This window comes from Mugil cephalus, chromosome 20 (assembly GCF_022458985.1).
Source record: "Mugil cephalus isolate CIBA_MC_2020 chromosome 20, CIBA_Mcephalus_1.1, whole genome shotgun sequence".
Classification (NCBI taxonomy): Eukaryota; Metazoa; Chordata; class Actinopteri; order Mugiliformes; family Mugilidae; genus Mugil; species Mugil cephalus.
Window position 1 is genome coordinate 12832209 of NC_061789.1, and position 129764 is coordinate 12961972.

Genomic DNA, 129764 nt, shown 5'->3' on the forward strand with positions numbered 1-129764 from the left:
TCCTATTTACTGGATTGTTCTCCCAAGATTTCCATTTACTGTCAGTTCATTAGTGGACGAACTCTAGAGTGTTAGCTTTTGCTGTGATTTCCTGTCTTAACCAAACTGATGGGGTCCGCGGCCTTCATGACTTTTGTTGCATCTTTTCTCTTTGGGGATGTTTTCAAAGACCCACCTTGTTACATTTGCATATGTTATAGACTCTCCCACATGAGCAAAGACTCTTTAAAAGGTATTTGAAACATCCTTCTTCTACTTCTACTACTTCTACATCTACTTCTTGTTCAGGCTCATTGACATCCCATCTTTATGACTTTTAGTTGTCTTGTGTTCTTCCTCCAGAAATCTTATTTCTGCTTGGACCAAGGCCTTTGCTCCCTGGTACTGAGTTTTCTCCAGTGCTGGATTGGTATTCATGTGTCTGGACTTTGTGTGCAGGCCTGTGGTTGAGCGATGGTGTTAATGTGGGTCACTTTGTTTAAAACTTCACTGAAAAAAAAAACAAAAAACAAAACATAATATTATCTCTTAAAATCACAGATCATAGTTTTAAATAAAATGAACACAAGAATCATTTCAGCCCCCACACCTACTATTTATTTTGTTTTGTTTTTTTTTTTTACTTGCAAACAGCTAAGCCTTCAAGAGTAGAGAGAGAGGGAGAGAAAAAGAAAGAAATAAAGGGGGGATGTCTGGGTAAGTTCAATAGCCTCTCTGTGTCCATCTAATATGGAGGGCTAGCATGCTGGGAGTTGGCCCTATCCATTCAGACAGACCCCAAACTCATAAAGACCTCTTCTATGGCCCCCAACCTGAAACCCACCCACTGAAGCCCTCGCTGGTATAGGCCCCTTCCATGGGAACTTGCAATCTGCAACGTAATCCCACTTTGGCCCCTGGAGAAGCCTTTCCAAACAAACCGTGTGAGTTCTAATACCAAGGGCTTCACAAGTGGCTCCTGGCTAGGCCTGAGCTCCACCACCAACAACAACTTGGCCATCCTTCTTTTTTTCCCCTTCATTCTCTCACTTTCCCTTTTTTTTTCCCGCGGATAAACGACAAAAGAAAGGGATCTCCTTCTAATTGCTTCGAAGATTGAAAAACTGAAAAGGGGTTGGAGGCGGCTAGAGGGGATGGAGATGGAGGCTCTCGAGGCAGCGGGGGACTGTCAGTCTGGCTTTGCCTGCCCCGGGTGTGTGGTAGCCGGGATAAAGGAGCTGGCAGGGCAGCCTCTGCTGCAGAGCTGAGTTGAGTGGATCAGAGTGGAGGCGGGTGACTCCCAAGGCTTGGCTTTACAATTCCGGCCAAATGGAGGACTATGAGAACATTGAGGAGCTACAGCAGCTCTGCTGGAGACCTTCTTTACACATGGGAAAGAACGTCTGGTCTTCACAACCGGGATTCAGAAACCCCAGGTTCTAGAGAACAGTGTCTCCAAGCCATGAAGGAGTGAGTGACCAGAGGGTCCAGAGACTGCATTAGTAACCATCCAGACATTCAGACCCACGTGAACACAGAGCCACTGTTGATCAGCGAGGTGGCAGATGATGAAGTGTGTGAACACTCAGCTGGGGTGGTCCGTGACCTTTAGATCTGTTTCCACGACATGCAGAGTTGCTAATAACAGACAGACGCACACACACACAAACACACACCTTGACCTCTGCGGAAAGCGTCGCCACAAATCAAGTATCAGTTCCTCTAGTTCTGCCCTCATCCAACTCCTCCGAAGCTCGACAGAGAAGTTTTGCTCCACTGCTGCGAAGGGAAAACATGAAACGAGTTGATATTTTATTGAAAATCGAGACCACGTTGACAATTCAATGGCAGAAAAAAACATCTTAAGGGCGACGTAAAAACCAGAATTAATAAAAAACTACTGAACCTTGTTAGGGTAAGAGCACCTGCCACATTAAGTTTAAACCCTCTGTACGTGTACATGTGTGGCAGCATGAAATCTAAAGTATTTTGGCTGAACCCGCTCCGAAAAACTTCCCTCGGTCCCTCCTCCCTGACCTCCTTTCATCCCTCCATCTCTGCATCTTTCTTCTTTTTTAATACAAATCAGCCACTCAACGCCACGCACATGTTTTCGAGTCATTTGAACTCTGGCAGAGTACTTCAAACAGCTTTCGGAGTGAACAGTGTTTTTTTTTTTTTATATATATATTATTATTATTTATTTATTTCTTTTTCCCCTTTTTGCCCTCCATCTCTATTTCTTTTCAAAAGAACACAGCCACGCTTCCAAGTGCACCTGATCAGAGGGTCGAGAGATGGGGATTATGATATGCAAATGCGGCTTTGTTATCAGCGTTGACATTCGCTCTAAAGCCGAACAGGGGAGAGGTAACATGAAAAGGTGGTGACGCCCCTCCTCCCCTCCGCCACCCCACCCCCGCTGCCCCTTTTAGCATAACCTCCCCTCTCGAACAGATCGGCCCACGAAAGCCCCCTCTCTCTCTCTCTCTCTCTTTTTTTTTTTTCATTTAGATCAAAAGGTCACACACAACAAAGAAGTACCTGTGTGGAGAAGAGAAAAGCGCCCATCTGCACTTCTGTATACTTTTACGCACTCAAGACTATCGACTGGTCAAGTGGCTCAGAGGTGTGTGCACATCTGCATGACTGCAGGAAAATGCCCACATAAGAGATATTTGGGTTTCGCTGTGCGCTGATGAGGCTGCGACTTCTTGCGTCGTTAAGGCAGAACACGGGACTTTGCAATTACCAGACACCGTAGAAAGGCTTTCATGTGTCTGCCCTGCTGTGACGGGATAAAGATGAGGACATGCAAACACACACACTCGGCCTGTGCTACCACCATCTGCGCCGATCTAGTGAGAGGTGGGATTTATGAACTTCATAAAGGGGCGATTATTACAGGGTCGGAATGGAGATTGGCTGTTGAGCCTTTGATTTTAACAGCAGGAGTCCCGGCTGCTTTGATGTCAATCATACTGTTAAATTAACTTTTGAGAGGTAGAGTCGGCTTCTGAAACCTTCAGAAAAGGCCACGACTCTGTTATGTAAGTGATAATTAGCTCCTTTTTTTTTTTCTTTTTTCTTTTCCTTTCAAACACTTCAAGCTGCAAGACAGCATCACATGCGATAGCAACACCTGACAAACGTCGTAGCCTCTCGGTATCAGTTTTCGAAGTATGACCTTTGAAATTCAAATGCACGGTGCTCAGATAGAGCACGATCTACTTTGACCTTTGTTTTTGTTTTTTTTCCATTCATAGTGTCACTGTTGGGGGCAGAGCTCAACATTGTTGACACTTTCCTGGTAGGCCACATGTCCTTAGATCAATGTACAGTTTTTAGCATTGGGGTTAAAACTATGTACAGTTTAAATCTTTGATGAGCTCCTCGAGCATCAACTTTGGGTCTGACGGGTTGAGGGGAGGGGGCCTCTGTGGATCAGGCTCGTTCCGGTGCATCACACAGATACCTGACCAGTTTGGGATCTAGTGAATTTGGAGGCCAGGTCAACACCTTCTGCATCCAGCTGGGGGCGGCGGCTCCCTCAAGGAGGGTCATTACTATGGGGTCGGGGTCTGGTCTGGTCTGGTCTTGGTGGGTGGTGCATGGTTTCCCAAAGGTTTCCCAGCAGAACACTGCATTGTCACAAGATGAGAGTATCTGAGGAGCAGGACCAATGACACGTGCTACGGGAATGCCTGTTTGTTTCAAACAATGTCAGACACTTCAATTCGAAGCTGACCATAGAGCCTGTTGTAACAAATCCACACCTCCTGCCATTTTGACGGAAATGTCCTCCTCTGTGAAAACAGGAAACAGGTCCTCTCACCTACCAGCTTCAGTCCGGCCCAAAGCCCAAACCTGTTTGGTCGTCTAGATAGGATTACTTGTCAAAAGCCTTCAAGAAAGCACCATTCCAGACTAATTACTGGCTGTTTCTGGCTTAATCTCTTCTCCCTTCCTGGAAAGATTCTCAAAAATATCCTTTTGAGAATTCAGTTTTTGGCACCTTTACAAGTGTAGTTTATTTCGGGCGACTTTGATATCATAACTAAGAAAAACATTTTTCAGACGTTTGTTTTTTTTAACTGTCCCACTTCCTGAACCTGAGGGTTTGCCCTGTTTTGGCTCATTTACATAGACATGCATGCAGCGCACCTGGACTGAGACATACTTCCTTCTAATTTTCAAGGCTGAAACAATGTGAAACAAAACAAGTTCCTGTTTTTTCTGTCGAGTCTAGCCACAAACCTTTGTTTTTATCTCTCACGGTTCCTTGTTTTCTGTGGCTTTTCATCATGAAGCTCACCATTAATTAAATAAGGAACTCACTGTCAAACTGACAGAACGGCTGTTCCGAATCCGTTTATTGCCACGTCCACACACAATGTGTTTCTCCTAGTCCTACTGTACTACAGGCAGGATGTGTAAACGTGACAATAAGTGCGTTTTCTACTGCAACACTAGTTTCACCACAGCGACATCTACTACAATGTGTTATGTCACAGAATATGCTGACAAGTATAAACAGAAGATAAACAAGTACAATCTATGGCAAGTAGAAACAAAGGCAACTGGACTTAGGGTTGAGTTGATGAAGAGGTTCTTGAGGATCATTCACCACCCATCCAAGAAGCTTCTTCAGTTATAAAAGACTAGGGAGGGAGTTGAAGTTTTATTGGGAACATCTGTGGGTGTTGCTCACCAGAAACTTGAATGACTAGTGTCTGTTAACTGTCACAGGAAACCATTTTGATCCTGTTTTCCTTCCCCAAATGAATGCTACTCCAACTATACTACTACTTACTATACTAATCAATGGCAAAGAAAAAGAAAATAGTGGCGGTATGGAAAAAAAAAGGCAGTGGAAGGAGTCTAAGATGATGGAGGTTCTCTTGATAAACCTTGATCTGTAGATGTCCATGGGTTGATATACAAATAGTGACATATTTTAAAAAGATTCCTACTCATTTGTGTGATTAATTATTCAGCAAATCACATTTCAAATGCAACTCGATGGCTCAGATATGCAGCATGGAGAACAGTTTCAGAATATTCTCAAGCCTAAAAGTGTCACAAGCATTAACGCCACTAGATGGATCCCTACACCACTCAATAGGGAGCTCTTCTCACATGTTGATGCTGAGAGTAGTTCTGATCTGGTCTGGTCCATGCGATAAACAATCTACTCTCTGAAAAGAGGATTTGCGTAATTTATGGTGCATGTGATGTACGGATATGAGGAGGAGGTGACAGAGCAGGGTTATTCTGAAAAGACAGATCGCAATATTAAATATCTAACGGGCAGTGTCTCTTGACGTGGACGTCTCAATCCAGTAGGTGGCAGCATATCCAAGCAAATACAATCAGATTAATTGAGTCCAAATTCGGATGAATCTCCACAGCCACAAATGCTGCGCACCTGATGGTCCTAATCCAGGGGTAGGCTGTCTCTGTTGTTTGATAGTTTCAGCAAAAATAAATGGCGTCTATGATAACATCTGGGAGAGTATTTATTTGTTTATATTTTTGATGCGTTTTGCCAGATAATCAGTTCCTAATGCCGTATTAAAGAGAGACAGGTTCAATAATGTCTGTGAATAGGAATCCGCGTCTTGGAGACATACTGCAACGCTGTGACGCAATTCACCCTGTCCTGCTGCAACACAATAAACTATGAATCGCCAGCGTGCGGACGATAGGAGGCTTCGTCTTTGGGAGGAAATGTGAATTAAATGGCGAGGAGAAGGGGGTGTGGCGCGATGGGTCTCCCATTCAACCAAAACACTAACTAACACGCCCAGGGCTTGTGCATTTGTGGCGTAAAGCCCGCGCAGGGGGGTTGGACAAGCCCGATCGCAGCGGCTCCGTCCGTCTCCTCGGACTCCTCCGGCTTGGTATTCAGGCCGGCAGCCCTCGGCAGCCCGCCCGCCGCGATCCGTGCTTCCGCAAGCTGCAGAGAAACGCTTTCCGCGCAGGGAATCTCATCGCGTTACGCAGATTGAGCGCACTCCTTTCCCTGGACTCGGGGCGATCTGGCGGCCTGCGGATGAAGAAATGGGGAAATTGAAGGTGCGTTTGTTTTGTTGTGTTTCTTTTTGCTGTTGCCTTTTTGTCTGATTGCTTTCAGTTGTCAGCTGTTCGGTCCGTGGATGCTTCACAGTGAGACATAACAGTCGAATCCGGAGCTTAGATGCGATGAGGACAAAGGGGCGGATTGAGCTGTAAATGCCGCACCTTTTAATACTTTAGGTCGAATTAATAGAAATATAAAGCAATAACAGGAAGATTGCTTTCTCTTTAGAGCGTCCACTGTGAATATATATGAGAGGATTTGACAGCATAGCCCAGTATACTGTGGTAGCATAATAAAGGCACACCTCTGTGCCCTACATTACAAATATTAGCTTTGGATCATGTTGAATCTCTCATCTATATGTTGTGGTGTTGTGGGGTGTTTCTTTTTCCAGGAAGTGGCTCTGTCTAGGTAGGTGACTGATGCCTCAGTGGAGCCTCCATGGCTCCATGTGGCCTGCTGTGAACTGTGCAGCTCTTCGTGGGCTGATCTGATCAATCTGTGTTACTTCGTCAACCATTTTCATTCCGAGGATAAATACCTTCTGAGAACATTTGAAAGGAGCCCCGGCCCAGTGTCCTCACATTAACCGGCCTCTTAAGGAGCTGTCGCCCGCTCGTCCAAAGTGTGATTGTGTCATTATGAAACTGATTAGATAAACTATTAATCACTTGAACCTCCCAGTTGTTGCAGCTGTGAAACATTTGAACCCTTCCGCCATAGTAAGAGTTAAAACCATTGTTTAAAACATGTGCCGGGTTGCATTTCTTCTTTTTGTGCGTCTGTTTTGAAAGATTTTCCCTTTCTCTGTTTTCCCAGGCCTGTTAGCAATGACCCATGGCTGTGCTGTGCTCTGCGTGTGAGTGCAGATTTTGTTCCAAGAGGAGATTGAATGCCTCTAAAATCTCAAGGTGAGACCCACTCCCATCCTCCCCCTGCCCCCGCTTTCACCTTGTGTATGTACATGTTTATATATATATATATATATATATGTCTGCGGGAGGTGACAGTGTTGAACTGCTGCCCCATTGCCTCATTTTTAACTCGCCTTAGTTGTATCACCTTTGGACTCTGGACTTCTCTCACTGCCAAACCTCGTTCACATCCTTATGAGTGCCTTGCCCAGTTGTAAACAGTTGTGTTTGCTGAACATGCACTGCTCTCTTTCACTCTTTATTTCAGCTTAGTTGGACACATTGCTGCGAGGGTTGAACCAAACAGTGGCAGTTGGTTCATCTGAATAAGCTATTGTTTGTGTATAGGAGGGGACTTGATGACACACTCTTATGTCACAAGGCCCTTGTGTAAAACATCATACTGCAATATATTTGTGTGCTACTGATTTGCGGGTCGCTGTTTTCAGTTACACTAGGTTCAGGTTTGTTAAGGTGCGTATGGTGGTTAGTCTCCAGGAAATTAATGTTCCTGGATGTCGACGCGTGTCAAGCTTAAGAGGTGGAAGTTTGTAAAGTGCATCTACCATACGCTGTGCACTGTGGAATGTGGACTTTTAAGGTTAAAAGAAATGCAGCTTGAGGGGTGTCTGGCCGACCGTCTCTAGAGTCAGCATTCGGCCCTGATGTTCCCTATTCATGGTTTTCACCCCGGGGTCAGTGCACGCGTTGTGCAAAACCCTGCAGACGTGCCCTGTCAAGGACACAGCAGTGTTGATGTGTCAATACACATTTCAAGTGTGTGCTGTGTCATTTTGCAAGCCCAGTATGAATAAGGGTGGCTTCAGTACGAAATAAGGAGACAAGAATGAATGACGACATGTCTGTGTGCGAAAAGGGGCCAGATGATTGCGTGTGTTTTGGCCGGTGATGCCTCTAATCTGACCACTTCTTTCCAGTAACAAGTAATGTGTTACTATTGGTTGTAGGCGCAACTTGGAGGCCCAGGGGTCACAGGTTCGCCTCCTCAGTTTTTCTCCCAGATGTGGGGATAAAAAAAAAAACCAGAAAAGTCTTTGGACTTTGCAAAACCAGTACGTTGGAAAGAGTTAAAGAAGTTGGTCAGACAGTATGTTGTAGAGGAAATGCTGCTTTTTCTTTGTTTTTATAAAAACATGTATTTTGTACATGGGGTGGGGGTCGGCAGCTGCTGAATGTAATTGATAAAGTAATTTAGTTTGTTTTAAAATAAAAAAGTAGTCAGTTAAGTAACTAAGTTACTTTTAAAGGTGTAATCAGTAATCTGATTACTTTTTTGATTACACTTTTTTTTTTTTTTTTTTCCAGTTGTAAGCTCTCAACTTAAAAGGTATTTGTATGCCTCTGTCATCTTATAGCTCTTTCACTTTCATTTTCCTATTTTGTTAACATGCAGGGGCTTTGTCCTTAACTGACCCTTTGTTGGCCAAGCAGACTTTGTCTAGTACTTATTTCCTAATGTTCCTGTTGCTATAGAGTATAGAGTATGCACATGACATCACAGTCAGCGAATTCTTCGTGGTTACGGCTACTGACTGGCAAAAAGTGACAGTTGAGCATAGAGATAAGCTACAACAGTGAATAGTTTGTGGATGTTGTTCTTTTGGTGTAGTTAGGACCAACAGTAGCTATTTCAGTTCCAACAGTAAATAACAAAACAATAAATGAAATATTTATGATCACTCCTCGTCATCATTTTAACATCTGGTTGGATGCTACAGTATTGTATGGCTAATGCTACCTCTCAGTAAAATATACCATTAGCATCTTTTATTTAGCTATATTTACCATAACTGAAATGTCCTAAAACTAACTAACCAACTGAAACTGAAGCTAATCCACTTTTCCAAATCCATACTAGTTCTTATGGATCATTGTCGAGCTCAGTTGTCCTTCATTTGATCTGACAATCCAATTCCGGTCTCGCTGTATTTACCGCCACGTTTCACCATGTTTTTGCCTCTCAGGGGTGCGTGGCCCCAGATGGCAGTGACGTCAATGCATACCCTCTATATGGGAATATTAATGTATATTCCTGTAGGAATTTGTTGAAACTCTGTCTGACTATAGTGCCATAGTCTCGAGATAACTTGGAGTTAGCTAAGTTAGCTAACGCTAGCAACCAATAGTAACGATGCTAACGCGGCAAAATATCTTGTTGCTGTATCCACACTTGTCAACTGTACATCTTTCACAATTATGGATTTCAGTGCTTACTAAGACTACAGGGTTTTCTGCATTGTTCAGTGGGAATGGACCTGGCTTTGTGTGTCTGGCCTAGCAACAATAACACTGTCAGAACTTGACAAAGGGTAGGAACCCTCTGGGTGGTTATCAGTAGACCAAGCAAGCTGAAAGCAGATAGGATAACGGACAGTGCCACACTAAGCAACCCAGCTATCAGTAGTGTTGGTCTCAAAAAGATACGTTTGTTGTTGTTGTTTAGCTCGTCTGACTGGACTGTAGGTCCAGTACAAATATATGTAGACACATACACTGTTATGCATTTTCTTTTCCAGAGGATAGTTTTACGTTTTGGGGAAATCTTAAATGTTAGTCATATTTTGGACAATAGTGCGTTCTTTGCTTTGTGGGAGTAGTTTCCTTGTTTGACATTGGACACCATCTGATATGTAGTGCAACTTCCTATGTTCCCGCCATAGCGTTATTTCTTTTGTACTCTAGCTGAGTGGGAACAAATTAGTTCTGCCAGGTTTCATATTATGGCCAAGTACTTGTGGCAAGTGATTTCCATTTTCTTCTGTTGATGTACACCAGGGTATCTGTGGTTTGAAGAAAATGCTAGCATGATCTGGAATGATAAGTGCTGCCTAAAAGTTGGCTTTTTATCAGTTGATTTGCATGTTAACTGTCATGCAACACCATTTTGAGGTGGAGAGATGTGCTTGTCGAATTTAATGAAAACACACACGGACGAAGCACATACCCAACGCCACAGCTGAGCTGTCCTATTAGTGACTTAGTGCAGCTGGTAAAATAAGTCATTCCGCAGAAGACACATCTGTCTCTGCTTGCACTAACAAAAGAGAAAGGGAGTAATGGGTGGTGCTTTCCTCTTATTGCTGCTATCTCGGCAAACAGGAAGATAACGCTACAGAGAGAGGAGGAAGTCTTTGTTGACAAGGGATTTGACCAACACACAGAATACACATTTGGTATGCACACACTGCACTTAGCATACAAGCCATTTATACTGTATGTACAAGGTAAATGCAGTGTATTTTAAGGCAGGACCACCCTTACCAACCCTTTGAAATAATACACTCTTGTCAACCCGTGAGTTTAGCTGACAGTGGTTTTGGTGATATTCCATATTTTGCATACGACAACATTTACATCCAAGACCGCACATAATCCGCAGTCCTCTGTTGTTCTTCAAACACTATAAATGTACTGTAAATACTGACTGTTGAACATAAATCCACTTCTGAACAAAAAATACACAGCTTTTCATGTCTTTGTTAACACAAGTATCTGGTTAGCCAATAACCTGGAGGCAGCTCAGCCTACAACAATCATGTGATCTTGAACATCACATGATTGTTGTGTATTTCAGAAACTTGGAATAACAGTCAGAGCTACATCTAAGGTTTACAGAGTATAGTCCAACATTGTGAAAGCATGGATCCACCCAGCTTTGCATCAATGGTTTGGACTGGTGTAATAGTGTAGAGGTTTTTTTTTTTGGCACATTTTAGACCCCTCATTATCATTCAAATGCCAGAGCGTCGTTGCTAACCATGCCCACCCCTAAATTAGATTAGATTAGCGTAGCCATATACGGATGGTTACTTGCAGTGGGATAGTGTGCCATGTTACGAAACTAAAAGCATCAGAAATTGTTTCTTAATGATGACAATGAGTTCATTGAACTGAAATGGCCTCCCCAGTCACAAGATCTCTGTCCAACGGATCACATTTGGGATGTGGTGGAACAGGTCATGGTTTTGGCAATATGGATCTAAGTTCCGTTAAGCTAACGCAGCGCAAACACCATATAGGCGTCTCTATAGAATGTATTAGAAAACTACAGGTGAAAACTACTCTGTGATATCCTACATGCAAAGCTTCCTTTCTTAAGAAAAGGAGCTTTGTTCTTTCTGGCAAATCAGGAGATTATCATAGACTTTCATTTGCCACTGGCACTAATGAGTATGTGATCACACTCACAGGAAGTTAGGTTTAGCAAAAATTACATGTTTCCACAGGCACAACCACTCGTAAAAACCCTTTGCACCCTTTATTTCATGTTACATGTAATATGCCAGTGAGTCTTCAGTCTGATGCCTCTGTTGTGTGCCACATCAAATAAGGGGAAGAAGAAATGGATCAGGGATGCTTTTTGTGGCCTAGAAACCAACGATGTTGGCCTCGCAGTAAGCAGTGAAATGTGTAGTGAAATATTTAGGAAATACGAAAGTATTTGAAATAATGTGGTGTACACGCATCAATGTAAATAGAATTTCAATGATTTCTTGGCAATGTCCCGAGGGCTTTCACCACTTCACACAGTGATCCATGAATACTAATTTCAAATACTGCATTTCTTCCCATTTTTTCTTCTATAATTAGTTAGTTAACGCCCTAATTTTTAATAATCCGTCTTCCCTCTATGGCTTTAAATTGCTAATAAGAAAACCTAATAACTAGGCCCAGCATCTCCTGCTTTCTGCACTTTTCTCTGCACTGTTTAATATACAGTATGAACTGTAATGTGGACTACTTATCCGTGGTGTTCTTACAGGTAAAGCTACCACATCAAGTATGTGTGCAAACAGAACTTTGTTCTTAATTTCTCCGTCTCTGGTCCCCATGTTTCGCGCCCTCCATCCCTCCATTCATCATGTAATTGGACGGATCATGACTAATACCCAGCCCTCTAGCTATTTGCAGGCCGTCAAGCGGCTTTCACACAGATTAGAAATTGCTTAATATGTTTGGATGCCTGGCTGTTTGCAAGTGCTCAGTTAGGATTGTCGCGCATCATCCGCACTTTGATCTCCATAACGTCAAACCGGATCAGGCGACACAAAACATCGAATGCAAGTCTGATATTTACTGAAGGGAAGCCTTGAACCCACATGGTGCTACATAAGCAAATATGAAATGAGAAAAGGGGCACAATTTTATCTCGACCGTAATTAGGGTTAATTCATCAACTGACTCTTGTATCTTTTTTCCCTGTCCACCTTATGGAGGTTTCTTGAAGTTAGGTTTTTCCACTGTGTTTCTTGTGCTTTGGCTTAGTATCCACGCATCCTACACGCACAAACACAACACACTCCCAATAGGCCACGATTATAGATAGAGTAGCAGCTGCCCTGTCAAAGAAAAGGACGCAGGGATGGGTGCGGAAGAAGATGAAAGCTTTTTTTCGTCGGCATGACAACCATGCGATCATCTGCATGGAGACGCTTGATGTGCTGATGGCGGATTCAGGGTCGGAGAGATGGGGAGCGAGGTGAAGAAAACTGGTTTGATCCAGCACAGTTGTGCGAGCGCTCTTCATCTCCCTGGCTTTTGTTTTACCGTTGTTTTTGTTCTCTGGCCTCCTTTCTTTAAAGCGAGGGCCGCGTGATTCAGAGCGGTGATACTCGCCGTCAAACCGCCCCTCTGAGTTTTTTTTTTTTGTTTTTTTTGGTCTGTGCTGTGCTGGAGCTCATCACAGCACCAGCCTGTGTCTTCAGATCCCGCAGCAGGACTCTGTGGAGATTTGTGGATGCAGGATGTGAGTTTATGAGTTCATTTGGTGCTTATGTAGCAAAAAAAGTACGATATCCACATATAAAGAGAACTAATTAACATTACAAAGGTGTAGATTCTTAACTAAATCTGGAATAAACATCATGGTCTTTGTGTCAAAATGTTAATTTTAGTGCACTACGCTGGTGCAACTGAATACAGCTTTAGGTTGTGTGGCGCTAGCTGGGAAAAATAAATGAAGCACTCTGGAGTCTGAGATATGGATTTTTGTTTTATTGACTGAATGATGCAATGAAAATAGTTTGATCAATATTGGCTTAATGTGGAAAAGCTATGTCATCTGGTAGTGTTGTTCAAACAGCAGTGTTGACTGGCTTGTCTGTGGAAACAGCAGCAGCAGTGCTGAAAACCTTCCCCACCCACGCATCCCCTTTTATCCCGGCATCTACCTGTCCTCCAGCGAGTGCTGTAAGTGACCAGTCCGGCGTCGGGGGAACAGCACCTTGACAGCCCCTCTGAGCTATTTTCAGGAGCTGTCACTTTTGCTGCTTCCTCACTGTCAGAGTCGTGTCTTCTTCACTGCCGCGGAAAGTGAAAGAGGGTGTAGTTTGGCTTTTGTGTGTGTCATCTCGTCTGCGTTTAGCACTTTGCTCTCAAGTTCCTCTTGTCGGCTTTGTTGTCGTGTCTTATGACTCTTAGAGGAAACGGTGGGAACAACCAATTGTTTAGTTCCATCTTATCCCGTGCAGAAACCTTCTGCGACTTTACTTGCCACTTTATTAGGTACACCTTGCTAGTTCCTATTTGGGCCCCCTTTGTCTTAAGGACTGTCTTAATTCTTCATGGCATGGATTCAGTGATGTCTTGGAAACATTCCTTACAGATAGCATCACACAATTGCTGCAGATTTGTTCACTGGGCACTCATGACGCAAATCTCCCACACATACTGAAGGCGCTCTACTGCACTGAGATCTGGTGATTGTGGAGGCCCATTGAGTACAGTGAACTCATTGTAATGTTCAAGAAACCAATTTCAAATGACTTTAGCTTTGTGACATGGTGCACTCACTTGTTATTCAAGGGCCCAAAGTGTTCTGAGAAAATATCCCTCACCATTACACCACCGGCACCAACGCGAACCACTGACGCAATGCCGGATGACGGATTATCGTCTTCATTTAATCTATGTGGAATTCTGGCGTTACCATCCGGATCAAGACTTAAGATTTGGCAGCGTTTTCCCAATCTTCTTTCCTCCAATTTCAGTGAAATTAAAGCCTCGGTTTCCAGTTCCTTGTATAGTGGTGGTCAGAGTCGTCTTCTGCTGCCGTAGCCCACCTTCTTTAGGGTTTGACGTTTCGCTCTTCTGCATACCTAGTTTGTAACAACTGGTTATTGTAGATACTGTTGTCCTCTCATCTGACCTGGTATCAGATATTTTCGCTTTTTATAGAACAGTCTCTGTTAACACCAAGGGACTTTTTTTTATTGTCAGTTTCTAAAATATTCACACCATCTTCACACCATCTCAATAACCACGCCACTTTCAGACTCACCCAAAATCACCTTCCTCCACCATACTGATGCTCAGCAGATCACGCTGACCACATCTGCGTGACTAAATGCACTGAGTCGCTGCCATGTGACCGACTGATTGGGTATTTGTGTGTCATGAGGTGCTGGTGACCGCTGGTGCAGCTGACCTTAAAACAAGCCATGTATTGTGTTTACCTGCTCTCTGCTGCTGCACTCTGTTTGGTACGGTGTGTTCGTTACCTCAATCCCTCTGTCTATTCTCCCTCTGTCTGTGTTTGTGTTTGCGCCGTGCTCATCCAGGCAACTGCTTGCACAATGTGCCCATGGTGCTTGTTTCTAGCGTGTGTGCGTTTGTGTGTGTATGTGTGTGTGTGTACACGTGTTATTGAGAAAGCCGTGCGTGTGCGTGTGCGCCGTGGTTGTTAGGGACAATCAACTGCTCCATCAGCCTTTCTCTCTGTCTCTCTGTACATCCTGTGTTCATCTGATTTCTCTGTCTCACCCGATTTCCCTCCTATCATCACCCATCCCCTTTTAGTGCCTTGCTGACTTGTTTCTTTCTCCACTTTCTCTGTTTTCCTCTCGCCCCATTTTTCCGCCAGGATGGCTGCCTTCAGTTCTTTCACTTATTACGCGTTTTATTAAACGAGGTGCATTTCCTTTAAAAGCCTCCAAACTACAAACAGCAAAACTGACCGTCTTAAGAGTTGAATTCAGTAGTTTGGGATTCAACCGGGGAACAGCAGTAACGCTGACGTGAAATATGGAAATGAACGTCCGTATTTTCACCGCGGAACCGACGCCACAAGCGCGGATCCAACAAATGTACAAAACACGTCATTATGTTACTTTGACAGCGTAGTGGATGCAAGCGGGATGAGTACAGGGTCGTTTTAAACGCCACACGTTACAGATCCTGTTGAGTCATTGTAGTGATTGACAGCTTCCACAAGTACAGGATATTGTGGCCATTTTCTGTTAACTGAAAGTGAAATGTGGATGTGGCTTCTTTAGACCTCGTGTGTTCCTCCGTTCTCTGACTTCTTTCACCCTCCACACTGGTAAGTTTGGCTCCTGTTATTTAAAGGTAATCCTGAAGCTTTATTGATTAATTGAAGAAAAACTGGTGGTTACAATTTATACAGTGTTCAGCATCATGGTAATGTACTAATTTTTTAAAACACACTGTTCAGGCTTAGCAGATAACTAACGTATAAAATCCCTACATTGCACAACCACTGTAACAGTTATGCTAATCAGAATTTGACTATGGTAGCTGGTGATGTTGGATTTCCTTTCCAATCCGATACTGAGTAAAACTCAGGCTGGTATCGGTGATACCCATCCGTTACCGATACTTTGTGTAACTTCACCCTAATGTGTCTGGTAAACCTAAAAAAAAGCAGTGCATTTCAAATCATAGCTTCAGAAAAAATACAGGACATCAGAGTAATTAATTTACTTATTTTAAACTTGGAAGTATATTGAGACAGTGGCCTCATTTACTACATACACCATCAGAGAAATATGTGAAAATGCTGCCTCAAACACTAAAAAATAAATAAGTAAAATAATAAGACGATTAAAATAAAATACTATAAAATTTGCGTCCTAGATCTGACAGCGTGCTCTCTTCTTCTCTCCTCTTCTGTCTCTTCTCATCATATGCCTCGTATTCTGTGTTGTGGTTTAACCTCAGGTGTTTCACGAGGTTTGTTGTGTTGCCACAAGTCAATAGTCTAGTTACTTTCCACCGTGTTCCTACGTTACCTCAAATGACTGAAGTATCAAACGAATCGATATTTTGATTTGAGAATCAATTTTAGAGCACAAAGACCCGGTATCGGAAGTATCGATATTTCAGTATCAATCTGCACATCACTAACGGTAAAGCGCCAGTTGGATTTCATCATAGAGTTTGTTTAAACAGAGAAACAAGAGTGATACTGTAGACTGCACCCCGTATCCAATTAATAGTTTTAATAGAGTCTATTATAGAGATTGACAGATATGTTTTTTTTAGGGCCGATTTCTTTTTTTCCGCAATGAATGGGCTGCACGCGTCAGCGGCGTCTCCAGCAGCACGGGCTTGTAGTATGTTATGGGGGTATTACCGATTAGTCAACTAGTTTACTTTACTGTTGTGCCATGACATGAAAACTAGTCGCTGATCACGTGACAATAACAACGCAACGACGCCTCCAAGTAGACAGGTGAGGAGCCCAGTCAGTCACTGCAGCAAACTAGCAGCGGTTCATCAAGTGTGTGGAGATACTTGGTGATTCTTGGTGTTGCCGTGACCTATGACTGACTGTAGTTTGTGTTCAAGCTTCAGTAAACTTGCAGAAATGCCTACAGTGAAAGGCGCTACAATATGTTTTCAGGTCAAGAACATAGATTTCATGGTACAGCCTCACTTTCTACTGTGTTTTTATGTGTGACGACATCGACTGGTCGACGTTGGCTCGACTTTCATATCAACGTATTTGTCGACTTTAAACAATCTGAAGTCTCTCAACCCCTAGTATGTAACTCTGCATCTTTTAGAATGATACGTTCGAATTAGAATTTCCTCTTGAGCCTTCTTTTGTTTAATTTGCTAATATGCCGTCTGTTCACCCGTATATCATCCTTTCACCTTGCTGCTTTCAACCGCTCTGACATTCTGTCTCGTCATCAAGGGTGCTCGCTTTAGTTGATTAGAGTGGTCCCGCTTGCATTTATAAATTTGACGACTCTCCTCTCTTCTCCAGTCCTCTCCTCTCCTCTCCTTGGAACAACAGTGGTGCGCTGTTGAAGGGAAATTAACTCAAGCTGTAGCTGTGCAGGTCACTCCAAAGTCATAAGTGATCCCACTAATGTGCCAACCAAGGTGACATGGGTTCAGCCCGATGCTCGAGAAAATAAACGTTGTATTCGTTCCATCAAAACTAGATCTGGTGAGATTCGGTTCACTCAAATGGCTTTGCATTGATTGGGTGTGTGGAGCTGTGTCTCATTTGTCATTTGGCCGCCCTCCTCCAAACCTGACTCTGGAGCCAGTCTTTTAATTCGTCCTTCAGGCTCTCAAGGCAACGGCAACCACGTCTTGCGTTTCCACGGCTCCTTCTCCCTCGCTCTGCTCTCCAGTCCTTCACTCACACTCGCCTGTGTCATCCTTCCTATTTCCCTTCTCCATCCTTACCATTCAGTCATCTTAAAGTGAATTCCACTCCTAGAGATGTTGTTTCTGAAAGGTCGTCTGCTGCCTCTACGTAAACACCTGTGGCTCTATTCGTTGCTCTTTTCATTTCTGTTTATTTCCTTGTTCTTATTTGATCTGCTCTGCCGCCAGCACAGCCATGGAGGAAGCACTAGACGCAACACACATACAGTGAAGCCACTAAAGCCATTGTAGCACAGTGAATGGATGGATAGCCGAGGAAGTCAAATGTTCTGTTATTCCATCCCGGCGAATGCAATCTCTGGAGACACAGTGCCAACCAGAGAGCCCCCAAAGGGCACGGAAGCTTTCTCTGAAATGCACACAAAGACAAAAGTTGTCCATCCATCTGCCCCTCGTCCATTACAGGCCAATTTTTATGAACCAGCTGTAAGTCTGAAAGCTGTAGGAGCTCTGTCTGCGCGTGTCCGTCTGTAATCTATGTGTTTGTGCTCCGACTGTTTGCTAACGCCAACAAGGGAGGATGCACTTCATGCAACGTGGAAGAACAAACAGGCACAATAACTCAACAACAACACGGTGCCTTGTTCAGCAGAATCACTGCCTGATGAATGACTGTGATTTTGCTGCGTCTAGACGAAACAATAGTCATCTTTTTTCTACGATCGCTGCAGCTGAACAGCTACTTTGTTGTGTAATTACATTCTACATATTGCTCGATTGCGTAAAGCACAAAAGGAATGTAATACATGACGCTCGCAGCCCGGTGGGAGACAAAATGTGGCCTCTGTTGCACACTTGACAGATGAAATGGGCAGTATCGGACTAACATTTGGGCTGTAAATGTAAATCGGTGTAGAAAAAACAAGAACAAAACATCGCTTTAAAGCTGCTCTGTTACAGAAGTCTTAGTTCCTCACACACTACCACTCTGTGGGCAGGTTTATATATTCATTTGAGTAATCCGACCACAAAGCCCAGGTGTACACACACCCAGAACACACTGAGGAGGACTTTGTTTTATCCAATATCATAAAATGAAACGCAAATACCATTATAAATGACCTCCTAAAAAGGAAAAAAAAAAAAAAAATACCCAAATGATGTCTTTACTAATCTGTCGTTTCTAAAATATTCCCATTATAGCTGTTAATGAACAAAGTTAATCAATAAAATCTTAGCCAAAATGAATACATGAAAAGACTGAATACAAGTTATGCAAACATATTTTCCTCGCCAATGACCAGTGTCTTTACTAACCTTTATCACCAGAGATTTTTTTTTACGCTGCTTCAAACAGTGCAGCAGTGAGACTACTGTGGATGTGGAAGCTTCCAAAATTCAAGCCGGGTCTCTAAAATAACTGACATCTGAGTGGAGGTCATTAAAAAAAGATTAATACATTAAGGTGCGGTATGTGTGTGCTTTCAGTTAGTCTTCGTGTCATGTTTTCAAACAGAGCGGATCTCAAGACGTCCCTTCTTTCGTGGGGCGTGCTAGGGTTGTGGCGTCGAAACTCGTTGTGAAAGCGAAATTCTCTTCTCTCGTATGTTTTGGATGAAGACGAACCACTTTTTTTGCTAATATTTTACATCACATTTATTAAGTGACAGCGGTGTCAGCAGTGTGTTTTAAGCTTGCTGTGCTGCTCTCAAAATGATTCAATTTGTCAAAGTAATGAATTTTCCTTCGACTAACAACAAGTTTACGTTTCGCCTTCTATCTTCACCATCTCCCAGCATTTAGTATGCCCTTTTTTTCCACCCCTTTTGGTTAAATATAGCCGAGATGTTGATGGGCCTTCACCTCGAGCCTTGTGTGTTCTGAAGTAACCCATTAATCATGTTACCATTGTCGGGTGAGTGATTAAGAGAGAGGCCAGGCCTGAGAGCGACTCAGTCTGCTAGCTACAACCTTGCATAATGAGGTCTAATGGATTGAGGGATGTGGACATACCTGTCCACTCCACTAAGATTAGGATGAATAGAAAGCTACAAGGCTATTCCCCTCTGGCCCACGTACTGTGTGACGCATGTGTGGATCTCTGAAGCGGTTTCGTCACATTGCCGCTACAATTTCTCAACCTCCCCTCTTGCATTGACATTTTGCGCTAATGTTTCGGTGTTGTTATAAACCTTATATTGTCTAAATCTGTCTCCCCCAGGCTGTGAGCCCTGTGCAGGGTGATGATGAACACTCAGGGCTGCAACAGCAAGGGAGGCGGCCAGCATGCTGCCACCCCTCCACCCCGTCCCGCCCCCGGACCCAGGCTGCAGGTGCAGCGTTCCCTGTCTCGCGACACCATAACCATACACTTCTCTGCTCTGGGGAAGGAGGAGGATGATGAGGAGGAGGAGCTCTATGGGGTACATGAGGTTGGACCTGCTGCAACTACATCTGTTCCTGAAGAAGCAGGGGGTGTTGCTTTGGGGGCTGATGAACAGTGTGTCACCACTGGCTTGGAGGCGAAAGAGGAGCTGCTGTTTGAATCTGCCGACGCGGAGACATCCGCCAACCTGTTTGTGGAGCCCTCAGACCCTCAGTCACACACACCCTCTCCAGCTATGACCATTAGTCCCAGCTTCGCTCAATCCCACCTGAGCTCCACGGCTCCTGCTAGCTCTTCCTGGCCTTCTGACCAACCATCAGGCAACCCATTATCCACAAGCTCCAGCACCTCTTCACCGGGCAAGTCTGGAGCGCTGTCGTCCTCTAAGCCTTTTCTCAGCCTCGTCAGATCTTTGTCCAACGATGTCGAGTCTCGAGAAACCGCTCCTGCTGCACTTCCCCCTGTCACACCACCACACCCGCGCCACAGACACTTAATGAAATCCTTTGTTAAGTCCCTATCCACGGACACTGCTAAGGCCGAGCACCAGGAAGGGCATGTTTATCACTATCATCATCAACAGCAGCAAGTCCAAACGTCCCATCGGCCTCCGCCTCGCAATATGCAGCTCTTCAAGCAGTTCTCCCAGCCCCGTTTATCCTCCAGCCCCGTCATTATCACTCAAGCAGGAGGAGACTCCAAAACAGCCCCGTCCTCTCCCATCATGTCCCCAGATGGTAGGTCCTTCTTCAAAGTCCAAGAGGTGGAGGCCAGGATAGAAGATACCAAGCGGCGGCTCTCCGAGGTGATGTCCGATCCCCTGCAGCTTTTTAGTAAGATCATGGGGGATGAGTCTGGTATGGGAGCTCAACGTGCCAAATCGCTGTCCTCCAGTGCATCAGAACTCAGCGGAGTGACGGCAGTAAATGGCCACGCAGAAGGTAACAACAACTACAGCATCAAGGAGGAAGAATGGGCAGAAGGGGAAGAGGAAGCGGAAACCCCTACAGGAAAGGCTCCTGACTCCGTTTTCTTTTCTTCTATGGCACCATCTCCAGCGCTCACTCAACCCTCATCATCGTTTCTCCACAAGTCTCCTTCTCTCACTCTGGGACGCTGTTCAATGTCGGCCCTGGTCGCTCGACAGGAAGACGAGGACTTCTGTGAATTGTACAGTGAAGACTTTGAGTTATGTACTGATACTGAGACCCCAGATGGGGATCATTCTGGGTCTCGGCAGCCCCATACTGGCAGCACTGGATTGTGCAGTGAACTTGATACCGAAGAAGAGAAAGCAGAGGAAGAGGTGGACGCAGTTCCTGTGACGGGCCTCATCTTCTTTACACAGTTGGTGTATTGGTACTTTCTCCTTCCAGTGCCACCGAGTGTATGTGCAGTGGTGCATGGAGTAGTAGCTGGATTCCTGTTGGCCTTGTTGGTACTTTGGCTGTCTTCCCCTGGAGGATCATTAAGGAACAGAACTGGGAGGCGAATGACAGACCACTGGAATGTGGCCCAGTTGGATATCAAAGAACCAGGAATTTTGAAGGTGAGACTTTTGGATCTTCTTTGGAGGGATTTTTAGATATTATTATTATTATTATTATTGCTTCAGTGGTTTTAGGACAACCAAGGTCTGCAACTTTATCATGTACTTACAGGAAAGTCTTAGCTTTTAATGACTTATAAAATCAAAAATGGAGAAAAGAGGACAGTATGATGGACTTCTTCATTTTAAGGTCAGGTGTGCTCAACCTATACACCTTATAATTGTATATTCACAACCTTGGCTTTTATTCATAATTATGTCAAATGTACTTCTCAGTCCAATGTCATGTGGAACAGGGGATATTAACTGACGAGTCATGGATCCATTCCTTTTGCTTTTCTTGCCGTTTGAAAGAACGATCAAATTCTGTTGACAAAAAAGCCAGGTACCTACTCACTAGCTTGAATAGTGACCATACCTACCATCTTCAAAATAAATAAACAAAAAACTCCCCTGAAGTGTCAAATTGAGACTTCAGAGGGAGTAGAAAGTGTTGCACAGTTTTAAATATTTCACTATGCACTCTTCTGTGCTGTAGGCTCGAAGGTGTAACTTTTTCTCTGGAAGAAATCTATGTTGTGGCTATAAAACCCTGACCCATTAGCTCCCTCTTGTGGTGAGGGAAAGTACCACATGGATAGACCTTTACCACATTGAGTGTCATTACCACACAAATTGCTGACAATGTTTTAAGTCTGTTATTCGTAGGGTTTAGCCAAATTGCTGCTCTTATAACTCCCTCCAAAATTATGAGAATGTTCTATTAAAGTATTTGTGAATGGCACTGTATATTTTGTCTTTTGTTCTGGCCTAAATTCAGATACCGAGAGTAGAAAAAAATCTATCCTGCTGTATAACAGCTCATCTTTTTGTAACAATTAAGCTACTTTGACCAATTATTTTACCTTGTGGATCATTAAAGTCTGTCTAAGTCTAAGTCTTTGAACATACACGCTTTATTTGGGTGGACCTGTAACTCTAAATGTTGTTTGACCGGTAGTATGATGTGTGTGTGACAGCAAATTTTGATTCTCAGTGAAAATTGTTCTGCCTCTCCACCCCACACTCTCTCAGGGCTGGATGAATGAGATCCACAGCTACGACCCGGAGATGTACCACGCCACCCTGACTCACTCTGTTTACGTCCGTCTAGAGGGCTCCGTCCTGCGCCTGTCCAAGCCAAACAGGAACATTTCCCGCCGTGCCACACACAACGAGCCTAAGCCTGACGTCACTTATATCAGCCAGAAGATCTACGACTTGACTGACAGCAAGGTGGGGAGGTGGCTGTTGAAGCATTTTGGTCGTGAAAAGAAAGATTTTTTTTGTGACTGTGACACAGAAAAAAAGGGAGAGAGGAGTAGTAGTAGTAGTAGTGGTGGTATTAATGTGAAAATGTGTGTGCTCGCTTTATGTGTGTGCATGATGATAAGCTTAACAGATAGTGACATCGAGCACACGTCTCCTCAAATTTGCCTTTGCCTGAGTGCATTTTTGCTATAGGTCATGCTCAGTGACAAAGCTGCTCATGTCTCATGCAGTGTGTAAACATGGAGTGAATATCACGGCTCGTTGACCTTGTATACACAGCTGTGTGTCTTCTGAATTAGTGTTTTTACATATCTGAAGGGAGGACCGTAAGACATTTCTTATGTCAGTGTACCATTGAGAAGATGTTTCATTATGATTGTCCTCTTTGTGCAACTATGTTAGTCTTCTCTCCTGTTTCCTAAAGTGCCCTTTCCCTAATTTTAGTGTGGATTGGTTAGGGTTAGGGTTAGGGTTATTTGCATAGAATGAAGTTGGATGAATTTCAGATACACCCTAACCGGAAAGTCAACTTTCTGCTTATAGTTAAAGTCTGCTTTTCGCCATACCTCCATGTACTCTGTACCATGACAGTACTACAACCTGCTGATGCTATCTCTGTTAGAGATTAGTTACAATACACCAAGTGTTGAGCCTCGAATGAACTATATTTTAAAAAAATAGTCCATTACAGTGGGGTTACATTGTTGGTAAAAGACAAATTTGTATTTCTGCCAGTATATAAAAAGTTCAATCTCCATGTCCTGCCAGATCTATCTGATGCCCCAGAGCTTGGCTAGAAAGAGAATCTGGAACAAGAAGTACCCCATCTGCATTGAGCTGGCCAAGCAGGAGGACTTCATGTCCAAGACTCAGACGGAAAAGCCCGAAGCTGGGGAAGACAAATTAACAGGGCTGAGCGAGAAAGTGGAGAGAACGGATCAGGGCGAGAAAGCTGAAGGCTCTGTGCCGGCAGAGGAACCCAAGAGACCAACGTCTGGAGGAGGAGATCTGACAATCTACCTGTTTGGGAGGACGGGTCGGGAAAAGGAAGAGTGGTTCCGGAGGTTTCTTCTAGCGTCGCGGATGAAGTCGGAGGGCAGAGGTGGCAGTCTGCCGGGCATCTGCAAGAGTGGTGAGCTTAAAACGGAGCTATGTGCACTACCAGGGTATCCATCTTGCTCACCTTTTCCTCACACGTATCAGTTGCACAGACGTACACCACTCCCCGCTTTCAGAGTAGATACTCTTTTGAGTGTATAACTGTGCGGCAGATCTGTGGATAAGCCCCAGCTTAGGGACTGCCAATCCTTTCAACTGAATGAACAGATGAGTGTGAATGGGTCAGCAGGATTACATGCACAGAGAGGCAGCACATTATAGCACTGGTTTCCACGGTGGGATAAGGATAAGGTCCTGTACAAAGACATACATAAAGGTCCAATGATAAATGCCAATCGGGGTAGACCGGATTACAGAGTAAACGATTATCAAGTGTATTGTGGATATACATGACTACTGCAGGGGTAATATGAGGCACAGAGGGGATGTTTTCGTGTGGTCCAGTGTAAAGCATACTAATTCAGAGGGCCGCATGTTGTGGTAAAGAATACAAATGGGTGCAAACCATCCATGGCCAAATTAATTTTTTTTTTTGAGAATGCAAATATGAATATGAAATCACTGACTGTTCTGTTGACGCATAATCCCATCACAACACCCCTCCTAACCTTAGTCCTCACGTCCCACTTCTACCCCTTGTAGCCTTCTTGCCCTCCCACAGCCGCAGTGGCAGCATCCAGTCTGGCGGAGGCCCGGACGTGGACAGCAGGAGCAGCAGCCGGGGGAGCCTGGAGGAGTTGTCTCAGTCTCGTCACAGAGACGCCTCGGTCGCTCTCCCCTGCGGCTCTACTGGGGGGACGAAGCAGAAGATGCTGCTGGACTATAACGTCTACATGGCCAAATATGTCACCCCCCAGGCACAGTCGAGGAGTCCGACTGCCACTGAGAGCCCTGGGCACAGCCCCGAGAGCAGCCCGAAAACAATCAAAAAGGTATGCGACAGATGGTTGCGTGTAAGCCGGAGAAGAAATAGACAACCAACAAAGCCTTGGTGGTTCAAAGTCGTGACACCACATCATCAACTAAATCAGTCAGACTTTCTAATCAGTAATAGTTCTGGAGCTTTTTGAATGCGATTGTTTTGGTATTGCTGCTCCAATGATTTGATGTCATGAGTCACTGATGTTGCTGAAAACCGAGTTCAGTGGAATCAAGGACGTCTCTTACAAATCTTCAGGGTACCTTTAATCTGTGGTCTCTAATCTGGGGAAAAACTCCGTCAAACTGTTGATTCCAGACCTCCACAGTTATGTTTCCATTCCCTTTGGACATCGTACTCCATTGCCAAGAAGTGTCTGTCAGTAAACTAATTTGGTCTATGTGTGACCTTCAGATACGCAAGAGTTCAGAGGAGACTCCAGAGTCCGAGGCCTGGATCAATGCTTTTCTGGGAAGAATATTCTGGGACTTCCTGGGAGAGAAGTATTGGGCCAACGTAGTCTCCAAAAAGATCCAAATGAAGCTCAGTAAGATCAGGGTGGGTAGTGGAATTAGTTTGCACACACGTTCATCTACAAAGACAAGACCCTTTGTGCTCCGTTTCACGTCCTTGTGCATCCCTTTAAACTGTCTCTTGTGTTTCAGCTGCCATATGTTATGAATGAGCTGACTTTGACAGAGCTAGACATGGGCCTCTCCATTCCTAAGATCCTCCGTGCCTCCAAACCCTCTGTGGACCACCAAGGTAGGAAGAGTCACTGCACTTGGTATGTCATAGCTTTCCACAGTGCTACGACGGAGATTTATTATTTTCAGCCATCCGTCTTCCGCTCTCCTCCATATGTCTGTCCTTTTACCCTCCCCTCATTTCCTTCTTCCCCCTTCCCACCATGTGTCTTTCTTCCTCCTGCTTTGCTTCTCTTCTCGCTGGATGAAGACATTGTCTCTACCCCCCAACTCTCCCTCTCCTCTGGAGTCTAGTCTGGATGCCTTGCACTATTAAGCCACAGTAATTAAACTTCAAGTCTTGGTTCCCCCTCATCTATTACTGAGACACCGGCTCAGCGTGCCTGCCTTCGTCCCCAGCGACCGGACTAGTTCGATACTCTGAGACAATACAGAAATGTGAGGCTTAATCATTTTGGGGGGAAACCAGAGAAGCTTTAGGTGCCTCTTAATTCAGTGTTTATGTTTTTTGCTTTTTCCTAAAATTCTATGGTTGTGAAAGCAGATGAGAGGCCAAGTCTAGTCTGTTGTGTCCAAATTTTGAGAATCTTTATTGTGCTATAAACCCGCATGAACTAAAAAGGATTGATTTGCTTTTATAGTGATGCACTTTCTTTATTATGCAATGATGATGGTGAGATGGATTCCTGACACTTAATGTTCGAAAGACATTTGCAGCATGTAAACTGTGTTCCAATAACTACTAAACTCACTCGAGCATTTGAAGTGTTGAGCTTGACATTACTGATATAACTGAATATAAATTTTGATTCAGTAATAATCCAAGACGACCCACTTTAAACCCCACCATCTCTGCTGACCACTGTTACCGTCTTATTTGGAGACTCATTACAACCAGGCAACATTTTTCCAATCTTCTATTGTCCAACTTTGGTGAGCCCTTGCGAATTGTCGTCTCAGTTTCCTGTTCTTTTCTTTGTGTGTTTGTTGGCAGAACCTCCAGGGATGCTCTTTGCCATACATTTGTTCTAACAAAGTCAACAAAGGTTATTTGACCAGAGTTCAGAGAAGATTTTTTTTTTTTTAACCCAGAAAAAGCCTTTTCTCTTTTCCAGATCATTCTCTAGTGATGGTTGTGCTTAAAAATCCCAATAAACACCCCTGGTATTTGTTAGTGACAGCCTGTGTCACCAACAAACATCGCATTTCTTCCCCAATCTGATTCTCAGCTTGGACTTCAGCTGACTGTCTTGTGACTGGGTGATTACATATTTGTGTAAAGAAGCAGTTTACCCAAACAGTCAGTGCATGTCCTCAAAACGTGTCTTGTCTTAGAAAACGAAGCACTATTTAACGTAATATGACGAAATACTTTCTTTGCTGTATTCACTGAGCAAACAGTGGATGATTCTCCGGCTCCCTGCTAAAAACAGTTTTGTGTAAACTAGATGTAGCCTGATGAACTCGGCCAATATGGAGGCAATTCCCCAGAGCTGAACCTTTTTAGTGTTTGCTAATGGATGGGTCTTCTCCCCGGCTGCTCTGAAGCTCTCACCGAATAAACTCCAGCAAAAATACTCGTTTATTTCCATGGGAATCAGAAGCATGATTTATGACACACGTCTTCTTTTCATCATTATCTGCAGGTCTGTGGTTTGATTTAGACATCTCCTACGCGGGCTCCTTCCTCATGACACTAGAGACCAAGATGAACCTGGCCCGCCTGGGGAAGGAGGGCGAGGGGCTCGGGGAGCATGGGAAAGAATGGTGAGGCTTTCAGTTACATTTGGTAATTTATTTCTGAAGCTTGCGAAATGCTGTTTGTTTTTATAGTGGCTTTCCCATTTCTGAGAGGGATCTTCCTCAATTTCTTCTTATTCCTGCACGTTTGTTTTGGTCATTGTCTTATAATACAGTCTCAGTGACGGGGGAGGAAATGAAATGTTTGAAGGATTAGATGTTTGGCTTTACGGAACAGCTCTGAGCTGGGTGTTAATTGGGGAGAGCTGCGTTTAGGGCCATATTAGTTGTCATGTGTGCTTTTCACGACTCCTACCCTTTCTTGTTTTGGCTCTTCCCCCCCTTCTCTTTATACACTAATCCTTCCTCTGGACGCTTCCCGCTATGGATTTGTCAAATGCCGGGTGAGTTTGGGAACGTGTGCCTGTAGCTGCCTGTCACTGAAACAATACCTTTGTTTTACACTTGTTTGGTTCTTTTTCTTGGGGAAATCAGTGAAGATTAACTTCCTGTGGTTTATTTCAGTAGGGATTCATTTGATGGGAATTAGTATTGATTGCTTGCTGCTCTGTGGAAAAGCTACCGTGGCCTGACTTTGCAACAGTGAGGGTGTGTTTATGTTTGTGTGGCAGGTCCAGGCCACGGACATACTGTCTCGCGGACAGTGACGAAGAATCGTCCAGTGCTGGTTCGTCAGATGAGGAGGATCCCCCGGAATTGCTCAGTGACAAACCTGTTCTTCCTGGAGGCGAGGGGTGAGCAAATACCTCCGTACAACATCATCTGAAAATGACTCAAATTCAGATTCATACTCATGTGCTGAAACTCAACGATCATCCCTTTCTGTCCACCCACCCACTCGACTCCACAAGTTCGAAATCTCGTCCTGATTTAATGTAGCATGCAGTCACTCCCTGCCATCATGGGCGCCGAGTAGCAAGAGGTGCTCTCGTGAATAAATCATGAACCTGACTCACTCATCGTCTCCCCCTTCTCCTCCGTTCCGACCCTCTGCTCATGTAGCTACGTGGGAGGCCACAGACCCAGCAAGATCATGCGCTTTGTGGACAAGATCGCCAAGTCAAAGTACTTCCAGAAAGCCACGGAGACGGAGTTCATTAAGAAGAAGATGGAGGAGGTATCCAACACGCCCCTGCTGCTCACCGTAGAGGTCCAGGAGTGCCACGGGACACTGGCTGTCAACATCCCGCCTCCCCCCACGGACAGAATATGGTAGGTTTATTAAAAACTGCAGGAAGTAGTCAGTAATCTTTGGTTAATCCTGGTTTGAGAATATTACACTGCACCGCTGCGCCCTCTGCTGGGCAGACACAGACACACATGCAGTGAAAGAAGGAGAGTGCAGATCCTAGAAATGAGGACACAAAGGTGTGTTTGTCTTTAATTATGGAAAAATTTGAAACATATTCCACTGTGCTCCATGTCCTTAATTAATATGAGCGCTACCAGTCAAACGTTTGGACGCACCTTCTCGTTCGATTCATTGAGAAGGTGTGTCCAAAGGGATCAGCCGATTATTCATTTTAACCGTAAGACGAAAATATGCATGTCCTTTACATTTTTGTGTTTTTTCTCACTGCTAATTAGTTTCGCCTCGGTAATTAATAGTCTGAGACGGAGAGACAGCCGTTTAAAATTCACATACAAGGCTGATCGTAGAGCATATCGGGGCCCGAGACAAAAATGTCCACAGTAGGTGGAAACGGGAAGCAGGAGACACACCAGTGCTAGCTATGTTAGCTAATGCCAACTGACAGAGAAAGGACAAATGTCTCACTCACACAGCTGAGGCTAAACTAGCCCCATTCAGTTAACAGAAATAGACATTATTTGCTTCACTTACCGCATTTTTTTTTTCCCCTTTTTCACTCCCAGAATTGCCACTTCTTTCCCTGCCATATCTAATTACGTAAAATGGTCATGCTCTTGACATATTGAGTGTGCACGGTTTGGGACCCTTAAGGGGGGTCTCCTGGAGTAATGAAGCACATTAACCGCTGCTCTGGTTTAAAACTTGTCAGTCTGCCAAAAACGTTTTTCGCCATCCGTTACACACGTCCTTGAGAACATGTGTTAAAGCGCGTTGCGAACTCGGGCGCAGTTCAGCTCGTGTGACTCGTAAACCCTTCTGACTGACAGGTACGGTTTCCGGAGTCCGCCTCACCTGGAGCTGAAGGCGCGGCCTAAACTCGGCGAGAGGGAGGTCACGCTGGGTCATGTCACCGAGTGGATTGAGAAGAAACTGGATCAGGAGTTCCAGGTATGCTACAAGGAAAAACGGGAACCGGTAAAACCTAATGTTTAGACATAAATACAGGACACAGCCAGTAAAGTAGCGGATGCTACATCGTACGGTGTTTATCAGCTTATGAAATGCTCAGGGTTTGGCGTAGCACTCAAGAAGCACAAAAAGAACCACCCCAGATGTTCAGGGTGAGAACTGAGGTTGTAAAAGACGACTTGGGGTTCATTTACGGCTCTCCACCTACGTGCACTTCAAAGCAGTGCCCCTGTGGCTTCCCCTCCACTCATATATATCCAAAGCAATGATCCGCCTCCCGTTAGATAGCTGCCCTGAAGCACACCTGCAAACTACTGCAACAAAGTGTTCCTGTCAGGTCTTCCGCACATCTACATTTATCTCTGCCTGACTCCTCCGGGGTTGTAATTACGCATCACCCCACCTGCCACTATGCCCCGAACAAAATATAGTGCTGTTGTGAGTGAGTGTGTACATCCCTCTTTCAACGAATACCAGATTTAGGCCTCTTTGTGTTCGTTCTTTGTTTGCTAAAGAATTAAAGATATTATGTCTTATGTATTTTTTTTTTAAATCACAGAATAGTAATCCATACTGTAAGTATTTATCAGTGTCTGGTTGAACTCATTTGTAACCGTTTGTTGTCCCCCGCAGAAAATATTTGTGATGCCTAACATGGATGACTTATGGCTACCCATAATGCACTCTGCCATGGATTCGCGTTCGAATGCCAACTTGGTTACTGTGATGAACGATGCCTTGAAAGATCCCGAGCCGGAGGAGCCCGAGGTCGCTGACATGTGAAGGCCGCTGAGCGAGATATGCGCCGAGAGACGTTTTATCACCATGACGACACAACAAAGAGCAACAGTGGGCCTGTCCAGCTCTCCCAAATTGTTACTCATACCCCAGACCCACTGTGGCCACCAAAACTAAATAAAAGGCTACTGGTGAGCTTCTAATCATTTGCAGCCACTAAAAGCAAGACAATGGAAGATAACGGTGACTCACGCGTCGCCGTCCCAATCGCGCACTTTCGTTTGTGTGAAGTCAAATGAAATTCTTAATTCCAACACATGTCAGGACTAATTAACAGGTGTGTGTTGTGGTGGATCGCCAAACAGCGACATCTGATTCAGCCGGAAGAACCCTTATAGGCCCCTACCTGTGATCTACAGCTGCACCAAACACGATAGTTGTACAGTTTTCTTGTTTTCCCATTTCTAATCGCGTGGTTACCGTAACTCTATGAGAACTTTGCAGCCACATTTAATCCAATAAGTCCAGAAATTTGGAGATGATCTTGCTGAAAGCCCCCGGTGTCTACTAGTCCGCATTTCACAGGGATGCCACAACCTCCGTTCATCAGCCACACACACACACTGCTGCCTGTGCCAGCTGCCTGGCACTTATATGCAAACCAACCAGTGGCATCGTGTCCATTTAAATTGACCATGGACACACGTGTCGCATCATAGAACCCGTGCGCTTTTAACTGTGTGGTAGGAATTCGAACTAAAGCCGACTTTACAGCTGAAGATTGCCTAGGTCTGTTGAATGTATAAATATGAATGCAGCTCCCTAGCTGTGCAACAAATAGCTCATTCACTGACGTGCATCTAAGAGACATGTTTTCAAGCACCTCTTTTCATGTTCTGTTTTGAGCGAAAGTAATAATTTTCTATTTTTCTTGCCAAAGCAATCTTTCAGTCACATTTGAAAGGTACCGCGAGAGGTAATTGAAGACGAGCGAGGAGTGGGTGAGTAATTTTGCGTTCCCATTGATGTCGAATCTGCAGCCGACGTTTTAATAATCGCAGAAAGCCAGAAGGCGAAGGGAGTGATCCTTCTAGACAGCAGGAAGCTAATTTATCGAGACATATGTACCTGGAATTCATCGGTAGTGGGAAACCCAAACTCAACATTATATTTTAATAGACTGGATATTAGCCATATTATTTGACGTTGTGGATCAATGCTTTGTTTTTATCCGATCTATTTATTTGCCGTTTTGTGTTGTACACACATTAAAGAGGAACACCAATACGCTGGATCAAGAACTTTGTAATCTGCCAAGGCACCGTCCGCTTTACAGCTGACTTTTACTTCACGTGTTTTTACGTTCGTGCGTGTCGGCAAGTGTATGAGGCAGAAAGTGCCTTTAAAATGATCAAACATTCCTCCGTAGTGTGAGCCACCGCGTTTCTTGCATCAGTTGCGGATAGAGAGAAAATGTCTGTGTGCCATTACTGTGTCTGTTAACAAAAGGCCCCCTTGTTTTTGTTCTTTTCAGTGTTGTTCATTTGCACAGTGATTCAAAAAAAAAAAAAAAATATATATCAGACATTGCTGTTGTGTTCAGTGATGTTGCCGAATGTTATTGTTCTGATCATTGTGGATCAATAAAACCTTTTGCTTGGGAAGACTGTGAGCAGTTTTGTGGGTCTTACTAGAACGTGCATGTAATTTTATTTAATTTACAACTTATGTTTGTGTTTATGGCATCGAATTTTTTCCCCCAATAATGCACAGATTGATGTATTATGTGAGCCTTACGTGATGTATTTAAATGCTGCTAGTGGCCAAATTCTACGAAAATTCTTAGAACCATGATGTTTTCTAGGAATTTCCCCTCAAAGTTGAGAGTAAATCCTTGTAAAGATAAGAGGTATTCCTAAGGAATCTTAGCTCTAAAGCGAGAGCTCCTAAGGTGAGATCTGTTAAGAGCAGGGAGGACTTTTAAGAGGCTTAGGAGTTTCTTAAGCAGCGTTTCTTTCCGCCCTTTGGCGGAATGAAGAGGCTAGGAGAGATTCTCTCCAAACAGTGAATGACGGTGAATTAATTAAACACTGTAGACTGAATCGTGCAGGAATCCAGCCGGTTAGCGATCATTGATGAAAGCTGAGCTATTGATTTGACAGTCCATTCTGTGTCCATAATCACAAGTGTATTCTTATCTAGCTGTTAGGATCAGTTAATGAAATGAAGAGTTTCTGTTCATCCCTTGCTCAGGGTTCTCTGGGAATGTTCTGGAATTAGTCGCAAGTTAAGACTCCTTGCGAGGAACTTTTAGCATACATTAGATACATTAGATTTAGCATACATCATTGAACTGCACCCTAACGCAGATCTAATCAGCTAATCACATGACAGCCACACGGCACATTAAATCATGCAGACAGGATTATTTGCTAAAGTTCAAACTGAGCATCAAACTTGTTTAATAAAAATTTAATTGACTTCAGGCATGGTAGTGGACTAGTTTGAGCATTTTTAAAAAAAAAAAAAACTATTGATCCACTGTAATGATCAGTAAGGTTTGAACACAATGGTTTGGAGAGAGAAAGTATCCAGCTCTCTGGGTGAAAAGGTGTTACTGATGCCAGAGGACAATGGCTTGACTGGTTTGAGCTGATTGAAAGGCAACCGTTGCTCACCTGCCACACCCCAGGTATGTATGCAGAACAGCATCTCTGGAGCCACATATTACAGACTTAAAGGAGACGGGTTGCGACAGTAACTAAAGAATGCTTTCAGCACTTAGCTGAATCTAGGGATATCTAATAAAAGCTGGCAAAGGACTATTAAAAAAAAAATATATATATAACTTAAATTCATAGAATATGTCAGAAGTTTAACTAACCACATTAAGATTGTGTCTTGCGTTAAAAGAGAGACTTTGTGGGAAAGCAAAGAAACCCCAGTTATAACAAGACCTTGTGTGATCTTGCACTGCTCTTGACCTATGCGAAAGTCCAAGGAGAGGGCCCTTCAGGTTCAAGGAGTGCATGAAAGTTACAAACCAAAACGTGAAAGGTGAAATAATGAGACGTTAAGAGTTTGGAGACAAAGGCTTTTATTTTTTGAGATCAGGTAAACATTTCAGAGATGACAGATACACAAGCCTGATCAGTATGCTTCAGAGATCCATCCACCCACATGCCACATGTCCAGCTCCTGTATAGAAAAGAAACCTGTGAGTTCAGTTTCATTGCATGAGATAAGAAATCAGTTGCATGTATGTGGGTCAAATCAGAGTTCAAAGTTGACTTCATAAAGATATCAGAAGTCTAACGCACGAATCGCATCATTTATGGACCCAAGAGATTAAAAAAAACACTTGTAAATTGTGTTAGCATATTCACCTTCATAGAGCAGTGTCATCTGAACAGCTCCGACCACGTGTTGGCGTGCAACCAACCTTGCAACATCGCATCCAAAGCGAGTTGATCGTCTACCCGGAAGAGAAAACAATACATATTTAACAGTGAAAGGGGAAAAGGTAATAGATGTTATGGAAAAAAAAAACATGTATATAAGCATTTACCTTCACATTTTCCTCCTCGTTGGTGCGGCCTAGCCACGCTGCTCACACGTGAGGCTTTTAGTGCAACGCGTTTCCTGCTGCGCCTTCAAGTCAAGTGTTTAAATAAAGACTACAAAACACATACATGGACGATTTCACGAACAATTTAGCGGCAAACATTTCGAGTCTAACTGGTCTCGCCGCGGAGGGCGGCACGCTTTGCTTTCAGGGAGTGGGCTGCGGAGAAGAAAATGTCTTCCCCCGGATCTATTTTATATCACATCCGTGTCCGTGGGAGTCCTCCGATTGGCTCGCAGCGACCCCACGCTTCCCCTCCTCCACTCGCGTGGCTCCATCCCAAAGTCCAACCCCCCATCATCATTTCAGGAAGAAGCCGCCGATCTCAACGCTGTGTCCGCCAACGCCGCCGCCGCCGCCGTCTCGATGCCTCCTTCATCAGCGGCGTTGATTAAAATCATTCCGCAGTAGCCGCTCGCGAGCCAGATCGCGTTTTTCTATGTAGGCCGCCCGGGAGCGAGCAGGCTGTCTATCCCGGTTTGAGGCCAGAGACCATGGGCTGGACGGTGAGCAGCGGGGCCCTGGTGTGGTGGTGCATCGCAGCGTTGCTCTGCTACGCTGGTCTGCCACAAAAGGTAAGAGGGCTAACTGGATAAGCTAGTTTAACTTCGATAACACCAGCTCGGCGATAACACGCTGAACCGCACTTTTAAATGTCCACGTTTAAAAAAAGGGAAAAAATATACATGCTTCGCGTCAAACCCTGCAAATGTGATCAGTTTTTAAAAAGCAACGCGACTTGTTGAGTTCAGAGAAGACGTTTCATCCGAGCAGCTTCTTCGTTTTAAGCGGCTGGTGGGAAGCTGAGGTTTAAATAAATAATAATAAAGCAGGGGCGTCAAACTCGTTTTTGTTTTCCAAGGGGGCCACATTCAGCCCAGTTTGATCTCAAGGTGGGGGCGGACCAGTAATATAACAACATAATGACCTGTGAGTAATGACAACTCCAGATTTCACCCCCATTTGTTTTACTGCAAGGAAGAACAAGTACATTAGAAGAACGTTTAGATTTAATAAACTATCCTTAAAAAAAAATGATTTTTCTTAAGAAATTTTGTTTAGTTCTGGGTCTGAGTGTTGTGTCCACTTCTCTGACCAAAACAGTGGCGACATTAGTGCTAGCGGTTATTTTCATTGACAAATTGCGGTATTCTGTGTAATTTTCACACTTTGCAATTTCCTATAAGGCCCAGAATTAACTCTACTAGATTGCTGATTGCTAACGCAGATCATTTGCATTTAGTCCAGTTTCACAAGTCAAGTTGAGGTGTCTAGAGCTTCAAATAGTTTCTTTTTTTTTGCTGGATAACATGATATTTACTTTTAAGACCCCGCTTCAGTCTGTGCTGAAACAGCATAAAAAAGGTGGCAATTCAACTGTAAGTGTTTCTGTGATTTAGCCTCGGCCACTGACTGAAATGGGAATGTCAAAATAATAGAAACATGTGTCACTGCGACACGATACGACTAGATGAGGTTTGCTGTTGCGAAGGTTTGGTGACGGGCTAATCTCTCTACCAAGTGAACAGTCTGCACATCAACATGAGTGACATCTGTACTCATATCGGTGTGTTTGAGCTTTGTGTGCAGCGATGGGCTGACGCCTTGGTGAAACTCCTTGCTCTTTGAGGTATGTCTAAGTGGATAAGCCCTCATATCCCGGCTCATTTGAAACGCTAGAGAAAATGAGGCGTTCTGCTGTGACAGTCCGGCGCTAAATGTTCGATTTGCGAGGGTTATGTTGTTCTGCATCTGTTTAAACCAACAGGAAGAGATGTTGATAAGCTGTGTTTTCACTTTGGTTTGTAGTACTATCATATTATACTGCATTGTAGTGATGCGTGCTTCTACTATTTTGACCCCCTTGTTTTCGACGGTGAGCTGGGCCAAATAACGGAAATACTTTTATGTTTAATTCAGTCCAGTTTAACAGCACCACGAACTGCATCCTGCGTAATGATCATCCTGTTGAATAACCACCTGTCTGACACACTTTCAACAACAACAACCATGAATCTACGGTTTAGGGCAGGACTGTTATATTATATAACCATGCATTTGGTTTCACCGGTGCACTAAATGCACTGGCAAGGACGTGAAAACATGAAACGACACTAGATACCACATTAGATACCCTAACACCAAGCATGAATAGATAGTCTCTCTACCGATGCTAGTTTACCTGATGATTATCATCATAAAAGCCTCCTCCTTCAAACACTTGTATGATCTGAAGTTGCCGGACCTCACAGTGACTCTGCTCCATCTGTTGTCTAATTTCCCAAGTTTGACGCTTGAAGCGTGGCATTATTATGCATGATGACTCCTCTTGGTTACCTTGATTTAATTATACGCCGCTGCCTACGACAGGACAGTGCAAAAAATGGTCAAGAAGCGGCATTGTGCGATGGCCGTAGTACACAGAACAAGCATAAATCTGTTTGTTATACAGCGCTATCTGATTTAGAAATGGTGGAGCAAACGTCTGGTTGATGCAAAAGCTACCAATCAAATGTATCGAAGCTGAGCCAGATCCCTAGAAAGGCTTGAGCAGACGGCTCTTCATTGTGTAGTTAGTAAACCACCACAGCTAAGCAGCAGATTAAAGGCACCTTATAATCCTCTGTCATGTCTCAGTGTGTGTGTGTGTGTGTGTGTGTGTGTGTGTGTGTGTGTGTGTGTGTGTGTGTGTGTGTGTGTGTTAGGAAGTCTGCGGGTGTATGGAGATGACAAATGATAAGCTGTCTTTAGAATGAGGCGGGGGTGATTTCTTTTCGGTGTCTGTTCTTCACAGTCGATGTAGTATTTAAGGTCAACTCATTCTCCTTAAAACAGAGGCAACAAACTCGGCGTAGCTCAATTTGATCTCAAGTGGATTGGACGAGTAACGTAATTAGGAGAATGTTTACATTTAACAAACTATCCTTTAAAAAAAAAAAAAGAAGAAATTTCTTAAGAAAAATAAGTGCACTTTGGGCACATTGCTTTTTTTGCTGTCTTGTTCTGAGTGTCTTTGTGTTGTGTTCTGTCCACTTCTGTGACTAAAACAGTGGACAAACTAGGAACAGTTAGGGCTTAGTTTTTACAATAACAATTACCAGATTAGACCCTCTGGTGCACCGGTTGTGGCTCACATGCATCATGTTTGACACCTGTGCTTTAAACAAAGGGCCAATTAGGCACATGCACCCTTATTTTCTGATTGGTCCACCACCACCAGGTGTCTTCTACCCTTAGTCAGTTCTGACTCCCTGCGTTGCCGTACCTGTGCGTGACAAACAATCACCAGTTCGGTTTCATTCCCACAGAACTAGAAACTTTTGTGTGAGCAATAATAAATAATAATAAAATGACTAATATTAGATATCGTGCCCTCCTTGTCCATTACATGCTGTTCAGGATTGTGGAATATAATCTACAGTATATCGTTTAAGTCTACAGTTGTGTTTTTTCTTTTTAATATTTTTTCTTCGGTTTTTATATCCAAGCAAAAGTAATATAGAAAGTCGGGACTTTGCAAAGATAAAGATGTGCTTGGGGGTCAGTAGACCAACCAGAAATCCATGGTGCTGCATGTCTCGGTCGCTATTGATGTGTGTTTTTACACGACCGTCCTTTTAATACTTTAAACGGACTCAGGACTACAGTGTGCACCAGTGATAACGGTTTTATTTCATCGGTTTTTGCCCGTCTTCTTCTTGTATAAACAACCGTACTCTCACACTATCTTATCACGACCGCACGCTGCCTTTGCTTTGAGTGTGTCTGGACCAGGGTTGACACGTGACATCCTCCCATACAAACAACACCACACAGGGAGATGTTGATGACATTTTGTTCACGGGAGAAGCTACTAAAACGTCTCTGGTGATCAACGCTCGTTTTAAAAAAAGTGGAAAGAGGTTTGACTTCTTAAGTCTGATCATCACCTGCCTTATTCTAGTAACAAGTACTCATCCCCAGGCCTGTCACTGCCACAGAGCCCTGAACCTCCAGTACCGACATTCCCATCGGACTACAAGGCTAATGGATCACCGCGCCTTTCTTTAAGCTGCAACTTCATCACGTGCATGAATCGACTTATTCTCAACTGACATGTTTTTGACGATGCGTTGCATTACTTTAGCTCCCATGACAAGCACCCAGACGTGTGATAATTTTTTTTTCTTCTTGGTTCCTGTTGGTTTTTGCCTGCACTTGAGCAAGTTGCAAAACAGCCTGCTTGTTGTTACAGGCAAGCTGACGGATGTACCAGATTCAAGGCTCAGTTGATTGTTCGGAGCTGGTGCACTTGTGTTGTGCAAGTGAAAATCCATGTGAGCATGGGAAAAATTTTTAATAAATAATATGTGATGTTTGCAACACATGTCCAAAATCAGAGTCATATTTGATTTGGTGCGAACTAAGAGAAGTGATTTTTTAAAGTACTAATCACAGTAGCTGACAATGCGGCTACGAGGCAAGTATACTATGAAACGTTTTGTTTACACCCAGCACAAAAACTGCCAATTACACCCAATCCTGCGTTCGGTTCGCCCTGGGAAGCAACAGGCTGCGAAGCACCGTGGCTTCTGTCGGCGATACCGTGAGCATTGTAGTCGACGTGCCTTCCAGCCACGCTCGGCCTCATTGCAGAGGCAAAAAAAAAAAAGAGAAGATCTCAGAACCGGCCAAGAGTTTGGTTTCGCCCAGTTCTGTAGTATTACGTAACACTCTTGCACAATAACTTCGACTTTTCTTCGCTGCGCACAGAATGAGGAAATGAGAGGGAATGCCCCGATATTGGTCTTCACTTTTAACAATGCTTTGTAGGGCACATCCTCCGTCGCCCCGAACACGCGAAAAAGCTGCAAAACAAGCGTGGCGCTGTAGAATATTCACCAGCTGTGGGACGTCAAAACCACGACTACGAGACAAACAGGTGCTCTGAAAGTTTGCGAAACCGAGAGCTCCGGTGGAGGTTGCGAGAGGGTTGGAAAGCAGACTGCTGCGTGATGCTCGTGAGCATGGGAACCGTCACAGGTGCGCGTTGTTGACACGAACGCTCGTATAGGATGTGCGAGGGTACAGTGGAGGGATCTTTAGGCAAATGTGGAAGGGGGGGCAGTTTCTCTCTGGAGATAGTGTGAAACTTTCAGGGGTTCCTGTTTGCACAGTTCGAGCAGACTAAAGCTTTCCCAACCATAAAACAAATAACTCGCGAGGAGAAAGAAAGAAGTGAGCTTTAGAAAAAGACTGGCCGCTTGGATTGGCTGGTACTTGTCGGTTTGTACGACAGTAGTTTTAGGGGAAATACAAGCTGTGTTAGCAAAAGGGATATCCTGAGTGACTCTGTCGTTGTGGTTGAATTTGTTCTCTATAATCCATGCACAGGCCTGTTTGTCTAGACCCCTCCCACCTCCACATGCTCTTCTCTAATGTGACTAAATGCCCAAAAGAGTGGTATTAATTTTAAATGGGTAAACTAGTTTATTCATAGGTGTTTGCGCTGCCCCCAGGGAGACGTTTAGAGGGTTTAGTCATTGATGCTTCCTGCCGTTCACGAAAACGAGGTCCGCCTCAGGGTTTTCGGGCTATTCTCGGATTATTTATTCAAATTAAGAGACAGAAATGTTATTATCTTGATTTGCCTTTTCTTTGTTGATCCGGAAAAAGGCACCGAAACGTGACTTCAAAAATCGGGCTGACTTTGTTGACTTTTGTCACTTGACGCCAACTGTTACTTCAAGCTCTCCAAGGCCCCGTTAAGACCTGGTTGTTCCTGAGTGATGGGATCACATATAATTACCTGACATTTTTAAATGCTGCGGCGTTCGGGGATCCAGTTGGGATTTTAATGCACTGCCGTTTCTGTTGAGTCACCGTGTCTGAACCGTGACCGGCGCCGTCTGTGTGCGCTTCATAACTTGGGGACGTGATGACAAATTATGGAGCAAGCTCTAAAGTATCTCCCACTCAATGAAAGAATGCATGTGTATTCATCTATTATTTATTCTTTGAGAGCTGTTAAGCTCAGTTTATAACCTCCACTCTGGAAGCTTCCACGCGCGCTGTAACCTCACTGCTGCGCCGATTGCAATCGGCATAAGACTGATTAATGAGAATATACGGTTTCGTTGTCAGTCACCGACATTTATCTGACAGAATCTTCAGATTTGGTCTTGTTATTGTGTGAATAATTACATTAAAGCAGCTCTAATGTCAGCATTTAACTACAAGAAAATATATTCTGGTCCAACCAGTGGATTTAAACAGTAGCGTGCATGCTCACACACGCCTGCTTGCCAATTTCAACCTGTATACGTGATCATTTTAATCTACATGTTTCCTACACAACTTTGCTGTACTTTGCTGATGAAAGCATCCTCATTTGTGTTGTTTTTCTCCGTAGGGATTTTGCAGCGCCAGCACAGTAGCTCTTCCCGAAAGCCTGCTCTTCGTGTCCACGTTGGACGGAAACCTGCACGCCGTTAGCAAGAAATCCGGCTCCATCAAATGGACTCTGAAAGAAGGTGAGAAGAAAGCGCGCGTTTCTGTCGCCGCGGCTTTTTCTTGAGGCGCGATTCCTTTTTCAGGTTGCGTTAGGTGAAGGGCCTTTGTGTTTCCCTGCTGTAGGGAGTCTGCAGCTGAAGCGCTGTGGCTGCTTGTGTGACCCTGAATGAATCTATTCATTTCATTTGAAAGTAATTTCTTTCACTGAGTGTAACCCTAGGGCTAGGGTTAGGGTTAGGGTTAGGGTTAGGGTTATGGGACAACAGGCCTATATTTACTATACTTTTAGATTTTTATTTACTTTGTGGTCAGTTCATTAATAATAGTGTTTACATTGATGCTCAGCAGTTAGAGGAAATGTTTTCTTGAGGTATATCTTGTGTTTACGCCGCGCTTTTAGAGAAAGCTGTGAGAAGGGCCGTTAGGCATGAAAGCTGCATAATCATTAACCGAGAGAGGGGCAAATATAGCCTGTAATCAAGGTCAGAGTGGTCCAGGGTAAGCAACTTTTTCTGTAGAATCACGTGCACACACACCGCATGCACTGCGGTTACCATGCTAATGTGGGCTCTATATGCTCAGGTAGTGCATTAGATAAGATAGACATTTCCAGCGCAGGTTTTCCTATAACCCTAAGGCTTTCATCGTCGCTTTGGAAAATTGTGCTTGCAAGTCCCGGTTAGGTCCACTCAGTGCCCAAATCATTAATAATCTGAGACGGAGCCTGCCTCCTCCACATCATCTGTTTATCTGCAGCAGCTATTGAATATAAATTTGACCAGTTTCGTAGCAGGCTTCACACACACCTGTCGTTCTGTTTCAGCCCACATGATGAGGGGGAAGCGGGGATCTTCGCAGTAACACCCACATTCACGTCCTCCGACTGTTTGCTCGTCACTCCTCGTTCACATGCATTTGTGTATCAGCCGGCTAAGGTTCTTATGTGAAGCCCAGAAAGCAGCTGTTTTCTCGACACCCTCCGCAATTACGTTTAATTAACGCTAATGTTTCCCTAACAGTCATTTACCACCTTCAGATAATCCTACACCTACCCCCCCCCCCCCCCCCCCCCCCCCCCCCCTCTTTAGGCACTTCCACGCAGATTATCTCCATCTGGTCCACGCCCTGTATGTTCACACTGCAGGAAGGTGTGTGTTTGTCTAGTGGCAGCGGAGGCCCGGGCATCGCATTTTCACTCTTGGCATCGAGACAACTATGGCTGTTGTTTTGTGTTAACGAACCACACCCGTAATTCAACCTTCTCCCTAACATCTTTTAAATTACTTCAAATGCACAATTAAATGAAATTCCTATTCTATCTGGAAAATGCTACGTGGGCGTTTCCGTTCACATAATGGAGAAGTGTTCTCCGCACGGGCGTATTTACGTGATCTTTTTACTGTACCTGGATAACTATAAAATCTGACGTTTGTCATAAATGTTCATCCACACGTTAAAATGTTGGCCCGCTTTTTAGCACAATACGGTATTCGATTTTTTATTTTTTTATTGCTGTCGTTGGTGTGACGTGCTTGATTTATTCGGATGGCTGTTTGCGGACGCGGTTGTTTGCCTTGCTAACGCCGAATCCTTCTTCATCTGGACTTTGTGTCCTCTTTGGGTGAATGTCACCAGTGTTCTTGTCTTTCTCTTACCCAACTGCTACTCGCCATCCTTTTCATCGTTGGCTGATATTCTTGTCGGTCCTGACTTGCATTTGTTTTTTTTTCTTCTTCTCTTCACAGATCCAGTTCTTCAGGTCCCTACGCACGTCGCAGAGTACGTACCTTCGAGTTATTTTCCTGCACGGTTGTGCGCGTACATCCCATTGTGCTGCACCTTTCCGTAACAAAAGATGCTAAATGCGAACTAGTCGCTTGCGTAATCTCTTACCTTTAACTATTCTTGACGACGGGGCCTGTGTTTACATGTTTTCTCCACCAGGCCAGCTTTTCTACCTGACCCCAACGACGGAAGCCTGTACTCTCTGGGAGGGAAAAACAGCGAAGGCCTCACAGTAAGAGGAAACGACTTTTATCGCGTATTAAAATCTCACCTCTGTAGAAGGAAACTCTTTTTCGGTTCTCTGTTCTTTAGAAAACTGCCGAAAATACACTGCAGAGTCATTCTGAAGTTACAACTGTGGTGATGCGTTGCCATATTTTAATAAGCCAAACAAACGGCTGCCTAACGTTCATTCATTTCAAACCCCAACAGAAATTACCGTTCACTATCCCCGAGTTGGTCCAAGCCTCCCCCTGTCGCAGCTCTGATGGAATCCTTTACATGGGTAAGGCACGTTACTGAAGAAGGAAAGAAGCGTATGCCTTCATTTGTGCATGTTGTTCCGAATTCTCCCGTCTCCTTGGTGATCGGTTTCCTTATCCACGAACACGTGCTGTCCATGTGTATCACATCGCCTCAGTGGACCGCCGTTATCTGCCTTCCGCGGAATACGTTACAGAGCTTGTCCGCTCCGCTCAACCCGCGGTCGTAGCATCTGCTCGTTTGAATTTACAACAGTTGACGCAGGAAAAGTGATCTACCACGGGCACTGTGCGCAATTGTTTCGGAGCGGTTGACATTTTCATCCCCGCGGTCGTTATCAGCAAAGCTTTGTTTAACTGAAGCTTCTGCTATCGCAATGTGTTTTGGGGCTCGAATTTGCAATTTAACCATTTTCATGTGTGAATTGTTTTGCCAGGTAGGGTGGCAGGATCAGCTGGCTACAAAAATTATTACTCCTTTACCCTGCACTGACCTAATATGTATGATACAAGTACAAACAGGGCGTGTTGCTCAGGTTAAACGACTCCATGCTTATTTTGCTTTTGCTTTCTTTTGGTCAGTTGCCTGAAAATAGGCAGTCATTTTCATTTAGATGGACCAAAACTGTTCAATTGTCAAGTCCTGCCTTCCATTCCCATTGGACCATAGATAAACTCTGTAATTGGGATTGTTAAAACACATGGAATGAAACTCACAGTCAACAAATGTTGGTACAGAGGAGGAAATAACCACCAGGAAACTGGTGAAAAGACGAGGAATTCTTTTCAATGTCTGCCAACGTTGGCACGTGAGCTGCCTCACTACCACGTTACCTCTGTTATTACAGGGTTTAAGCGTTTTCCTTTGGGAATCGACCTCCACGTAGCTGTAGTTTGTCTTATCTAGCTAGGGTAACGTAGGAAGTCGAGACTTGAAACAGGCCTCTGGTTTGTCGAAAGGTCAACGAGAGAGTATCCCGTAAATATGAAATGTGACTTGCAGAAACGTGATGGTCATTTTCTTGGCGCGTTTGTCCGTGTGCTCGCGTGCAGGTAAGAAGCAGGACCTGTGGTACGTGGTGGACCTGTTGACTGGTGAAAAACAGCAGACTCTGACCTCGTCCTTCGCGGAGATGGTCTGTCCGTCTTCATCTCTTCTGTATCTGGGGCGCACGGGTAAGAACAAGCGACACAAGCTCAATAACAACCTTTACTTCGTTATGTGACCGGTACTTTGGTCACTGCATGATTTAATTTGTCCTGTAAGACTTAAAGCACTGTGGTAGCTCCAGTGGTAATTGGGGATGGGGCACAGTAAGATGCTTGATACCACATTGGTCTGGCCTTAGTGTGTCATAAAAGTCTTTCTTTTCCTGTCAGAGTACACCATCACCATGTATGACACCAAGAGCAGGGAGCTGCGCTGGAACGCCACCTATTCTGACTACGCCTCGACCCTCCCCGACGACGACACCAAATACAGTAAGACTCTCGGACCGAGCTCACCCTCTCGCAGCTTCCTGCCGGACGGCGCCGAGCGCTCACCCGCTCTCTCTTTTTGGTCCCTCGCAGAGGTGGCTCACTTCGTGTCCAACGGCGACGGCCTCGTGGTGACCGTGGACAGCGACTCCGGGGACGTCCAGTGGGTCCAGAACTACAACTCGCCGGTGGTTGCCATGTACATCTGGCAGCGCGAGGGCCTCCGCAAAGTCCCCCACACCAACGTGGCCGTGGAAACGCTGCGTTACCTCACCTTCATGTCCGGAGAGGTCGGCCGCATCACCCAGTGGAAGTACCCCTTCCCCAAGGAGAAGAAGCCCAAGAATAAATTCATGTAATGCTCGGTGCTTTTGTGGGCTTCGTGTTTGACTCTTTTCATCCTAATGTGTTCATTCGTCCTCTTGAATAGCATTCAGAGAACAAGCATTGGCAAACATTTCTGCGCCAACACCCCTATGGTGAAATCAGAATCCTCTTGTTTATTGTGATTGCTTAGCGTTGTCGTCTAGACATGCAGTATTTAACAAGTGGCTGCCAAAGATCCTGGTTTGAGCGCCGGTTTCGCGGCGTTGTAAAGTTTTATTTTTTTATAGATTTTTTTCTTTTTTATATATATAGATATACGTCCACACCTGCGGGTGTTCGTGAACTTTTACTTCTTGATCCTTTTTTTTGAAACTTTCGCTTGGAGGTGAAAGAGAACTGAAATCATTTCGAGTGTGAACATTCCTGTTGGTGAAGTATTGGGCAGTGAATTAAAAGTTTGCCTCGTCTGTTCTTTTGCAGGGCCACGTTGTACGTGGGGAAATACTCCACCAGCCTGTATGCGTCTCCCTCTCTGGTGCACGACGGAGTCACTGTGGTGGTGAGTGCCATTTACGTGCAGACCTTGATGAAAGCAGAATGCTGTGTTTTTACGATGAACGAGCTCAGTGTGGAGTTATTGTTACACACGGGGGAGTTTTGAGTCAGACTTCCCAGGCGTTTTTTTTTAACCGTTGTCGCTTATCCCTGCCCACGAGGCATCAGATGGGATGATGAATCTGACTTCCTTAAATGTGTGTGTGTTTGCAAAGCCTCGCGGCAGCACCTTCCCCATGCTGGAAGGTCCTGACAGTCAGGAAACGGGCGAGGACAAGGAGTGTGTCATCACGCCGAGCACCAGTGTGAAGTTCAACGCCGCGCTCCGCGAACGAAACCGGATCAACTTCATGAGGAACTACCTGCTCCTAATAGGTGTCGACACTGTCCACATTATTCACTGTATTTTAAAACTCAGAACTGTTTACAGTAGGTGTCACTAAGTGTTAGACCAAGACTGCCATCTGCTGGACAATACGATGAATTGTGCCACATTTATATAGTCTTCGCTTGTTGTTCTTAAATTGTCAGAATGGATGAACATCTGGTTAAAAAGGTTCTCTTTTGCGTTTCAGGTCATCATGAGACTCCCCCTGAAGCTCACACCAAGATCCTGGAAAAGTTCCCCGACAGCTTCCCTCGCAATCAAGGCAACGTCATCCCACCTACGACTGACAACAAGGGAGACGAGGTCTGCACCAGTGTTCCGTTCATGAGCTGTTTTGTTAGTTGCAAACATGTTCGACCGTCCGTGCGGGTTTTCTCATCCACTTCTCCAACGTCCTCCTCAGAAGGTCAACGACAGCGGCATGGACGATGGCCCAGCCTCGGCTGTGCCCGAAACATCGATCCAAGAACCCGGGACCAGCGGCCGCACTGCGCGCCCGGAGGCCCCCGTGGACTCGATGCTCAAAGACATGGCCACCATCATCTTCTCCACGTTCCTGCTGGCTGGCTGGGTGGCCTTTGTCATTACCTACCCAAAAGTAAGCCTTCACAAATGGTTAAGTCTCCGAGTGTTTGCTGCTTCTTAATACTCACAGATGATCTAAAATTAGAAAATATAGCTGTGAAGGAGATGTAGTGGAGTCAAAGTACAGATGGGCATGTGAAATGTAGGGAGAGTAGAAATACAAAGGAATTAAAAGTCTAAAGTAGTTGCTACCAGACTAACGACATACAAAAATAAGTCAGCCTTAAATGTGCTGTCCTCTCTCCAGAGTGTGCACAAGCAGCAGCAGCTGCAGCACCAGGAGTTCCAGAGGCAGATGGAGGAGAGGCTGGAGCTGCTCCAGAGGCAGCAGCCCTTCCCCCCCTCGGACGTGGGCCTGGGCCTGGGCCTGGGCCTGGGCCTGGCTCCGGACAGCGACTACCTGGAGGTGGCTCGCGCTCGCTCCGATTGCTCGGACCACAGCAGCCCCAACGTCACCCCCCGCGCCTCCAACCACTCCAACATGTCCGTGTCCGAGCTGGGCAGCTCGGCCAACGAGCACGAAGACGGAGGTAAACGCCTGCAGGTTAAGACCGTGCGCGTGCTCTTTGTGCTGGTTTGACCGATTTAACCCAGGTTTCTCTGTTTGTCTCATCAGATGATGACTGCAGTACTGTCAGAGTGGGCAACATAACTTTTAACCCCAAAGAGGTCTTGGGACATGGTGCCGAGGGGACTATCGTGTACAAGTAAGTAAATCGGTTTGATTCTGTTCAATTTGTTAAATGTTCGAATTAGAATTCAAAAACATTTATTTGTAGCTGCAACAAGGGGCAGAAAAATAACAAGAGGAAAAACTACATAAATAATAAAATAAAGTAGAATAAAAAATATATAAGTATTGGTATATATACAACAAGTACTAAATTGCACAGATAATGGTTGTCGGATATTGCATAGTGTTGTACACAGTACCGAGTAAATAATGAATGGTGAAAGTGTTGAGCCTTGAATAATAATAATAATAATAATAAAAGGAAGGAAAGACCTTCTTCATCTTTCCCTCACACAGCGAGGGTGAAACACTGTCAATGAATACATCACAACTGTTGCATTTCCCTCGTTTCTCCACAAGGGGTCAGTTTGACAACCGTCCGGTGGCAGTGAAGAGAATCCTCCCAGAATGCTTCAGCTTTGCAGACCGAGAAGTTCAGCTGCTGCGGGAGTCTGATGAGCACCCCAATGTCATCCGATACTTCTGCACTGAGAGGGACCGGCAGTTCCAGTACATCGCCATTGAGCTGTGTGCTGCCTCGCTTCAGGAGGTATCAGTGGCTTATTTGGACGCTCTTTTGGAGAAAAATAGTGGCACTCTTCTGACCTACTGATTGGCCTCACCACCAACCAGAACGCTCCTACCCCACCTGACTTCATATGTTATTGTTGCTACACAAGCAGTAGCAATGTGAGGGTACATTCCCATTTTTTTTGACTTGTGACAAATTTTTTGTTTTTATTTCCTCCGCTCTACCTACGCAGTTTTTTTTCACAGTTTTGAAGGATCACAGATCAGCACAAGTCTAACCCAGTCTGTTGATTTTCCCGCATTGCTATTGTTTGTCTCATGTAGCAGCAGTAATGCAGGAAGTCAGGACTTGACATAGGGTAGGAGCGCTCTGGTTGGTGGCCAGGAGACCAATCGTGGAGACAATAAGGGTCTTAAGTCCTTAACAAGACCTCAACATTTGTATAAAAATGATGCCCAGTAGAATACTTGGACCTAAACTAACTGCTATCCTTCATTTTGTTAGTATGTAGAGAAAAAGGATTTCGACCGACATGGACTCGAGCCTGTTGCCCTTCTTCAGCAGACCATGTCAGGACTTGCCCATCTGCATTCTCTCAAGATTGGTATGTGCCACTGATGACAACATTTTTTCCATTAACAGTAGTCGTTGTGTATTACAAATAAGTGTCCACGGCGCTGAATTGATTTTTTTTTTTTTCCCCTCTCTAGTCCACAGAGACCTGAAACCACACAACATTCTGGTATCCATGCCCAACGCACACGGCCGCGTCCGGGCCATGATCTCAGACTTCGGTTTGTGTAAGAAGCTAGCAGTGGGTCGCCACAGTTTCAGCAGGAGGTCCGGAGTGCCGGGCACCGAGGGCTGGATTGCACCAGAGGTTCTCAGTGAGGACAGCAAAGACAACCCGGTGAGCGAAGAGAGACGACGGCATTACCCGTTGAAATGGCGACATCTGACCCAGTGATAAACATTTCCTGCCCTCTCTCTCGCAGACGTGCGCGGTTGACATCTTCTCTGCGGGCTGTGTCTTCTACTATGTGGTGTCCCAGGGAAGCCACCCTTTTGGCAAGTCTCTGCAGAGGCAGGCTAACATCCTACTGGGCACGTACAGCCTCAGCCATCTGCTCAGTGACAAACACGGTGAGAGGCTAACTTAACTTAACGGTTGGGCGTCTTATATGATGGCACACGCGTTTGTTGTTTTAAGAGTGATTCACAGCTTTGCTATGCAAGTTGTTCTTGTTGATCTTCTGGTAGGGAAATGGCTTCAGTGGCTGCTATGGTCGGGCTGTGTGCTGGTGTTTTCAGTGTAGCATGAACACACACAAAGGAGTGTTACCCCACTGCTACATTTAGTTTCCTATATACACAAATCAGTGAATAACATTTCGTTATGATGTAATGTTCTTCTGGGAAACATTGCTTCTGTCATTGATGTGCTTAATTTGAGCTACTGTAGCTCATCTGTTGGATCGGTTCACGCCATCCAGCCTTTTCTCCCCACATGTATCAGTGAGCCCCGGCCACCACAATCTTGTCACGGTTTCACAGCTTTTCCTTCAGTAGACAACTTACGAATCTATTTAGAGTTCTCCTCTTCCCAACTCGGTGAGGCTAGCTACCTCTGGGGTTGGGTGGCCTTTTTTCACAATATCCAGCTTTTCCTGGAAAGTCCATCGTGAAAATGGTTTTGATAGTCCATAGCCTCTCCTCCTTCCACTGTTGTGGGTTCAAAAAATAGCTAAACACTAAATGGCACAATTTAGTTGTGCAGCTTGCAACAGATTAACATGAACCACTAGCTTGGTTTAAACGGAGCGTTTCTCAGACTGTGCATTCAGAGGACGGGAAAACACTGATGCTTCCATAGCCCTCAGAGAAGACCTAAAAATACAAACTTGAAATGTGATTAGTTAAAAGAACAGCGTAATGTCTTTCGAGCTTCAGACGCCTGCAGATTTAATTGTGAAGGCCCTGTAAATGAGAAACAGACCAGCCATAAAATGCAAAAACAAACAAACAAAAAAAAAAAAATAGGCTATTGAGAATAATTTAATAAGATGAATGGGAAAATATTACAATGACCGTCAGTGGTTTTGATAAAGTTTTTGAAAAAAGTGTTGACACACTTTTCATAGTTTTGTCTTAAGATACGTTCTATTACAGTGAATTATTGCCTAATCCGACTTTAACTGGACAATTTAAGTGCATGTAAACATGGATAATGCGATTGGAAACCGCAGCATGTATATGCCTTAATAGGACTTTAACTGACTTCAACAACGCATGTATGCATGCGCCGCAAATGCTGCGCTGGCGTATGACCCCAGAACAAAAACATCCAAGAAAGGCAGTCACAGAAGAAGAAGGTAAACGAAGCCGGTAGATGAACCATCTGAGGGATAGCGCACATCTTATCTGCACCATAAGAAACACGTACATTACGTACGAGATTAAAAAAGCTGAATTATTATCCATCTTGTTGTTGTTTGAAATGCCGGTCTGCTACATAAACTCTTGTTTATTATACGATGTTAAAAGTCAACTGGAAAAGGGGCAGTATTAACCTGCTGACAAGACACATATCGCCACCTAGTGTGGAGGACGAGGAAATGTTCCTGTCAGTTATTCGATTTTCTCCATTGCATGTAAACTGAGACAAGGATCACATCCAGAAAGTCGAATTTCAAACATAGCTCGATTGAGCTGTGCATGTAAACGTACTGACTGCCGGTAGAGTCAAAAGAGGTAGAATGAGGTTTCATTTTATAATGCCATCATATAAGAACGAGTATAGACAAGCAGCATTGAATGTCTGTCTTGAAAATTCCATTAAACCCAGAATGTTTGTGTGTTTTTACCAGGAGACATCGTTGCCAAGGATCTTATTGAGCAGATGTTGAGCATGGATCCCCACGGGAGGCCCTCAGCTGAAAGTGTCCTCAAACACCCTTTCTTCTGGAGCCTGGAGAAAGAGCTGCAGTTCTTTCAGGTGAGTCACTTCACCACCGCACATTTTCTTTTAAGCTGTCACTGATGTGGTTTGAACCACACCGCAGTGCAAGACAGTCTGTGCGTACTGCGTACGTCAATGTACACAGACTAGTCTGCACACACCCACTTCTTCAAAGTGGTGTGAGCTATGTATCATCTCATTTGATAGTTGTTCATTAACGTCTTCCTAAACAAATATGTTTGTGGTTTTTGGCAGGACGTGAGCGACAGGATAGAAAAGGAACCGCTGGACGGACCAATCGTGAGGAATCTGGAGAGAGGAGGGAGGGCTGTTGTCAAGAGTGACTGGAGAGAACACATCACAGTACCGTTGCAGACAGGTGTGAAAACCGGTTCAAGTGTACACACCATGTCCAGAGCAAACTCCAGGAGTCCTCTCCTTTTTGTGTTAGATTTTGATTTAAAGTAACACCCTCCACACATCCACTCAGCAGTGCCACCCACTGAGTATCACAACCTCAAGAGATAATCTATAGCCCTTAGTTTTATTAACCTCCTGACACCCGAGCTTATGTTTGGTCTGCATTTTTAATTTCTTACATAAGACGTAAAAAAAACTAAGCATCACATTTGAAAAGGAAGTAGTACTTGTCCTCGTGCGTGCACACTGGGATTATTCCATTATTTTTATCATAATAAAGTCTCCCAGTGTGTAACAAAATATAAAACTGCTTATTTTAACATCTGAACGTGGCTGTGTAAGACCAGTCACAGTCACAACGTCCTTAAAAAGAAACTTGCTAATTAGCAAAGTTGTAGCTTGTCGCTACTTAAAAAATGTGTTAAATTTAAGCCATAATGTCCCCATTTGAGGACCCAGGGTCTCAGGAGGTTAACCATTAAAGCAAATGACACAGATTTTCATGATTTAATTTCAAGATTTCCTGTTTACTAATTTCATGTTGTACGATGATGCACAGCGGATTCATTTCATGACTGATGCCTCGAGTTTCACTTCAACTTTTCCTTTGATAGATCTGCGTAAATTTCGTTCCTATAAGGGAGGCTCAGTCAGAGACCTGCTGCGTGCGATGAGAAACAAGGTGAGCGTGCAGTCATGAGCTGCTTTGTGTTAAAATAAAACTTGCTTTCTAATGTCAGGTGTGCCTCGTCTCAACAGAAACACCATTATCGGGAGTTGCCAGCGGAGGTACAGGAGACTCTGGGCTCCATCCCTGATGACTTTGTCTCCTACTTCACGTCCCGCTTTCCCCACCTGTTGATGCACACCTACTTGGCCATGCGGACCTGTGCACCCGAGAGGCCTTTCCTGCCTTACTACTCTGCTGCAGAGCAGCTCGCGAAAACAAACGCGCCCCACGGCCCGCAAAGACAGAGCGAGCCATGCGCTCAGCAGCCGCCAACGCACACCTCACTACCTTCCTCGCAACCCCAGGAGCCCACACACCCGCCTCCGGCCGCGGGCGCGTCGCACACGGCACCCGCACAGCCAGCGCCCTCATCGCCAGAAGAAGAGCCCGGGCCTTCACACCCTCAGCTTGAGACGTTACGGCCAGCAGAGCCAGCACAATCCACACAGACTGAGGCGCACAGCCAAACGGCGAGCCTCGCGTCGGCCTCGGAGTCGCCCACGGTTCCCCTCAGGCAGCAAGAACCCAGTCGGCCTGAGATGCCCTCGCTGACGGATCATCCCACGCTGGGAAATGGACCGGTGTGAGCCGGTCCAGCGTCACGTTGACCCAGCACAGGCAGGAGCATTGTCTTAAAGTGTGGAAAACGGAGCAGGAATTGGGTGCCGTGCTGTGAGCTGGTTGAGGACCGGGCCTGCAGTGCCTTGGATCTGATGCCAGCGCCAGTAGCTGCACCCTGAATTAAGTGCCTTCTGCTGACAAAGTGTCAAAATGATCCCCCAACGAGTCCACACATCTGTTTCTTTTAAGAGAAAGTCAGATAACCAACGGGGCTTCTGTACTGACGTTTTATTGTCGTTGAACCGAGCAAAGAGAATTTTTTTTTTTTTTTTTTTTTTTTTTTTTAATCTTATTATCACGTCCAAAAAACGATCTGGTCTCTCTTTTGTGGAACATGTCCAGATGTTGTTGAACTCTTGGGAAGTTTTATTGTGCAATGTTATGTATTTCTCAGTGAGCCTGGTCACTGCACAGATAACTGTTTGTATATTTTTGTATAAACTGATTCAGAATTTGCATCATCGATGTTTAAATCACTTCGCGCGGCCGCTGTGCCTTTTAAGAAAAAAAGAAAAAAAATATATATCACTGTGCATTATGTGTACGAATCTTTAAAAAAAAATTGACTATGCTAAATGTGCTTAATTCCAGTTAATGCTGCTAGACCGCTTCTCTTTTGTCAATCAAGACTATTGCGCTGACTCGGCAAGAGTGGAACCGTTCCAAAGCGTGTTCAGGGTCTGAATACGGTCAGTAATTTAATCCTCGTGTTTATGTCGTGAAATACGAGCCTAGAAGTCGAAGTCAAAGTGAAGTTAATGACTTGCACATTAAATTCTATTTTTTTTTATACTAACACTTTGCTTGTTCATTGGTCTCGTGCTTTGTTTACAGAGTTATCCTCCCTGATGGTTAAATGATGTGAGGCGCTTTAAAGCTAAATTGAGAACTACTTTATACATCTTTTTTTTTTTTAATATTATTAAAAATAAATTATTTTCATTTCAACTAGTCCTGCATACATATCATTGTATTCGATGGTAGAGAACAGTTAACCAGGTACGCCAAGCTTTTAGGAATTAGTATTAGCACATTTTTACCCAAAATACCTTATGCCATAGTATGTAATGGGGCCTCAAATGGCACCGAATAGTAGGAAAGACCCATGTGCATACGTATCTACACGGGTGGCATTGATGAACAATATATTAGACTTTAGTTTGTTCTGCTGCTGGAGAAGAGGACATCTCAAAAGCAGACAGGGACACAGTCTCATCCTCCCACATTTCCTGATGTGCTTGGAGACACAACGCACGGCACCAATCAGATGTCGGAAGACAACCTGGAACTATCTGGCTGAAGTTACCCGGATAATAATAATATTCATACATATTAGCAACGTGACAACCAACGTTAACAGTCGTTAGCTAGATTTGCGCAACCGTCCAAACGACAACCCCTAACATCCCGAATTGGCATATTTAAACAAAATCAACTACAACTACCAACATTTCCACCCACTAAAATCCCTTTTCATGCATACATGGGAAGGGTAATGCCGTGAGGTCTGGTTTGTACTGTAAACCGGTTGGTACACTTACACATGAAAATGAATGAGGAATCTTCTCCGATCGCTCCACTTTGCCACACCCAAGATGGCGGCAACGTTGACGTACGATTCAGCGCTCAATGCGGCGTCTAGGTATATATATGTCTATGTGTATGTCTGTTTCTGACGAAGTGCAACTAATAGTTTGTCCACAGCTGCTTTTGGGGCTTTTAGCAACAGGAGATGGCGAGGACCTAAAACAGATAAAAGTAAATGTTAGACATTTATCATAAATAAATAAAATAAAATAAAAAAGTGATCACAGGTTCAGATCAACTGGTTGTTGAACAGGTGTCTGAGGAATTTGAGCAACTAAATAAAGTGAATTGTTTGTTGGAATTTTAAGTATGAAATGACCCTCTCATAATCTTTATGCCGAGTGACTGTGTATTCATCAATTTTTCAAATGCTGTTTTCATTATGTTTGGGTGATTATCTTAATTTATTTAGAATTTATTTACATTTAACTTTGCTTAATGTTAAGAGAATTTCATCTATGATTGGGTGGAAGGATTCCTAATGTGATGGGTTTTTTTTTCATGGGGCCCAGTGACTGTATGTACTACTCCCCTCCTGTAATTTTTCCAAGCGTTTCCTCGAAAACGAAACTTTATGAACTGAGCATGCGCAGTACTGTCAGGAACGGAGTGGAAAACTGAGACACATGATCCCAGCGGCAGATAACGAGTATACCGCCTATCTACAGTCTCGAGCGCAACCTTGAACAAGGTAACAAGGTAAGAACAAGGATAACCTTTTTTAAACAATATTGCGTTTTGATTTGATTTTGCCTTAGTCATGGTTAGAGATCGCTATGTGCTGCATATAGCCTGTTGATGTATAGCATTGCAGGCTTACATAACATATGACAGAAGTTGAAGGTGAGCCTCTTTATGTTTTTGTGAAGTCCCCAACCTGCATGCTGTGTAATCTATATTTTAATATTAAATATAATCTCATGGCTATGCCTTAGAAATAATAAGTTCCACTGAGAACCACACGTTTCTCCTTAGTCATGGGAGACTTTTTGGTTCCTGGAAGCTGTTTTCTTATATTATTATTAGAATTTTTCCCACAAATCAAAGGGATCACCATTCCTCACAGTCTCACACACACAGACACCACCACATGACAAAACTAGATGGGGAAAACCTAAATGTCATTAAAAAAGTATTCATAGTAACCAAAACACCTAAGGCAAAATGTGATGTAACTACAAACAAACAAACAAAAAAAAAAAAAAAAAAAAAATCATATTGAATCCAGGTAGTTAATTAAGGGACCCCAAGATTCTTCCCATTTATGTTGACGTTTTAAGTAAATTGAAGTTTTCTCTATGTGAGTAACTGAAACAGGCTCATGCAGACAGTTTCTGAAGCAGGGCAGGGTAGGTGTTTTCCTTTGACAAAAGGCAAGGCAAGGCACTTTTATTTTTCTAGCACATTTCATACCAAGAGGCAACTCAATGTGTTTTACATAAAGATAAAGTATTTAAAAACAGCAGCATAAAACAGAAAATGTAACAAAGAAAAAAGTATAAGAAATAATGTATACACACACACACACATTCATGCATACATGCATTAAAACAATTAAGAGGACTTAAAGTGCAGATCCAAGATTATGATTTAAAATGATTTAAAACAGCTCAGCCATAAGCACATGAAAACAGGGATGTTTTTAACCTGGATTTAAAGGTGCTTAAAGCTGGGGCTGATTTGAGTTCTGGTAGTTTGTTCCAGTTGTGTGCAGCATAACAGTTAAATGCTGCTTCACCATGTCTGGTCCGAACTCTGTGCTCTACTATCTGGCCTGAGTCAGTAGATCTCTCTACTGGGTTTATACTCTGTTAATGTCATTCATGTGTTCTGGACCTAAATTATTCAGTGATTTGTAAACCTGTAGCATAACTTTACAATCTATTCTGTAGCTGACGGGGAGCCAATGTAAAGACTTGAGAACTGGGATGATATGCTCTGATCTCTTTATTCTGGTTAAAACTTGAATTGGAGAATTCTGAATGAGCTGCAGCTGTTTGATACTTTTTGGGGGGAGTCCAGTCAGAAGACCGTTACAGTAGTCGAGGTCTATTGGAGATGAAGACGTGAATCAGCTTCTCCTGATCTGTTTGGGACATAAAGCCTTTAATTCTGGATATGTTCTTAAGTTGATAAAAGGCTGTTTCGGGGACTGATTTGATATGACCGTTGAAGGTCAGATCTGAGTCTATCAGCACGCCAAGGTTTCGGACTTGGTCTTTAGTTTCTACAGACAGTGACTTAAGGTGTATAATTTTAAGTGTATAATGTCCCTATGACCCACAGTTTGTGTTCATATTGCCTCTGACATATTGATATTAATTGCCCATTTCAACTATACAGTGAGTAATTTTCATATGCAAATGGAATGTAAAATGTAGAAGGCTTTTTTTTCAGTAGAGCAGAACTGTTTATAGTTTCAGACTGTCATCATAATGTTTGATAACATAAATAAGTTAGCAAGATAACTGATGATCAATGTAAATGTCTTTTGCAGACGGAGGTGATGATAATTAACAACAAAGGTGGTGATGTGACAAAAGGACAAAAACCATGGGTGAGTTTAATGATAAGTTGGTTATTTAAAAAATAAATAAATAAAGATCTACCAATAACTGTTAGCAACTGGTGATTGTAATTACCCTTCACTGATATGGATAATTGAGTACTTTTACACTTTTACATAGTTTGGGTCTTACTGAACATGGATTTGATAGGAATAAAACATCTAAGTAGTTGTTTAACCTCTGTTTTGACCATAGACTGTATAAATATGGACAGTGGAAAAGCTCCTCCTAAGTGAAGCCAAAGCAAGTAGAGCTCCCCCTGGCGACTATCTGCAGTATTGACCCTTTGTAGACGCGTCACAATTATCACGTGTGGAGGGAGACGGCGCCATGATGTACGGCAGAAAGTAGTAGATGGATCGGGAAATTCTAAAACCATCAACAAAAAACAAGCAAAATATTGTGATTGATATGTAGCTATTCTATTTTAAATTTAACGCTACCAATAGTCAGAATATTGTCGTGCAGTTGTCATGTGAAGTGAGTCACCTTGTAGGATGGCACAAAAAATAATATTTGGAGAAGATAGCGATAGCAGGGTTAGCTACCAACCCATACCTTGTTCTAACGGACGTATTCACCTGACTGTCCGGTCTCCCTGAGTTCCTGAGAACAGTCCCCGTTTTGGATAATCTGTTTCTGGCTAAAGCTGTCTCAGAAAATGTCCCTGATATTAGCATTTTATTTTTTAGGAAAAAATGTTCCGTGCAGTCAAAGTCATAGCACTTTAAATATGAATAAATATGTCCAAATAAATTAAATCATAATTGTCCCTGTTTCTTCATTTAATCATAACCGAGCTGTGAATGTCCCCGGACTTCATTTAGGAAATCTGGTCACCCCATCATAATTGGAAAAGGTGCCTATAATGTTAGCATTAGCTAGCTACAGCTGCCATAACATAATGCGTTATGGCAGCAGTGGCTACATAATGTATAACCAGTCTTGTGAAGGGCTAGCTATGATCAAGCCATCATAATCAGGCTCTGTCTACGACCCAACTGAAACCATGGGTGTCTTTGAAGAAGAATGTAAAGCAGGCCTTGGAAACGTCTTCTTCCACATGACATGAAAAAAAAACACCTGTTGGCATGACTGTGCTCCTGCCAATCGTCTGTATTTCTTTAAATATGTTATTTGTAATGTAATGTAATATTTTTTGTCTCTTTTCACTGTTCAGCTGACAACTTTAATGAGTCACCAAAAAACTGGACAGAATCTCAAGTAAGCACATGGCTAAGATCAATCGGAGTGAAGGAACCGTACGTAGAAAAGCTCAGTGAAGAAGAAGTAGATGGACAAGTTCTCCTAACATTGGATGAGGACTTCCTAAAATCAAAGATTTGCATGAAATCTGGGCCTGCTCATTTGATTATTCAAAAACGAGATGAGCTCATCAACTCAAAGCAAAGAGTCCAGGAGAAGAAAAAGGCCACCACTGGCAAAACGAATGAGTTGGAGAAAAATAATCAGAAGTCAGCTCAGTGTCTTTCTACAGTAACTGAAGGTCCATCAGTGCAAAGTCCAGTGAAAGGTCGAGATGTCTGTGAGGAGAAACAACCTGCTCACGATGACTGCAAACCACGACCATTCGATCAAGAAGGGATTGATTTCATTTATATAAAGCACAATGTTCTACAACCTGAGTCAGGTGCTTTTAATTTGATATCTCCATGCCATGAATATAAGTCTTTTGCTATAGCCGCTGCATTGGACCACACTAGACTCCAAGTTAAGTTTGCCAGAGAGGTTCTTAAGTTTGCAGCTGGCTGCATGAATATCAGATCAAATGGCACAATACACTTTGGAGTGATGGACAGCAAGGGTGATGCAGGATATGTGCATGGGGAGGTAATCGGGATCCCTGTAGAAGAGAAGGACATTTATGTCGATGCTTTGGACTACATTGAACGGAGTTTCTCCTCCGACAAGGAACATGTACGTCAGTGTGTGAGACCACCGAGGTTCATTGAGGTCATGGACAGGAAAAGTACAGAAAAGACATTTGTGATCGAGGTTGACATTGTGCCTTTGATAAACATCGTTAAGAACAAAGTGTACGCAGTACGGCTGCCAAACTTCAAAGAGTCAACTAACAAGATAGAATTTGAGAAAGAAACGATTCTGAGAAGAGTGGGTTCCAAAACAGAGCCAGTGATCGACAAAGACTTGAGTGAGTTTTACCAGAGGGTCAAAGATCGGGATGCTCAAAGAGAAGAAGCTGAGAAAAGTCAGTTCCTCTGTGCTCCTGAGAACTGTCAAGACCTTGGAAGAAAACTCACAATGCTAATGACCAGTGGAAAGAAATTCATCGAAAAGGAAAAATGGTTCATACTGGTCACAAACAAAATCAAACCCGATGACCTTTGCAACATTGATTGGCTACTTAACACAAACTTGTTCTGTGTGTTTGACTTTGATCCGGATTCAAAGGTATCAGGCCTTTGCAGTACATATGTTCAGCATCATGCTGCAAACATGCATTTTTTGCAGAGCTATAGGATATCCAGTGGCATGAGCATCAAAGAATTCACAGCTAACTTGCATCTGTTCGATCAGACTAGTTGGATCTTTTGTAATGGCCGTTCTGACTTCAAAGGAAATGAAACTCCATGTGATGAAATGACTTGGATCAAGACAAAAATGACTTTGCTTCGGGAATCTGTGTCTTTGATATGTAAGCAAATCTTGCCAAAAGGAACATTCCAGGTCATTTTCCTTCTCACATCACCAGTTGAGAAACCACTCTTGCACACCTTTTATGAGTTTTTCACAGACATGGAAGGCCATGAAGACATCATCTGCATCTGTGAATCAGAGACAAACTTCCAGAAATGGCAAAGCTTTGCAGAGGGTTCATGTGGCAAAGAATCAGTAAATAACTGCAGCGTTGTTGGGATGAAAATGAGTCACATTAATTCAACTCTGCAGCGTGTGCAACATGCAAAAATATGTGCCAAACACTTACCAGTCTTTGTAAAAGGGACGTGCCTTCTTGAAACACATGTAGAGGAACAAATGTGCTCTCTGGAAATACTGACAGTTGATCATTGTGATGAAACAAGCAAAGATGTCATTGATGAGGAGAAAGAAAAGATTGAGCAGCATTTCTACCAAGGTGGGAGAGTGACCTGGTTGAATTTCTGGCTGGCTGAGCACAAGTATGTTGGAAAGGTCATTGAAAGAGATGCTTATCATGATGCTTCTCAACTCCTTAACGATGCCTTGAAACATAATGCTGACCAGATTCCGGTGCATAGGATAAACATCTATCATCACCCAGGAAGTGGTGGAAGCACTGTGGCAAGACAGGTGCTATGGAACAACAGGAAAGATCTAAGGTGTGCAGTTGTGAAGCCTTCATACTCAGTTGCTGTTGTTGCACAACATGCAATTCAACTAAGAGAATATGAAGAAAAAGATCATCAGAGATGTCTTCCTGTCCTGCTCCTCATGGAAGACTCAGACAAAGAATATCTAGAAGATCTAAGAAATGAACTAGAGGTTGCCATTAACATCAAACAAATCCAGATCGGAACACTATGTTTCATTTTGTTGAGTTGCAGACGTTCCCACGATCCAGAGAGGAAATGCAAAGAGTCTCCGTTGCAGAATGTATCTGTCACTCACAAACTGTCCGCTCAAGAGAAGAGAAGTTTTGCTGGAAAACGACAGGTACTTGAGGAACGATACGAGCCTGAATTTATCCTGACATTTGTTTTGATGAGTGAAGGGTTCAACGTGGATTATGTTCGGCAGTTTGTGAAACACTTGCTTCAAGACATTGAGCGTCGCTCTGTTACCACTCGCCTCATTCATTATGTGGCATTGCTCAACACATATGTTCAAAACTCTTTCATCTCTCAGTCCCATTGTGAAGCTTTGCTTGCCTTAACCATTCACTTGGAGAAGGTTCACAAGCAGGTATTTGAGAGATCCCTCAGTGATCAGGCTAAACTTGTCTTCTTGCATCTTAAAGATGATAGGACGCACATCGACTCAGTCAGAATCATCCATCCACTTGTTGCAAAAGAAATTCTACAACAACTTATGGGTCCCCGACAGACCCATAGCAGTCTGGCAATGGATTTGCTCTGCCAGGATGTTCTTTTTGAGCACAGATTTGGAAGAGATGACTATCTGTCGTTTTTGAGACAACTTTTCATAAGGCGATCCAGAATAAGCAAAGGAGACAAATATGACAGTCTTTTCTCTCCTCTGATTGAGCATGTTCGTGATAACGAGGAAAGCCCAGACAAAGCAATTGAGTTACTCAAGGAAGCGTTCCAGCGTTTCCATCAAGATCCATTCTTTGCACAGCAGCTTGCGCGTCTTCATTATACTTACGAAAAGTTTGAAGATGCAAAACTCTGGGCAGAGACAGCAGTGAAGCTGCTACCCAACAACTCATACATACTTGACACAAAAGGGCAGGTGTACAGAAAATGGTTCCAAGCGAAATGCAAAGCGTTTGATCATGATAATATCTCAAAGACAGCCCAAACTACAGCGGATGCTGTGGAAACTGCACTGAAAGCCCTTGAGTGTTTTCAAGAATGTGAGAGAGCAGCTGAAGCTGAAATGGAAAATGTTAACTGTTCAGGATTTTTTTCTGAAGTTGAAGTTGGGTGCAGCTTGCTCAAACTGATCTCTTCATTGCAAGTGTTTGCAAAAGGAACCAGTGGCCATTCAGAATGCATGAAGTACCTGCTAACAAACTACATTCCAGAGGAAATTGAAGATGTGTGGGAACCGTTCCATGGCCGTCTGAAAAAACTTCATAAGACAATGCAAGATGCCTTGGAATGGATCTCAGAAGACCTCAGTTACTTTCAGACAGACATTGATGCAGATGAAGAAGAGACTCCTGAAAGTCCTGAAGAGAAGATAGGTCATCCATTGACATGGTTGGCAAAGAAATTTTCGGACTATGGAAAGTACTTTGGTGAAGCCCATTCTAGTCTTCTACGTCGTGGGCAACCAGTCCCAGCCAATCTTACTCCTTTCCAAAAACGCATGATCATCTATAATCTTGGTGGAGGTAACATAACATCCATCTTCTCCAAGTTAACTGACCAAAAGGATGCAGTACGTCTACTGGAGAAGCTATCCTTTCGCTCTATCCCAGCAATCCAATAAAGGCCAGATTTGGTCAACGGGATATTGTCAATTACATAGTGGCCCACATCTCTCTGAATTGCCTGTCACCACAAAATCTAAAGGTAGCTCCACTGAAAGAGCTACAGACACTTGGCCATCAGTTTCCATCTGATAAAAGGAAATGTTTGCCAAGTGCTTTGTTCCTGCTTACCCTGCTATTCTGGCCAGAAGATCATGACACAGACCAGGAAAAAGAAACCAAATATGAAATTGTCCAGTCTGCTGTTGAACACTTGGATAAAGGCTACTGGACCAAGATGAAAGACATTCCTCAGCGGAAAAGAAGGATTTACACCCATTTCTTTCTTGGAAATGGGAACGGATTGGATAAATTTGTCCACAAGAGAAAGTTTGAAAAAGTCACAAAGGGGTTTTCTGTCTCTGAGAAACGCATGAAGTGGTTTAGTGGTGAGGCATGGAAAATGCCTGAGATTGCAGAGATGCTCAAACTTGTGTCAGGATGGACTGAAGACAGAGTGGTGTACCTCGAAGGTCCACAGAAGAAGAAGTTCAGCATCCTGCCTCTCTATGTTCCCTCAGTGCCTCACAGTAACGAAAATGTGTCCTTCTACTTGGGGTTCACCTTTAGAGGTCCTGTTGCCTGCAACATCGTTGTGAAAAAGTAGTCCACCTTTGAACCATGACTGAATTTGCTGAAGTGAGGGCCTAGTGCCCACTTTATTACAAGATGGGATTATAAGCATCATCTATAAATACACAAGTCTTATGTTACTTTGCCATTTGTATAATATTTGAACTACATGATACTTGAAATGCTGCATTCTTTTGCAAGATGATTTATTATTAACAGTTTGCCAGTTATTTCTCTACTATATGGATTTGAGGTCATGCAAAAAGTCACAAGCATTAATCATGAGTGTGCATATGAACGCGTCTAACCTGGACTATGAAATGTTTTACAATTCAAGAAATAATAACAATGTAAACATAACTTGTGTTACTCAACAATTTAGTGCTTCACAAATAGAAACATGTAAGTCACTGTTTTTTATTTTATTTTACTTTATTTTATTTTATTTAGACATGTACCTACAAGGATTTTATTTTGAGACTATTTGTAAATCTACCTTAGATGGGCAGCAGTTAACACCTGGCATCAGAAGGGATGTGCCACTAGTGATTTGTGCTTGGGTGTTTGTTAAGTTCCAGGAAGTGAAGACTGCTAAACCACATCCTCCAGCTACACAACAAGAATGTAGATCTTAAATGTGAGCACTTAGAACCTAATATATGCTCTGTCAGCATCTGTAACAAATGTTCACTTGTGATCTCATCACAGAAAAGGAATTTTAGCTCCACGTGTGAACACATATTAAATGTCAGGGTTTCTAGTAGATCTTGGAAGTTGGTAGTTACTCTTGCATTTTCAAGAAAAGGAAACAACAGAATTAAAAAAACAACAACACTGCAATTGTATCAATGTTTTGACAATAATGTATTAAGAGCACACGAGCAATGTTTACCACAAAGGGCCAGCAAATGCAATTTGATGCGTAACAGAACAAATGTTTTAGAATAAGAGCTGTGTTGATATTTAGATAGTTTACACAAACTTTTGTGACTCATTGATATACACGTCTGATAATAAAATTGGATATAATGCAATGTGAGTGTGAGCATTTTTTATTTTAATGGTACTTAATGGTGTTTAATTAAGATGTATTTGTAAAACAGAATGAATAATACAATTGACACCTGTTTAAGACAGGCATGTTAACTGAAAGATGATCACAAACCACTACTGGACATCTGGCTTTTAATAAAAGAGCTTTGCAAAGAAAATTTGTTAGGATTTAAAATAATCTCATTGCATGTGTGTAGCATTAACAGTCAAATAAAAATGAGGTCAGGTGATATTTTTCAAAAAAGGTTTCTGGAATAAGGATAATGATTTCGAGCGCATCACCATCGCTTTTTTATTTCTTTTTTTTTTTTTTTTTTAAGTTGACTCTTAATCTACATCACATTAATACCTACTAGATTATTTAGAGCTAATCAACAGAGCAAATCAACCCATAAGCGTGTCCATGTAAAGTTAGTTGACTTCTCAAATAAATAATGGTACTTGGTAACATTTCTGCAATACATGCAATTGCGACATATTAAGAGTTAGGACTTTCTCAAGTTATATCAGCAAATGGATTCTTCTGCACCAGTGTATGAATAAAATATGATCCATAGTTAGAAATTATGAAAATCTATCGACATAAGTGTGTTATGTCACTAGTTTTGGCTGTGCAATCTTTAATTTTATTAAAACTGGGGATTCAAGCAACAGGAGAGGAGCTTCTAGGACTACCAGCCTGCCAAATACAGCTTCTGTTCAGGAAAAGAAAGCAACGGCATCTTCTTACGGTATTTATTTGTTCACCCTTTTTATTTCTGCATTTGTAGACCAAACATCACAAAATATGATTTAACTAGTTTTAAAATCCTAATCGGTTAAGTTAAGTTCTATTGATAAACAATAGCTTGGGCAATCGTATCAGCTAAAGTTCCCCAAAATATTAGCTATTTTAGCTTGGTTGCAGTTTTAAATGTGTAATCTTAATCTATTGGTGTTCATGTTAAGGGACATTATACATGTTTGTTAATTACAGAATTAGATTAGGTGGGAAAGAAAATGCATAACAGAAAGAAGGTGGCTGTTTTGTTTTTCTCAGTAGGTATTTGTTGCTTTTTACATACGGAAGAAATGGCAGATGATGGAACAACTGCAAACTCTAATCAGCAAGAAAGGAGTGTCTACATGGAGTTATTTATTATTTCTTATAACTTATGACAATTGATAGAGCATATCTGACTTGGGGTGGTCTTGATGATCTTCTTTGCCATGGGCCCCCATAAAGTTTAGGATCGCCACTGCTGTTGAAGAGGGCAAAACTGTACACTCACTTGCCAGTTTATTAGGTACACTAGTTATAATGAATGCATTCAAATATAACAGCCCTGCTCTAAAGCGCCCTGCTATTGTGATCAGTTTATACGGAAACTGCGAAATAAAGGTGGTAATTTAGCCTACGCCACTGACTAAAATGGGGTTGACAAAATAATGGGATGTGTGACAGCTTCAGAACAAATCAACAACACTGCAAATGTTAAGAAAATAATATAATACCGTAATATAATGACATTATATTTGCATTCACAAGTGTACTAATAAAAAGCCAAGTTACTACATACACTCAATGGTGTAAACGTGCGTCAGATGACAGATCTACACCACAGATGAACGGACTTTTGAACAGTGACCACCATACCGAGACATTTATTTCGTTATCGCGAGAAGACGCGGTCGTATTAAAATACACTGCAAGCACGGAAACTCTCGGCTTCCGTATGTCCCCATGTACTTTCACTATATTCGGCGTTATCCTGTGTGTTTTCTTCATGGGTCTAATAGTCTCGTCTTCCTTCCTCAACAGGCCTGTTATTGTTATTAGCGGTTAATTTACGGCAGACATTTCAACGAACTTATTACACTGCTGTGTAACAGTACCTAATTGTTTACTGGCACAGTTCGTAACTTGTTTTTGAAGAACAGTTAGCCCCACACCTGTGCTAAAGTGCATTGCTAACTACAAAAGTAGCTGCAACTATCATTGAGTATTTTCATTGTTCGAAGTAGCCTAAAGGGCGTGTGTCGCAGGACACAAAGCTCTCGTCTCGGTAGCGCATCATGGGACTGTCGTCTAACTTCCCTGTAGCTGGGCTGCTCATTGGCTTTTCCTTGTTGGCGTGTTTATATATCAACCACTTGTCCAGCCACGCAGACAGACTGGTTATGTCAGTTCGCGATGAACAAAATGTTAACAGGGCTCACGAACTTTTTCATACACGTGTTTCTAATCCACCTAAACCACAGAACGATTCGAGGAGCGTCAGCCACACAAAAAAATACCAAAAGGCTGTTGTTCCCAGGGTTAGTGAATGCACCATGGCTGTAGAGAGTAGGTTTGATTGTGCCAGGGACAGGGTTCTCAGCCAGGGGGAGTGTGAGGAGAGGGGATGCTGCTATTCTCCTCTGAATGACTCTACAGGACCCCCTTGGTGCTTCTACCCACGTTTGTACCCTGGTTATAAAATGGGTCCTCTGACACCTACCGCACGGGGCCAGGCTGCCACCCTGACTCGTGCCAGCCCCTCATATCTACCCAGAGATATCTCCACATTAAGCCTAGAAGTCATAGAAGAGGCAAGAGGCTGCCTGCACTTCACTGTGAGTATCCCAAACTGTGTTTTACTATGATTTGATGAAGGAAAACCTGTAAGCAGTTCTTAGTGGATTGTCAAGTATAGAAAATTGATTTACATTTGAAAATGTATATGCAGCACTGTCAATCTGGGTCACAAATTGATCAAGCAGAACATTATGACCGTTGACAGGAGAAGAATTTTGACCATCTTGTGAGAATACAATGTTTATGCTGGGAAACCTTTGGACCTGCCATTCGGGTGGATGTTATTTAGACATGTACCACCCACCTAGACCAGATCAGGCAGCCCCACACCATAGCAAATCAATGACACTCAATGATAGCAGCAGCCATCCTCAGCAGAATGCAGCCTGACACAGACACACGCACAAAAACGGTTTAGGAGCAACTCAAAAAACATGAAAAACAGCACAAGGCATGAACCTGGCCTGCAGTTTCTCTAACTGGTTAAGTAGGCACATGAGAGGCCTACACAATATTAGGATAGTGGCCATAATGTTAGGAATGAATGGTTGTGGTGGTTTTCTAAGCCCATATGGGACAGTAGTTTACTCTGACTTCCCAACATTAGAGAAAACAAATGCATTCTAATATATATAATAATATAACTATCTTGGACTAAACCCCCCTTCATGACTCAGGTTACGTTGAAACAGCCTAACAAATGTGGTAATTCAACACGCATGGTGCTGTTAAACTACAACAACTGGGGTTGTCAAGCTAGAATAATGTTGCACTAATGTCAATACAACGCAATACAATCCAATAGTACTACAAACCACAGCCTACAAAATTATAACACAGTGGAATCAAACGCTGTGATATTAAACCAATGCTTAACCATCACATTACTAAGATTTAGTACAGGACTGTTACAATAGAAAGGCCTTAGTTTCCACTTATTCGGCGATATTCTACTATTCTATATTGTTTCCTTGGTTGTGCTGCTTAAAAAAATCATGTTTGTTTTTTCTCCAGTTGAAGGACCCAACATCGCAGCGATATGAAGTTCCTCTCCCAGGTGGCATTCCTCAGAGCAAAGTCGACACACAGGACGTCCTCTATACCACTGAATACCAGTCTAACCCATTTGGCTTCATAGTGCGCCGAAAATCCAATGGCAGGGTGATGTGAGTAGTTCTGTGTAGGTTTTTTCACAGTGCATTATATCAACAGAGTTATCATCTGTAAAACAGTTTTAAGTTTTAACAATTTGAATTACATATTCTTGTATCCTATATTTTTACACGAATGGTTGCATAAATTGAAGTTCATAAATACAGGCTATGTTATTATATTAAAAAACTTTGCAAGCTAGCATGGAGTCTTCTGATCTGTGGTCGGACACATTATTCATTGAGCACTAGCCCTATATCCAGGTCAGGTTCTTCAATGTTTTTCAGGCCAAGGACCCCCAAACTGATGAGAGCCTAAGTAAGAATGCTCTACCAACTATATGTGTTCTGTATTAAACTCGGCCTAGCGCTAGTTACAAATATACAACATATTATCAATTTGCATTCAATATTAGCTATTCAAATAATGCACAGACTCAAGTCTTAATTTTTTTATTTTGAACATGCAACAGTAGGGTGGCCAACTGCTGTGAACATAAATATACCGGACATAAATATAGCAGCGTGCATCTGGGACTTTACCTGGGGACTGAGTAGGCTCTCGGCCAAATGCGGGGAACCTGACAGAGTCAACGTGTAATATGCGGCCTTGTGATTGGCTCAGCAGCAATAGGGGCGGGTCCTACTGTGTACAGGAGGCTTAGATTGACAGGTCTTGGTTAGTGTGGTGTTCTGTGTGAAACATTGCGCTGTTGAGGCAACTTCTGTATCGGCGAATGAGTGAAGTGCTGAAGGAAAGATAACATTTTCTGCCTCCATTTATTCCTTTATTAAAATATGTTGGTTTCATGTTAATGTGTATTTAAAGATATTTAAATTTCTGGGGGAAAAGTCTAAGCAACCAAAGATTTTCCGACCCCCATGATCTAGGTCTTCCTAGGTGGTAGCTGTCCAAATGGTGTTGCCACTACAGAGTCCAAGTCCACAAGAGAGTTTCTTTCAAGAAAATGCAGGAATACGCTCCAGTGCTTCTTGCCTGTCAAATGGACCTCAATGTCCATAATATCATTTGTTCTTCTATGTTATCTTGTTATATTAAAAGGAACTGCGAGCTAGCCAAGAGTCGAACCTAGAATTTTCTGATCCGTAGTCAGACGCGTTATCCATTGCGCCACTAGCCCTATGTCTGTGGCATCATAGATGACAAAAAAAAACTTTTTTTTGTGTGTGAGGGCACGTTGGCCCCCTGCTGTTTGTCACTTATGTCGCTTTCAGCCACTAGCCCTTTATCTAGGTCTTCTTAGGGTTGGGTCATCTTTTGTTCTATGCTCTGTGTTTTTTAGGTGGCAGAAAATATCATATTTTGTCCTATGCCCTACATTTCATGCGAAATGGGGCAAACACCACTGTTTCCCCTCTGCTGTTTCCCGGCCAGTACCTGCAGCTGTCCAAAACGGTGTTGCCACTGCAGAGTCTAAATACACAAGAGAGTTTCTTTCAAGAAAATACAGGAATACACTCAAGTGCTTCTTGCCTGCCAAATGGACCTCACATTATATTTGTTCTTCTATGTTTTCTTGTTATATTAAAGGGATATGCGAGCTAGCCAGGAGTCGAACCTAGAATCTTCTGATCCGTAGTCAGACGCGTTATCCATTGCGCCACTAGCCCTATAGATTACAAGTTAAAAAAAAATTAAAAAATTAAAAAAATAATAATCTTTTGTGTGCGAGCACGTGAACACTACTGTTGCCCCTCTGCTGTTTGTCAGTTTAGTCAATTAGTACTTTATCTAGGTCTTCTTAGGTGGCAAAAAAAAAATCATCTTTTGTCCTACGTCTCCTAGGTGGCGAAACAATTGTGTTTGTCTTATGCCTTGTGTTTGACACCAGTGTCTGAGATCGTATGAACACCACTGTGTTTTTTGTCAATTGGGCTGTGTTGTCCATTGCACCACAAGCCCTTAATCTATGTCTTCTTAGGTCACACAAAAACACCTTCTGTTCCATGTACTGTGTATGAACATGTGAGATCATGTGATGATATGTACCTTGTGTCGCCCCTCTGCTGTTTCCTGGCCAGTAGCTGCAGCTGTCGCTCTTGTGTACAGAGTCTAAGTACACAAGAGAGTTTCTTTCAACAAAGTGCAGGAATACGCTCCAGTGCTTCTTGCTGCTACATGGACCTCAGTGCCCTCACAATATCATCTGTGCTTCTGTCCTTTCTTGTTATATTAAAAGGATCTGCGAGCTAGCCAGGAGTCGAACCTAGAATCTTCTGATCCGTAGTCAGACGCGTTATCCATTGCGCCACTAGCCCTATAGCCCAACATTCCTGGGTGTCAAAAAAAACAAAACATCTTTTGTGTGACAGCATGTGAACACCACTGCTGTTATTGTAACCACCACTATGCCCCTCCTTCATATGTCAACCAGTACCTGCAGCTATCCAAATGGACAATACCACTGCAGAGTCATTAGGTACACAGGGGAGCTTCTTTCAAGCAAATGAAAGCATACGCTCAAGTGCTTCTCGCATGCCATATGGAATTTGCATCCACTCTGCTGTATGCATAGTCAGAAGCGTTGTCCATTGCGTCACTAGACCTATATCTAAGCTTTACTCTGTGTCAAAAAGAATTTTTCCCCGTTTGAAGGATGATTTCACTTTATCGTGATCATCATTAACTGCGCATATTTTTATTGTCTGTGCCCTGCCTGTTCAGTGTGAACACGACTGTTGCTCCTCTGCTGTTTGCCGACCAGTACTTGCAGCTGTCCACCTCGCTGGCTTCTTCCTTTGTGTCCGGCCTTGGGGAGCATTACACCTCTCTCCGCTTGGACCTTAACTGGACTTCTTTGACTCTCTGGAACAGAGACATGGCACCTCATGTGAGTCTAATGCCGTGGTTTCACAGTGGTTTCCTACCCAGAAGGTTAAGAATACCTTCTATAGGACGTGTCTGTGATGTTCGTAAAACGAAATCACGCTCTCCTTTTACTTTATTGCACATTGCAAAATTTATAAAAAATATTTGGACTAAATTTATGCTTATCACGCAGAACAATCTTAATGAAGTTTATACCTCTTTGTTATCGTCCTTCTTTATAGGCTAATGCTAACCTCTATGGCTCCCACCCATTTTACATAGTACAGGAAGAGGATGGTTTTGCACACGGAGTTTTCCTTCTTAATAGCAACGCAATTGGTAATGAACAATCTGTTCCATTAAACACGCATGGTAGGTTACTTTTTATTCCAAATTCTTTTCTCAATTGTCTCTGTAGAGGTGATGTTGCAGCCGACCCCTGCTCTCACCTGGGTGTCCACCGGTGGAATCCTGGATCTGTTCATTTTCTTGGGTCCTGATCCACAAAGTGTTATACGACAGTACCTCCAGATCATTGGTACGTCTTAAGAATGTGTGGGTGACATTCAGTAATATATAAACAAAGTAGTAACAGGCAGCCAATCAAAAATCAGCTGGAAAAAAGTGAATGGATTTGTTTTGTTTTAGGGTTGACATTTTTCTATCCCTAGGCTATCCCATGATGCCCCCCTATTGGTCATTAGGCTTTCATCTGTGTCGCTGGGGTTACACGACATCGAATACAACTCGGAAGGTTGCACAACACATGCACAATGCCAGCTTTCCCATGGTAAATTAAGTTCACAGAACAATTTTCTTTCCTTTCCTTTCTTTTTCTTTATGGAACGTACAGTTGGATCCAAATGTATTCCAACCTCCATCCTCATCCATGAAATTTAAATGTAGATTTAGAAACACGTGCTGTGATGTCTAAAAAAAAAAAATGCTTCCTACAGTGACACCTGACACCATAGAGACTTTTAAGAGACTTAATACTTTTTATAGTCATTATTAGTACCAATTGATTATGAAATCTGAATTGTTATCCATTTAAAATTAAATGTGTGAAGGGATCTAAATATACTGTGAAAATCCACAAACAATTATTATGTCATGTATAATAATTGCAGCTGTGTTATTAATTAATTTATGAATAGCTTTAAAGTATTCATTTTTAGACACAGTTGGGCTTTTTTTTATTTGACCTTTTCACTTACAGGATGTGCAGTGGAATGACCTGGACTATGCAGATAAGCAAAGGGTGTTCACCTTTGACCCCTGGCGATTTGGGGACCTACCGGAGATGGTGGAGGAGTTTCATAAGAGAGGCATGAAGTACATCCTTATACTGGTGTGACATCTCTGAGTTTAAAATACCCTAAAATAGTTTGACTCAATTTATCCAACACGTTTTGTTTTGCATCGTTGTCTAAATGGGCATGGGCGATCATTACACATTTTGTCCACTAGATGGCAGCAAAACTTTTTTTTTTTTTTTTTTTCCATTTATGACTTTATTATGACTTTTCTTGGTTTCAGGATCCGGGGATTAGCAGCACCAGCCTCCCTGGAACTTACACTCCCTTTGATGATGGACTGAAACGAGATGTCTTTATTAAAAATGCCACAGGACACATCCTGATAGGGAAGGTTAGACCTCGAATCCCTTTTCTGGGGATGTATACTTGATACCTATGTCATGTGAGGAATGCGCCTTTTAACCTTTTTGGTATTCTGTTTTTACAGGTTTGGCCAGGCCCAACAGCCTTCCCTGACTTCACCAACCCAGAGACCAGGCAGTGGTGGGAGGACTGCATCAGAGATTTTCATTCTAAAGTTCCTGTGGATGGTTTGTGGATTGTGAGTATGCACGCACGCGGAGTACATGTTATTTGAACCACCGATTACACTCTGAGGTAGTATCTCCAAATCACATGAATCATTTTTTTCCTCTCATGCTCCACCCAGGATATGAATGAACCAGCCAATTTTGTCCAGGGCTCAGTGGAGGGATGTCCTGGCAGTGATGTCGAGAACCCGCCCTACACACCCAGTAGGTTTGCTGGATGACACATGTCTAGCAAGTGAAAGCATGAAAATCTAATTGATTTCACTTTTCTTATAAATCTACACCAATTAGCCACAACATTACAACCATACTGACAGTAAATAACACTGACTGTCTTGTAATCATGACACCTGTCAGTGCATGAGATTTAATAGGCAGCAAGTCAACACTTGATCCTCAAAGTGTTTGTGTTTGCGTGCAGTGCATTGCATTAATTATCAGCCTGTGTGTCTCTCTGAATGCCGTACCAACAGAGGTGGTGGGAGGCCAGCTGAACTCTGGGACTCTCTGTATGTCAGCTCAGCAGAAGCTTTCCATTCACTACAACCTACACAATCTGTACGGACTCACAGAAGCTTACGCAACGCACAGGTTAGGACACGCAGCAACATAATCATCAGCGGTAATGACAATTTAGTGCTAGACATCAGGTTTACAGGACGCAGTCAGTCTTTTAGCATGAATTGACATGTGTCATAAATATTTTTAGCACCTTGTGATGGAAATTTTCCAAAAGATGAACTCTGGACATATCTTGTGAAATCAAATGAACTGCCAGCCAGAGTTAATTTCTTGTGGAACACCGCATAGCATGCGGATGTTCTTTGTACTGTCTGGTCATCCTGTTTGGTTTGTTGCCGTCCTCAGTGCTCTTATAAAGATACGCAGGAAGAGACCCTTTGTCCTGTCCCGCTCCTCTTTCCCTGGCATCGGACGCTACTCTGCAGTGTGGACAGGAGACATCAGGAGTGACTGGGAGCAGCTTCGATTCTCCATTCCTGGTGAGGAAATGTCATTTCTGAGAAGTCATAATAACAAACAGGCGATTGCTGCATGAACGCACGGCTTGAGTTTCATGTCTGGTTTGTGATAGAGCCCCACGTGGTAGAATGAAAGAAACGTCACCTTTGATTTCACTCGTTTCCCCCCAGCGGTGCTGCGATTCGGCCTGTTCGGGGTGCCTCTGGTGGGAGCGGACATCTGTGGCTTTGGAGGCGACACCACCGAGGAGTTGTGTGTGCGATGGATGCAGCTCGGAGCCTTCTACCCGTTTATGAGAAACCACAACGACAGGCTCAATGCTGTGAGACAAAAACACTGTTTATGCGTTAACCTGTCAGGACCCTAAATGCTTAAACCTTATTTAGCTTGTACGTTAAATCAAATACATATATGCACAAACTCCATGACCCAGAAATGTGGGCTGCATGCTTCTTTATTCAGGATGTCTCAAGCAGCCCATCTGTTGCATGCATTATGAATAGCAGTAACTCTATCTCTTCTCGTTATTGGTGTGTTTCTGTTTGTCTGTGTCCCTCAGCCTCAGGAGCCCTATGTATTCGGGCAGAAGGCCCAGGAAGCCATGCGGAGTGCGTTGAACCTTCGTTACTCGCTCCTCCCGTTCCTCTACACGCTATTCCACCACGCTCACACTTCTGCCGACACTGTGGCCAGGCCACTGTTCATGGAGTATGTGTCCTCTTCTTCTACTTGATACACTCACTGTCCACTTCATTAGATACATTCTTTTTTTTTTTGTATTCCTGTCTATCTTAGGTTTCCCGCAGATCCTAACTGCCAGACTATAGACAGACAGTTCCTGTGGGGCAGTTCACTTCTCATTAGCCCGGTTTTGGAGCAAGGGGCAGAAGAGCTGGCCGCGTACCTGCCCCCAAGTACTTGGTACAGCTTGCACAACGTGAGTCATCTGACCCTACTCAACTGTCTCTCGCAATACCACTGGCACGCATGAGCCTTAATTCAAGGTTCCCATCGCATGTTAAATCAATTTTTGTCTCTAAAGTGAGACGTCTGAGGCGTTCACACGTGTCCCCTTTTGTTTTTCGCTCACCGAAGGGTCAGCCTTTCTACAGTGTGGGTCAGTACTTGCTCCTGTCAGCCCCTCTGGACACTATCAACGTTCATGTGAGGGAGGGACACATTATCCCCCAGCAGGTGAGTGTCTCCTCTGGAAAACCCCCAAAATACAGCTCGGTTTGTTTAGCATTTTTGATTCAGTGGAAAATATAGAACTTATAATAGAACATAAAACCCCACAATACCTCACTGAAAGAGCCAAAGCTAGTACTAATACTTGGTTAAAATCTCTACTTTCTATTTCTGCTACGAATTATTTTTCTATGTGGAAGAAATTTCACTTTTTAAGGACAAGACTGCCTCTGATCAAATGTCACATCAGGTTTTATTGCATTAGTTCTTCCTCAGTCTTATTTCACCATATTCATTCAAAATGGACTTGATGTTTGGTATGGATTTGTCGGGGGTTGTTACATATAAAAGCAAGAACATCTGCATATAAGGACACTCCATTTTCAATCCGTATCAGGTTTTGTCAATCTAAAACTCATCTATAGTGAAGCCTTACAGTTGAAAACTAGCTGCAACACTTTGTTGTTTTGTTAAACAACTAAATAATCTGGTCTCTCTTCTCTTGTGAAGGTACCTGCTTTGACAACCTCGGCCTCGCGAGCAAACCCTTTCTTCCTGACGGTGGCGCTGTCAGCTGGTGGCTGGGCCTGGGGTGACCTGTTCTGGGATGACGGCGACAGTCTGGACACCTTTGAGATGCAAAACTACTGTTACGTTATCTTCATGGCCGGACAGGTAGGGAAGAGATGAGTTGGTATTTGCATTTGGAAAGCTGCTGATTTGTTGATTAGTTTGCTTCTACTCGACGTAGAAGTCCGAATGACTTAGTGACAGTTTCATTACGTATTTAGGTAAAAATCTAGAAATTGTCTCTAAATATCTCTACCTTTACTTCAGTCCCAGATTGTGAGTAACCCTCTGAAGTTGAACGGGGCTCTGGACGGTCTGGTGCTGGGGTGGCTGCAGGTGTTCGGAGTGCCCTCACCACCTCGCTACGTGTTAGCAAATGGGGAGAAAGTCAGTGACTTTACATATCGCACTGACACAAAGGTGAGTTTGTCCTCATCTGCAATACCAGAATGAGACTTTCTTCTAATCCTTCTTTCTATTTCTTTGATATGGTTTCAATCTAAACGTCCTTGTCTGTCCCTCCCATAGGTTCTGACAGTGACTAACCTGGCCTTACCTATGTCGGAGGCGTTTACAGTCCAGTGGGCTCTCTCTCGCTGAATTTTATGACCCACAGGCCTCTGGAAAGCCTTGCCTTCTGAACTGCTGCTGAAAAAAACAAAAAAACAACAGATGCATTTTCCTGCAGTGACACCTAGAGACTTCTTTAAGCCACTGCAGCAACATCATGGCTCATCATTTCTAGGACACTTTTGCTGCTAATTGCTACCAAAATCCTGATTAATGTTTAATTCTTTGTGAATGTACAGTGTATAGTTTTTGAAGGAATATTTTTAATTGTATTTTTGAAAAAAATGTTTATACGTGCTTTTCCTGAAATATAAATAAAAATGAGGAAAAATTAACAATGTCCCTGGATTCAGTTCTGGGAACATTCCTTAGAGAGCTTGGTCCATACTGAGAGTTGGTGACTCAGTTGGTACCAAGGGGCCCAAAGTGTGCCATGTAAAAATATCCTCCACACCATTACACCAAGCACCACTTGCCTGAACGGCTGAAACAAGGCACGGTGGATCCACGCTTTCACATTGTTTGTCCCAAATTCTGACCCTACCAATCTTAAAGAAAAATCAGGACCCATTAGACCAGGTAATGTTTTTCCCAACTGTCTTGAATTTTTTGCTCTTGTATGACAGGACTGGTACTCCACGTGTTGTTCTGCTGCTGTAGCCCATCTTCTTTAAGGCTTGATGTGTTCAGAAATTCTCCTCTTTGTACCTCGGTTGTAACAAGGAGTTATTTGAGTCATCGTCTCCTCTGACCTCTGGCTTTTTCCCCTTTATTTGCCACATTAAAAGTCGCTAAATTCACCTCTCTAACCGAGTCTGATGCTCATTTTTTTTTTTTTTTCACAACTTCAACACATCGTCTTGACCTTCATGCCTGAATGCCCTGATTCCTGGTATGTGTTCATATGATAATCACGTATTTGCTTTAATGAGCAGTTGAACCGGTTTTGGTGGATTTGTATGATCATGCCACCTCTATTACAGATGATATATGCCACCAGTGAATAAAAGATGATGTTTTTCCTGATGTAAGAAGATTCCCGCAGAACAGGCTTTATATTTAATATTCTGACTTGGAAAATAGCACTTTTCTTTTTAGATAGCTTTCTAATTAATGAAGACAGAAATGTATTGTTGCCTAATCTAAGACTGTTTTTAAATGGACATGTGTAGCCAGCAGAGACTGCGTGTGTGAGGGGATGCTCTGACTCCAGCTCTGGTCCTGATGATAGACCAACTGCATTCAAGCATTTGCCGGTGACCTTTAAAACGTCATTGTGATGTAAGGGGTAAGGATTTTACGATAGGCTGGGTCAGAAAGCGACTTTGGATATAATGTAAAATATATTTACTTGTTTTAAGCACCGCCATGGTCCAATTTCCCTTTAATTTTTTTTAAAATATTATTTTTAATGAAATATAAAATTATCTGTATGTTTAACAGGAAAAAAGCCTTTGACATTCCGGAAGCAGCGGAATTTGGGGGATTGGTCTAGAGCTGCAAAGTTAGAAGGAAAAGATCAAGAACCAGTGGGAAGCAACTTCCTTTTGGATTTCAAAATAAAACGTAAGCACTGCATTCGCCCATATCGAAGGTTTGCTTTGAAATTTCGAACCGGAAGTGTAAAGAAGTGTGTTTTTGCCGTGGAAGCGGCAGCAGGCAGGCGTGTAGTGTCACTGTCGGAAAGCAGCATAGTAAAAAACAGGACTACAGTTCGTTAACAGCTGACCCAAATCCGGGAAAAGCAGGCGCAACTACGTCGGCGCACGCTGCGCGGTACAACCTCCCTGAACGGCGAGATGGTTGTCCGGCATGGGCTGTAGACTCCTGCGGCAGGACTGAAGGTGAGAGCTCAGCGGCTTGGCCCCCGCTTTCCTACACGCCGCCTGCTATTCATTCATTCTTCATTTCTCCTGCTGGAACAGGTGTGTGTGTGTCAACAGCCGTTTGTGCACGCGAACCGTGATGTTGTGAGGTTGCTGCTGGATGAGAAACTTTTTAGTTTTGTTGGCAAACGTGGACGCCCTGAGCGATTTTCGGCCGCGGTTTCGGGCAGCTTGACTGAAATATTTATGTTCTAAAGGCTGCACGACTCGGGCCAGAAAACCCACTGTCAACAGCCTACCAGTGTGGGCCTCCTGTCAGATGGTTGCTCCCCGTCAGGCTGTAATGGTAGCAGATGGATCCCCAGACAGCATGGCACGCCTTTACTACACAAGATGCTGCTGTTAATTGTCCCATCACAGTCAGGACAGGGGACGACCATCTCCAGTCAGCCTGGAGTTTAATCAATGAGTTTAGCCATAAATATGAATGAAACTTAAAAAAAAAAAAAGCATATTCTTGAATTCATCAGTCAGAGAACAGATGGGAAAAATAAACTTGGATGTGGCTTCTCTCTGCGCTGCTATTCTTTGTCTGATACTGTAAAGTAATATCATTCAAGCTTTCACCCACCGGTTTGTCCACAAGTCACAAATCAAGAAACCAAAATTTAGTCTTTTTGTTTTAAAATATTACATAAGGCCACGTAATTTAAAGTACTGGCATTACCTGAAAAGAGAACCCACCCATTTGGATAGGTGTGTTTAATTGCAGGAGATTACTTTATGACGTTTTTACTGTAAAGTAAACTTTTTATTATTTTTTTTATCTGCAGTGCACCATAAAAGTTTTTGCTTCCCTCATAATTTTTGCACACTTCTGCAAAAAAACAAAACAAAAAAACAGAACAAGTCCTGAAAGTATTCACAGAGGCCGCAAGCAAACAAATGAAACATAAATTTTGCACTTGTGTGTTTGTTTATTCAGGAAAAATTAACCAATATTACATATCTCAACCTATCTGGGTGCGCATGTTGATTTTCAACGCCAAATTACAGTGTGTGTGTTCAGTACAGTTCAGTGTTTTCTAATCAATCAGTCAATCATGTTTGCTATCTGATCTTTACACCACATGTTTCTGGAAGTGTAGGATGGCACAGATAAGTTAGCTTTCTAAGGACTCAAGAAAAGGCATCGCCGTTGCTCATCAGGCTGGAAAAGGTTACAAAACCATCTCTAAAGAGTTTGGAATCCATAAATTCACAGACCAGTAGTTTTTTTTTTAAATAAATAGAAGCACAAGTATAATATTTTTTTTATTTATTTATTTTTTTAAATTCTGTTCCCTCCGACTACTTTCAGGACTTGAGCTAAATGTGTATATATATGTGTATATATACATATATATTATATGTATACATAGATACACACACACACACACATATATATATCTATATATATATATATGTAGAGAGAGAGTGAGAGAGAGAGAGATGCATATATAGATTGTACCCATGAAGGACCTTGTTTTTCAGGCTTCTTTGCGCCTGGTGTCTTCGGCTGCCCCAGGCATTGGTATACAGTGCAGATGAAAAGGTGTGTTCAGCATTGCCCCCTCTATTGAAATGTCAACGTGACAACTTAATTAATATAGCCCAGAGGTGAGAAGCTGAGACCCTGGGAGTTTTACCTCCTGTAAACGGCGCTAAACCGCACAGGTGTAGGTTTTCGTGGTCTTATTAAAAGTTTCTCTGTTTGGCTAGCAGTCTGTAGAAAAGTTTGCAAAAAAAAAAGTGAAGTATTCTGTAGGTCACAGTGGGAATAGAATGAGTGTGGGACGCTGTTTCGGTCCTGAGGAGTTCGATAAAACGCTGAAAGGTCACAGAGAAGAGGCAGCGTGTCAGCAGCGCCGAGGTGTTGACAGCGTAAAAGATGAAGAGAGAAGAAAGAAGCGAGGGTCTGTAATCACATACAGACCAAAATAACCCCTACATAGTAGCACAGCAGTGAATTAGTTATTGCTGTACAGAAAACAGCTGGACAGCTGGTTTGAGATCCAAGCCTGTCATTATGAGGATCATGTTCATGATGGTATGTGTTTCTGTGTGTGCATCCTGCAAGAATGAGCAGTTGGAGTATGTAAACATTACATTATTATGCACACGTGCTGTTTGATGCAGAAGTAGTCGGCGGGGGCTGGCCACTTATATTCAGTAGTAGAGACATGCTGTAGGATAGAAAGACTGTGGCTGAGAACTTATCCACAGTTTTACATTACATATTTTCATGCTAACTTCTGGCTAATGCTAATACGGCCAAGACTCCAGGAACTCTTGTGGTATAAGGAAGAACTTTATTAGACTGACGCGTTTCACCTGGAGGCCTTCATCGTGGGCATCAAGGAAAAAAAGAAAAAATGGAAACAATAATTTAAAAATCTGAAAAAGGAGTACATATGAGCCAATAGCGTAGCCGCGAAGTGGGCTTGGTCTTGTGGCATCAGGCCCAACCACTCGTATATGTCCGCATACATATACACCAGCCAGGAGACACCTGAAAGTCTGGGATCACCGTATCATCATGTGTCATGTAGCGTCAGGCTTCAGGTTTCAGGAGTTGTTACGACAGACCGGCAAAACAGAGCAAGGTTCAAGAAGGGTCAGTGGTAAAAATGGCTAACGTATTCACAGATGTGGTAAATGGCTTACGTTAACGTAAGGACGTCGGAAAAATTCACCAGTCCTTTCACGAGTTTTTATTTTTATGTTTAGTTTTTTTCCTCTGCTGTATCCAGACTGGTTACCTTTATGGTATTTTTTTATGTTTTCAAAGAATCACAATTACAAGACTACAGGTTTTTCCACGGTAATGGATCCCCACGCTGGTACAGTTTGACCTGGCAACAGCAACGTAGGAAGTTGAGACTTCACAAAGGGTCGTAGCCCTCTGATTGGTGGCCAGCAGACCAATCAGAAGGCCAACAAAGTGTCCGCGTTACTTTATAAAGCGATTGACTTAAAGATTAAACAACTATGCGGGTAATTTAACAGTAGTGGTTTCAGATTGAACTGAAATTGCCAAACATTTGTTGCAGCCGAAAATCTGCCAGGACTTTTTTTTTTTTTTTACACAATGTCCTTTCCTTTAGGGGCATTTCTAACGAAAAGAAACGGTCTTCTACTCCTTAAAATTCAATTCAAATGGTGACCCTCCCCGGTATCCTGCGCGGATTTCATGCCACCAGACTTCCTGCCGGGGGCCTGGCATCAGGAAGTCGGGGTGCCTGCTTAATCAGGCAGAGGTAAACATGTCCTCTGAGGAAAAAGGAGGGGACATTCCTCAGACGGAGCCGGGAGTACGTGTCACGAGTGCTCAAGGAAACAAGGCATCACGTGAAATGAATCCAAACACACAGACACGTCCAAGTCAGGAGAACGAAAGTAAATGTGAAGTGACGACAACTGTGTGTCTTCAATTGCTCTCAGTTTCATTTGATCCTGAGATTAACATCCCCCCTTAAGCCTTTTCAGATAAGAAAGCATTCATCCCCACGTCGTTCCTCGCCATCAAAGCACCCACTTTACTTTTAACTCGCGGGGAGCCTTCTCGGTTCAACGCTGGCGTGGCGTGACACGTCGATCCCAGTCCGGCGCAGATGTCGGCGACATCTGCTGGCGGCTGATAACCGTTCGGAATTTCACACGGACGGGGTGATGTGTGTTTGCGCGTGTCTCAGTGAGTGTGCGCCGTTGTCTGAGCGGTGTTTGCAAAAGGTGGGTCACGTTTGCTCACACACTGCTACAGTATACACAGAAGCTACGAACGTGTTCGCGGGTGCAGGTGCACAACGAAAAATGTGGCACAGAGAACTGCTGAACAAGTACTGAGGGGGAGAAGGGATTGTGGGGTTGAGCACTGCAGTAAGGACACTGCAGTAACTGCTGGCAAACATGTGACAGAGGAGGCGAAGCATGCTCCGATACCGTATCTCTCACCCTCTGCCTCCTCCCTTCTTCCCTGTAATGTTTGTATTTAGAGGATGGGCCCAGTGTCCCGGTGCCTGTGGAGATGTCTCTGGGTCGGCTCCTGCGGCGTGCCTCGTCCAAGGCGTCCGACCTCCTGACCTTTAACCCCGGGGCGGGTGGCTCACTGGTACGCTCGGGCCTGGACGGCGAGATCATCTTCTCCAAAAACAATGTCTGCGTGCACCCTGCGGAACCCCTGCCCGGCTTGGCCGAGCACCACCCAGGTTAGGCTGCGCCGCGTCTGAGTGGACTCAGGCCTTTCGGCTCAAGTTCAGTCGTCTGTATTTTTTTAGGGTTAGAGTCAGGGTTAGGGTTACACGAGTCATTATAAAATGTTATGCCAAAAACATTGAGACCTAAGGGACCTAAAAATAACTGCAAAATTATATGATTTAATAAGAGTGAAGGCTCATACTGCTGATCATTGTTTCTAGTTAACTCTTGGCTAAAGTTATATTAACTTGATTTTCTTGATTCGTCATATCTGTCATAGCGATTAAAAGAAGCGGGTTTTCCCCTCTTGCTGCTGTGCTATTATCAGCATTTCCTGAATACCTCGCCTCTTATCTCCTAGTCCTCTACTTGTCTGTGTGTTTTTCATAACTCACCTCTCAGGTTTCCCGTCTCATGATGCGCCCACTTTTGCTCCAATTACACGTTTGTCTTAAAGTTGCCACCTGAAAAAATTTTTCCACCTGCCTTTTATTTACACATTTACACCCAGTGCAGCTGCTCTTAACGCACCCGCGGTTTTGTCTCCCCCTGCAGGCTACCTGTGTGTGCACGTTGAGAAGGACGAGAGCCTGGGGACCACTCTGATCCTGACCTGGGTGCCCAACTCCCGCATCCAGAGGCAGGACGAGGAGGCACTGCGATACATCACTCCGGAGAGCTCCCCCGTACGAAGGAACACCCGCCGCAGAGGCCGAAGGTGTGGAAAGATGTTTCTTGTGCGTCTTTTAATGCGCCTGAAATGTGTCTTGGATGCATTAACCTAAATTATTTTTACAGACCAGGCATCCCTGACGCCATAGCAATTACACTTCTTACAAACATGATGCAACATTATGTCACTAGACACCACAGGACACCTTCATAAGACCCATGTCCATTCTCTGACTGTTTTGGAATATAAGGAAGATGGTCATAATGTTATGCCTCATCAGTGTTATCTCCACTGGTTGATTATGAGGTCTGTGGTTTAGAATAAACATGCAGTTACAGAATTAAAACCTGACACTTAGATCAAAAACCTTTTTGGACTCAGTCTATAAATGACATTGATGGGTTTTTAAAATCGACCGTGCCCTCTAGACCGCACTCCCGCCCCCCGGCGGCCCAGGAAGAAGATGAGGACGAGGAGAGGAACATCACCAGTAGCGCCTCGGCGGAGAGCCAGTCCAGCCTGGCGGCGGAGGCTGCAGCGGACCCCTCCTCACACCAGCAACCGCTTCCCTCAGCCGGGGAGGAGGGCGACGAGGGATCCTGCGAGCTGTCGGACGAAGTGAGCCGCGACAGCACCATGGGCTCGGACTCGGACACCTTCTCCTCCCCTTTCTGCTTGTCCCCCGTCAGTGAGGCCCTCTGCGAAAGCAGCGGATCCGTCTTCCTGGACAACGAAAGCAGGTCAGCGCGAGGTTTGAAATGGGCTTCATTAATCATTCATGGTGTTATTTATACACAACAGAGTAGAGTTTCTACAGACTGTCACCCAGCAGAGGGAAAATGTCAAGGCAACAATAGTAATTCTGCTCATTTTGTTTAAGTCATTACTACACTCCCAGCAAAAATTTGAATATTTCCTGCAGGTGAATAGACTTTATATACCCGCATTTTATGTCTGCTTCTGCACTTTTTGATAAAAATTAACTTTAAGTACAAAATATACAGCACAAATATATCTAGTTTTCTAAGTATGTTTCTGTGATGTCAACCAGGGTGCACAACTGTGGCTTGAGTAGGTTCTACACCTTACCTTACCTTACCTTACCTTACCTGACCGGTATCGCACATTCTTGGTAGATGATACAGATGTTAGTTTCAGCCCCACCCATACAGAAGCAGACGTCGCGTACATTCCTACTGTTAATTTGACTACTGTCATTTGACTTCCTCAAATACAGCACAAAGCTGCACCCCGTAGAAAATCTCATCATTCCACATATCCACGTTAATGTTCAATATCCGAATCCAAACCGTGCCGCCCTTAACAACCAAAATGGAAGCGAATTTATGAAACCTAATAAACACTATCTCCATCAGTTCTGTATACAGGCTGTTATTTGGCATTCTTTGAATCCACATATCCCCCCCAGCACAATTTAAGACACAGGAGACATATTCATAATGCAGTCACAGGCATCACAGTTTATTCTGTCGGGGAATACCTGACTGCAGCCCAGTCAGGGTGTCCATGCTGACCCCTGTCCTACAATGGGTATGTGAGCATGGAGTATAGGAAGAAGGTGTCTGGGGGCTCATACGTCACTTGGAAATGAAGAATTTCCTCGTTAATGTTCTTCATGGTGAACGTGGGTCATGGCATTTATGTGGATGTGACTCTGTCTGAGATGTACCACCATCTGAACATTGACCAAGCGCACCTCCTTCCTCCTTCTTCCTCTTCCTCAGTGATCCTTGTCTCTGATTCTTCTCCTTTCTTGGACCACTGTTGATTGTTACCACACCAGGAACACCCCACAGGAGCTTTAGTTCTGGAGATGTTCTGACCCAAGTGTCTCTCAAGTCTCTCAAATCCTTCTACTTGAACTTTTTTCCTGCTTTTAACATCAACTTCGAGGACATAATGTTCAGCTTGCTGCCCGATACAGTCACGTCCATAAATATTGGGACATCGACACAATTCTCATCTTTTCGGCCCCATATACCACCACGATGGATTTGAAATTTGATTTGAAAAGAACTCCAGACTTTCAGCTTTAATCTGAGGGTATTTACATCCAACTCAGGCCTCCAACTTTTAAAGGGACCAAAAGTAATGGGACAACTGAACGATCATAAATTAGACTTTTCACTTTTTAATACTATCATTTGCAGTCAATTACAGCGTGAAGTCTGGAACGCATGGACATCACCAGACGCTGGGTTTCATCCCTGGTGATGCTCTGCCAGGCCTCTACTGAAAATGTCTTTAGCTCCTGCTTGTTCTTGGGGCATTTTCCCTTCAGTTTTGTCTTTAGCAAGTGAAATGCATGCTCAATCGGATTCAGGTCAGGTGATTAACCTTTAGGCCATTGCATAACATTCCACTTCTGGGCCTTAAAAAACTCTTTGGTTGCTTTTGCAGTATGCTTTAGGTCATTGTCCATCTGCATTGTGAAGGCCGCCCAATGAGTTTTGAAGTGTTTGGCTGAATATGAGCAGATAATATTGCCCAATACACTTCAGAATTCATCCTGCTGCTTTTGTCAGCAGACACATCATCAATAAATACAATGAAACCAGTTCCATTGGCAGCCATACATGCCCACGCCATGACACTACCACCACCATGCTTCACTGATGAGGTGGTATGCTTTGGATCATGAGCGTTTCCTTTCTTTTTCCATACTCTTCTCTTCCCATCACTCTGGTACAAGTTGATCTTTGTCACATCTGTCCATAGGATGTTGTTCCAGAACTGTGAAGGCTTTTTTAGATGTTGTTTGGCAAACTTTAATGTGGCCTTCCTGTTTTTGAGGCTCACCAATGGTTTACTTGTGGTGAACCCTCTGTATTCAGTCTGGTGAAGTCTTCTCTTGGTTGTTGACTGTGACACACACACACACACACCTACCTCCTGGAGAGTGTCCCTGATCTGGCCAACTGTTGTGAAGGAGTTTTTCTTCGCCAAGGGAAGAATTCGTCGGTCATCAACCGCAGTTGTTTTTCGCGGTCTTCTGGGTCATTTGGTGTTGCTGAGCTCAGTGGCGCGTCCTTTCTTTTTAAGAACGCTCCAAACATTTGATTTGGCCACACCTAATGTTTTCGCTATCTCTCTCATGGATTTGTTTTGATTTCTCAGTGTAACGATGGCTTGCTTCACTGACAGTGACAGCTCTTTGGCTCTCTGTATTGAGAGTTGACAGCAACAGATTCCAAATGCAAATAACGCCCGTGAAATGAACTCTAGATCTTTTATCTGCTTCTTTGTAAATGGGATAATGAGGGAATAACACTCACCTGGCCATGGAACAGCTGAGCAGCCAATTGTCCCATTACTTCTGGTCGCTTAAAAAGCGTGAGGTACATATACAAACTGTTGTAATTCCTACACGTTCACCTGATTTGGATGTAAATACCCTCAAATTAAAGCTGAACGTCTGCAGTTAAAACACATCTTGTTCGTTTCATTTCAAATCCATTGTGGTGGTATATAGAGCCAATAATATGAGAATTGTTTCGATGTCCCAATATTTATGACCTGACTGGACAGGAGCCACGAGAACCAGATAATGTTGCGCCTGATTGGTGCATATTGAATTCTCTCTTCCAGCTAATAATGCCGAGATTTGATAATTCATAATTTAACCAAGAGTAAATTAAAGTGCTGTCAGTTCTTCATATCTTCTTGTAACAACCGCTGTTTATCTTTGATTTGTCCCAGTAACACAACAGTCGCAGTAAATATGCTCATGCTGTTGGCAAAAGTTAGAAAATGACAGTATCTTTTCATGGATACTGCAATCCAGTTTGTTGTTAGACAGATTTGCCACTTCCATCAACAATTTGATTTCTTCAGTTGCTGTCGTCTACCAGAAGGTGGAGCCAAACAGAAAAGAATTGACGGTGTGTGGGCTGGTTTCCAGTCTGAGGCCTCACGGTGGCACTGCAGCAGAAGCTCCCAGGGGTGTGAAAGCAGGTAGATGATTTCAGCGGGAGGCAAAATTTATTAACTCCTCCGACCCAGTGCTTGGCGTTTTATACCCTCCCAAGTCGACTCCCTAAATCCTCTCCAGCCCCAAACCCCGCGGTGCTTCCGCAAACTCTTCTCTCATCGAGGGAGCCAGCCGTCCGGTGACTGAGTTGCTGTTTGACTTTACAATCCCCTCCGCGGTTGTTTCCTCACGCAGCTATTTGGCCCTGAGATATTTCCTCAGAGTGTGTGAGCCGCTGTCAGTGTGTGCGTGTTTCAGCCTCTCTCTTTTTTAACCACTTTCCAGACCCCAGATCTCTCCCTCTCTCTGTAAGTGCAGTCAGTGTGTGACTTGGCAGCGCTCTTCGCTTCACAGCTTCGCTCCGTGCCTCTCTTCCTCCACTACTCTCTTCTTCACTTGCCGTTAGTGTCTCCCCCTTCGCCTCCCTGCCTCTCAGCTCCATCCGTTCTTTTGCCTGTTTTTCTCTTCTTCTTCTTCTTCTGCTTCTTCTCCTTCTCCTGTCCCAGATCTCTCAATTCCTCCCACTATTTCTTTTGCATATGTTCCTTTTGCTCACCCTCTGTTTTTCCTCAATATTGAATCTTTTGGTGTGGCCCACCTCCTCTCAAATATCCCCCCCCCCACTCCCACCCCACACACACACACACACACACACACACACACACACACCCTCCCTCCTCCTTCCTTTCCTAAAGTCTGTGTGAAGCCCTTTGATTCCCAGTGCTCCCAGGGTTGTTGTGCTGGGCTGAATGTCAGCTCCCCGGATTAGAGGACTGAAGAGAGCGGAGCAGCAGCCAAAACCCTGGAACCCACTCCATCTCTCATTCTCTCTCGCTTTAATTGACACTGTTAAGGGGCCAGGAACTGGAAACATGTCACTTGGAATCATTCAAAGAGAAAGAACCGCGTATGGGAGAGTGAGAGCGGATGAAAAGGGGGCAGAAAGAGGAGAGTGGTGGGAGAGGGCAAGAAAGAGAAATCCACAGCAATCTGTGTCAAGCCTCTTAACGAGTTCCTTTAGTTTCGCAGGAGTTTGTGGGACTGTCGGCGTGCACGCTCTCTCCGAGGGTTTCATAGGCCAAATTTTAACATGTGATTAAAACTCGGAACAGCGGTTTCCATGTTTTTGGCTCGAAGCGGAGCGGGTTCTGCCTGCAGCCACGCATCACTGGTTACTTATCTCTAGTCTGCCACTTGTGATTGCAGTTTGTCCTTGTTGCCCTTAAATATTTGCGAGGCAAAAGCAATCGATAAACCTACAAGAAATACGTTGCTTTCTTGTCATTTTGCAGTTATCTCATTTTATTTTGCTTTATGAAAAATAAATGAATCGAAGCAGATTAAACTCCAAACTCCAAACTGGACCGAACACGGCTGTAGTGCTCACACCGCCCCCTAGCTCCGAGCCCTCCCTCAGCTCCCCGTTCCCTCCGGGGTGGGGAGTGGGGTTATTTGAAGGACCTGGGTGTCCCCGGAGGCCCGTAGCCCTCGGTCCTGGTTCTCAGGGTGATCCGGCAACACATCCCACCCCCCCCTCCAGGGTAAACCGTTGTGTATGCAGAGGGAAGTGTTACGAAGGGCCTCGGGGCAGTTTGATCTCACCTCGGCCTGGTGGGATGTGCCGGGCCCGACTCCTGTCAAAACAGCTTGTTTACGCCCCGCATGTGGCGCGGCTTCTGAGAACTGCAGACTAAGTAAACGATCACAATCAGGCTGTAGTTAATCGCTTACTGAGTTTATGCTCGTGAGTGAGAGGTCTGTGTTTACAACAAATGTCATAAAGCACTTTCTCAGTTTTATTTTGCAGCTTGCAGGCCTTGTAAACTCTACCCCTGCACCTCCCATCTTGACAGGCAGTGGAGTTATGAAGTACGGTAGTCTAGCGTTAAAAGAGCCCCTCCATATTTTAGCTCGCCTCCCTCGCCAAAGCCCTCTGTTCTCCCTCTGCCTCCCAGACTCCCAGTCTTCCACGGTCTGGTTTGTGGCGTGATACATGAGACAGGGAGCGGTAAATCACCAGATAGCATAAGGAAACTGCGCAGCTTGGATTGATCAGCCCTGTTTTGTTCCCGTCTGCTTACAGGGAAACGATTAGCCAGACGTGATTGATGCACGGTGTAAAAGGCTGGATACGGTCAGCCTCCCTCGTTGTCAAAGTGCCCGAACTGCCACCCGTGAAAAATAGAAATAGAACATCTTATTATTCGGGGTGAAAAATTAAAAAAAAAAAATTTTCCCTGTACACGCGCTTTTAAATCCTGTGTTTGGTACTGATGTCATAAATAACACTTTTCAGAATAAAATACTTTTTTTTTTTTTAGTAGATCATTTAATAGTAAGTGGTCAGCAAATAGCTTCATTTAGACGCATTCCCACATGTCAGGGGGTTTAACACGCTTCGGTTTCCCGGCTTTAGCATGTCCAGAAACGTGTTCAAGAGTGCATCATGGTCATTAGCTACGCTCCATTCGTGTATTCGTGTGTGTGTGTGTGTGTGTGTGTGTGTGTGTGTGTGTGTGTGTGTGTGTGTGTGTGTGTGTGTGTGTGTGTGTGTGTGTGTGTGTGTGTGTGCGCGCGCTCCAGCCCCAGCCGTTGTGGCCCGTCTTCCACAAAATCGTTGTCACGTGCATCACTGTACAGCGCCTGTGTAATGTTTTGCGTTGTCTCCTCCCGCAGCTGAGGAACCCTCGGCTCGGGTTTCAGTGCCGGGAAAAACATGCTCGCCATGGGGGAATGACAGGGGAAATTGGACGGCAGACAGCATGATTTGTGTGTGTACAGATTTCCCCCCGCGAATGTGTGTCTGCAGGAGCCTCTGCGCATTCCAAGGAAACCATATTGAGACGTGAAGCGAGCGGAGATTTGTCTTCGCTAAACGCCACCCTTAACGTTACATTTATTTTTGGTGGTCCTCTTTAAGGAACGGATCTTTTCCTAAAGTGTAAAAAAAAAAAAAAAAAAAATCTGAAATATTTATTTGTAGGAACCCTAGTTATTTTTTTTTCCCAGGGAGTTGTGCGAGGAGTCCATGAACCACTCGGTGAGCTCCGCCTCGAGCCTGGACAGCCACGCTCCCTCCGAGATCGGCGGCCAGGCGCAGGGCATGCGGTGGGAGGAACAGCAGAAGGTTCTGGCCCTGGAGCAGTTGTGCGGCGTCTTCAGGGTTGACCTGGGTCACATGAGGTCACTGAGACTCTTCTTCAGGTGAGCAGGGAGTCCGAAGGGTTTCAGGGAATTCTCAGGGAGCCTTTGTGCATCGCTCTGCCTTGTTTTTGCAGTGACGAGGCGTGTACTAGCGGCCAGCTGGTGATAGCCAGCAGAGAGAGCCAGTATAAGATCCTCCATTTCCACCACGCCGGCCTGGACAAGCTGGCCGAGGTCTTCCAGCAGTGGAAGTGCTGCAGAGAAACTCAGCTCAAAGACCAGGTCAGCTTACGCCTCGAAGTCCAATTTGGCACCGAGTTTTATTAGGAATTTTTCACCCTTTCTTTCCCAGATTTTTTTTCCGCGCAAACGTTGGTCCCGTGCCAACATTTTAATCCATCTGGGCTTTGCAATCTGTCACGCTTGCCATTAGGTGTCAGATGAGAAGTCCTGCATGCAGTTCTCCATCCAGAGGCCCACCCTGCCTTCAGCCGAGGCCCACCCGGAGGAGAGGCTTTATCGCCGGCTCGATGTCACCACCTGGCTCCGTCACCTCAACCACAGTGGACAGGTGGAGGAGGAGTACAAGCTGCGCAAGGTGAGTGTATGATTCAGCGTCTTTTTAGATCTGTTAGGAAATCCAATAGGGCCCAACATCCATACAGCCAAGCAACAGTTTTTGTTGCATTTTCCATGTGAATCACACTCACCGAAAGCCAAGCTCACGGTATCTAACTTTCACAATTAATCAGCACCCGTGTCTGTAAATAAAGAGAAGGTTATCCGTAGTCACTGCACTCCCCCCTCCTCTCCAAATGTGAGTCATTTCAGATCTCTTGGATTGACTCAATTTAAGATTCGCCATTTTACTGAAATGACTCAGCGGCAGTTAGACTGTGACCAAGACATTTCCTCAGTAAATGCTGGAACAGTTGCACTCTGTTTTTGCCAGGCGCGGTGATTAAACAGTGTTTGTTTTTGTAGGAGGTTTCGTTTTTGCAGCATTTTGCAACACGCGCAAAATAATCGGTGTACTGTAGTTCTGTTATGAGGCGGTTGGGTGCAGGCCTCGCCGTCGAGCCACTCTCTGTGCGTGTCATTTGCATACAGCGTGGTTTGACCTGAATCACTTTTTTCAGTATGTGCATCCCCCCCTTCCTTCCTTTCTTTCTCTTTTCACCAGGCCATCTTTTTTGGTGGTATCGACCCCTCCATCCGTGGCGAGGTTTGGCCCTTCCTGCTGCACTACTACAGCTACGACTCAACCTCCCAAGAGAGGGAGGCCTGGAGACTGCAGAAGCGATCACACTATCATGACATCCAGCAGAGGAGGTTGGTTACGGCTAGAACAATTCAGTGTTCTGCTGGCAAGCTTTTGGAACTGGCATTAGTGTGGGTGTTACTTAGACATGTACCACCCATCTAGACCAGACCAGGCACCTCCACCCCATAGCAATGACACTCCTTCATGACAAAACATGAAAAACAGCATAAACTAATTAATTATGTGTGGGATGCACTGGAACAAGCCTGAACCCCTCAACCCATAGGACCCTAGCCCTAGCCATAGCCCTAACACTAACCCTAACCCTAGGGCATTTCCTCCTCGCCGACAACATTTGCCCTCATTTAAGTCCGACAGACACTTGACTCTATGAAACAGAAAAATAAACCGTCGCACAGCTGCAGACTCGACTGCTAAATGTTCAGTCAGTCAAACATTAAATCATATGTGCTACTTCTCATCGCTGAGCAATCAATAGACACGACCAGGGACAAACATAAAGGGAGGTGCCGGGTGTGAAATAAAAGGTTTCAGAGAAAAAAACAAAAACATGTCAGTGCTTATCAGTTCACACTTCCTTGTCACAAGTCAAAAAAAAAGAACAAAAAAAACAAAAAAAACAACACATCTTCTGTGTGCGCTGACAAGTACACTTGTCACACACACATAAGCAGACCCCGGGCCTTTATTTCGTCTCCTCCCTGCCGTGAAAAGGTTAAGCGTGCACATATTTTCACACCTTCTGCAGCTCTGTGTGTAATGAATATGATAATTGGACAGGTTTCATCTGTATGGCCTATTAACATTTTGAGCGCACCAGAAGGTCTTATCGAAGTCGGGTAATTAGAGTCCTTGTTCTGACTCTGATGTGAATTCCTTTAAAGATCCTTCGACTAGAGCCGCCTCCGGGGCCACCAGTCGATCATTAGGAGAAAGGATGCGTGTCTGTGGTTTCGCTCCTCTTCTTCTAACCTCACATCCTTCCGTAAGATGTGGAAGTAGCGGAGCTGTAATAAATATAATGACTTTTGAGTAGCCAAAGACTGGGTTATAAAAGAAAAGTCAACAGGCTAACCAAACAGAACGAGTGGAAATGACAGCAGAAGAGAGATATTTGTATAGTTGTGAGCTGATTTTCATGACTTTCCATGTAGGCGTGCAGTAGACACACAGAAACACACATCTTTAGTTAGTCTTTAGTTTGTCTTCCAAGTGTTTTTTTAAATTATTCTAATTTATCAAATTCTAATATTTGGCAGACTTGAAGATAAAGTACTTTTTTTCATTGTTAGTTTCCGAGGTTATTTAGAATCAGATTACTTTAAATAAATTACTTTACGTAAATGTTTTACTTATAAGATAAGATAATATTTTATTGATCCCCATTGGGGAAATTCAAATGTTATAGCAGCACAAGTCAAGAAAAAACAGTGACCAGAAAAAATATGTAAAATAGGACAAATACAACAGTCAAAAAACATAAAAAATACACTGCTCAAGAGCAAAGTGACAACAGTTAACAGTATCGGGGTGATAGTATATCCACTAAAACAAAGTGAACTGTACTGGCTTGGTTTCGGGAAGCCACTCATCATGACAGTTGCTGAGAATAATTACAAATAAAGTCTTAACTCCCAGGAATCATTTTTGAGAATTATTCCTAATAAAACACCAACAGGTATTTAGAACTTGGATGAGTGGTGAAACTTCCCAACAAGAAACCCCAACAAGTCCAGTTGTCCTTGTTTCAGAACCTAGCAGTGTTTAACTATACATCTTCTCGTTTCTGCTCATTTCCAAATATAGTTTTGACAATTTTAAGTCACGATTCACCCAGTGACGTGGTGATAAATCTTAGGGTCTCTTGGTCAATAACCCAAACCAGAGGCCGAAGTGTTCTCGAGCAACACGCTGGAACCCACTGGTTCCACCCAGCGCTTGTGCATGTGTGAACGAATGGGAAGATGTGTCCCAGTGTCTGTAAAAGTACTTTGCGTACTAGTAGGCAGAAAAGCGATGTAAATCCAAGACCATTTCCCGTTTACCTCCAGAAGGTAAAATGGGATAATTTTAAGTTAGGCAACTTTTAAAGAGGGATCAGGTCGGCGCAAAGAAGACACAAACAAACGACACTAAAACTAAACAGTTGCGTGGCGTTGCATCAGGTGTGCGCTCATAATTCCTGGTGGGGCCGCATGGAAAACAAACAGTGTTAATTAAATCCCCTCTGCTTGTTAGGACTTGAGTACATTAGTGCCACACACAGAGTAGATTGCTAATGTACTCTCTAACATCTACAGGGATAGATAGGGGTTTTTATTGTTGTGGTGTTATTCTCAATGGAGTGATTGGTGGTAAAATAGACCTTCAGTTCAGTGCATGCCCACCCCCACACTCTTTAGTTCATTTGTAGCTAACTATTAGTGTTTGAAACCAGGGTAACATTAAAGGCAAATATTATTTGTTCATATTTTTTTTTTAGTTTCCCAACTACCAGGTCTTGCAATAAAAACTTTCTTAAAGCCAGTTTCTCGAGCAATAACTACTCTTGGTCAAGGTAAAAGATGCAAGATGTATTCTTTTATCTAATATTTCCATTTCTTCCCAACGTTTGTGTGACCCTTCAGATTGTCCATGAGCCCAGAGGAGCACAGCGAGTTCTGGAGGAAGGTCCAGTTCACGGTGGACAAAGATGTGGTGAGAACGGATCGCAGCAACAACTTCTTCAGAGGAGAGAACAACCCCAATGTGGAGATCATGAGGTTAGGCTCTGCTTGTCCGCTCCCACTCACGCTCTGTTCTCCGCCACCTTGTCTCCGTCTGTCACTCCCGTTCCTCAACTCAACGCACAGGCTATTCATTTCATATTCTGAACCCTTGGGGGGGGGGGGGGGACGCAAATGAGTTTCATGCTTTATTGACTCTGACTAAGCCGTCTGAGCACTTTTGATGCATACTCAGAGCTAATGGCTTTCTAAACGAGGAGCAAGAGGATTTAAATAGCATATTAGTTTAGTGACTCTCATCGAGGCTCCTGATATTTGTCTTGGCATTATGCTTTATATCGTGCCTGGAGCATGGTGGTACCAGCGCTGCACATGTCCAGATGCAAAGCACTTATCTCAGGCTTCCACACTATTACAGATACGTCACTGATATGTGTATCCGAGCCATTCTGTCTAAGCATGTTGTTGAAACTGAAGATACTGGCATCCTCATGTTGCTTCTCAGAAATGTCTTGCGCCCGGTTTCCTAAAATACACACAAATTCTTCACTAAAACAATAAAAAGTCTGTGATTTTTCTTTGTTTATATAACACCCACTTATTTATGAGGGCAGCCAGGGAAGTTTTCTGCAAAGAAGTAACCAAGAAAAATCATTAATTAGCTCCCTGGTTACCAGAGGAGTTGGCATAGCAACTGCTAAAGTGGGGATTGTGGGCATTGCCAGCAATGCTGAAACACATGTTGGCTCGTTTAGAGCATTTGGGTGGGACCACACTTTTCAGTGGTCTGGCCGGATTGCTTCGAGGCTATGTTAGCGTCTGTCAAAAGAATTGAAATGCATAATACTGCAGTGCTCGTTCATGTATTAAGTGTTGTAGTGTTTTTCTGCTGAGGTGCTTTGACAGCACTAAGATGTCCACGGCTGTTCTTGCCCCAGGCGAATTCTGCTCAACTATGCAGTGTTTAATCCCGACATGGGCTACTGCCAAGGTATGTCTGACCTGGTGGCCCCTCTGCTCACCGAGATCCAGGATGAAAGCGACACCTTCTGGTGCTTCGTCGGCCTCATGGAGAACACCATCTTCATCAGCTCCCCGCGTGATGAAGACATGGAGAGGCAGCTGGTAGGATGCTCCTCCGTTTTTGTCTTTGAGTTGGGCGAATCTTGCATCTGCACCGGCACATGAAAACGGTTGTCCAACAATTCCTGTTAATTTCAGAAACCAAGAATCTGATTCAGAATTCATACTCATTTCATTCTGTAAGGAGGTGTGAAAGTATGGACTCTCATTGTTCGTAACTGTTTATTTCAGTTATTTAAGTTTTGCTTTCCATGGAGAAAATGTCTCAAAATGTGTTCCCCAAATGTAACCAATCATTTTATCTGTCTCCTCTCAGTGATGACTGGTTGGGTTGGGGTTGGGGTTAGGGTTAGGGTTAGGGTTGGGTTAGGGTTATGCCACTTTGCCTTCAAGTGAGGTTATTTGAAATCTTTTTCTTTTTGATACTCTCAAGACAAGCATAAATTGACCATGAAAGTCTTTTTGAACCTTTGATTATAGATCACATACCTGCAAAATTTCAGCAACCATTGTGTATCAGACACAATTAGTTTTCGGCCAAAATTGATCGTCCAATGGAATATAGAAATAAGATAAATATTGATTATTGTTTACTTGTCCATGAGGTCAATGTTTGTTTCACAGATGTAGTTGTTTCTCTGTTCATGTGGGTGAAATTGATTTCTGCTTCCTGATTTCTTCTACATTTTCTCTCCACTGTGGTTTGCAAAAGGGGACACTGCTTCTTAGTGTTTCATGTCGCACAGAAGTGTGTAAAAAAAAAAAAAAATGTCCACTGGAGCCCGTAAAAGCATAACTCCAGCTGAAAATAGTGCAATAAAAAGAACTGTAAGATGATGCGCGCTCTCTCCGACCTGCCTCCAGATGTATCTGCGGGAGCTGCTGCGTCTCATGTTGCCCCGCTTCCACCAGCACCTGACCAGGCTCGGGGAGGATGGCCTCCAGCTGCTCTTCTGCCATCGCTGGATCCTGCTCTGCTTTAAACGAGAGTTCCCTGATACGGAGGCACTGCGCATGTGGGAGGCCTGCTGGGCACACTACCAGGTTAGGTCAAAGTCTGATAGGCTACTTTGCACACACAAGTTGGTAATAAAAGCTTTGCATATACTCCATGAGTGTACTAAGACGATTATCTGCTTCTGTACTGTTCCAAAGTTTTGAGGCCATGCAGATGAATTGCTGACATTGTCTGCAACAGAAAGAGTTCAGGTCTTTTCAAGTCTGTCACCACAGATAATTGTAATCCTGCTAAATGCCTATAAAATGTTTTTCACAGTTTCACATTTCAGTACTTCCTAAATAATATAAACTGTTTAAATATAAATGGTAAAAAAGAAAAAACACTGCATGAATTAAGATTGAATTTGAATTTGGCTGTCTATCTTGAACCTATGCACACAGGGGATGTTTCTTCCACCCCGTCTTGTTTTTGTATCTGGGTACAGTACCTCTTCTCGCTGAGGCAGAGTCAAATTTCTATCTCTTTTCTTTGTGCCATCTGTTCACACTCTTTGCTTGATGCTCTGATCTTGTGCTACAGGTGGTGATAGAGAAGATAGGAGACTGAAACCTTGGTTTAGACAGTTGGTTGTCATGTAGCAGATGGGCTAAATGCAAGAGTTTTTGATTGGTATCTGATTTTTCCATGCAGGGGAGGCAGCAAGAAATACTGGGTCACATCTGTTTTCTGAAATGTTTAGACTGACAGAGACATACAAGTCCTTCAATAAGCCTCCCTCAAATGTTTGTTTTTTTTCCGAACCTACTAGTTAACCTTTCCTCGATGTGTTCCATCTTTATTGAACCAAAACAATCAATTTGAAAATTGCAAACTAGGGGTCTGCACTGTCGCCGGAGACAGAAAAGGAAGGGCAGAGGAGAGGAGAATGTAGAATCTCAAGACATTTTCCAGACCCAGAAGCCTGAACCCCCTCCCTTTTACCTAGAAGAAACCTGGAACCCAGCTCACAATCTACTTGAGGTCGACTGGGTAGAGAGACTGAAAGAAATAGAGAGGGATGGGGCAGAAAGAAGAGCAAGGAGGAGCATGTAGCATCTCAAGAACCTTTCTAGGATCCAGAGCCTGAAACCCCCAGAGTAAAGTGGCAAGGAACCCTCCCGCATTTACTAGGAAGAAACCTTGAACCCATCTCGTGTTGAGGGCAACCATCTGCTTGAGGCTGACCAGGCAGAAGACAAAGAGAGTGGCCAGTCAGAAATAAGTGGATAGATTCATGCTGCATCTGGATATATCATAAGTACAGCTTGTATACAAGATACAGACTTTACATGAGACTTTTAGGTGATGCATGCACGCCAGATTAAAAGCTAAATGTGGATGTATGACATTGAGCGCAAAAATCAAACACATCCCTGAGTTATTTTCTTTATTTTATTTTATTGTTGATATCCAATTATAGAGCACATAATCTGATTTTGCACATTTCCTGTATGATTCCTTCCATCGTTGACTGCTTCGTGGATCTCCAATTCTACAGACGGACTACTTCCACCTATTCCTGTGTGTTGCCATCATTGTTCTCTATGGGGAGGACGTGACGGAACAACTGCTCGCTACCGACCAAATGTTGCTCCACTTCAGCAACCTCTCCATGCACATGAATGGAGAACTGGTGCTACGCAAGGTATCATAGTGAATGCTCTTGATTTACATGTCTTTGTGCCATGTTTACATTGTTTCGTTTTGTGACTGCGCGGTCTGCAAACGGATCCATTAATCTTAAAATGTTACAGTCAGTTCTGATCTGTTTTGATTTGTTTGATGATTTATGGTCATGCTTATAAGAATTCCTCAACGGCTGCATTAATGCTTTATTATTACTACATTTAATCCAAACCCGGTGTTGTTTGTATCAAGGGGTGCAGTCCAGTGCTGCAGCCAAGTAGCGCTCCACTGTAAGCTGACCATGGAGGCTTTGAAGTACTAAATGGGATGCTGCAATGCCATGCAGTGGATTTATGATCTACATCCTTGCTATTGTTTGTGTGCCTGCCTCCTCATGTTTATGGATGCCGTTAGTACGGCTACAAACAGAGGCAGCGAGTTCATGTTAGCATGCAGCTGGTGAAGCGCCTTTTGTTGTTGTTGCCTGAGATTTTGCATCTAATGTTTTGAGAGCAGGCATGGCAGTTTTGTAGCTTTAGGTAAAACCCACGCAATGCTGACCTTGACTGCCTTTGGTTATCTTTTAGCCAGGAGTCAAAGGTATTGATTTATTTCCAGTGTGTTCCAGTCTGCTACGTTTGATATCAGAAACAATCTGTTTTGAATTTCTCGACTATTTCTTTCTCAATTCGAAAACCCTTTTCTTTATTTTCTGCTTCATCTTGTCGCTTCCAGGCCCGCAGTCTTCTCTACCAGTTCCGCCTCCTACCCAGGATCCCATGCAGCCTACACGACCTTTGTAAACTGTGTGGCCCGGGGATGTGGGACAGCCGCTACATCCCCACTGTGGAGTGTTCAGGTGAACACTCGGACTCACAGAGTTGCCCCTATGGAGGCACCTCCGTCCCCCAGGCCTCCTCGCCCTCGCCGTCATCCACACCCACGCCCTCACCTAACCCTACCCCTACACCTCCACCGGAGGGCAAGAGAGGCTCCAAAACACGGGACATTTTCACCTTCCGGAAACAGTCTTGAGGTCGAGGTTACGGGGGAGCTTTTTGCTCGTATCGATCTGTGTTAGCACAGCAGATGTTTGGATTCATCTGAACTCCTTGCTGCCCTGTGACCTCTCTCTACACACTGTCCATGCTTTTAATTTCACCATCGAATGTGTATTTTTGACACTGGACTCTTTCATGTGGTGCAATGTGGAACACTGCCTTATCAGATTGTTGTTTTCAGCATTCGGTATGACATGAATCGGCAATGGGGGCAGTTTGCTGTCGGACAGACCACAAGTCAAGAAGCTGCTTTCCTCTCGATGCAGAACGGACAATCACCAGCCACTATGTTGGTCTGGAGCTTCTTCAGGTTCTAGTCTGTTTTTCCTCTGGGTTTCTGGGCAGGGGTCATATCAGAGTCTGAAGCAACTGGGCTGCATTCTTGCAGAGTCTGACCTTGGGTCAAATGAAACTGCGGACTCATTCACAGAACTTGAACTTGAACTTTTGTTCTTGTGTTCTCACAAAGGGACATTTGTGTTAATATCCAATAATATGTGCACATCTGAAGCCTGAGCAGGACATTTTAAAACACAGAATCCTCGATGTTAACAAAAAAGGGAAAGTCTACAAATGAATTACAATGAAATACTGTCCCTTTTACATTTCGTTCAACTTAATTTCTTCAGCGACTGAATGTTTGATTTTATCCGCAGTTACAAATATTTAGCAATATTATATCCTTGCATGTGCAATTCTTTACGTATAGAGGGCACGATATATTTGTAGCTGGAAAACAGTCCAAACTAAAAGTAAGAATGTGTTTACATTACAGACACTCACGTGATAGGGCTTCTCATATTTCCTCATCGGATGGCGGTAAGGAGCATTCTTATAATTACTCAAAAAAATGGTGTTTCCTGACAAGCAAGAGGAAGACAAAAGTGTGTTTCCTTATGATTCAGATTCTGAGTCAGACTTAGGCATTCGCATCACCCGTTGAGCAATAGGAGTTTTGCCATTTTGCCCATTATCATGAAACATAAAATGAATCTACTATCTGATGCATGGGATGGATATGACAGCATTGTCACCAAAGAGAGCATGGATTGTGGTGTTATCCTGACAGAAAAAAAATATGACTTTCTGTTCTACTTGAAATTTCCTCTTCTGTGTCAAACCATGTTTAGATGGAGTTTTGAAGCACAGTTTTGCTGTTGTTGTTTTTTTTTTCTTTCTAATTGCATTCTTTCCACTTTCACCTTAAAATGAATGAATCAGATGAAGCTAAGAATCAGTCCACATGAATGTATCTGTCTTCTGCTTCTTCTCACTCGACGGCGGTATAAAACACCGTGGTAAACCAGTGGGTGTATGCGTGTAAACTTTAGTAACCTCTAAATACGTAGTAAGCCATACAAGGTCACTTGAGCATTGACTTTAATTAAAGCAGTCATCCTGAAAGAGAACCTGGGAGAGAGGGAGGAAAGACAAGCTGGTCGTTAATGTGTCTGAGCTCAAGTCAGTAGTTAAGGTGGTCTCCACCTGAAACCTTTCCCCTCTGAGAGCTTTTGAGTGACACACTTGGGGATGGAAACCGCTTTAAATTCCTGCTAAAATGTTACATTAATACCTTCAATCAGCCTCGCCCAACCCCCCTGTCACTTGCTCTCTAGCTCTTCCTCTTTGTTTCTCTTGTGGTTTCCCGCACTCTCACTCAGTGAACAGTCTTTGCAAAAGACATTCAATAACTGCTCTTCCTTATTTCTTATCATGTGCAGCTGGAAATGACATTTATTGAAGGCAGGGTGACTGCGTTGACATGAGTTACATCAGAAATGGTTAAAATGTGTGCGTGTGTGCGCGTGTGTGTTTGTCTTTATGTAGTTGTGTGGACTAGTGCTTAACAGCACAGTTGCGAGGACATTTTAGCTGTTCTTCATAACATTTTTAGGATTAAAGCTTTTAGGGTTACCTAATTAGGGTGTTATATCTCACAACTATCTAAAGACCAATATCTGTGTTTGTGTGTGCATGTACTTGTCTTTATGTAGTTGTGTTGGCACAACACTAATATTGTGAGGACATTTTAGCTGGTCCTCATAATGTTTTTAGGGTTAAAATTTGTCTTTGGGGCTAATGGGTCATAATGGTCCTTACAACTATAGAAAGACTAATGTTTGTTAGTGTGTGTGTGTGGACTTGTGCAGCTGTCTTTGTGAGAACTAGGTTGAGTTTTAAGACCACTGACACTTTCCCATAAGGGGCTTTTTGAGATTTTGGGTAAGAACGAGGGGTGAATGCATTATGTCCTCACAAAGACAGGTACACAAAGGTGTGTGTATGGGACTGATCTCATGAATTTAAAATTATTAACATTGAAATCACATTGTTTACACAGACACTGCAAGTCACTAGCTTGACTATTCTCATTTAAAGGGGTTGTTGTGAATTATGGCCACGAATGTACAATGTTGCTGTTAAGGTCTACAATACGTTGATGTATTATTGCACACATCACAGAAAAAAGAGCTCATTCTTACAATTGGTATCAATAAAAAGAACAACAGTCATATAATTCAGTCATAATTTAATGAAACAGCTCGAGAAGATGTTTTGCTGGGACCATATACCAAGTGTGCGGATAAGAAATGTAATTTCATTAAGAAAACACAAATGTTCACAATACCATCACCAGCATCATCTTTACTCACTGCTCAGTTTTTAGCAGTTTCTGTGCTTTATTAAATAAATACAGATATCTGGAAGTTATGTGAAGTTATGTATAAATAAATATACCGGTCATGGAGAGTTCTTTGAAAGTCATTATCAAGTCATAGGTGGTCAATTATGGGTCAAAATGCTGAAGCTAAATTTATTTAAAGCAATTTTATCTCTATAGTATGAAAAGCTTTTTTAGTACCAATAATACATTTATAATCATAATAATAAAGCATTTTGGATCCATGTGCCCAGATGTTTTTGCTATCATAAGGTCTTTGCAGTCTGTCTAAATGGCAAGATTAATTAAGTCTGGAGGGGTGGGGTGGAGTGGGACAAACGATATTCAGGTTTTATCCAAAAAAAAAAACAACAAACAAAAAAACATAAAATTTTGATGGCATTGATACAGATTCACAGTCTACAGGACAATAAATTGATCACTCCCTGTATGATTTTCTGTAGATTCAAATATTTAATTCAGTAACATCCTGGTTTTCTGATTGGTCTGATTTAAATTGGCAATAAAAGGTATTTACAGAAACTGCATAAATGACAACAGACCATCCCTGCCATAATCTTGAGGTAACGTGGAGGTGACACAGCTGACATTAGTTACCATGCTTGTGTTTTTCCTTTACATTTTTGAAGAATCCCAGCTACAAGTTTCAATTCTAGCCAAGCCACTAGAATGGAAAACATATCGTTTCCCTATTCTAGCAGGTGTAGGAAGTTGAGACTTGACAAATGGTAGTCAAAAGCCTTATGATTTACACAAAAATAAAATAAAAAATTAGTGTCTAATGGTGATTATACAATTAGGTTTAAGTCAAATGTAAAAGCAGTAAATTTAATGAACAGAACAAAACTGACGTGTAGTGTATTTTTATTATTATTATTTGTTTTTTACCAGTGCGCTTTACAACATTAAAAGCAATTTATTTCTAGGGCGATTAAGGTAACAACAGTGACAGACAAACTTCACAGTGAGGCCCCTTTGTGTTAAATTACCTAATTTCCTGGACTGTGAACTGGTTTTGCTCGACAGCATCAGGAGAAGCTGAACGCCAGCCACCAGCTTCCTGAAGCAGTTTCTTGGTTTCTAATAACCTTTTACATTTACCCGAGACGCAGCAGACAGTAGAGAGCACGGTTGTGGAAGCTCAGAGCTGAACCGCTCGCCTAACTGCGCTGCCCAGCAGTTTCTGAGAAAACTGTTACCGCACAGGCCCAGCAGATGCACGATTCACCTGCAGTTAAATAATGAATTATCATTTCCCTTCTATGTTTTTGTGTGCCGTGCCTGTGTAGATTCATCTTGAAAGCTGTTGTTGTGTGGTTAAAATGTTTTTTCAAGATGTCACCTTTTCACTCGTAGATTATAGATATCCACCCTTAACCGGTTTTGGGTGCTCCCCGCTCAAAGCACCGGCCTTCATGCGCGCTCCTGAGCAGCCGCCTGGTTGTAAAATCTTGTTTTGTAACATGCCTTCCCCTTCACTCTACATAGATGAGAAAAAAAAAAGAGAAAGAAAAAAAAAAGATGAGGTGTGAATTTTGCTTCACAGGGGATTTCCAGTCCAGTTTTCTGACAAACAATGTAAGGCCTCCTGTGAGAAAAGGCAGCAGAGGCAGGCGGTGCGCTTCCCAGAGTTTAACCCTAAATGACCTAGCTGCAGTGAGTCTCATCAGCCTCTGAGGTTTGTTGTGGGTTTCGGGTGAAGGTCTCAGGCGTTTGACGGCTGATTGTCGTGGACAGCTGCAGAGAGGGTATCAGACACTGTCATCAGGTGGCCAGTTCCTTGAACAGGAAATTTCAGACATCTTTCGGGAAAGAGTCAGACGCACTTGAGCATTTTGGTTTAGTTAGTCAGTGGATCCAGGAAAACAAATGAATTTTCTCTGCAGGACCCAAACATCTTATGAATGTATTTTTGGCGCACATTTCCTCAGCAGCCAGTGACTGAACAGGACTTTTTCTCCCCGTCTGTAAGCCTGTTTGCCTTCTCCCTGTCTTAATTCTTTAACCACTCACTGTGTTAACCAGGTCTATAGTGTAGAACATGAATATAATGGGTTTCAAAATGAAAACGAGGAAAGTTTCTTAACCTGTACCCTGAGATCACCCAGAGACCTAATCCATCGTAGGCAGTTCTCTACTGTAAGTGTGATTATACTGCTATCCAGAGACCCCCGCTGCCTCCGATGCCGGGGCCTGCCTGCCTGCCTGCAATTACAACCCATTAGCCTTTGATTGAGAGCCTATCTCAGGGCTAATGCATTTCTATAACAGTAAACTAGATAAAGAAAAAATGACAATAAATACATAAATGAATAAAACGCCAGTTCTCATTACTCAGATCTTTGGCCTTTTTGCGTCACTGTAGTTTTTTTATCTGCAGGAAAAAACAAAAAACAAAAAAAACGACTGTACATGTGGATGTTGTACAGTTGCATCAACTGCATGAAACTACCCTGTATGCCTTGGAGCTGAGTTGCTCGTCGGAGGTGTTTTGCCTATATCTACATAGATTACAGACACTTTATTGCAAAATTTATTGATAAAATCTGTGGTTTAACAGTTAAATGCATTTCGCCATGTGGCCAGCCTTTTGTTCGTAGTGTGTTACAGGTCCACGCTATCGGCTTTTTGTGTTGGAGTGGCACACCTTCTCTGCTCTACCGCTCATTGCTTATGAATCTTTCTAAAAACCTGCCAGTGCTTACATGTGTTACTGCTTCCAAGTTACTACTTCTTTTTCTCAACCCCCCCGCTTTTCCGCCCCGTCAAATGCTCCCATTGTTGAATTATAGCCCTTTCCTCCCCTCCTCCTCCTCAATTCTCTGCTTTCCCTTGCCTTCGCCTGAGTGACAGTGTGGGGCCTGGCTACTCTCTTGTCATGAGGCCTGCACTGAGCGTGGGGTTATTACTCCCTAATTATCAATTATGGGGCTCGGCTTCCACACCTGGAGCAGGCCAGGCTGGGAATGAGCTTAGTCCATTAGGATGGACCTCCGGCTGGGCTGTTTATAGAGGGGGCTGGGCTCTACCCTCTGGAGGTGTTAATGGACCTTCCAGGGTTACAATCATCAGGCTGATTCACCAGGGTCTATGATAAAAGTCTGAAAGGGTAAACCCACGCTCAGCTGTTTGGCAGGCTGGGATTTTGGTGCCGCTACAGCGATAGAGTTTGTAGCTTTGACTGTACACGGCATTTTAAAATGTTTTTTTTTTTTTTTTACATGAATTTTCCAAAAATTATTCACAGATATTTGTTTTTCAGGGGACGTAAATTTCATTTGCGGGAATAATTTAGTCAGAGGAAATGAGTCAAGTTGCCCGATCACCTAACAACAACAAGAAGGTTCATGACTTAAATCAACTTTTCTGTTTGGAGATCGGTTGCCAAGCCAAACTTTCCAGCGCACAAAGATTATGGTGGAGGAACTTGGATTGTAGTAGCTCTGTTGGGATCAAAATTAGGCCAAATGAACATTGCCAGGCCCGGCCCTATGTGGAGGTGGACAAATGAGTAACAGTGACGTAGTACTTCATGCCATCCTAGCGCCGTTGAGTTTTAATTGTTTCCAACACGATTGGTTGCTGGATTTCCCAACTTGTGTGCAGACGTATTTCTTTTCCCTGTGTTGGTTAAAACACACCCAATGGAATGGGATGGAGTCCCAATGGCTAGGAGTGTGCATGTTCGAGAAAGAATTGCACTTTCGGCACAGCTTCATTTAATTCAAGGTGCTTGGAAGGGTAAAAGAAATAGGACAACTCCAGCAACACCTGTATATGGAACGTGGTATCCCTATGCCTTCACATGCTAGGTTGCCTGGTAAATCAAAAATAGCTGCTGGTGTGAATGTGAGTGTGAGATGGGCGGGTGACCTGTCCAGGCTATACTCCACATCTTTCCCAATACAGGATCCCTACAGGATAAGGGACTAGTGTTCAGGCAGGGGAGGCTTTCTCTCCAAGTCAGACTGTCAAGCGCACAAGTGTAAATGGCTAAGTCTGAATTTATCCACTGTTTTTGGAGGTTGACTCATATTATCGCATAGAATATTCTGGATCCAACACTTTCCGGCCGTTTTGGAATAGCCGATAGTGATAATTTTTTGCGGCCTCCCATAAAAAAACAAGCACCAATGGTTAAATGTGTACTACTGTGTACATCCCATCATAGTTTCATATAGTTGAGTATAATTCTGTTTTAGAGGTTACAAAGGAGGAAATGTGGGGCCATCACCTATTGAATCTGCTCAACAACTATAATTACCATGTCACTCCACAGCCAAAATTTGCAGCGACGTTAAAAAGAATTCGCTCTTGCTTTGTTGAAAGTGCTCAGCCAGCTCAGCGTTTCCTTTGGTTCTCGGAGCGTGTTACATTCAGAAAACGGGCAGCACTGAAAGAAAACTACTCCGGTTTTCTTTACACAAGTAGAAATTCTACTCCTCGCGCAGCACGTCATTTGCATGTAGCCGCTCATGTCTTTCGACAAGAAATACTGATCAAGCGTGACGGAAGATTGATCGGCGCTTTCCACCACCGTCTGCACCCTCATCTGGTATAAACCTTTTCCCGCTGCTTCTGCTCTTCTTCTTTCCCATTCACTGTTACGGAGCATAGGGCACTCAAAATAATGATTTGCTTTCTCAAACCCGGGCAATGCGATATGGGATGACTTGGACATTCTTACATTACACTATATGATGTGTGCTTGTCTGGTCTTTTCAACGGGTTAGTTGTGTTAGCCGAAGGAGTCTAGCATATGCCAGGCCAAAGCCGTGCACAATTTCGTTCACGTGAGGTGAAATGAAAAATGATGGCATTTCATCAAAAATTTTATCCCGCCAATCTGCGGGCGTGGGGGTAGGGAAGGGGGGGAGGGTGGGGGGGGGGGTGGTGGGAAGCAGCTTGTTCTCGGAGGATTGAGGGTGACAGAGGTGAAGATATATGTTATGACTTTCTGTGTCTTTTACAGCTCACGGGTTGTTTTGAGCCTTTGCCGTGCGAAATGCCTCAGAGATATGTCGCAGGTGTCGCGATGGATTGCGGAGCGTGCCGTGTTGACGTTAAGTTTGCGTTCCGGTTTTGCACCGCGTGAGCGTGACACATTCGGTGATACAGATTTGGACTCATGAGAAAATGTGTGCCGTGTCTGTGCCCGAGGTCCCCGCCCAGTCACTCTCCCTGGCGGCGTGCGTGTGGTTTTGCATGTGCTGGTGGAGGAAGAGGCAGGAAATGAATGACTATGGGAACAATTTGCATTTATTTTCTTACTAGAAGAGATCAGTGAGTCATAGAAGATTGGAAAAATGGCTTTAAGCTCATCTCATGAAAGACATTTTCATGTACTTTATTATTGCATAAAGGTCCCAGAAGGACATCAGTGAGTCACGCTGATGCGCTTTCTCTTTCATTATGTTGTGTAGGTCTCCCTTGTCCCTTCAAAACAGTTGTGACTCATTAGAGAATGGACATTGGCCTTCTGAGTGTGACCTCTGGTATCCTTTGGGATGTTTGTGTTCCGGGGAGGGGTTGTTCCAGTGCTTCCCACAGATACTTTATCAGTTTGGGATCTAGTAACCTTGGAGGCCAGGTCAACACCTTGTGCTGCTGAGTTGTTCCTAAACCATTGTTGAGCGTCATTGCTATGGGGTGGAGGAGCCTGGTCTGGCCCAGATGGGTGGTATGTGTCAAAAGTTCCTAGCAGAACATTGAATTGTCACAAGATGGTCAATATTAATCACTTCTCTTAATGTTATCACCAATTTGTGCATATCCTTTGAAAGTGCCAACATTATTTTTTTCTCAGAAAACATTAACAAATATTTGTCCTCCAATTTTATGCAGGTTTAGTTGGGAATTCAGCATTGGCCAGAGGTAGGTAGTGATTCTAGGAAAAAAAAAAAGATTCTTGCTAGACTTGATGCCTGATATGTCGAGACATTTTATTTAGTATGAATAATCACCAGTATCTGCTTACCTTTATGTTTTCCTAATTGAGTTCTGTCAGGTGGCGGTGCCTCAGGGATCTGGACGGGACGAGGATCGGCCTCCGATGAGCTCAACCTGAGATCCAGATGGGAAGACTAGAGGTGAACAGGTGGAGGAGAGGTAACACCAGTTTTAAAGTGAAATGAGAACAAGCAGACGGGCTGGTGGAGATCAAGTCAAAGAGTCAAATTATTAGAGAAATTGTACAAATATGGACAATATCCAAAATCTTTGGTTGATTAGACATTTGTTTTATATATATATATATATATATATTTTTTTTTTTTAATTTCCCTCCACAAATTTAAATTTATTTAAATACACATTAACATGAATCCAACATATTTTACTAAAGGGATAGCTTAATATTGAATGCTAAATGATAATAATAATGTATATTTATAAATAGCAGGCCGAGTTTAATATAGAACCTGTTTGGAGGTTCTTGGCCTAGTTCGTCATCCATAATCCATAAAAAAAACAACCTCACTACTACATCAAATGCCTTCCATACTGAGCTAAATGACAGTTTGATTAACCATTGCTTTGAATGACAGCGCCTGGATATTTTAGGAAAATTATTGAGCCCTCTTAAAATTTTAAACCATATGTTAATGAGCCATTTTTAAATGTTGTAAAATCAAGAGATCAGCTATTGATGTTTTTTTTCTTTTTCTTTTCATTGAATTAGTCCACATAAGAAACATACATTAAAAACAACAACCGCAAACATCTTACAATAAATCCTACAATAACAGGTAATTAAACATTTAAAAAAACTGACTGAAATACTGATACTGATTAAAAAAAAACTGTATAATGGAGAAATTGTCTTGTAGCTGGGTAAAATCCCTTCAACCGCTGATGATGAAATTCATCAGCAACCATCTTGACGACCATTAGTTGCCATGATGTGTCCACACACACTCGGAGCATTAAGAGGGAGTCTTAATGCCGTCCCTGTTGTGCTGCTCACCGGGGGCCGTGGGATATGTGCACTGACGCAAGCTCCCGTCTCTCTTGGGCAGCCATGCAGGTAAATAAACCGGTGATTGCGTGCCAAGGGAAGACGTCACATGTACAAATGGAAAAAGAAAAAAAAAAAAAAAAAAAAAAGGAGCCTGTTGATCACTGGCTGGATAGCCACAGTAACAGTACTCTGTGTCCTGACTCTGTCTTTCTCTCTCTCAGCCTCAGCGTGAGCTTCGGATCAATCTTTAATCGGGTGACTGGAGTACAAATCTTGTATTGACCTGCAGGAATAATTCTCCTGTATCATTTAGTGGGATTTAATTGCCTCCGTAGAGGTTCTTGCCTGTAAATTATTGATCCCCATAAAGAGGGAGGTGATAAAAAAAAATAGCCTTTCACCTTAATTAGTGATCATTTTAAAGAAATGGTATTAACATGAAACTAGTCCTGGACTCTGACATATGCAGATTAGTCATTCCTAGCGAGGCCGTGTGCCAGAGACATGTCACCTCAGCCAGAGGATAGTGATACCTCTCATGTGTTGGTTCAGTCTCAGTGTGCCATGAATAATTTGTCACTCCTTGTTACGGCTTTCAGAGTCTCTGTGGCTTGTGCCCTGCAGAGATATTTTAATCAGCCTAAACTGTGCGCCGCTTCCACTTTACTGTGTGCTTTTGTGCGTCATTTGTTTGTCGTCTGGTGCTTTCGTTTGACTCAGGGCTGGAACACGTCAGTGTTTGAAATGCGTGTAAATAAGCGGTGTGTCATAACCTTTCCGATCCTTTTTTGACGAATCACCTCTTTCACATTGGTTCGGTTGCTGGTGCTTTGGCAGCGCGTGCTCGTCTCCTTCCTCGCGCTATAAGGCATTAGCTGCCATATGCAACAGTGCGTCAATTAGAGTGTATCTAGCGCTAACAAAGCGCTTCGTTGGGGGCTCAGTTCCTCCCGGTCTTGAATCCGAATCTTTGCAACTTCCAGTGAAAAGCACTTGTAACACTACGAGGCCTATCCACCATTATCCTTCTTCACCATTATTCATCTCCAATAAGCGTCCTAGCTCCCTTCAGGGCAACTAGACGAGGTTTGAAGCAATTCAATCCTAATCAGACACTGTTTGCTGCCTGTTTTTTTTTGTTTTCTTATGGGGGGGGGGGGGGGGGGGTGTGTTGGCTGTTATGTTCTCTCACAATGTGAAAGGCACGGCGCCTCAGGCACAGCTGACTGTGGTGGTGGTGGTGGCGGTGGTGGGGGGGGTATGGGCCCCACAAGGGACCCCATGGTCGCTCCGCGGGGAGGAGTTCCTAATCCTGGATTATTCTCCCAGACCCGCAGCCAGCTGGATTAGGGGATAGTCGCTGGAAAAGGGCACCGTCAGCACTCTTTCCTCAGCAGCTCAGTGGATTAGGCGCTCGAGCTTCCAGAGAGGGTGCGGAGCGGTGAGCCTCGCCGGTTCCCCCCCTCACAGCTACCATACATGGAGATGGAAATAGAGAAAGGGGGGGCGGCTGACCGTGCACCCGTACCGCGTGGAGGCTCGATTTTTCCAGTCCTGACATGGGGTGATCAAATGCGGTGGATTAAGTGTAAAAGATCATTTCAATAAAGGCCGGACCCACAATATGTTAAGTTGATTACACTCATTGCGGCAATGACATGCCTCACGCGTGGCTCCTGCTGTCAGAGGGATGAAAGCTCACACGGAGTCTCAAACTCTGACGAGGAATGGGAGGTTCCTAAATGGCTTATTTAAAGAAAAAATAAAAATAAAACATGTATATACACTCTACGGGCACTTACATTAGCCACACCAGTGAAATAATATCACACTAAATCTTAGCTTCATGGAGGATACGGTGTTTGGCATTTGTTTAAAATAACAATTGTTGATTCAGTTGCGTTTTCATTTTGGAGATTTGCAGCTCTGTTGAATTGCATTGTGTTGCACCGGCACAATGTTATTTTAGTAAGCCCATTGTCGTCCATGGGCTTGACTAAATAATAAACTACAAAGTACATCCTCCTCCAAAATCAGTATACAATTGATGTACTGCCTTTGTTACACTCATAATGGCCATGAAGGGGGGGGGGGGGGATCTGGTACAGGATTCCTTTTTTGTTATTACAGTGTTTTCTCTACTGTACCTAATGAAGTGGCTAGAGAGTGTATTTAAAACACACAAGGAATTAATTGTATGCATTTGAACATGCTGTAGTCATAGTGAGCCCGGGGGGGACGTGTGTGCATAGAAGAGATTTGAACCACTGACCTATTGTTCTAAAGCTGTGTCTCACCACTCCTCCGCAGCTCCTTCACTCATATTCGTTGTGGTCTATGTGTGTAAAAAAACAAAACAAAAAAAAAACTGAGTGCACGATGACAGCGTCAGAGCAGGCACCCCCAGCAAGTTTCTCCAGCAGCTAATCAGTTGGTATTGATTGTGAAGTAGTCAATCAGGGTAAAGTCTCAACGTGCCCTCAGAGCCGCCGCCGCCGCCGCTGATGGATCGATCGCGGCCTTTCCCCGAGCCTTTGTGTGTCCGGCACAGTGGAATGTGCAGCGTTTGCTTTCCTTGATGAGAAAAGAAAAGACGAAAAAAAAAACAAAACAAACAAACACATTTTTATATATTTCTGGACGTTTTTCTGAAAGACTCACGGAAGAAGCGGTGTTGTTGTTAATGAATTCGAAAGCAATCCGTTTGCCGCTGTGCAGGCGGACGCATGCGTTCATCCATGAGACAACCACATTACCTCCCCATCAAAACCACATCCTATCAACTTAATGCAGATAAAGAGGCCATATTGAAATTGCCAGGTGCCTAATTTGGTCTTTGTCGCCCATAATTGAAACCACTCATCCCTCCCCCCAACACCGAAGGAAGGAGAGAGAGAGAGAGAGAGAGAGAGAGGGAGGGGAGGTGGAGAGAGAAAAAGATAATTGCCTTATAAGGCAGTATGCTGTTATGAATGTGACGTCTCATTCCCAGCAGCGTGCTGGCAGATGATACGGTAAAGCCCACTTCTCAAATCCATCTGAAGAAAGCTGGCTCTCCCAGGCTTTGGTTTGATAGCTCCAGCTGTCTCGTTTAGGTCTGCGTGTGTGCACATATACATACGTGCATGTGTGTGAACGCGCGCGCTCGGGAAAGGGGGATGGTGCGCGTGCGTCTTGGAGGACGGGTGGGCGTCGTGTGTGCCACGTTATTGACTCCTGAATTACTTCTCTGCGGGGGGATCTTGTTGGAATTTTGTGTGTGTGTGTGTGTGTGTGTGTGTAGCGGCGGCTAAAAGAGAGCGCGGCTGATGAACAGAGAGAGGTGTGCTGTGAGCGGAATGGTGTGATGCTGAGTCAGGTGGGCGATTTGGAGGACAGGCTACTGTGTGTTTTTTTCATTCTCCTCTTATTTTTCCGAATGGCACATTCTGTGTCTCCTCCGATTCCATCTTTCTTTCTCCTCCTCCTCCTCCTTGTCTTTCTGACCCTCCCCTCCTTGTTGCATCCTTCTCCGCCGCTCTCCTCTCTTCCCCTCTCCATCACTATCCCTCTCCATCTCCCTGCATCTCAGCGTTCCCTTCCCCCAACCAGACAGCCGGGCTGGATGTGTGTGTGTGCGTGTGTGTGTGTGTGTGTGTGTGTGTGTGTGTGTGCGCACTCCCAGCTGGGGGCAGCAGTAGGGAGGGATGTTCTTTGGGGAAATGGAGTACAGAATGCAGTCTGCTCCTCTTGGAAAACCGTCAGTGTATCATGTCTTCGTCTCCCTCTCTGTATCCTTTGTTGCCGTGAATGTCTTCATCTCTATTTTAAACATGCTTCTAATTCTAATTCTAAAAAAAAAAAAAATCTCAGTGTACCTGTCACCTCCCTCCCCTTTCTTATCCTTCTTCCCTTACGTTCCAGCATTTTTTTTCTCTCTCTCGCTTGCTGGTGTCCTCTCAGCATGCCCTGCTGTCCCCCGTAGAGAGGGTTTTCTCCTGTCACTACACACTCTTCTCAGGGTATCCTCTCACTACCACCAGCCTCTCTAAAGCCCAGCCCTCCATTTATCTCAACTCTCCCTTTTTTTTTCTTTCTTTTTTTTTTACCTCCTTCTTCTTCTCTAAAGTGCCGCGAGCTCCTTTCAATTATCCTCCTTCTCCTCTTCTCAGCGGTCGCTGGGAGACAGCTTCCCCGTGCAAATATTTGCTTTTCATGAATATGCCATCATCAAGCGAGCGCCTCGCATAGGTGTGGGCACAGCACTGACGAAATGTTAATTGCGGCTCGGTGAGGCCCTCTTGCGCATTCCTCCCCTTGCAGGAATCTGGCAGGAGCTCAGACGGGGAACAGACGTCTGGGTCAGGGCAGGCTCAGGCAGAGAGCGGGAGGGCGACGTAGGAAAGGAGAGGAAAGTGTGCAGTCTGAATAAGAGAAAGAAGAGGGAAGCGTAGAAGGACCTGAGCATGCGGCCATAAATTGGAGAATCCCCTCTAATCCTCTTGGTCTTAAGTCTTTGTGCTTCTATAAGATACCCCTTGAACGCCTGAATGCACCTTTGTATTTTGTATTCTATCAGTCATCATGACAAATTCCTGGTGAGCATACATCAGGCATAACATTATGACCACCTTCCTAATATTGTGTGGGTCTTCCTTGTGACTTCAAAACAGTTGTGACTGTTTTGAAGTGACATGGGTCTTCTGAGGGTGTCCTGTGGTGTCTGCTAACAGGGTGTTATTGGTGGGGGGCCTTTGGGCATTTGTGGATCATCCTACAGATGCTTGATCAATTTGGAGGCCAGGTCAACACCTTGTTGTCATCCCTATGGGGTAGGGGTTCCTCGTCTAGTCATGGTGGGTGGTACATGTCATCCAACATCCATAACAGTGCCAGGTACAAAAGTTTCCCAGGAGAACATTGCATTGTCACAAGATGTTATTTACCCGTTAGTGGTCATAATGTTATGCCTGATCAGTGTACATGGCAATAAATACAAGTTTGTTTTTGATTAAAGCAATCCAAAAAAAAACAAAAAAACGCATTAAGCGAATTTGCATGATATTTCTAAGTTACTACAAGCCAACATATTTTTCCTATCACTTGTTGTTTTTACCTGTTTCTAATTACATTTCACCTCCATCCATTTCCCCTTTGAGAGCTTACATATAATGAAACATGTGTTATTTATGAAAGGGATTCTCACTATTATCGCTAAAGCCGCTAAAAATGAGAGCGCATGTGCCCCCGGAGGCGGTTCAATTGTCAGTTCTGGTACGACTGGACGCGGACCAAGAGGCCGGCATGAAAAGAGGGATTAGAGTCCATTTCAACGTGGAGCTGGTATCTGTTGCAAGATCGCCTTAATATGGTGAACAGCAACCGCTTTGTTTTAGGCGAGGAATGTAGCCGGTCCGGCTAAATTGGAGGAGGCCATTTCTGCTGGCATCGGGCGCTCGGTGAGGTTGGCAAAGCTCCTCGACGGAGGCGGGAGGGGCACATGCATAGGCAGGAAAGCGGCTCACAACAAAAAGTAATTGAGCGGTTGGGTCAAGTGGGGACTTCTATTTCTTTATAAGGTTTAAGGTTAGGGTTAGGGTTAGGGTTGTAGATAGGGTTAGGGTTAGGGTCAAGGTTAGGGTTAGGGTTAGTTGCCTAGAGTGACATCTAGGTCACCTCTCTTAAAAGTTTAAACAAGCTTGACATTCCCAGAATACACAACAATATCCTCAATCTTTGGCTTATCAGATATGTTTAAAAGCACGTTTCTAATCACCTGACAGTGGTATTTCTAGACTGTACCTTGAGATCATTGCCACAAAAGATAAAATAGTTACTGCTGTAATAACTTTCCTGAGTCATCAGGTCCTACTGGATTTTATTGCGGCATACGGCTTTAAGACTATTGTGTTGCCTAGATACAAGCTAGTGTGTGATTTAATCAAGTCTGGACAAACTCCTCTGCAAAATTGGCAGATCTGGTTACATGTCACTTTGCAGGTAATCCAGTCAAGTGCTGACTGGTGAGGCATCAGCACATCTAACAGTGGCCGAGCCTGAAAAACCTGGACTGCATGACTAAAAAAAGATGAGCCCAGCCTTGCGTTAGCAGAATGCGGAACGTCATTATCTGCATTATCTGTCGGGTGTATCAAGTGTGCGCAGGTGCAGGTTTCGAACGCAGTATTTCTTGGGCGCGCCCTGGAGTCAACACCGCAGAATATGTAATAGATAAGATAATCTTTTAATTTATGTCCCCTGATAAGCCTGTAAAATTCCTGCAGATCTGAAATTAAAACTGAACTTCCTGAATCGCACGAGTGTCTGAAACAAAACAACCCAAGTGTCTCTCATAAAGCGGACGTTTGAGTTGCTTGAACCCACAGATCTGTCTCTGGTCAAAGAGACCGCTTTCGCTGCACCAAGATACTTACCCCCAGCGTTGACATATCAGTCCAAACTCCTGTGGGTTCCCTTCTGCGGTGGTAAACAATTTAACATCATTTCCGTATGCCTCTCTTTCTCTCAAAAACTATTTATTTCTCACTTGACGAGCCTGCTGCTTTGAGACACTTTCGCACCACCTTTTTTCAGGCTTGGATTGTATCTCGGGTCACTTTGAATAAATGAAAATGAGCACAATACTCTAACATGGACCTGCAGACTTTATGACAGTGTGTGTAACAGGCAAAATTTAGCAAAATCTTCAGCGGATGCAAAGCAGACTACGCCGTACGAGCAAAATTAGACGGCCTTGCAACGGTGCCGTCATAAGGGGACGGGAAGGCCTTTATGTCACCAGAGACCAGTATATCACCTATGTACTGTTCCTATTTTAAGTCCGTGTTTGTCGTTACAGATTTAGAACGTATCTGACAGTTCTGCTGCGGATGGAAGAGGCACCGTCACATGACATGAATCACACCAGGCCAACTGTCACTGCCTATTGAGCCCGGCTTCACGTGTGCAGCTGCATGTTGCCGCTGTCCTTACTCAGCCTCGCGTTTCTTTATAAGTTGGGGAGGGATGGAACAGGCGGAGATCGCGTTTCCCCCGCAGCCCTTCACTAAGAACGCATCTTTGACATTTGTCTGATCTCCTTCAACCCTTTCTACGGAAATCCCTCTTTTCTCCACCTCTGTCATCAGCAGTCACATTTGAAAATATCACACGCTGCAGTGCAGGTGCGTGTGGGCGGAAGGATGATTCCTTCTTTTTATTTTTTTTTATTTTTTTGCCTCATTATCCTCTCTTTTATCCCTTCTCTTTAACCCTAAAGCATCCTCTCTTCCTCGACGGTGCTCCTTTTCTTCGACAGGTAAAATTTCACGCGCCCTGCCTTTGTCTCTACTCTATCACCTTCCCCCTCCCCCACCTCCCTGCCTGCTGCTTTCCCAGAGAAGTCAACCTGTTATCGGCTGGGTCTATGAATAGAACAGGGCTGGAGCTGCGACCCACTCACCTCCCTAACATTGCTCATGTCTTATGCATTGCTCCTGCATGCCCAAATCCACCGTGCTCTGTTTCTTTCCTTGCGGTACAAATCCTATAGTTCCCAAAATTCTCAAATTCTTACCTATTACCAGATTATTTTAGAAATGTACATATCCAAAAATGTTCCTAGTTCACGGCAATATATACCACGCTCGAATACACGTGATCACATCTCTCAGCTAATTGACAGCAGACAGTTTATCTCCGTCTGGATGCAGGTGGAAAAAGGCTGCTGAAAGGCCGCGGTGATGTGAGTCATCTTTCTGCTGCTCTCGGGCTGAAAAAGAGTGAAACTTTGCGCTCATTTGCATTCGGCACACACCTTTTCACACACTGTATATACATCTCAACGCTGTAACCACAGCGGTGAGGGCTGTGCCCAGACGCGGCGTGATGCAGAGATACGCATCCACCGCCGCTCCCGCTCCTCGACGTTCACGTCAGGCGAGTTTCTTGTTTTCGGAAACACCGAAAACCTGTTTGCGGCGCAACGAGCGGCGGCATCATCCTCCTAGTGTTTCTCCTCCATGCCACGGCTCCAGTAATACACCGGGGACAAGGAGCTTAGCAGTGACAGCCCCAAATCCCTCTTTCCACAGCACTGATTTCTGGATTAAGGAGGAGAGATTTCCACACCTCTGAATTGTATTGTGTTACAGGGCTCACACATCTTTTCATGCATCCTTTCTTCTCCGGTGTGCATCGAAATGGGAGCATTTCCTTATTTACACAGGTTTAGAGCGATTCTGGATGAGGCTCGGGAGGCTGTATCGTGGATGAGGTTTGGGACGGCGAGAGGGAGGAGAATGAGAGTGACTGCCGTGATAAACCCCCTTTATGAAGGGATTTCAGAGCCTCATAATAAACAAGAAGCAAGCAGCACGCTTTACTTCCTGAAAAGCGTCAGTTGCTAAAAGCTTGTTCAAGCTACGCCGCATTTCTTTGATTGGAGGCTGGGAGCGTTTCCATTACAGTCCTGCTTTTCCTCCTTCCACTCCTCCACTTGTTGGCCACTCCTTTTTTTCTCTCCCTCGTTCCTGTCCTCCAGGGCCCTCCTCGCGTCCTTCGTCGTTTTTTTTTTTTTCCTCATTCCGTTACTGAGCGTTGTTTTGGCTTTCCAGGTTCCGCATTCCTCCGCGCAGCATACCGACCTGCCTGTCCGACCGCCGGAAGAATTCCCGGCCTGTGATTACCCACTCATATTTCATTTACACCACACAAACACACAGGCAGTAGCAATACATTAACAGGAAAAAGCTTTACTCTTTTATTGCCTCTGACGAAAGGTTTATTGTTTCTTGTTGCGAAGAAATAAAGAGAATTAACCCAACCCCATTTATTTACTTCTGAGTGATCAATCTCTATAACACGTTGGATTTGATTTGTGTTTTCTTTAACTGACGCTGTACGGCAAGCTGAACCTGTCTCACCGGAGTATGTGTGTGCGGGAGTGTGTGGCTCCAATTTTTCTTCCTTTTGAGCCAAATTAAACACGGCTTTTATCGCGTGTTTATTTTCACATTTGCTGAGAAATTAACATCACAAGAGCAATTAATCAGGAGCTGGAAATGCTGAAAATCTACGATCAGTCAAAGAGAAATTTCCCCGCGGTGACGAGTCCGATTACAGCTGTGCATCCATAATCGTGGCAAAACCTTTTGTCAGAAAAAAAAATAAGTCACTTTTTTTTTTCCCCTTCTTCTTGAACGGATAAACAAATTAGAGTTCATGTATCTAAAGCAGGCACGGCATGCGTGCGCACACGCAACAAACACACACACGACCTACCAGTTGGCGGTGGGTGTTAATTGTGTTGGGCCTCAGGGCAAAAATAACATCTCGCCAAAGAAAGAAAGATGGAATGTGTTCTGTCATTCATCTGCCCACGCCTTCTCTGCTGAGACAAAAGGTTCATGCCAATGTAAACTGTAGCTTCTTTATTAACATGCTAATCATTAGCCATCATGTACTGAATGCCTCGTGGATGGAAAAAGGATCGCGACACTTATATTTTGTTCAGGTTTTTCTTCCTTTTCTTATTTGCAGCCTGAATCCCCCAGTGAATCCCGACAGACAGTGTTTTCATGACTATATGACTGTTAATTGCTAATTAGGCCGGCGTAGCAACAGACCCCTGTGTGAGGTGATAGCACTGTGTCGGTGTACACAGAATAATTACAATGAAAGGTGTTGCGAGGACATGTCAGCATCTGCTCCCTTTGTGGGTGCGGGAAACAAAAAAATAAATAAAAAAAAAAAAAAAAGAGGAGCTCTCGCAAACGTGACAGGTTTCACTTTGTGCAAATTTGCACAAACACATACAGGCAAACATTTCACGGGTCATTTGCCGCGGCGCACTTGATGGGGGAAATGAGAACTGAGAAGACGTGTCATTGCTTTAACCTTCCCTCGTGTAAAATATGCAAACACGTATTGTTTTAAGGGGGCGCGGTGAAATAATCGCTATAAATAAATAATATTCGTTCTGGGGAGAAATTCATGAGCTAAAGCCACATTAAAAACCAAAAAAAAAAACCCACGAACATGGTCACAATTTTTGCGCACGCCTCGTCACCAGCGTGAGTTCAAAAGCAAATGAAACCGCCAAAGAGTGTCAGAATTAGTGGATTTGTTTCTCGATGATATCTAATGCTCCCGCATCACAGTTTGCGATCCATGTTGTAGCCGCCGTCGCGTGCCGTACAGTACATGCTGTTGCTCATTCCGCAGACATTTTGTGTGTGTGTGTGTGTGTTTGTACAGAAGTCATTGTGAGGACCACAGGGTGAGTTTAGGCCTTGTGGGGTAGGGACATTTAGGATAATCCTAGCTTTTTGACACACTCTGTGAGGGTTATGTTTTAGGGTTTGGGTTGTGTCTTATGTTGGGGTAAATTTTATAATATTAATCTCACAAATAAAGCAGTGTGGTCATGTGGTCATGTGTTCATGTGTTTGCGTGCGTGGCGGGTAATCTTTGACAATCAGGAATGTTCGGAAGCGTAATGTCTCACATTTAAGCAGAAGAACGGGATTTGAAGGATGACAAAGATCTCCACGTGAAATGACTGCAACACGCTGCTGTTTCAGTGTTGTCCCCATGCAACACGCGCGCTCATCCCCCACATTCTTTTCGACTCTGCTGCTTTTGCGAGGCATGTGTGTGCGCGCGCGCCTGAGGTTAGGAGCTGCAGCATGCTAAATAGCATGTCTGTGGGCAGAACTATCCTGAAAACACATGTTGGTCTAATGGATTTAATATGGCTGTAAATTACAGTCAACAGAGGGCTTGTAGCATCAGTGCCGCTAGCATGGAAATGAGCGCTACTTGAGTGCCTTTTAGCGCGTTCAAAGCTTTATCGGCGGCATGTACGTGCAGCATCTTCATTTCCATGCATTTTACAATAGACGAAGCTAAGTGTTTTTTTTTTTTCAGGTCCGCTATGTGTTTGAATATTATTTTCCAGGATGCTACAGGACAGTTTCTACCACCAGACTATTAGGCTTCTCAGCGTCTCACAATAAACTGATTGCCACACACTGCGCACACAATCATGTCTGATGCCACCCAAGAAATGTGCAATGTTGCAACACTCGGCATTTTAATATTCTGCACCCAAACCTCATTCACCCCTCAGCACATTCCCCTTTCTCTTTTCTTTATCTTCATTCTTCATTCTCTTTACTCTCACATCACATCTTCAATAATTCACTCTGTTCATGATGTAAATACCGGATAGGGCTGTAATAATCCAGATGTATATGTTCCAGTTCACAAATTGTCTATATATTATATCTGTATTATAGATCCTCAAGGGTATATTACTGTTTTAACATTTTCGTGTATAAAATATGCACCTATTACCAGGGCTGTTTAATATAACTCTTCTATTTAATTCTTTAACATTTTATTGGTGAAACAAACTAATGTATATTATTCTATTCCAGAATTAATATGTATATATTCTAGATTCCAGAGTTAATTACAGTATATTGTTTTTGGAAAACAAGAAAATCGTGAAACATGACTTAGGCAAATATGCTAATAGGCTAACGATATGTGTGAATACATTTTTGGTTGATTAGACATTTTTTATATATATTTTTTACATTTCACGCACAAATTTACATTTCTTTAAATATACATTAACATGAATCTAACATATTTTAATAAAGGGATAAGGGACAGCTTAATACTGAATGGAAAATGATAATGATCATGTATATTTATAAATAGCACTAGACCGAGTTTAATATAGAACACATATAGTAGGTGGGGGAGGTCCCTACTTAATCTCTCCATCAGTTTGGGGTCCTGAAAACCATTGAAGAGCCATGGATTATTCTATTTCTGGGTACATAAATATTTTATATTTTAGTGTGGTCTAATGAGTTGACTGGTTCTTTCTGTCCACAGCATTTCATTGTACCATGGACCTTGTGATAGCAAGCACAACAATTGCTTGTAAAGGTTTTAAATTTTCAGCAAGCAACAATAAAAAATAAGCAAGTGTTTGTGCAGCGGCGTTCTGTTAATACAGTTAAGCCGTGAGAAACTGTGATAAAGTAACAGGCAGCAGTAGTAGTGGATGGGTGTACGCGTGCAATATTTGCGTAGGTGTTCGTGGCGGTGAGGTACTGCCCTCGATCCGGTGCCACCTGTCTCTCCCCGAATTTCTGTATAGTTTTCCAAGAATGCGGTGCCTGCGTAATGCGTTGTTTGTGCGAACCTCTGCGTGTGCGATAGGAAGACAGAAAAACGTCCCGTAGGTGTTTGTTTAAACTGTTGATCGTGCGAGCAGTGCTAGCATGCAGGCAGATTTTAACCTGCACCTCTGCCTCATTAGGCTTGCCACCGTTGCCATGGTTGTCTATTAGAGCAGCGGAGATTAAAGTCTCATTTACATGTGAAAGAGGAGAGTGGCGAGGGAGAGAGAGAGAGAGAGAGAGAGAGTACAAAGTACTGCACTCTACTCTCTCAAGTGTATTCTGGAGAAGAGTGTCAGATAGGGCACAGACAAATGTTTGCCGAGGCTTTGGCCAACATTTTAGGCATTTAAGCATATCTCTGTGTTTATGACCTGGTCTTTGTCTGCCTGCACAATGCACCGAGCGTCACGTCGGCCTGTGCACGGTTTTCTATATTAGTTTTAATGCAGTTAGCATGCACTGTACCAGAGTGTGACTTTGAGCATACCTAGAAGCATGTGTATTACTGAACCCCCCCCCCCCCCCCCCCCCCCCCCCCCCCCCCCCCCTTCCCCCCTGAGGCTTGTGGTTTTTCATGCGAACTTTGTTGCTGTCGCCGCGTGTTTCCTGTCTATCTCGAACGTGAAATGAGGGCAAAATGCGCCAAAAAGTTTGGTGCAAGATCATTTCTGTTACATAGCATCTGGAGAGGCAGTCACTTGCCGTGGTGTCTGCTTTTATGATGTTTGTATCCGTTTGCACGGTGAGGGAGAGTGAAGTGTATCCGTATATGCAATGATTTACAGTTATTGGTGTTGTAATACGGGACTGTATAATACCGAGAAGGGTTTACAGTGTTTGCAGCCTAGTGTATGCAAATGGGGAGGGGCAAAAAAAAAAATAGAGAGACTTCTCAGTCTGGTTACACCACCACCTTAAGTTTGAGCCCGGTGATATATGTCGAATTATAAATAGAATCTTATCTAGTATTTGTGGGGGTGTTGTCGCATTGGTTAGATTAGATTGTAGATTCTACGAACTGCGAACTGTTTTCCAATTTTACCTGTTAAGGTTTAGTTTTAGGGACGTGTCGGGGTTAGAGGGTCAGGGCTAGCAGGGTGCGGTGTGCTCGTTCTGTCACCGGATGTCCCCACAATGATAGAGATACAAATTTGTTTGTGTGTGTGAGGGGAACAGCTGGAAGTTTTGCATATCATGTATGTTTTGCATGTAGGCCAACATCTGGTCTCTGTCACACCTGATCCTCTAACAGAGAGAAAGAAATAGGAAGAGAAGTGCAGGTGGTGGTGAAAGAGACATGACTTTGAGATTAATTATTTATCATTTTTTAAGCATTAAATTACTCGGTTTGGGGAAAAAAAAAGCGACCCTGAGAGAAGGAACGGCAATTTAATACGCCGCCGTCGTGCAGCTTGTTCAAAGATCTGCAAGGTGGACTAAATGACTTTAAGCATGTAATTACTGAGGTTATTCATGGGAGACATGAGTCACCTTGTTCTCTCTCTTTAATGTTCATCGTGAACCAAAGCAGGAAACGCGAAGTTGAGCGATCTGTTTCGCTATGACTCACACCACTGTGGTGGCTTTGACCAAAACAAGCCACAGGATCAACCAGTCGCTGTGTGAACTCGCGCTGCAGCACTGAACTGTGAATGTGCTATTTCTCATCACATGGCAGCGAATTTGCAACGGACGAATTAGTCGGAGGTTTTACCGATAACGAGGACGCGCAAACAGTTGACACTTACGGAAACAACAACCCGTGGGTTTCGCGACATGACTCTGTGCCATGCGGTGCCTCCACGCTATCAGCCTGCACAGACAGTCCATGAAAATTGCAATAGCTTTCTCCCAGCAGCGACCCTGCTAGCCATATTTTAGATTCCTAATAAGCCAAGTCAGTGGGGCTACAGGCGGCAACAGACAGCAAGGAGAGAATCTTCTCTATGAATATTAATGTGTGAGGGGGAGGTTGTGGGGCAAAGAAGGTGGGGAACCAAAGCCCCCTCCAAATCCTTCGCAGATAAACTGAGAGGGGAAGAGAGATGATTACACGCATGGTTTTTCACAGGGCTGCCCCAAATCTCATTTTCTGTAGTGCATTTTAATGGGATCCTTGCGCACACCTCAGCCGGGCTAAGTCTCTGGATGCTGCCGTTTCAGTTGTTCCCGATAAATTCCCTCCTCCGTGATTTTTTTTATATTTATTTCTCTTATGCAGCATTACGAGGGCGAGCGGCAGCGCGGTCTTGTCACGCTTTTTATGCGGGCAAAAATGGGCCTTGTCGACCTTTTGTCTTTGTAATGCGCCGCATGTATCACTGTCATTTAAATGCAGCCTCAGACAATGGAGCGACGCGGGAGACGGATGAGATGAGGCGCTGAAATAGGTATCAAAGTCATTCTCCGCTGCAGATGATGGAAGAGGTCACCGTACGGGCCCAGAGGGAAAAAGATCTGGATCCACGTGCGACCTCAAAACATGACAGAAAATTAGTTCATATGAAGAGCAATTACCCACGTTTTTAGATTTAAAAAAAAAAAAAAAAAAAAAAAACATTTCATCATAAATTATGATTAAGCCACTTAACTCGCACGCCGCTCGTACGCGCAAGCCGCAATTTCCAGTTCTGAAATCGGACACCCTCGCATTGATCTCAATACGCTCTCCGTCCGACTCCTGTTTATTGCTGATAGCCATCAGGGTGACCTGAGTGCACACAGGGGGCTATTTAATTACACACTTTCACTGCGCACGCATCAATAACCCGGCCGTTTCTATCGATAACTTTCACGAGATCTGCAGTAAAATTGTGGCTCGTGTGTCTGAGGCGTCATCATTGCTTAATCAGCCCTTTACTGTGAATCTTATCTTGAAATCGGCCGTCCACTGGTATCAGGGTGGCAGCCGCACTGTCTGACGGAACGTTATGTCTCACTTAGGCATATGTGGTTGAAATTGTGTATCAGAATAATAATTTAAACAGAAAGCAAAAGCACAGTTTAGTTTCTTGATTTTACATTCTTCCCCCCTTTTAGGACCGAATGGTGACTACGTTGTCCTGGAGAAGTAGCAGCTCGAAGCTCTCCGGAGATGCGGTAATTGCGTGTGTGCCAGGTCGTTCTGTGTCCTGATTATCGGAGCCCTTTGTTTTCTGTTTTGGCTGCACACGGTAGAAAATGACGCTTGTACGGGATGCTAAATGGCCTTCTCTTTGCTGAGACGAGCTGGTACGAACGCCGCCGCGCCGCAGTTCTGCACATGAACTGTGCGAAGCGTTCCGAACACCAAGCTGTTTTTCTTTTCTTCTCTCAAATGGCCTACTTGTTTGTGTTCTCATTTGCATCCATCCTCTAACAGGATGTGCGGTGTGATTCTGCCTCTACCCCTGAATGCTTTGAAAGTTGGTCACTTTCATGACAAGACACCACTCCCTCCAATCCGCTAGCTGCGCACGGAGCTTGACTTTCTGCAAATTAATTCGCTTCGTAGCCAAGTCGTGATGCCTGTAGCGGTAAAAAGGCACACGCCTCTTTGAGCAATGTATAAGTGATAAATCAGATTCTTTGGAAAGGCGGAGAGGTGTGACTTCAGCTACTGTACTCACTATGAAGCTCAAAAGCGTTGGGTTAGCGTCACGTCTCCTGAAGGAAGCTCTCCTGCTGGCTCTTCCTGTCATCCAGACAACACGGCATCTGCAGAATTGAGTTTGTCTCGGCGCCCTGAGGAAAGCCGATGAAGTGGTGACCTCTTCCATAATTCAGTTTCAGCATCAGAAGGAATTTGTGTGTGTGTGTGTGTGTGTGTGTGTGTGTTTGTGTGTGTTTGTGTGTGTGTGGTATGTATGAAATTAGCCTCATCGCATGTCATGTGTGTAACACGTTCACACTCACTCACACACACTCACTGGAGTTTTTTAGCAGAGGTGTGAAGCACACCCCGCGATCTGCGGTATGGAAAAGCGAGACAATGTCGTCTATGAAATTACACTTCAGCTCAGCCAGTGAAGTGCACGTTTGTGTGTGAAACTGTGTGTTTTGTTTTGTGTTTTTTCGTGTGTGTGTGTGTGTGTGAGTGTGTGTACACGCTCAGGGGCGGGTGAGGTTTTATTTTTCGCGTCCAGAAACGCTTTTCCATTTTCACTCTCACAAATCGACGCGAACAGAAAATCAGGGGTTCGTTAGGTTTGATCTGGGAGAGTGAGGGGGGGAAGAAAAAAAAGGAGGGATCACACTGACAGCTTGTTAGCCACCGGGGGCTTCTCAGGCAGAACAAAGACAAAAGAGGCTCTTTAAAACAAGCCCCGGCCGTGACCCGAGGAGTTTGGCGAGAGCTTTGCCAATGTCAAGGGCTCTCCAGCCCCATACTAAAGGAAGACAACCTCCCCTTTGTCAGTGTGGGAGTGCGGGTAAAGCTGTACAGTCAGGAAGTGTTACTTCAGCTGTCATCCTATCTTGAAATGTAGTGTAACTCCCTCATTTCCCACCCGCAGCATCCACATCCTTCATTCACGCCCAAAGGCTATCAGCGGGGATGATTAAGCGGGATTTGCTGTCGATCCTCAGCCCTCCCCTCCTCCCGCAAATCCAGGTTTGCAGCACTTCAGGCTGTGGTGAGTCATTGAGGGATTGCGAGCTGTGGCGCAGATAAAGGCTCTGACTGACAGAATGGAAAGTGTAAACACAGAAGACCTCCGGGCATCTCGTCTTTTCACAGCTGTCTCCTTTCTCACTGTGTTTTTGTCATAGTTGCTGGTTCGCGGACATTCGATTACCTCTCCTTTGATTTCAGGCTTCCTGCCTCAAATCCCCTCCACCCTGAAAAGTGTCGCATCTGAATGGCCATTCCTGTCCGCTCGCCCAGAAGGAAACTGCTGTCCAGTCCATAAGTCATGACAACAACCACCCCACGCACATGCACACACACACACACACGCTGTAAAACCGTCAGTGGAACCTTCCACTCGGTCAGAGCATGATGTCAGATGTCTCATGGCTGACACGCCTTGTTATCGGAAAAACACACATAATCATGTGTACACACACACACCATAGCGGACTCTCAGGTACATCAACACACTCAGCAACCTAGTGTTATGACGCACAATAATTACAGAAGCATAAAAGTAGTTGACTTACTTACAAAATGCAATTACGACTTTCAGAAGGCCACGCACATGCTGCAGCGATCACGAGGTATTACACATTCATCTCCACAAATGGCAAGAATGATTAAACATTTATTTTTATAATGCATTCTTAAAAGCCATTTATTCCTTTTTTTGCAGGAGACTCCGCTTCAATTTAGTCTCCCATCCGTTAGACCGCTCTATGAAATGCCCCCGCTCTGCCCATATGGCCTGCGCTATTGATTTGCTATTATGTTGTGCGGGGGAGAAAATCCATGGGGCTCCCTTTAAATAACCATCACACGAAGACAAGAGAGATATATCACGGAGAGGCCATATCGAATTGGAACACGCGGGATGCTCGGTGTAAGCGAGGCAATCTTCTGCATGCGTCTTACGCCCGACAAAGAAGAAGCCGGTGAATTATCTTAAGCTTTGCTGAATCAGGCTTCTCCTGAGACCCCGGGTGTGTGTATTCTCTTTACATAAGGCTCCGTCAATAAATCCAAATGCATTCACGTCGCTCAGTAAGCGGGGTGCTGGTAAGACAGATGCCTGTTTACTCTTACGGAGGAGTTAATTCATTTATAAAAGTTGTTTCTTGACCTTGGAAGTAGCAAAAGAGAAAAGAAAAGAATCTCAAAATGTGCTTGCTCTTAGCTTTTGGACAGGTTTATGTTAATGTTTCAATGATTTAAGCTTCAAACATCACATAATGTAGCTGGATGTTGCTATAATCCATATTGCTGGGTTTCAAGCTCTTCACTTGTGGCTGATCCACAGAGATGTGGACCAATCAGCGCCCTGTGAGGAACTACTTACAATTCCGTGACTATTCACTCTGGTGGTCAGTCATTCGCTGGTGTTGGGTCCTCCGTGAGTCCCCGTCCCTAGCTTTGGTGATGGTGGTCGACCCCTGACGAGAGTTTTCAGCTAAATTTAGCATGCTGAACCGGCGGCCGAATCCGTCTGAGCGAGGGCTCCGGTTGACAGGGCCAAACTTAGAAGGGCACAAACTCAACATTCAAGCGCAGGAGCGTTTTCACACCGCAACAATCATCTGGAATCAGTAAACTGAACTGATCAGCGTGATTCAGGGAATGCCAGCTCTTTGCCAGCTGTGCCAGGTTTCCTAGCCCCCCGGCTCATAGTAGCTCTTCCGGTTTCCCCTTTTGAAGGAAGAATACAGACTACTGCTGGTATGGGGATGTATTTCCTCTCGTGCATGTGCGGAACGTATGTGTCCGCGGGCTGTTGGTTTTTCTGGTGTATTCAAATGCAACATTTTTCAGTCCAGACACATGCGACGTGAGGTGGTGTCGCGGTCTGCAGTTCTTTGCTGGCAGTTTGGATTAATGGCGCCTCAAAGGTGCATTTTTAGGTGCTAAAAGTTGTCGCAAAGCTTGGTGCTACACTCAGCCTGTAACAGAGTCTGGTGTTTTGTCTTCTTCGCTATGTCTCATCCAATAACCTGTAGAGTAATTTTTTTTTGAAAGCCCCTGTGCTTTCCACAGTGGATTAAAGAAAGACACCTCAGATAGTAATATATCAACTGTCACATCAGGTTTGTTTCACGCTGATACGTATTTACGTATATGTACATTTTCTGAGTCTGTCGAACTGTATATGCTCAAAATATATTCTCATATGCACTGAATGCTGCTTAAACGATCCACCTCTTCATACCACCTGAGAATAGACCTGCTCCTAATTCAGTTTTAATGCAACAGACTGCAGACATCTGCAGTTCAAAGTTCACCCAAAGCTAACAGCAGGTTTCACCGGCGTATTGTCTTCCCGTCTCGGTCTGTTTAACACCTAAAATATAATATGTCACTTAATGTTTAGCCAACTTCTTTTCAACTAATTACTCTTCTGGGGAGAAGACCTCATTTATGTAAAATTATGTGACATGAAAGTATTTGAGGATAACAGGCAGTTCAAGTCTGAGTTAGATTAATCAAATGGGCTCATATTAACTTCAGCTATACTAGAGTCAAAAACACTGCCTCCAAAATTTAAACTGGAGCTACATTAGAGCCAGTGCGGACAAGACTTCATACTATGACAGTTCTTTGAAAACAGACTTATTAGGTACCCTAGTGAAAACTTTCTTACTTAACGGTCCTGCACGAAATCACCCTTCGTGACTGTTACAATGTTGAGTTTATGCTGGAGCTGCATCAGAGCAGAGGACGTAGTTTGTGGTGCCGCTAAACTGGATTGTATTAAATACAAAAGTATTTCTGTTCTTGGGTTGTCAAAATAATAGAAGCAAGCGTCTGGTACAAGTTGAATCAGCAGCTCCGTCGGCTGCTTTAAACAAAAGCCGAGCACCACAACCTTTGCGAAGTTCAAATTAAGTGCAGGACAGTCGTGTCAGATGAACTTCCAAGTGAGTGTATATCATACAGAAACTTTCACTTTCCAACCAAATTTAGCTCGGTTTCAATTTAGATCAGCGCTCAGCCTGAATTAAGACTGAATCTATCTGAAAATCTGTCTGTTACCGAGAGGATTATTTCTCCTTTAATGTTTTGCTCGGTTTCACAGACATTTTGGAAATTGCCTGTTTCAAACGACAAGTCAAGTCAAACGACCGCGCGTTCTTCGGGCAGCTCGTGAATTTCTGTTTATTTGGACAAAAACTGCCGTCATTTTTACCCCTGTAAAAGAACACGAGAGGAGAAGGTTTTGATGTAACAGACGCTCGTAGGTATTTGTGCAACGCATTGCACAGGATTCATGCGCAACGAGAAGAATTGCTTCTCTTTTCCGAAATGTTCGATTGTTGCATTAATGCAGGGCCGTCACCTAATACACTCCTGCCCCACACGGCGCAGAGACAACAGGACCTCGCGTACATTACAGAGAGATGAGGGAGGGGGGGGGCCAATACAGGACATGCAGCAGACAAAGGGCTGTCTGTGCTGTAGCGCTCAGGAAGAGGCCTTTCTCGCTCTGATGTGGTGAGCTGCAGTACCTGTGACACACGCACACCGAGTTCCTGTGTTGAGCTCGTGGTGTCTGCTGCATGCGCTCTGCAGCGACGACTAACAGACCTGCTCCTGTGAGTCCTGACAGACTCGCCCCCGGGGCCGTGGTCGCGGGAGTGGGAGAGGGAGAGGCGATCACGCGGTCACATGGGCATCGCGGCCTATGGCCCGGAAAGTTTTCCGTCCGTTAGTTTAACCCAGACGTGAACGGGGAGACAGAGAAGGAGAAGAAGAAGAGCAGGAGATGGAGAGGCTGGAATTTCAGAAAGTGACGCTCGGGAATGTGAAAAATTCCAAAGAAGGCAGAAGAACGCGAGCCCGGAAAACAAAAGATAATATTGCGCGGCGGCGTCTTTGTTTGCAGTGCGATTTAAATACTGCTGTCGACGGCGGTTTGTGAGAGGCTGTCACCTTTTTTTTTTTTTTTTTTTCGTGTTTTGTAAGAAAAGGCAGACGCTCCGCCGGCGCCTTGATTATCTCCCTCTAAACTGAATCCTAATTCCCTGATGTGGTCTTTGCTCAAGTAAAGAAAGCTCGCCTTATCTCCACCGCTCCTCCTATTCTCTTTGCTCCCCACGCAGCCAATCAAAGGCAAAAGTGAATTATGAAGAAAGAAAAAAAGAAAAGGAAAGAAGAAGGAGAAGAAGCAGCGGGGCGAAAGCCTGCATGGCTGAATTTCCATATAGATGGTCGGGCATATTATCCTTGTCTATCTGTCCACTCTTCCTCTTATTACATTTTTATGGAGAGATGTCTGCCTCATCATCAACTTGAAACACCCTCCACATCACCCCCTCCCATCCTTCTCTTTCCCTCCTTGTCGTGTTTCTATCTGCCCTGGTCACTTGATTGTTCCTGAACCTATGCTGACCCCATAAAGAGGAACCTGCGCTTTCTTTTTTCTCTCTCTCTCCGTTTGCTTTGCTTGTGATCTGGAAGGCATTATTGCTCCATCTAGCCGACCTTCTTCCTCTTGTAAAAGCTCTGCACTTCGCGATTCCCCAGCGGTGAGAGGAAGAAGAAAAAAAAATAAAATGGGGGTGGGGTGGGGGGGGGGGTGAAGGAGACGAAAACGGGAAGACGGGCTTTTAGCTGCAGCGCTTCCAGGCTTACATGTAAATTAAAACGCAATTAAAAACAGGCAAATAAGCTGTTCCCCGGAGACGGAGTGGAAGGGGAAAGGGAAGGGGAGGAGGAGAGAGAGAGAGAGAGGGAGAGAGGAGGAAAGGGCTCTCAGGATAAGGGCCTGTGTCACTCATCATTAGCACGGCATTAGACTGAAGGGAGCTAAATCTGAGAGCCGGGTCTCGGGCACATTTAGAGGAGCCGCCGCCGCGAGGTCCCCGCACTGATGAAAATAACCGTGTCCGGAGAGGAAAAAAAAACACTTCTCGCTTTAGATCGGCCAAAAATTCTGCACAATCATTGGGCCATTGTTCTCTGGAGCGTGCAATTGTGTGCCCGCTATTGTGCCGTGCTGCCGTGCAAAAAAGGCTCGCTATTGTGTTTTCCTGCACAAAGCTGGGGCATCCGCCACTGAGCAAATATTTCCGCAGCACCAGTGGGGAAGGTGCAGCCGCTCACCCTCTCATCAGCCTCCTCGCCCGTCAACTCAATACGGTATCGACAAGTTGTGCGCTCATCCACAATCTGCCAGAATTCCACCGCACCGCAACCTCCTCCTCCTCCTCCTCCTGCTGCTCTGGCCTTGGCCCTCACCCCTACCAACCGCCTGGAAGCCTGGTGCTCTGTATGCCCCCCTCCACCCCACCCCTCCACCCCCCCGCCTGCTTCCCTCTCTCCCATTCTCCATGCACCCCCACCTCCTGCTCAGGCTCCCGGGCAGAGTGAAGAGAGAGGAGGGGAATCAATGGGGGAAGCGTATGGTGTTGATGGCGGAGGTGGGGGGTGAACCCCACACGTCGGCAGCCTTGCAGGGGAAGAAGCGGTGGGGAGCAGAGAGGAGGATGAAGAGGGAGGGAGGGAGGCTGCGGTGCGGTGCTGCGGTGGGGTGGGATGGGGAGTGCAGGGGGGCCACCCTGGCAGAGGAGCACCCCTCGCTGCAGACCTGTCGCCCTCGGTGCAACAATGGCCCTGACAATGACACTGGAGGAGGAATTTCCGCCGCCCTCCGCCACCCACCCACCACACAAACACACACACGCACGCAATCGTCGCGGCGCATTCAAATCCGCGGCGCCCAAGATGAATGACTTCCTAATAGCTTTCATTTGTTACAATTATCATAATTAAACACATGTCACGGGCAGACAAAGGAAATGGGAGATTTCTGTGTTAGCACCTGAAGCAGAAGGGGGATACAGGCGCTGGGAAGGGATCACTTTTGTTACACCGTAATTAGTCCGAGCACATTTGTGTATAAGACTCGCGGAGCGTATATACAGTAGCTAATTAAAGGCCCTCGGTAATTTAGAGTCTCCGTGAATCGGTTGAGGGCTACGCTGTGTGGACCTTGGTCCTGCCGTTGCCTGTTTCATGTGCGCGTCCTTGCCACATCAGCCTGTTTGATAGTGCAGCTTAATAACCGCCTGCTGAGTGCTGTGAGAATAGCTGAAGGCCCTCTTAACATTTTTCTAATACCCCCCTCCTCCTCCTCCTCCTCCTCCTCCTCCTTCCGCCCTGTCCTTGCATTCTGTCCCTTAAA

At 44.0% G+C, this 129764-nt stretch overlaps 5 protein-coding genes, 1 long non-coding RNA gene and 2 other non-coding genes across 10 annotated transcripts; 5 read left to right on the forward strand and 3 right to left on the reverse strand.

The window, feature by feature from the left end:
• The first annotated feature begins 5434 nt into the window (after nucleotides 1-5434).
• Nucleotides 5435-31796, forward strand: tex2 (testis expressed 2). 3 transcript variants are annotated; one of them, XM_047571619.1, is made up of 13 exons: nucleotides 5435-6057; nucleotides 6881-6972; nucleotides 19583-21296; nucleotides 22371-22571; nucleotides 23376-23739; nucleotides 24369-24658; nucleotides 25060-25203; nucleotides 25311-25410; nucleotides 26999-27119; nucleotides 27731-27847; nucleotides 28116-28325; nucleotides 29253-29373; nucleotides 30028-31796. In XM_047571619.1, the coding sequence occupies exons 3-13, from the start codon at nucleotides 19605-19607 to the stop codon at nucleotides 30175-30177; spliced, it is 3510 nt and encodes a 1169-aa protein (XP_047427575.1). In that variant the 5' UTR covers nucleotides 5435-6057; nucleotides 6881-6972; nucleotides 19583-19604; the 3' UTR covers nucleotides 30178-31796. The 3 variants fall into 3 exon arrangements, with proteins under 3 accessions (XP_047427575.1, XP_047427573.1, XP_047427574.1); XM_047571617.1 differs by having other exon boundaries at nucleotides 5436-6057; nucleotides 27725-27847; XM_047571618.1 differs by lacking the exons at nucleotides 5435-6057; nucleotides 6881-6972 and adding an exon at nucleotides 15209-15316 and having other exon boundaries at nucleotides 27725-27847.
• A 1416-nt stretch (nucleotides 31797-33212) lies between these two features.
• LOC124997995 lies at nucleotides 33213-33932 on the reverse strand. The gene is made up of 3 exons (XR_007111010.1): nucleotides 33701-33932; nucleotides 33519-33607; nucleotides 33213-33330 (listed from the first exon to the last, which is right to left on the reverse strand). It is a non-coding gene; the product is annotated as an uncharacterized LOC124997995 (long non-coding RNA).
• A 142-nt stretch (nucleotides 33933-34074) lies between these two features.
• On the forward strand, nucleotides 34075-52641 carry LOC124997994 (serine/threonine-protein kinase/endoribonuclease IRE1-like). The gene is made up of 22 exons (XM_047572101.1): nucleotides 34075-34332; nucleotides 40149-40269; nucleotides 41995-42028; nucleotides 42194-42266; nucleotides 42467-42539; nucleotides 43570-43692; nucleotides 43897-43998; nucleotides 44089-44350; nucleotides 44803-44881; nucleotides 45093-45252; nucleotides 45453-45568; nucleotides 45669-45863; nucleotides 46098-46380; nucleotides 46467-46557; nucleotides 46944-47133; nucleotides 47620-47719; nucleotides 47826-48025; nucleotides 48111-48258; nucleotides 49983-50110; nucleotides 50330-50453; nucleotides 51109-51176; nucleotides 51254-52641. Exons 1-22 carry the CDS (start codon nucleotides 34252-34254, stop codon nucleotides 51809-51811), a joined length of 3309 nt encoding a protein of 1102 aa, XP_047428057.1. The 5' UTR covers nucleotides 34075-34251; the 3' UTR covers nucleotides 51812-52641.
• A 1425-nt stretch (nucleotides 52642-54066) lies between these two features.
• Nucleotides 54067-62785, forward strand: samd9l (sterile alpha motif domain containing 9 like). Its single transcript, XM_047572127.1, is given in 4 exon segments — nucleotides 54067-54139; nucleotides 55927-55989; nucleotides 57180-61105; nucleotides 61108-62785. Coding segments are annotated over 3 exon segments (4608 nt in total). The 5' UTR covers nucleotides 54067-54139; nucleotides 55927-55985; the 3' UTR covers nucleotides 61786-62785.
• Nucleotides 62786-64521: 1736 nt separating this feature from the next.
• gaa (alpha glucosidase) lies at nucleotides 64522-75309 on the forward strand. Its single transcript, XM_047572128.1, has 19 exons — nucleotides 64522-65399; nucleotides 66376-66527; nucleotides 69199-69364; nucleotides 69585-69681; nucleotides 69761-69880; nucleotides 70014-70132; nucleotides 70562-70693; nucleotides 70882-70992; nucleotides 71089-71202; nucleotides 71311-71395; nucleotides 71665-71782; nucleotides 72059-72192; nucleotides 72343-72494; nucleotides 72732-72880; nucleotides 72968-73109; nucleotides 73268-73366; nucleotides 73871-74035; nucleotides 74198-74350; nucleotides 74459-75309. Exons 1-19 carry the CDS (start codon nucleotides 64860-64862, stop codon nucleotides 74528-74530), a joined length of 2820 nt encoding a protein of 939 aa, XP_047428084.1. The 5' UTR covers nucleotides 64522-64859; the 3' UTR covers nucleotides 74531-75309.
• On the reverse strand, nucleotides 68072-68144 carry trnar-acg. Its single transcript has one exon. It is a non-coding gene; the product is annotated as a tRNA-Arg (tRNA).
• trnar-acg lies at nucleotides 68720-68792 on the reverse strand. The gene has a single exon. It is a non-coding gene; the product is annotated as a tRNA-Arg (tRNA).
• An 846-nt stretch (nucleotides 75310-76155) lies between the features above and the next one.
• Nucleotides 76156-99902, forward strand: tbc1d16 (TBC1 domain family, member 16). Its single transcript, XM_047572634.1, has 13 exons — nucleotides 76156-76344; nucleotides 80361-80573; nucleotides 81118-81280; nucleotides 81664-81975; nucleotides 88236-88430; nucleotides 88505-88652; nucleotides 88804-88968; nucleotides 89554-89702; nucleotides 92283-92417; nucleotides 93320-93506; nucleotides 94329-94508; nucleotides 95963-96109; nucleotides 96826-99902. Exons 2-13 carry the CDS (start codon nucleotides 80393-80395, stop codon nucleotides 97123-97125), a joined length of 2262 nt encoding a protein of 753 aa, XP_047428590.1. The 5' UTR covers nucleotides 76156-76344; nucleotides 80361-80392; the 3' UTR covers nucleotides 97126-99902.
• The last annotated feature ends 29862 nt before the right edge of the window (nucleotides 99903-129764 follow it).

What these genes read in the sequence shown, in the direction of transcription:
- LOC124997994 (XM_047572101.1), top strand. Translation starts at nt 34,252, where the DNA reads ATGGGCTGGACGGTGAGCAGCGGGGCCCTGGTGTGGTGGTGCATCGCA. An exon ending in AAGCCCAAGAATAAATTCAT is followed by an intron (nt 44,351 to 44,802) that starts GTAATGCTCGGT and finishes GTTCTTTTGCAG; the next exon opens with GGCCACGTTGTACGTGGGGA. An exon ending in TCTGCTCAGTGACAAACACG is followed by an intron (nt 48,259 to 49,982) that starts GTGAGAGGCTAA and finishes TGTTTTTACCAG; the next exon opens with GAGACATCGTTGCCAAGGAT.
- gaa (XM_047572128.1), top strand. Translation starts at nt 64,860, where the DNA reads ATGGGACTGTCGTCTAACTTCCCTGTAGCTGGGCTGCTCATTGGCTTT. An exon ending in GAGGCTGCCTGCACTTCACT is followed by an intron (nt 65,400 to 66,375) that starts GTGAGTATCCCA and finishes TTTTTTCTCCAG; the next exon opens with TTGAAGGACCCAACATCGCA. An exon ending in ACAACGACAGGCTCAATGCT is followed by an intron (nt 72,495 to 72,731) that starts GTGAGACAAAAA and finishes TGTGTCCCTCAG; the next exon opens with CCTCAGGAGCCCTATGTATT.
- tbc1d16 (XM_047572634.1), top strand. Translation starts at nt 80,393, where the DNA reads ATGTCTCTGGGTCGGCTCCTGCGGCGTGCCTCGTCCAAGGCGTCCGAC. An exon ending in TTCCTGGACAACGAAAGCAG is followed by an intron (nt 81,976 to 88,235) that starts GTCAGCGCGAGG and finishes TTTTTTTCCCAG; the next exon opens with GGAGTTGTGCGAGGAGTCCA. An exon ending in AAACTCAGCTCAAAGACCAG is followed by an intron (nt 88,653 to 88,803) that starts GTCAGCTTACGC and finishes GCTTGCCATTAG; the next exon opens with GTGTCAGATGAGAAGTCCTG.
- tex2 (XM_047571617.1), top strand. Translation starts at nt 19,605, where the DNA reads ATGATGAACACTCAGGGCTGCAACAGCAAGGGAGGCGGCCAGCATGCT. An exon ending in AAGAACCAGGAATTTTGAAG is followed by an intron (nt 21,297 to 22,370) that starts GTGAGACTTTTG and finishes ACACTCTCTCAG; the next exon opens with GGCTGGATGAATGAGATCCA. An exon ending in CCCCCCACGGACAGAATATG is followed by an intron (nt 28,326 to 29,252) that starts GTAGGTTTATTA and finishes TCTGACTGACAG; the next exon opens with GTACGGTTTCCGGAGTCCGC.